This window comes from Toxorhynchites rutilus, chromosome 3 (genome assembly GCF_029784135.1).
Source record: "Toxorhynchites rutilus septentrionalis strain SRP chromosome 3, ASM2978413v1, whole genome shotgun sequence".
Classification (NCBI taxonomy): Eukaryota; Metazoa; Arthropoda; class Insecta; order Diptera; family Culicidae; genus Toxorhynchites; species Toxorhynchites rutilus.
Window position 1 is genome coordinate 5,976,386 of NC_073746.1, and position 127,120 is coordinate 6,103,505.

General features: G+C 38.4%; 3 protein-coding genes and 3 non-coding genes across 12 annotated transcripts; 4 read left to right on the top strand and 2 right to left on the bottom strand.

Moving 5' to 3' along the window:
• The first annotated feature begins 39,438 nt into the window (after positions 1-39,438).
• Positions 39,439-40,451, top strand: LOC129779987 (uncharacterized). The gene is made up of 2 exons (XM_055787809.1): positions 39,439-39,861; positions 40,019-40,451. Exons 1-2 carry the CDS (start codon positions 39,439-39,441, stop codon positions 40,442-40,444), a joined length of 849 nt encoding a protein of 282 aa, XP_055643784.1. The 3' UTR covers positions 40,445-40,451.
• A 26,759-nt stretch (positions 40,452-67,210) lies between these two features.
• On the top strand, positions 67,211-121,461 carry LOC129778677 (tubulin monoglutamylase TTLL4-like). Of its 7 annotated transcripts, XM_055785739.1 has the most exons (8): positions 102,342-102,652; positions 102,732-103,427; positions 103,487-104,375; positions 109,170-110,092; positions 110,155-110,316; positions 110,377-110,655; positions 111,266-111,320; positions 120,331-120,489. In XM_055785739.1, exons 1-8 carry the CDS (start codon positions 102,584-102,586, stop codon positions 120,342-120,344), a joined length of 3,087 nt encoding a protein of 1,028 aa, XP_055641714.1. In that variant the 5' UTR covers positions 102,342-102,583; the 3' UTR covers positions 120,345-120,489. The 7 variants fall into 7 exon arrangements, with proteins under 7 accessions (XP_055641710.1, XP_055641709.1, XP_055641711.1 ...); XM_055785735.1 differs by lacking the exons at positions 102,342-102,652; positions 111,266-111,320 and adding an exon at positions 67,211-67,884 and having other exon boundaries at positions 120,331-121,461; XM_055785734.1 differs by lacking the exons at positions 102,342-102,652; positions 111,266-111,320 and adding an exon at positions 76,441-76,902 and having other exon boundaries at positions 120,331-121,461.
• On the bottom strand, positions 68,994-69,087 carry Trnay-gua (transfer RNA tyrosine (anticodon GUA)). The gene is made up of 2 exons: positions 69,051-69,087; positions 68,994-69,029 (listed from the first exon to the last, which is right to left on the bottom strand). It is a non-coding gene; the product is annotated as a tRNA-Tyr (tRNA).
• Positions 72,439-75,716, top strand: LOC129779990 (uncharacterized). Its single transcript, XM_055787811.1, has 3 exons — positions 72,439-73,055; positions 73,089-73,875; positions 75,607-75,716. Exons 1-3 carry the CDS (start codon positions 72,762-72,764, stop codon positions 75,714-75,716), a joined length of 1,191 nt encoding a protein of 396 aa, XP_055643786.1. The 5' UTR covers positions 72,439-72,761.
• Trnay-gua (transfer RNA tyrosine (anticodon GUA)) lies at positions 75,615-75,727 on the bottom strand. Its single transcript has 2 exons — positions 75,691-75,727; positions 75,615-75,650 (listed from the first exon to the last, which is right to left on the bottom strand). It is a non-coding gene; the product is annotated as a tRNA-Tyr (tRNA).
• Positions 75,840-75,955, top strand: Trnay-gua (transfer RNA tyrosine (anticodon GUA)). The gene is made up of 2 exons: positions 75,840-75,876; positions 75,920-75,955. It is a non-coding gene; the product is annotated as a tRNA-Tyr (tRNA).
• Positions 121,462-127,120: the final 5,659 nt, after the last annotated feature.

Genomic DNA, 127,120 nt, shown 5'->3' on the forward strand with positions numbered 1-127,120 from the left:
TCATGTCTAAACTGCTTAACTACGCGCTTGTGATCTTTTTCACTGACGGAGCATCCATTTTTGCCGTTCTTCACCTTCCGGTCGATGGTTAGGTTCTCGAAGTATCGTTCTAGTACTCTGCTGACCGTGGATTGGACGATTCCCAGCATCTTACCGATGTCCCGATGTGACAACTCCAGATTCTCGAAATGAGTGTACAGGATTAATTCACGACGCTCTTCTTCGTTCGACGACATTTTTCCAAATTTACGAAAAATTGACAGTGAAGCATGGCCAACGTGATCTATACACTCTTATCTGATTATAAGCGAAAGCTGAAGATATAATTCCTAAAAATTAAATTTCTACAGCGTTTTTTCCGTGATGCAATTTGATGTGACACACCCTTTAATTAAGATAGCGCTATTCACAATTTAGGTTAGATGTGTGTTCTAGAAATAAGTTTCAATTAGTTATACAATTCTTTTTTAGGCTACTCTCATTTACTCACTATAAAATTAAAGATAGTTCAATGCTTATTTTTTAACAATTATTTTCCTTTTCAGATTATTTTAAACTTTGAATTAAACAAAAAATCTTCTGTTAATTCGGTTTTCAGTAAGAGGAGCAAATCTCTATTTTGTTTTTGTTTTTACGATTTTAGCAATGACGTTCCAACATTATCGTGTTCTTCATTATACGTTCAATTGATCCCGCAACTACTGCATATTGGACGACGAGGGATTCTCGAAGTCACAATCTTAGTTCTTTTCCAAATAATATGTATTGATATCTGTATTGAATTTATAAGTCCAATTTTTAGTCATAATTCCAGCTTTATTATTGTTGTTTTGCATAGCTATTATTCATTTGACGATGTTGATGGTATCCATATAGCGTCAGCAAACATACACACTATACAATGCTACATTGAGCTGTAATGGAAGTTGAAACAGTTACCGAGGTATCATTTTTACATTGAGCTACTGTAGCTGTTTCTAGAGCCTCAATTCCAACCTAGATATCATTTGGCTTCTTGAAAAAACTTAGTTAAAAAATAGGATTGGTCGAATAGGAGCCATCTTGTTGTGGACGAATTCAGAAGTGTCAATGGTTTAAGCTCTAACATTTCCTGAATTGAGTTGAACTCATTTTTGTTTGCTTTGGGTTGTGCGAGAGATAACTACCAAATATATGTTTTAATATCTTTCAACAAACTCCCAATGTAGGGACAAATTTCAGAGTTCTCTTCACTCATCATGACTAATGAACAGTAAGATTGAAATACATATGAATATCAAAAAGAAATTCATTTCCTAAAATATAGAAACAGGTGAGGTGGGGAGAAAATTATTGACATGAAGCCATTAGTAATATTGGAACTTTTTTTAAAAAAATCTGTATATTCTGTATGTTATTCAAAACATCTGTCATCTGTAACTACAGATTCTTGGTTTTAAAAAGTCTGTAAAATCTGTATAAATACAGATCAGTCTGTAGATATGGTGACACTGGTGGACATGACTTAATCTTTAACATCAGTCTATTCAGGTAGTCCCTCCTCACGAAATTCGTCTCGGAACATGCGAAAAACGGTGGCTTGATGTAATACCCCAAGAAAATCCAACAAAATCGTGGAGCAATAATAAGCCAAATTAAATCTCAGCATTAACATGTACTGTTGATCGTTCGCTGTCTAGAGCGACACTGAAACACTAAACTTATTGAAAATTCACATATGTTTCAGTATCTCTTAGAAGAATTACATTTCCACCGGTCACATTTTTCAACATCATTCATAATGAAATAATCAACATACTTATAGTAGGGAAAGAGGTGATAAAATGAACACCCTAAGGATTATGCCCTTTTCTGCGTCCACATATCGCTACAATTCTCGTTTTTCGAAGAATATTCTAGCCTAACTAAGTGTTGTTCAGGATATCGATTGATTTTGCATATAAAAAATAATAATAGTACATTTTTCATTTAAAAAAGTCGTACATATTTTTTAGTGTGCGGTTTAAATGATCACATGGTGGTGGTAAAATAAACAATTACACATGTCATACTAAATTGGATAGATTTTTGCGTTGTTTCTTATCTAAATTTGTTGGAATAATTATTTAAATGTTAGGTGCATGTAGGAAATAAGTTGGGTCTATTCACCTAGAGTCGTAATCGAAACACAAACGAGGTAAGAAACACAATAGGCTGGGTTTCGGTTGAGGTGGCATAGATCAACATGTAATAAGGTATATCAGCTTTAGGAAACATTACATTGTAGGTCATTTTCCAGTGGTGGCTCATTTTCCCCCCAACAATAAAGTAATTTCAAATGCTAATAATCACAGAAATCAAACAAAATATGAGAACAGTCGTTCAAACCGATGATTTGTCGAAGATATCAGGTCGGATAAAATAAATTTCAACACCCAACTCCTTAAATGCAACGCGCGCGAAATTACAATTTCAATTTCTGTTTTGTTTATTGTTTTAAACATTTAACAGATTCATGCATAACAGGGTGTCTCGAATAGATTGATATGTTGATATGTTTCTAAGAATAGGGCGGTCAAGAAGTATCAATTAGATTTCTGTTAAATTATTGACATTTGAGCACAGGTTCAGTTCACCACTCCTGTTCATCACAGCATTTCTCCTACCTTTTGCTTAACGGCAACAGAGAATCCGAACCGAATCTATTGAGTGGTGGCGTCGTGATTTTCACTTTCAGATTTCAACCACAGATCTAACCGCTGGAAAATACCATCTTCACATCCAGCTTGAAATGCACTGCCATTTAATGGCACTTTCAACCCAGACACAATGCACGACTTTGCGAAAATTGTGTAATCTACTAAATACGCAAAAGCTATCTCCCGAAAAAAAAAATAGAAATCAATTCGCTTGTTATTGATTCATATGAGCTTTTTGGAATATCTCGATAGCGAAAATTTCGTGGAAACAGCTGCAGATAGCCGATTCATAATTCATTTTTGTTCTCGCGAGAACAATATACAAGCTGATATGTCGCAATTTGTGACCTTATTGTTATCGCACGTAACGCGTCTCTTCTTCTGGACACACACTGTAGTCACAGACCATTTTATACGTTTACTGTTATCAACATTTACAGCGCATAAAATCGAAAATTCTTACGCGTGATTCAATCATACACAAACACCCTTTCTCTACATCTAACAGTTTGAAAACCAACCCAAAGTATCTTTTCATTGAGTTTTCTCCTCGAATTTCAGAACAAAAATTTAAAAAAAAGTCAGAATTGCATCGTTTGACGTCTGACATTTTTGATTCACAACTCTTCCCCTGAAGCGATTCTGTACTGAGAAAACTTCTGATCACTGGCTGTGGAATGGATGTTTTCCGCGTATAGAGTTGACAAAAATTCTCTTCTGCTTATCTTCTGTGCGTCAGGGCAAACTCTGCACTATTATGGATTTTTCGTGCATATTCTGAGAATGTATTCTGAAGACAAAAAATGGCACGTTCGTTCAACACAGTTGACGAGATTTAGCCCAATATTTATACTCCTTTCATATTCTTTTTCATATTCTTCTTGGATAAAATGAGATGAATTGCTACGATTGTTCTCGCAGTAGGGTACTCAAGTTGTATTTCACTGCTACTCTATTCGCTCCTTTAGGTTTGAGGAGCAAAAATTGGACCAACCAAAACGTGGGCTTGTATATAAACAAATTACTATTGCCTGACCTAAATTTTCGATTAATTAAAAAATCTAACTTTCTTATCTCTATAGATAGAGGTAAACATAGATCGACAATGTTGTAGTCCCGGTTATTTAAGACATCTTTGTAGAACAAAGTTTCTTTCTATCTCTACAAATAACCGATATAGCGTATTTTTTCTATGTTGCGTTAGGTTCACCATTAAAAAACTGTTTTTTTTGCTCTAACATATAAATGTAATATAAATTTCAAATTTTACATACAAACGGAAGACTTTTAGAACAATACAAACATTTTGCGATGCAGAAATTGTCAATATCTAAACTTCACTCAAAGTTATTGATATTACTCCCAAAAAATACGCTCTCTTCAATTGCTTGCCATTCTTTCTGGGGCAAACATAAAAAATGTTTGTTGACGGAATTTGAGAGAACAAATTTCACTCTATACAGAAAATAACATATCTTTGAAAATCACATATTAGATTTTCAAAGATATGTTATTTTCTGTATTTGAGTAAATTAGAATTGAAATCATGAGTTTTTGGGTGAAAACCCATCAATAACTCTGAGCAGGATTAAGATATTGACAAATTCTGCATCGCAAAATGTTGGTGTTGACAAGCTCAAGCTCCGAAGACAATTTTGATGTAGAATTTGAAAATAAAAGTTAGAGAAAAAAATCGGGTTTTCCATGGTAACCCTAATGCAACTTAGTTAAAAGACAACTTTATGGGAGATATTTATTCTTTAGACAAAAACTGTCTTCGACAAAGTTGTTACATATGATAGTGCGCTAATTTTTATGTTGTCAAAAATAGACCAAAATTGTCGATGAAATAAAAAAAGTCACAGGAGGGTTGTGTCCGAGACACGACCGCATAGTTGACGTAGGATTTCGTTAGGCAATCTGTTGATTTTGAATATGTTTGAATAATTACACCGTTAAACTCTTTGATAATGATTTGGTGGCTCTGAAAAGGGCCGTTTTGTTTGGGTATTGTTTGTTCACTCCACCAGTGTTTACCGAGTGATGATGACAGAAGGATGGTAAATAGTCGTTGGATGGTACGTATCAGATGAATGATACCGAATTGGAACGAGATATGATGAAAACCGCCCTCTGTAATCCTGGACGAAATGCCTCCTGTGTTATGTATGGATGAAATAAAGAAAAAAAAACTCATCAATATAACCAATACCGAACACACTTATCAATTTTTCTCATCAGTAAAAACATGTTACTTTAATATAGAGAAAACATTTGAAATGTAAAAGGTAATTTTCTTTTATAATTTCTACTTTCTGAGTGTTTATTCAACCCAATACGAATTTTATTTGGACTAACAACAATGCTATACTATATGTAGAGCATATGGGAAATCACTTTTTCTAATATTTCTTCACTTTTCCAATTTTTCTCGCCGTATACAATTCCATTGGGTGAAAATGAATACAACAAAACAGACAACTTAAACCAAACGACCCGTTCTCGAGCGAGAACACAAGTTGGTTTTTATTTATGAAAATTAAAATAAATCGTTTCATATATCAAGTCTTTTTTAACAGAACTGCTACCCTATGCAATTTTACACTTACACTTGTGCTAAATTTTTCACAATACACGATCGGTCATTGATATGAAATTTCACGAAGCAACCAACATTAAAGTTCATAATTTTTTTTGTTAGAATTAATCGTATCACTCACCTTACTTGCAATATCAAAATGCCCCCTACTTGCATATATTTGCAATGCCGATTTCCCCCGGGCACTTTGGTTCTGATATTTCTGTTAAGGAATACAATTTCGGTAGGAACAAAAGCTCCCGCTTGTTTCATGTATTTGAAATGCCGATTTCCCCCAGGCAGCTTGGTTTTGATGTCCCTGTTAGGAAACCGCCGCATGTGTCGTCAATTTCGACCAATCAGAAGTGGGTCTTTCCGTTAGGATAGGGGTTGAGATTTTTCAATTGTTCGATAGTTAGTTTCATGACATATATTATTTTCTTCAATATAAAAAAATGTTCTGCAGTACCGAAATCGATTGACGCAAAAATTTCATCAATCCATCATGAAATGACTGAGCAATAAGCGTTTGAAATTGGACAATTTTCACAACGTGGTCAATTTTAGATTTTCAATTTGTACCCCAATATGTTCCCGAAAGACGTAATCCTACGTCAAAAATCTAACTTTCTTATCTTTACAGATAGAGATGAACATAGTCCGACAATGTTGTAGCCCCTGCTATTTTAAACAACTTTGTAGAACAAAACCTTTTCCTATCTTTTAGTATAATCGATTCAGCGCTCTTTTCCTAAGTTACACTAGGATGATCAACTTTTATATTTAAAATTCTACATCAAAATCGTTTTCGTACGACTTTTAGAGCTTATCAAGACCAACGAAAAATAACATAGTTTTGAAAATCACACATTAGGCCGTATGAATAAAAACAAAATTTACCTTTACTTAACTTGATTCGAGCAGTCGAGCAGTGGGATTAAGTTTTTACTACGTTTGGTATGAATAAAAGAAACAACAAAGTATTTACTTTTCGGAAATGGATGTTTAGCTGATTTCGTATGAATAAAACAGCATTCATCAAGTATTTACTTCGTTATTATCAAGTATGCTCATGAGCATACTTTGGATCTGGAAACACTATCATTCGTTTTGATGTCATATCCGATTTATGTTTAATGCTGCTATCTTGCGCTTGAAGTTAAACAAGTTAACGATCCGCATTGATGGCATTGAGCTTCGTTTACTAGTTTAGGGGAGCGTAAAAAAATTGATTGATTTTCAGGCGGAATGAACACGTTTTTAAAATTTAAATTATGAATGAAAAATAACCTTTACGTACCAATTTGGCATTCTGTTTAAATGAAAAACACTTTTGTTTGCAAGTGGTGAAAAAATCTTGTACGAATATTGTTTTTGAAGACAACTTTATGTTATAATGAAAAGTTTCAGTAATGATGTTGGAAATGTATAGACAAAGGGTTAAATAAAAGTCGGAACAAAGTGTTTTAAGTGATTAAATAACATGATGTGAACATTTTCATTCAAATTTTAACATTTGAAAACTGGCTTCGTGAATCTAATATGAATGGTATTACACTAACGAGATAGGGACCCAAACTATGGTCCCTAATTGAAAGTCGCCACCAGATGTCGACACTATTCCTTTTTCATCGCGAATTCACGCTTTGTCCAAAAGAAACGTTTTGAAACGGAACCTAAACAATCAGTTGATAGATGTTTGACAAAGTAAAAACTATGTTCGAATTCGAAAATCAAATTAGTAAAGTAAACTTTTATTCATACGGATTCAAGTAAATACTAGGAAAGTTTACTTTACTTGGAAACGGGCAGAATAAGTAAATACTTTTTTTTTATTCATACGACCTATTGTGTAGAGTGAACTATGTTCTTTCAAATACCGCCAATAATTTTGTTTATCTTTGCCCCAGAAAGAAAGACAAACAATTGCAGAGAGCGTATTTTTTGGGAAGAAATATCAATAACTTTGAGTTGAGTTGAGATATTGACAAGTTCTGCATCGCAAAATGTTTGTTTTAGTAAGCTCTAAAAGCTATATCGGTTATTAAAAAAAAATTTGTTCCACAAAGATGTCTCAAATAACTAGCGCTACTACATTGTCGAGCCATGTTTACCTCTATCTATAGAGATAAGAAAGTTAGATTTTTTATTTTATCGACAGTTTTGGTCACCCTATTTTTGATAACATAAAAATGAGCGCTTTATCGTATGTAACAAGTGTGTTGAAGACTTTAAATGCTAATTTCCACTTAAATGCATCTCCTGGACCATTTTGCATTGACTCCACGTAGGAAATTTTTGGAAAAAAGGATTTCAAAGGTTTGAAATATGATTCCAGCTTCACATATGTCAGCGGCCGGTTCTGGCCTGGTCGTCCTTTTTTTCACTGTGATGGTGGTCCAAAGAATCTAATTGGTTTTCATATGATTTAAAGAAGATAATGAACGGTTTTTTAAATGCTGAAAAAACTTTCTCTATAGACAGGAATTGGCTCAGAGGTGGACGAATTCTTCCATTCTCTGTACAAGCATTTATTTTCGAGAAAAAGGTTGAGCCTTATTCTCACATCCAATATAGATCCTAACAATTTAGATGGAGAATGTTATTGAAAAGTCACCAAACTTGTGTGAGATGAGGATACGAACCTTCTCTTGTGTGTCAATTCTGACGTTTTGTTTCACGGCGGTTGTTCTAGTTCTGTTTCTGTATCTAACTGGAATTGAACCGATATCACCACCGACAAACAAAATTACCCCAATTTTTACTGAAATCAATGTTTGAATTGAAGAACAGATTAATCAAACAATTATAACGCAGATACAGTGTGTGTCCAAATATGCATATTGACATTCTGTTGGTAGCCTTCAAATTCTCCGGATCTCAATTCAAAGTAAATAACCACTGTGATCTATCCTTGAGATCAGAACCTATACTGCCGTAACCTTGCAACGTGACGCAAGCGCCAGAGGGAGAAATTTTCAGTACGAGACTTTTTGTAAAATTGCATGTATGCTTACGCGTACATTACGAAAATCTGATCTGTACAAATTGTGTACACATGATAGAAAAACATTGCCATCGGCTTTATTTTTGAGAAAATGCCATTTTATTTAAGCTATATTACCAACGCCGATTTTTTGTAGAAACAGCTAATTTTAATCGCTGTTTCCACAACCGATTGGCGTTCATCCTTCAAAGTATGTGAGAATCTGTTTCCAATTATTTTCTCCAAAATGCAGCCGTTGAGCGGAGCATGAGAAAGCATCAGGGAGAAAAGATCTACACATTTTTCGATTTTGTAACATGCGTTGAACAGGCTAATATAGTTGAAAACCCGATTGTAACAATTATGGACAGCACCAATTCTTTCCAATCCAAAATGCAATTGAAAACATAAGATATTTAATGCCGTCCAAAATCATCCGATGTAAAGCAGATAGAGTTTATGCGAGGATGTTTTGAGTTTTGTTACAGGATGCATTTCGATGGAGAATTTAGAAAAATGCAGCTTTTCACCAAATCTGACATTTACCCTTCAATCAACACTCAGCTTCGATCCATTCGAAAGAGAAATTGAGCAGGTTGGGGAAATAAACAGCGTCAAGAACCTGAGTCCCTTGATACCTGAGGATAGAAGACATCATTGCCGTCAAAAGCCATTAATTCTGGTAATCAACAATTGAATTGATGAGTTTAAACTAATTAGTTAAAATTTTTATGTGCAATATGTGATCGATGTAGGATATTTTTTCCTTTGAGATGAGTTTGATTTGATGAATTCAAATATTTGATGAAATTTATAAACAAAGCAAAGTACATGATTTGTAGTTCTGAAACAAAATTGCTATTATAAATGTAGCACTGCATGGGGATGGACTGTTTTGGATTAAAATATTTGGCATGACGAGCTTTTCGGAAACGTAATTTTCATTATACTAAATGCTCATTACGGAAGATGTTGTTATGTGAAATTTGCTGTCCCTGCTAATCCATCCTATGCTATCAGATTAGATAAAAAAATCACTTCGCATCACAATCAAATTACGTCACACCATAGGGAAAAAGGCGCTTGCGCCACATCACAGTGGAAATAGCGCTTGCACCACTTCGTTTTTAGGTTTTTACGGGGTCATTTTCTCACATTTCTGTAAAACTTCGCAGTTGTTTGAAAGCATTTGGTATTCTTTAGCGATCCGTAACAAAAAAAAAGTAAAATGTCAATTTTGGCGCTTGCGTCACTTTGCGAGATTACGGCAGTATAGCTGTTAATTTCGACAAAAAAAATACACATGCACTTTCCAGCAAAATATTTGTTTGGAAACAAAACACCAAGTCCTAGTTATTGGTTCCACGCGCAAATTATTCACAGAGAACAAATGATTCCGTGTCATGAATCATTTTAATCTGCCGTCATCAATCTCGAACGCCGACAGCGCCAGCTGGCGATTTGCTCCCCCTCGGGGTCCCTTGCGTGGACTGTGAACAAATAGACCAAAACATGGCTACCGTTCAGGTGCGAAAAAAAAGAACACCTCAACTACTAGCTACACACACCGTACAAATTATACAGTTTAACTCGGGCTTTCTCTTCCGCCGGATCGGGGCTCCGTCTTGCTCCATTCATTATTATTCAACCTTTTGCCTACCGGTTGTTGGGTTATTCTTGTTTTTTTATATTCATCGCTTAATTAAAAGAGCACCGCGCGACCGAAACCAGCGGCTCTAATTGCATACAAATGATATCGATATCAGGTCCAAATCGTTCTCGTCGTCGTCTCCACGAAGCAACCTTTCTTCCCTTTCGCTTTGCTTTTGCTTTTGCAGCGTAACAGTTTTTAATTTTCGATGCATACATTTATTAACCAGTAACAGGGGAAAAAAAGTAGCGAGCCAAAGGTGTGAATTTGTTTTCTTTTGATAGCGAAAAAAAAATTGTTTCCAATTCACACCGCACCGTATATTTCGTCGTCGGTTTTGGGCCGTTTCCTATGGAACGGATTCGTTCGTACGGGTAGAAGTTGATAGTCATGAGAAAAACGTGCGACTTGAGTGGAAACCAGCGGGTGAATTATTCGAGTATTCGTCGGGGGGAAGTTTTGTATTTTCTCAAGTACTGTGTGCACTCTAGATCTACATATAGCTACCTCAGGAGTGTGTACTCAGTCAGGAAGGTGAGCTACTTGGTGCTCTATTTTCCGTTTTGATTGATGATTTCTTATGTTTTGTTCTCGGGCGTTGACGAGTTCTTTCTCACACACAAATCTTTTTTTTTCCTTGTCAACATCACGTGGAAACAGTGATTGACTTTGTGCTGATTTTTATCGATTTGAATACAATGTGAAACGAAAGTTGGGAAGTCAATTGGTTTGGAAAGTGGTTTACCCGAGAGGATATCCTACCGTGAGCGAGCAGACGGTAGAGTGTATGATGGCTGGGAAAGTCCTGTACGACTTGCGGGTTGGAAAGTTTTTCTTCTGATTGAATATAAGGAACTAGCTGACCCGGCAAACTTCGTCCCGCCCAGAATAGAATTTTTGTTATGAATACTTTCGAACATTCACGTTTTCTTACTAAGCGAAACGTTGATGGGTCCAATCGTAGACCCTTTACAATTCCCTTTACAACTATAAATTTCTTACTACAGTCAACTCTCCCTTACTCGATGTTCTGTAACTCGATATTTCCTCTAACTCGATGAATTTCATGGCACCTTTGATTTTACAAGCGTTCTTCTTTCCATAACTCGATGGGTTTTGATTCATTTTTCCATGGATTTTCACCTCCCTAACTCGATTGATTTTCGCGTACATGTTTAATTGTCATTTCAATTGCTCTTGGAGGTGAAGACGAAGTGTTCGTGCCATCAAGCAATTTCTTTTCAAGTATGGAAAACCACGGAAATCCTTTCAAGCGAACTATTAAAACGCTAGCCATTGCGCAACGTTTGAGCATCATCAAGCAGGTCGAAAAGTATGAACGGGGTCTTAAACTGCAAAAGATTTCAGTATTCCACAAAGTACGGTTCCAACACTATTCAAGCTAAAGAAAAACTGGAATCGGAAGGAAATATTGAATCTAGACAAAAAGTATATAAGGTTGATCGGAATCAAAAAGCTGGAGCGGTTAATGGATTTTTTGTCGTACCAAGCCAGAGAGAATAATTTACCTCTCTCAGGTTCCATTCTTCGGGAGAAGAATTGACCGTTTCTGGTCAATGGAAAGAGTAAAAACGCACGATGTTTCAAAAATAAGATGTCATTACCAGTGATATACGAGAGCAACGCCAAGGCCTGGATGGCCTTGATGCTTTTTGAGAAATGGATCATGCAACATGACGAAAAATTTTCCAAAGAAAATAAAAAGTTGTACATTCTGGAATTATGTGTAATGGTAATGTATCATACTTATATCTATTTCTTCTCAAGGGTGATCATGTTCGTTGATAACTGTACAGCGCACCCAAAATCTCTCCGATCAAAGCTCAAATCGATAAGCTTACAATTTTTCCACAAATCTTTACCTTCGTATTAGTTCGATTAGTTAAACGAAGACTGCAAGAAATGGAGAATGTTTGTCCTTTTTAACCGTCATGTCATTCAGCATTCTTACTGTACTTAAATGCACTCTAGGAACCTTCAGATAAACCGGTATTGGATGCAATCCTCTGATCCCTCTAAGATCAATAAGGTTTAATCTGAGACTATTTAAAATTGCTTCAGGAAAGCCGAATTTTCCTTCAATGATGATGGCGATATTCCGCTGGCATAATTAATGCGTCGTGAGCTTGCTGATGTCGACAGTACAGTACCTTTCGATTGCTCAATGTCCTTTAATGATTAGTGCGGAAAGAACCAAAATGTGATTTGCTGTGATCTTATGCCAGATACCGATATACTGGAAAGTGTTGAAAAAACTGAGGAAAACGCTAAAGATAGTAGTCTTATTGAGTTGGTGAATATTCAGGAAGGTTCAGATGATTGTGTTGAAATTACACCTTCGAACGTTACATCCAACCTGAAGAATATGTCCGGAATATTAAAATCAACTGAAAATGTTCCTATGGAACTTTTCGAACATTTCTCTGTGATTCAACAGTTCCTGCATGATCGTTACAGTTTAGTTTGAATAACATACTTATTCAATATTTTCTTTGTCATTTTGTTTCTCATGTCTTGTGTTCCTTAGGCGATTATGTACAGACTCGATTATATATGATTCGATTATATACGATCTTGGACTCGATTATATACAGTTTGAAAAAAAAATTTTTTTTTATAATTAAAATATGACTTATTTCAATGAAAAATGTAACCTTTCAACGTTGAAGTGAAATTTAAGTATTTTATAATGTACAGTGGCTTAAAATCACGATATTTGAAGATTTTGATTTTTTAATTTTTGATTAAAAAATTTAAGTAATTGTTTATATCGATATTGCGGCGAAATTAAGAGAGATAGAAGTTGGGTGTCAAAGAACAAATTGTAGAGTGGTTAGAGAGCTTTAACTTGATTGATAGAAACAATCAGTTTTAGTATGATTTTTTGGTATAAAATTAATAATTACCCATTAAAAAAAATACAAACTTTTAAATTTTCCACTACCAAAATGTTATTTAAATCCACTAATTTGGATGTTCCACTATACCCTGTACTAAATTTTCTCATCTTTCAAATGAGAGCAACAGAATCGGCTTACGTAGCCTTCTTTTCAATGGAAAGCCATTTTGAGGCCACAAAGTCCGAAACAAAAAAAGTTCTGTAACTCTGTCATCGTTGAAATTCGAACATATGCGTAGAAGGATTTTTTTGTGAAATGTAACCGTCTATCACTTTCTGAGAAATTCTGGAAAAAAAAAATTTTCATATGAGAAAGATGTTTTATGACTTTAAGGGGATGAATCAAAAATTCAAATTCATACCATAATTGGGACATTTACCCTAACAATTTCTGACATAAAAAAAAATTATGAAAAAATGTTCTGTATCTCGATACTTCCCTAACTCGATGGTCCCCTTGGATATCGAGTTAGGGAAAGTTGACTGTACTTCTACGAAACTCGTCATTATAATATGAAATTATTTTCAGCCACAATTCTCGCTCAAAATTCTTCAATCAGTTGCAAATAACATGTTTCTACGTTTCACGAATACATGTTTGAGCTTGAGCTTGAGCTTGGGTGGACTGTACACTTCGTAGTTGCTCTCCGTGATTGACCTGAACCAGCGAAATTGCAAAACGAACACACTGAATGACGCTTGGGAGTAGCAATCATTCTCATTGGTCAAGCTTCGGTGATTCGAGCTTTAAATCAATTTAAATCAAGTCAATAACGACGCCAGCCACGTCCTTACAGTCACCAGGGAAGAAAAGTTAGTATGATAATCGCCGCCGTTATAACAACAAAATAGAGCTAACGGGCAAAATTCTGTTCAACTGGAATTACATAATAGGGCCCAATATTTATGTTTAGAATTTTTCTAATTTCTAATACATCACTGTTGTTCTATTCATAAATAGTTAAAAAGTTAAAAATTGCGTTAACGTTCTCTATGGAACTTTTGCCGTCTCAACGCATGCATGAACTAGCGTCATTTATTAATAATTAGTTGAGATTTCATAAGCCAAATAACACGCCTTGAATGTATTCCGAGGGGCAAGCTCAAAAATACGCGTGACCACACTGCAAGCCGAAGGAAATTTCTTTGACGAAAAATCCCCCGGACAGAACGGGAATCGAACCCGAACACCCGGCATGATAATGTGAGACGCTAACCACTCGGCCACGGGTGCTATTCATGAATATACTTCTTGAAAAAAATCAGTACAATCAATTCTCATTACTTATCATACTTTTGAGTTATGGTCGAACAACTGGAAGTGTTAATATAACATAACCAACCATCGGAAAGAAAATATAAAAACAGAACCTTCAATGAAGAAATATCTACTTTTACAACTACATAATATGTTTTATTGAGGTTAGCATGAACACCTTCTAAAATAATGGTAAAAGGTGGAGGGATATTCAATACATTGCGATTGGAGGTGACACGATCCTAGACCAGTTGGCGGGCGCCTAGGAATACCTACGCGGGCGACCGGTAGACCGCGGACTACCGTTTGACCATCTCTACTGTATATAATCGAATCCGCCCTGTACTGCCCAAATGCTGTTGATGCTGGCTGAATGATAAGCATAGCTAGAACAATTCGGGGCACCTTAATACGTTGAGGTGTGAGCCGACAATTCCATTTGGAAAAAAAAAACCTTTTAAACCCAACAAAGAGTAGAGTTAAAAGGGCTAGCATTTAGTGCAATTGGCCATGCCGTATTTTCCTTATCAACGCCCGATTGAAGCACAATATTAATAATAATAATATAATAATGAAGGTCCCGCCTCATTCCCCTACATAGATTTGAGTTGGTCGATTATCTAGTTGATAATTAATTAATACATAACCAGTTTTACAAATAAAAACGAACTGATTTAATTTGCAGATATGAAATCACCTCTTTGTGATATCGGTATTTCACTTAGCTTCGTCTATTCAAAAGTTTCTTCGGCCATGTTTGTAAGAAGTCACAGCAAATCTTTCAGTTCAGTCAAATCTCAAGAAGAAACGCTTGCTGTCCCGTCAAGCTATCCCATAGCATCTTCTGAGTTCACTGTAACCTGACTGCCAAAAATGTCAGACTATTAACTCTTCAGATTAATCGAACATTTGACCCGTTGGATGAATTTCAGGTTGTAGCCTATCCCTTCATTCTGACGGTTGTCTGCTTGATCCTTCAGAAATAGCTATTGAGCCTTCTTTACTTGACAACAGTCGTTCCCTCGATCTTAAACGAACCCCAATCATAGTTGTGCTTTATTTTTTTTTAACGAAACTAACATATCCCATTCCACAATAAGAACAAACTCTACCATGTTCCAATCGTTATCACAATTCAGATTTCTCATGGTTGCATTATCGCGCGCGTGCTCAAACTTATGTAGACTACTTTCTATCTTATTGACGTAGGACTACGTCTAACCGGAAGATATAGGGGGTGAAATGGAAATCTAGGCACTGAACAAGTAGGAAAAAATGCAAGATTTGGAACGCTTATAACTCGGGCATTTCTCAATAGATCGCAAAGGTGTTTGTATCAATTGATAGGAAATATATCTACGCATCTATCAAAACAAATAACATTTCATTTTTCTTGAGATAAACAATTGAATAATTGTGAAATATCAAGAATTGTCCAAATACTCTATGTGCCCATTTTTGATTGGTCCATTTTGTGCTCCTCAAATCGTACCGACCAAAACGGGCAACCAGAGCAGCAGCGAAATAGAATGAAGCACGATTGGAAAGGAAAAAGAAAAAAAATGAACGAAACATTGGTCGCAGTCTCACACATGCGTAATTCTCGAGTCAGCCAGTCAGCTTAAAAATCCCCGCTCCGATGCCGTAACGATCATTCTCATCCAAACCATACACCACATCGTTTCGCATCACATCACATCAACAAACCAACACAAGCAGCCATGTCTGGACATGGCAAAGGAGCAAAGAAGCAAAGGAGGATCGCGACGATAAGAAAACCCGCATTCAGAACAGACCACAATCGGTTCCGTGGACACCAAGACAACAACAGGCAGTTGCAGTGAGTGGCGAGTGGCAAACGCAATCGCAAAACGGCACCAGGTAGCAGAAGAGAAAAGTTTGTTCTTTATTCAAACTACTTTGGTGGCAAATCCAGAACAATGCGGCATCGAGGGCGTTCGAAATGGTTTTTTTCAAAACCACGAGTATTGAGTTTTCTAAATTGAAACCATTCCATAAAACACGGCGCTTATCAGGGCCATTAAACCTTTCAAAAAAAGAGTACACGAAATACAGTTGTATATAGAGGTGTGCAAATCAGCTCATCATGATGAACAGCTCTGATCATATCAGCTCATCTAAATGAGCTCTTCTTTATGAACAGCTCTTCAGCTCAGTTGTCAGTGCCGACTTTCAATTTGGGTCCCAAACTCGATAGCCACGAAGCCAGTTTGAAAATGTTAAAATTCAAATGAAATTTTTCACACCATATTATTAATTACTTGAAACACGTATTCCAGACTATTATTTACAACAGACTCGGCGAGTACAACATTTCCGACATTTTTACTGAGGCTTTACATTACAATAGAAAGTTTTCTTCAAAAAAAAAAATCTTATGAGATTTTTGCACCGCCTGCAAACAAAGTGTTTTTCATTGAAATAGAATACTCATTTGATACACAGAAGTTAATTTTCATTAATAATTTGAATTTTAAAAACGTGTTCATTCTGCCTGAGAGCCAATTATTATTTTTGGCGCCCCCTAAACTGGTAAACAAAGCTCAATGCCGTCAACGCGAATATAACAGTTGAAAAGACGAGGGACAAATGAAACTAAACTGATGTCTTAACACGAAGAGCGAGAGACGGTCAGTTCATTTGAATCTTACAGCTCACACACTCTCTTCAATTCTACAGCTCTTTTCTCTCCTTCATCATCATCAAAGTGAGCTGAAGAGCTGTTTGATTTTTTTTTGCGAGCTGTTCCGCGTCAACTCACTTCAAAGAGTCGATTCTTCGGAACAGCTCATGAGCGGATGGCACATCTCTAGTTGTATAACATGCATTCTAAAATAATATCCAAAATAATAATAAAACACAAATTGATTTTTTCATAATTTGTTTGCCAGGATATGATGAGTATGTGAATTTGTCAGTTGTTCTGAGTTTATTGATGGTTGTGGACTTTCGCAATTATTCAATTTTCCCCAATTCTTAAATTGCCTCCAGATTGAAAGTACAGTAATTTACATTTATTTCAACATTTAGCTAATTGGACGGACATGTAATGCAACATATTTGGTTGGACATTTTTGTAAACATAGAAATCGGGATCCAAATTATGATCCCACATTGAAAGTCGACACTGTACCACTGTCATCGCAGATGTTCAATTACAGGTTAAAATCGCTTCCAATGCGACACTGAGTGGTGCTTCGGCACGTCGCATTAAGTGTAATTTACTGTACAACATGTCACAATCTGGATGGGAAGTAATTTTCTAACTGTGAAAGCTGTGGTTTAGCCGGTTTAGCCGAACAAGATGAGGATATCGAATGATAACAAAACAATAAACTTTTTAGATTAAAGATGATTTTGTGGTCCTGAAAAGGACCCTTTTTAGGGTTTGCTTCCGGATCAGCAGTCGGAAAACGCTCTTTACTTGGAGCAGGTATACTTCGTCACCGCTTTGGTACCTTCGGAAACCGCATGCAAGTTCACCGGGCAGCAACAGACTGATTGCGATCTGAATTTCCCACGCAGTAATGGTTGACCGCTTATTGTAGTGGATCAGACGCGGAGCTTCTGCTACGATACGCTCAAAGATGCATTGACGCTCATCACCTTTGATGAGAAACCGGTGTCGGAATGATCCTGATTCAGCACCTTATGATGTAGATAGCATATGATTCCTTCTCCTTCTTCTTGTCGGTTTCCGAAATATTCTTCTGCGCCGTGCCGAACTTTTTGGCGGCTTTTCCACTATTCCACTAGTCTTCGGTGCCTTCGTGTTTGTTAGAAACAACTGCATGTGAATGCAACGAGCGAACAAATCGTAATGAATATATTTTTTTGCCATCGCTGCCTTTTAACGCTCATTCGTTCGTCTCGTTGGACTCGCCCCTTTGGCTGAGTCTGCCGATTTGTCTCTATCCTGTGAGTGTGTACCGCTAGAGTACAAAACGCGCGGACCCCAAAAAAAATCTCATTTTCTTTCAAGCCAGTGTGGTTGTATGGCATGGTTTAACATCGCATCGCATCACATCATAAAAACAAAACACAACACCAAAGGTTCTTTTCAGAACCACCAACATGTTCATAAAGAGTAAACAGTAAACTAATTCATTTTTCAGGTAGATAGGTAGGTATTCACGTAGGAGAACAAAATAAAACAATATATTTAAAATATATATTTAACAAAAGCTGTCCCCTTTGTATAGTCCTACGTCACTCCGGTTATGTCCCCGACATTACCCACCCGTCTTTTTTTTTCTCTTTTCATTTCTATAAACATACAAAAAATCCTTCATTATCATTGGGACGAAGATGGCAGTTCATTCTTTCATACACATACACAAACACAATTCGTTGAAAACAACTTCGTTCATTACAATTTAACCATTTATATTACATTTTTGATATGTGAAATACACTGTCGTTTAAAATCCACTAATGTGGTTGCTCTTTTAATGTGCCTAGGCATCGAATTGAAATAAGTTACACCTTTAAAAAATAGGGAGTTCTGTGACACTCTACTTAAGAAGTTAGGCGTTCGTGCTTCGTCTGCATTTCTGTTATTATATCTATGAATATCACTTCCTCTTTCAATTCGATCACACAAATATCGAGGCAGCAATCCATTTATAATTTTGAAAACGAACACCATAGTTAAATATACAATCCTTTGCTTCACAGATAGCCATTGAAGCGTGTTTAGCATGAAAGCTGAGGAAGTGAATCTATTACAACGCAAAATTAAGCGCATTACTTTATTTTGTAAACGTTGTAGCCTCAACATTTGTGTTTCGGTAGCAAGAAAAAGAATGGATGAACAGAATCTCTATGTGTGGCGATATTATTGATTTATATAATTGAATTTTACTCGAAATTGTCAACTCATTTCTTGAGCGGCACATGATACCGTATTTTTTTGCAATTTTTTTGATGACATTATCTATGTGAGACTTGACATTCAAATTTCTAATTCATAAACTCAATTGTGATGTTTTTGCTCTATCCGAAACCTGGCTCTCTTTTCAAAATGATCTTTCTTTCCACGATTTTAATATAATACGCTTGGACCGTGATGACAGATACGGAGGGGTACTATTGGGGATCAATAAGTGTCACTCATTTTTTAGAATTGACCTTCCACCTATTGGAGGGATCGAAGCTGTTGCTTGTCATGCAAACATCAGAGGCAAAGACCTCTGTATAGTCAGCTTGTATTGGCCTCCGAGAGCTGCGGTTAGCCGCAAGCAACTTGTTGACATGTGCTCACTCCTTCCTGAGCCACGATTAATCTTGGGAGACTTCAACTCTCACGGAACTGCCTGGGGGGAACAGTACGACGACAATCGTTCATCGTTGATATATGACCTTTGTAACAGCTTCAATATGACCGTTTTGAACACTGGGGAAACAACACGTGTACCTAAACCTCCTGCTAAACCAAGTGCTCTTGACCTCTCGCTTTGCTCGAATTCACTATCGTTAGATTGCAAGTGGAATGTAATCCAGGATCCCAACGGTAGTGACCACTTGCCAATCAAAATTTCTATCACCATTGGGTCGAATTCTTCTGAATCTATAAACATGGCATATGACCTCACAAGACACATTGACTGGAAAAAATATGCGGACGCGATTGCTCTAGCCATCAATTCCAGAGATGGTTTGCCTCCATTGGAGGAGTATAACTTCATTTCTCGTTTGATATATGACAGCGCGGTTCGCGCTCAAACGAAACCCATCCCAGGTTCCACTATTCGTCGAAGGCCTCCCAATCCATGGTGGGATGGCCAGTGTTCCAAGCTTTATGGAGATAAATCGAATGCATTTAAAGCTTTTCGGAAACGTGGAACCCCTGAAAATTTTCAGAAGTATTTGGACCTTGAAAATCAATTTAAAAACTTGATCAAAGGGAAAAACGTGCTTATTGGCGAAATTTCGTGGGAGGTTTATCACGAGAAACGTCAATGAAAAAATTATGGAAAGTGGCTCGAAACATGAGAAATCGCTCTTCATCCAATGAAAGCGAAGAATATTCACATCGATGGATTTTTAATTTTGCACGAAAGGTTTGTCCCGATTCCGCTCCAGTGCAAAGAATTATTCGAGATATACCACAAGATAAGTGCGATCTTGATTCCGAGTTTTCGATGGTAGAATTCTCTCTTGCTCTCCTTTCATGTAACAATTCTGCTCCGGGATCGGATAGAATTAAGTTCAACTTGCTGAAAAATCTCCCTGATGTGGCGAAACATCGCTTGTTGAACTTATTCAATCGGTTTCTGGAGCATAATATTGTTCCAGATGATTGGAGACAAGTACGAGTTATAGCTATTCAAAAACCCGGAAAACCCGCGTCCGACTTCAATTCGTACCGCCCAATAGCAATGCTGTCTTGTATACGGAAATTGTTGGAGAAAATTATCTTGTTTCGCCTTGATCGATGGGTTGAAACGAATGGCCTACTCTCAGATACACAATATGGGTTCCGCAGGGGCAAGGGGACGAATGATTGTCTTGCGTTGCTTTCTTCAGAAATTCAAATGGCTTACGCCGAAAAAAAACAAATGGCTTCAGTATTCTTGGACATAAAGGGGGCCTTTGATTCTGTTTCAATAGAGGTTTTGTCAGACAAATTACAATCTCGGGGTCTGCCGCCTCTATTGAATAATATGTTATATAACTTGCTTTGTGAGAAACATTTGAACTTTTCTCACGGAGATTCGGCAGTAAGTCGGGTCTCTTACATGGGACTCCCCCAGGGCTCATGTTTAAGCCCCCTTTTGTACAACTTCTACGTAAGCGACATTGACAATTGCCTTACACAAAATTGCAGCCTAAGACAACTTGCAGATGATGGAGTGGTGTCTGTCGTAGGATCAAACGAATCCGACCTGCAAGAATCCTTACAAGATACTTTGAACAATTTTTCAACCTGGGCCATTGGGCTAGGGATCGAATTCTCCACGGAGAAAACAGAGATGGTGGTTTTTTCTAGGAAGCATAAACCAGCAAAACCAAAGCTTCAACTTTTGGGTAAACCGATCACTCATGCTATGTCATTCAAGTATCTTGGGGTCTGGTTCGACTCTAAATGTACTTGGGGGGCCCATATTAGGTATCTGAGTAAAAAATGTCAACAAAGAATAAACTTTCTCCGTACAATTACCGGCACCTGGTGGGGAGCCCATCCCGAAGATCTTATAATGTTGTATCGAACAACTATTCTCTCAGTAATGGAGTATGGCAGTTTCTGTTTTCAATCAGCTGCCAAAACACACCTCATTAAACTCGAGCGAATTCAGTATCTTTGTCTCCGTATTGCGTTGGGATGTATGCCCTCAACGCATACCATGAGTCTCGAAGTTTTGGCAGGCGTACTCCCACTAAAAGATCGCTTCAATTTATTATCTCTTCGGTTCCTCATCCGGTGTAAGGTTATGAACCCATTGGTGATCGGAAATTTTGAGCAGCTGATCGAGCTAAATTTTCATTCTGGATTCATGAGCTCATATCATGAATTCGTCTCCATGCAGGTTGATCCTTCTTCGTATATTCCCAACCGTGTTTGTTTTCCTGACTACATCAATTCCTCTGTGCATTTTGATCTGTCCATGAAGCAGGATATCCATGGAACATCAGATTATCTTCGATCGAGGATCGTTCCAACGATCTTCGATGCAAAGTATGGGGATATCAATTGTGATAATATGTACTTTACTGATGGGTCCTCTATGAATGATTCCACAGGATTTGGAGTGTTCAACGAATTTTTTAGCACCTCACACAGTCTTCAGAATCCTTGCTCAGTGTATATTGCTGAATTGGCAGCGATACACTGGGCGCTGGACAGCGTCGCCTCACGACCTGTTGAACACTATTACATTGTAACGGATAGTCTTAGCTCTGTCGAAGCTATCCGTTCAGTGAGGCCGGAAAAGCACTCGCCGTACTTCCTTGAGAGAATACGAGAAATTTTGAGTGCTTTATCCAGACGCTGTTATGTCATTACCTTTGTCTGGGTCCCTTCACATTGCTCAATTCTGGGTAATGAGAGGGCTGACTCATTAGCAAAGGTAGGTGCAATTGAAGGCGATATTTATCAGCGTCAAATCGCCTTCAATGAATTTTATTCTTTAGTCCGCAAAAATACCATAGTTAACTGGCAACGCAAATGGAACGAAGATGAATTGGGCCGGTGGCTCCACTCGATTATCCCTAAGGTTAGCCTCAAACCGTGGTTCAAAAGTCTGGACTTGAGTCGGGACTTTATTCGCACCTTCTCCCGACTCATGTCCAATCACTGTTCGTTAGATGCGCTACTCTTTCGTATTAATCTTGCCGACAACAATCTTTGTGTTTGTGGCCAAGGTTACCACGACATCGAGCACGTTGTTTGGTCGTGCGAGCTGTATCTTGTCGCCAGATCGAATTTAGTAGTCACCCTTCGGGCCCGAGGAAGGCAGCCCAATGTGCCGGTGAGAGACGTGTTGGCTCGGTTAGACCTTGATTACATATCCCAAATATATGTATTCCTTAAAGTTATCGATCTTCGTGTGTGATTGTCCTTATACCATTAGTTTTTCCTTTTCCTTTTCCTTTGTGAGAGATCGGATCCCTTCTTAAGAATAAGATGAAATGTAAATACATATTAGATATAAGATAGGTTTAAGAATTGAGTGTGATGAGTGTGATTGAGAGTGTGAGTGTGATCATTGTCAACATATCCTCATATCCCCTCCTTTTCCTGAAGAAAATATGTCACCCTTCTAAACTCGAGTTGACCGCGAGTAATCGGTTTCCTATATTATTAACCTTAGAATTAAGGAAAAATGTATATATACTAGTAACAATACAGTAAGGAGTTCGGCTCCTTTAAACCTATGTAACTGAGCCTGTAAAAATAAACGATTTAAATTAAAAAAAAAAAATCTATGTGAGACTTAAAAAGCAGTTTGTCATCTATAGTAACACCAAGATACTTTATCTCTCTAACGCGATCAAATGTCTCACCATTTATCTCTACCAAACACTCGGTGTTATAATATCTCGAAGAAAATACCATGTACTTGGTTTTTCCAACATTTAATTTTAACTGCTTATAATTCAACCAACTACTAAGACATTCATTTTATAGCCATGACAAACACATTGTTTTAACATTAACATGTTCGATGCTCTACACTCAAAACTCTTCATGAGCGCACCGAAAACAAAAACTTTAACCACTCCTCCGGACATATTGGAATCACGCGCGATTCATCTCAGAACAGTTTTGTTTGCCTTTTTCAGACCAAATACCGCTGAACGAGACGATGTATTGAGCAAATCAAAGAGTTTTATAGTTCCATCGGATTATAAAGAAAAAAAACATGTTTGTCGATATTTCTTCTACCGTTACCTCTTCCCTGCTACTGTTGCTGCCGTTCGCTGAACCGCAGCGCCCCGATGAAACTGAGCTGCTTCGGGAGTCTCAAGTGCGTGCTGATTGGCCGTCTCGATTCCTGCCCGATTGTTGGCCTATCCTGCTCCGTTCCGTCTGCTGCCGTCGGCCATTGCTGGCACTGATGGATGGGGTAGAGTAGCCCCAACATATAATTACCGTGGAGCGGTGTGGGTCGCTGAAGTTCGACCGAGCTTTGGTTTGTTGGAAGCGCGAGAGAAACACGAGATTGGTGACATGAACCTAACTAATGAATGGGCTTTTGTTTATTAGAGCCTGCGGCCTCGGCTTGCTTTGATGCGCCTTCCATCGGGTAATGATTAATGCTCTGCTCGATAGCCGCCGCAAGAGAGCGCCCTATTATTTATGTTTCAATTTGGGAAACTTTCTCTCGCCGATTAAAGGCTTCACGCAGCGATGAGGTGCGATGTTGCGAAAATAGACATGACATAAATTATGATTTCGATGGACATGACGGCTTCGCGCTTTGATCCGTGGGACTACAAATAGAGGATACTGCAAGAAGCTTCGAGCCAATGCAGCGCGCAAATGGCACAGGTGTTCGCGCAGCATATGTATCTTCTGAAGTTTTGACAGCTGTGTGAAATATGAAATAGTAATATGATTTAATTCTCTGATCGCTGATCCCAATCAATCACGCCCGGATTCGTATTGTGGGTATATAAAACAAAAAAAAACATTCCGAACCCAAATGCTTCAACAAAAAACTCACTCAGCATATTCGCAACAAGCGCACCATCAACAAACACAACATGATCGGCACACACCGTTCATAAACATTCCTCGGTTGAGTGCTTAATGCCCCCTGTTTACGCTCCCTTCTTCAAACCACTGAATCATAATCCGCACCCATCACCATTATACTCCAAAACAACTTCCCTCATATCATTTTCACGCTTCTCTGCACGCACACTCACACAATGCCCGGAATGGCTTTATAATGCCGAGCGCGAGAATTTATCTCCGCTCTGCCGCAACGGCAAACCGAACGCGAGTCCAAAACCAGATCTCCGATGCTCCGAACAGCCGTCGGCAAGTCCGTGTGTATCTACCATTGGGCGCGATTCCCACATCCATACTCTTACACGAACTCTAAGTGCCCCTCAATCCAGCTGCCGCCGCTACATCGTAGACTCTAAACCGCTACCCCGTCCACACCGTGCACACTAACACTCACGCGCACCCATCAAACCCCGCCCTTTATTTTCACACCTTTTGCGATACAATTCTCGCTCTCGTTTCGTAGATAGAAGATACCACTTCTTCCCCTGTGTTCCGAACCACTCTGCAGCTGGTTCCTACCATTCCCGGCATCGAAGCGCAGCGGCATGGAAATTAAAACATAATAAAACATTTTACGCACGTTGTGCGCTGAAAGCGGGATCCATGTTTGCGCTTCTGTTTGGTGGAAAATTGTTAACCAGTTAATGTTTCCCAGAGTGAAAAAACGTGAGATTCGAACAATTCGATTACAATGTTGCGGCAGACGGGAGAGGTCGAACGCGTTTCGTGTTTTTCGTGCAATTCGAAAATAAGTGTAAAGATTATTGATCCTGACGAAGGAGAGTTTAATCTAGAGCGGTGAAATTTGAAATTGTAAGCTCTGTAAAATCATAGTAAATGAATTATTTGGGTGGCACGAACTCAAGGCATACTAATCGGTTTCGTTCAGCGAGGAGATCTCGCTTTTATTCAACAAATGTGCCAAAATTATGCAACTGAGAATTAAGCTCTTTGTCATGTGGCCAACTTTTTAGGAACACACATTCATCGTTCATTGTAATCCCTCTATCTAACAAATATATTAGTTTATTTCAAAAACCTGATGACATGACCCGATTCTGAAAAATGTGTTGGAACGAATTTCGTCAGTTTCGATCAGTTTAAAACTACTTTTTCGCATCTCGTGTGGCAACTAGCGTTGCCAGAAAGCATTTCATTTTCGACAGAAACCATACCTTTCCGTGTTTTGAGGCGTCAAATGAGCAAATAAAATCATCTGTCCCCCAACGCTTCAAAATGTTTGTATGGATGAAGGCAGACATCTTTTTCTTTTTCTTTTTTTTCATCTTTTTTGGGATTTTACCCAAAATAAAATCTAAACGACGTCTACGGGGATCGAACCAAGGCTGGAATGCAAGGCTGTTTTACATTACTCACTATCCAAATAGCTAATGATGCTGTTGGGTAAATGCGTGATAATATTACATCTCATTACAAAATGAAGTTGGAAACTGTTTACTAAGAGTAAAAAGGAGAGAGCATAAAGGAGATCAATATCTATCTCGGTCTGAGTCGTGTACATATGTGGCAAAGTAATGCGTGCTTATTTGCAACGTGTCTCTTGTTTCGCTCGCTCGTAATCATCAAATTATTCAAATGCTTACTAGTATTTGAGAGTCATGACGTTTTCTGTTATTTTTAGGCTCATTTAATGTAATAAATCGGGAAGACAAAACATGAGCTAAAAATCAATTTTGGGTGTATCTATTCAATCTTTCACTATTTCACAAATTTCAATACCTGTCGTTTCTACTTCAAGTTGTAAATTGTAAACAATAACAATATTTGCCAATCTGTCAATGACAACAATAGCGAACAAGGTTTTTCGCAGCCAGGTGATACAAACCAATGAAACAGTCTACCGGAGGTGGGTGCAGTACAGGGGAACTTCGATATAATGTACATTTTACTTTCAAAATTGCACGTTGTGTCGAATGGTACGTTATATCGAAGAAGCACAACAAATAACTCAGGAACATCTCTGTTACGCAATCTGCGTGCGCACTCTACTCCAAAACAACGACTCGAGATGCTGCAAGAATATTTATTATCAAGCTAGAGAGAAACAACAGAGATGAAGAAAGAAATAGGAGATAAAAGGTTCGATATCGATGAAAAAAAGATTGAACTGAAAGGAAAGGGTAAATTGAATCGCTATACGCTGTTATAAAATTAAGAGTTGAAAATTGAATCAAGTAAAATCAATTCAATTTAAATTTGTTTTATCATCGTGATAGTTGAAGGTGAGATTGATGTGTAGGATCTATAGCATGAAATTCAAATCAAATTTATTCTTCGGAACAATAGGTTTAAATATTAGAAAATGAAAAAAAGACCGTGGAGGAGACTCAAAGTAAGATTTATTATAAAAATGTAATACGCGATTATAATAAAATCTTTGAGGGATTGTTTAACCATCACACTAACGGAATAGAGTTGGTTTATTTAAATTGAACATCCTCCCGTGTCCAACATATATATATATATATATAAATCTCGTATCACGATGTTCGTAGTCGAACTCCTCCGAAACGGCTCGACCGATTTTCATGAAATTATACTCAAAAACTTAGTAGACATGAGAATAGGTCGTAAACTACACATGATACCGCTAGAACACCGATTACTGTATGGATTTAATACCGATTTGGGTGGTCCTTTTTGGATGAACACAATGAATTATTGAAATTATTTTAAACATACACATGCTCGGAATGCGAAGTAACAATCACGCTATTGTGGTCAATCCTGATAAAAAAAAACCGGCTGGAAAACACGTGTGTAAATCCAATGAGCCCAATTACCTCAATCATTAGGAACATCATTACTCATTTTGAATTAATGTGTTTGGAGGGTCGAAACAAACAAGAGAGTGCGCTCCATAGATTCTTATGTGTGTCATTTGATGAATTGACGCAGTAAGGATAATGCCATTCTACGATGTCTTCGGCCGTGCCAATAATCCTTGGTCAACATATATGCGAAGGTAGAGAGCGAACGACTGCAGTTCCTATCATACAATCAACAGAATCCATTCACTTGCAAGACGCTATCATGAGCAACACCGACACAGCCTTTGTTCAAACGATATCACGTGTGTTCAAAAAAATAATTATGTCTTCAATAGGCTCCATAGCAAAATTACACGTGTTCTGTCCAACATGTTGCTGAATGTATTCGGTTGAATGACAAAAGCAAGGGATACTTTATACGCACATTTTTAGTTTTTAGGATAGTTTAATTTCCTCGGAAATCCCAGATCCATCTACTGATCAACTGTTCTTTTGTGTTCTGAAATCCGATCGAATCGAAATTTGTTGTTATTATGGGTTGCCAAAGATATATTGAAGTAGTTAAGGAATGTGACATACGGCTGGTTGAACAAATATTTTATCGCATGTGATCGAGTATGTGTTTCAAGTGTGAAAAACAGGAGGTGGGTTATATCTATGGTATAACCGCAAGGGTGACGTAGGACTATCTTTGATTCAGAGTTCATTTGTTTGAAGTTGAATCTGAATTCATTCTGAATGAATGAATATTTGGAGAACTTCGAAAACGAGATTCCATTTCCACATTTTCCTCGATACTGGAAACCCATCAGTGGTTAATGCTAACTCGATAACCATCTGTTAACATATTTGGTCACAGTGTTACATGGATAGAAAACATCAAAATAAACTCTTTCACATGAATGTAAATTTAAATTCCCAGAGGAACTGGCAGATTATTTTCAGTAACGATTGGATATTTCCACATTTTCCTCGATACTGGAAGCCCACCAGTGGTTAATGCTAACTCGATAACCATCTGTTAATAGCACTTGATTGAAACATATTTGGTCACAGTGTTACATGGATAGAGAACATTCAAATAAACTCTTTCACATGAATGTATTTTTAAATTCTTAGAGGAACTAGCAGATTATTTTCCGGATCTTTCTCGATGATGAACGGCATCCAAACGGAAAGAATTCCGTGCGTGTATGTGTGTGTAGCGGCTGCTTCGATGGTCACCTTCTCTTCTCCTGAAGGATCGGCTTCTCAGTGCTCCTCACAGTTTCAAACAAGCCGTCCAGTACCCTCAGCAACGATGTTGTCTTGTCGATGTCCTCACGAAAAATGAATGCGTCTCACCACCAGAATATCGCTTAAGTATGCTTTTTGTGCGTGATTGAATCGAGAGAAGGTGTGGTTTACGATGGCAATTTGGAAGGCAAACTAGAGGGGAATGAACTCTCTGAGCTCGAAACTTTCGGCGACTGAGCAATAATCGATTGCGGGCGCATACAATATTGGATACGGAAATATCCTACTGACGGAGAAGAATAATCTTCAGAAGCTATCCTGTTAATTGCGATTGATTTTACAAAAAAATTTCTTGAAAAATTTCAAGTTCAATCGAGTTGTGCAAATGTGACAGCCTTGCCGTGCAATTCGACATTGAGCTATTTCTGTGAAGCGAAAATGGTAATGAATTCTCGGGTGAAATGAGCACGCTTTTAGAACAAAAATTATAAATGAAAACGACTGATCGCGACCGACAGCGTAAATGTTGAGCAAATTTGAAATGCAATAGATTCCCTATTCCATCCCGATCCATATCCCCATCCAAATCACTCCGTCCAATTCAGAATGCAATATGTGGTGTACAACACAACGACCGACATCGGCATGTTCCAAGTTACAGCATGAAACGCATACAATCGATCAATACCAATATCATATTCGCCATTCCATATCCAACCTCCAAGTGTGATAGATCGCGATTCCAAATCCAACGTGTGACTGTGAAGCATCACAATAAATCAAGTTTGTGTTTAGATAGTATACCAAGTGTTTAATTCTCCAACAAGCCACATCCGAACGGTTTGGGTTTCCATAAGAAAAAAGTGCAAGGAGTATCCTGAGCTATCAAAATCTAGCCCTCTTTCAGCCGAAGGATCCGCCATCTCCCTCAATGGTGTGATCCACCAAGGCTTTACGGAAATAATGAAGATAGTCCCTAATAAAGGGTGTGTCACATCAAATTGCATCACGGAAAAAACTCTATAGAAATTCGCCCAGTAGACCGATCCTTTTGAAAATTTTAGACAGTAAAATAAAAACTATTAAACAACTTTTGGCATTTTCTTTTTATTCATACTTCGAGCCCAAGCCCGTATGCTCGCACCTTCCTCTTTACCCCGTCCATAAGGTTCTGTACAACGTCAGGTTGTAGTTTTTTTTTTGAACAGAAATCCATTTTCTCTTGAAGTCCGCCTCCGATTTGACAACTTTTGGGTTCTTCCGGAGGGCCTGCTTCATAATCGCCCAATATTTCTCTATTGGGCGAAGCTCCGGCGCGTTGGGCGGGTTCATTTTCTTTGGCACGAAGGCGACCCCGTTGGCTTCGTACCACTCCAACACGTCCTTTGAATAGTGGCACGAAGCGAGATCCGGCCAGAAGATGGTCGAGCCCTCGTGCTGCTTCAATAGTGGTAGTAAGCGCTTCTGTAAGCACTCCTTAAGGTAAACCTGCCCGTTACCGTCATCACGAAGGGGGCGCTCCGCCTTCCGCAAGAGCAGATCGCTTGCCACACCATGTACTTTTTGGCAAACTTGGATAGTTTCTGCTTGCGAATCTCCTCCGGAACGCTGAATTTGTCCTCTGCGGAGAAGAACAACAGGCCCGGCAGCTGACGAAAGTCCGCTTTGACGTAGGTTTCGTCGTCCATTACCAGGCAATGCGGCTTCGTCAGCATTTCGGTGTACAGCTTCCGGGCTCGCGTCTTCCCCACCATGTTTTGCCTTTCGTCGCGGTTAGGAGCCTTCTGAACCTTGTATGTACGCAGACCCTCCCGCTGCTTGGTCCACTGGACGAATGAACTTGACAAATTCAGCTTATTGACGACATCCCGGACCGAACTTCTCGGATCACGTCTAAACTGCTTAACTACGCGCTTGTGATCTTTTTCACTGACGGAGCATCCATTTTTGCCGTTCTTCACCTTCCGGTCGATGGTTAGGTTCCCGAAGTAACGTTTTAGTACTCTGCTGACCGTGGATTGGACGATTCCCAGCATATTACCGATGTCCCGATGTGACAACTCCGGATTCTCGAAATGAGTGCACAGGATTAATTCACGACGTTCTTTTTCGTTCGACGACATTTTTCCAAATTTACGAAAAATTGACAGTGAAGCATGGCCAACGTGATCTATACACTCTTATCTGATTATAAGCGGAAGCTGAAGATATAATTCCTAAAAAATAAATTTCTACAGCGTTTTTTCCGTGATGCAATTTGATGTGACACACCCTTTATATGAAGCAGAAGATCAGGATCCCGGCTACCTAAGATATCCCGGACGGGGATATCCGATTGTCTGCCTTGTGCTCTCAGTGCTCTAGAGAGCTGAGAGCGAGCAGCATGGAACCGGATACACGACCAGACCACATGCTCGATGTCGTGGTAGCCATAAGAACAGATGAAATTGTTGAAATTATAATTAGAAATCATTAAACATGTTTCGTTTAAGATATTTTCATTGTTTGCAGAAAACCTTTCAAATTATTAACGGGGATTTGACAAAATAAATTGATTTTCGTTGATAATTTTCATTTCGAAAATGTGTTGATTTCTCTTACAACTATGAAGGCCAGAGTTGCTGCATTCCTGCAAGCGATAAGAGTGATCGAAGGATGAAGAATAAGGTGATTGCAGAATGGAGTGCCAATATTGTCATTACTGATAATGTCAATGCTACTGATCGTGTAAGGGCCGCTTCAGACTTTCTCAGTTCAATCGCCACTGGTCTCAAGAAAAAGACCTTGAGATAGACAGAAGAAAATCTCGAGAAAGACTATCTGGAAAGCCTCGCTGCCGCAGTCATTTGGACGCTAGCAGGATGACTGATAAAATGTGAATGACTCGTGCCGAGACGATTAATTAATTTTCGTGAATTCTTGAATTTTTTTCGGGTCAAAAGCGGCGTCAAAGTGCATTTCAAGCCGGATGTGAGCAGATATTTTTTAGCGGTGAGAGCTGCGTTCTTTGGTGCAAAACTGAAGTAGAAAATTTGTTCAGCAGCGGTTGCTGTTGATGCCGTCACCACACACCCGATTTGGTTCGGATTTTCTGATGAAGTTCTGAGTGTTTTTGGAACGTTGTATTGGCGAGTTTCATTATTGAATTTAAAATTTCGTAGTTCTACGTTAATATTAGGGAAATTGCTTTTTTTTCTTGTTTTCTTGTTTTCTGTTTTTTGTGACTAAAAATATTGAAGAAAAGTATATTGATGACAATACTGGGCATATAATTTTTTGCTCGTGTTACCAGTACGCGCCTCTATCTGACTGGCAGCACTTTCAATACATGCGAAACTTCAGGAGGAATCGTACCTCGACCGATATATTACATGCCTAGTCCAAATGGTCAGCAGTGGTCGATAAAAAAGAAGAAGAAATCGAAAAAAGGGACAATAGTTTCTGAGAAAAACAAAGGACAGAATTGGAATAAAAGTTGACTAGAAAGGACGTGGAATCTTTATAGTGCCTAAAGCTTATAGTATATATATATATATATATGATATATATATATATATATATATATATATATATATATATATATATATATATATATATATATATATATATATATATATATATATATATATATAGTGTCGGACAATAGAATAGGACCACAGCTCAATCCAAAACAGAAAGTGACAAAACTTTGAGAAAAAAAAAATGCCATTTAAGTGCATCAAACCATTTACAAATTGTAAATTCCATTCTTCGAAGAAATTAAAATCATTCGTAGTTAAACCAATTGTCCTTTATTTAAAAATGCGTTTTAATCATACTTACTGACTAAAATAACGCGACATAAAATAGGACCGCTTTAGAATTCATGGTAAAAAAAATTTAAAAAAAAGGAAATTCATACCGTGATCGATTTGCAGGGTTAGTACTTGGTGGTATAACCCTTATTACGCATCACTTCTCGCACCCGGTTCGGCATCGACTCCACCAGCTTTTGGCACGTTCTCAGCGGGATAGCGTACCACACCGCCTGGATTCTCTCCCACAGCTGCTGCTTGTTTTTTGATTTTTCGGTGTACACCTTACGTTTAACTATTTCCCATAGGTTCTCTATGGGATTGAGATCAGGGGACTGTGCTGGCCACTCCATAACGTCTACCTTATTATCCTGGAACCACTTTTTAACCGTTTTAGCGGTATGTTTGGGGTCGTTGTCCTGCTGGAACTGCCACTTTAGGGGCATCTCCCACTCGGCGTGTGGCAGCATTACTTCCCGAAGTATCTGGGCGTAGAGATGCTGGTCCATAATCCGGTCGATCCAGTACAAGGGACCCACCCCGTACCAAGAAAAGCACCCCCACACCATGATGTTACCTCCTCCATGTTTGAATGTTTTATTTGTATACTGGGGCATATACGCACAGCCGAGTGGGCGATGGACCCGGAAAAGGAGAAACTATGGAGAAATGTGCTGTGGTCGGATGAGACCAAAGTGAACCTCATCGGCTCGGACGGAAAGAGTTGGGTCCATTGCCCACTCGGCTATATATATACACTATATATACACTAGGGTGCCCATGAATGTATGGGAAAAAATCGACCCTATACAAAATGTTCACCACCTCGAAAAAACACCCTATGCCAAATTTCAGCTCAATCGGACTTAAGGGAGAGTGGCGCAAAGCGGTCAAAGTTTGAGTTTTTTGTAACTCGAAAAATCACCCCTCCCCCCTTGAGGGACCATACTTTTCGTATCGCATGCCGAAAAAAAAATTAAGTCTCAGAGTGCCGATTTTTGACAAAACAAAATTTGGATGACACTAGATCTCGACGTTTCATGTCATTTTAAGATATTTGGCATCAAAAAAAATTTTTCGAATACCCCGATTTCCTTTACTCCCCCCCTTAGGTGATTTTTTGAGTTTCAAAAAATTCAAACTTTGACCGTTTTGCGCCACTCTCCCTTAAGTCCGAATAAGCTGATATTTTGCATAGGGTGTTTTTTCGAGGTGGTGAATATTTTTTATGGGGTAACTTTTTGAATCTCGAGATGACCCTTTTCATTGGCACCCTAATATACACGTTACGATAAATGGAATATTTTGTTTTTAAATGGTAAAAAATATACTTGAAACTAGTGAATTATAACCTAATTAAAAATATTCTATCTAAGTTATATATACAGCGCGGCGTCTAAGTTTTAATCCAAATTCTACTTAAATCTAATGAAAGATTCAGAAGATTAGAATAGTCATAGAGGTAAAAATTTGCCTTAACCTAGTGAAAATTATGTCTAATTAAAAAAACTTATAAATGTAGATTAATCTAGGAGTGTCACATCAGAACTGCAACGTAGTTGGCACCCGAGAAAACGCTCGTCAGGTCAGGATACAGCAGATTCTGAAATATTCACACCATATTGTTTTTATTGTTAGGAATTTCACAATTTTTTCCAATCTGTGTGGAATAAAGAGGAAAATTATAAAAACGGAAACCATATCTATTTCGGTGCGCCAACAGCTCGAACAAACATTAATCATTCCAATCCCGAGCAACCCAAATACTATCCGAGCTGCATAAAGACCGATCAGATTAGTGGTCTGGAAGCTTCCATGGGCTCTCATTCGCGATTAGGCCGTTGGATTTGCATCCATAGAGCAAGTAATAGCAAAATTCGAGCATTAAAATTTTAATGTTTCTCTATTAGGGGTTAATATAAAAATTCTCACTGAATTGAGAGCTGAAGCGATTCAAACAAATTATAATGATACTAGAACATTTTAATGAAAATCTTTTGAACAACGAACTAATTTCATAACAATTTGCTTCGTGACTGTTCATCTAACCGTATGAAATACATTCACAAATGAATCACGAGTGACAAAACAAATCCCATGCTCAATGAAACATCTCATTTGGAGTCTATCTTTGAATTTCTAGAATTCAAAATTCAAAATGGTGACAAAATCGCGTAGGTAAACACACTTTGTTCGAACCGTACTGCGAACCGAGCCCCGTCTAAATCCCCGCCTCCACAACGCTGATATTTGTTTTCGCTCGCACAGTTGGAAATGCGCAAACTTCTCCAAAATGTTTCGACTTTTCACCGAATTATGATCGCCAGCTGAGTGGTTTTATGGTTGATTTTTCGGTCGTTAATTTACGCTGCCAGAGAGAGTCAACGCACTCAGTTTATCCGAATCATCACAAATTTTAACATATTTTTTTATTATTTCACTCTCGTAAAACAACCGCCAGTTTCTCATTTTGAATTCACATTTAATCCAATGAAATATAGAGTTCAAACATCGGTAAAAAAGTGAGATGTATTGCGGACACGTGTTGAGCGGCTCGCGCATATTTTTCGGTTCCTACTTCGTTTGTTGGTCCAGGGTTGGAAAGGTGTCAACATCGGCAGATGCACCCGCAAGCCGCAAACAAACAGAGAAATTAGCCACTGCACAACTAGCCTTGTTGGATTTCTCCCCCGAAAATCTTGCGTCAATGGGAGCTGTCATCAAACCACTCCTCCAGTTCTTCGGCATTACATAACTTCGATTCCACACCGGGTGATAAATTGAAAATATTTTTAGAACTTCTCAATCAATAGAGTGACTTTCTAGGGGCCGAAAGTCGGTAGCGGCAAAGATGCAACTGCAGCCGCTGAAGATGAAGACATTGTATCTCTCTTTCTCGTTGATGGGCGAGTGGCCAAGAAGGGAAGCCACCGACAAAGCATTGTAGTTATCGGTTAGCTCATTGGTGTGATGACAATAATAGCGTGTTTCGGATCTTCTTATGTGCATCGCAGTTAATAGATGAATCGTTTTGCCCTTTCGACCAGGTAACGTGTCCTTTGTTGGCTGACGAAAAACTGCACGCTCCATTATAGCGAATACCTCTTGCGCATTCACCGTCATTCAAAAACGGCCGCCGCCATCACCACAGGGAAGCCACAATTGTTTTTCTTATTGATGCGCCAAGCGTGTGATGATATTCAATTATTTTTGTGTGCCCATTGTGTTAATATTCGTACCGGATCTAAAAAAAAAAAATTTTAAGTCACCGAGACAGAAGTATACATTTTATGGCATCCAGGAGAGTCTCAAACAGAGTCTACCAACACGAAACTATAAAAATATTGAGAGTAAAGCTGACAGCTAATTGAATAATCATTCGCTGCTGCTATAACTGCGTGACACCCACCAACCCCCCCCCCCCCCTCTAAATTGTCCATCGACTCGTTGCTTGCATTAAGATTGTAGTAAGTATATTTTACTTTGAACCGAGCTGAGAAGCTACTCTCATAAACCGGTAACCGGTTTCAACTGTCGCGGCACTACAACTGCATTGTGTACAACAGTACAGCTCGGTCACGAGAGCTACCTCAGTGGCGCAAGAAATTATAAATTCGAACATAAAGAATCATTAAACAAAAGCCAATAAAAATAATTGCCAAGTGCGAATAGAATAGGCTTACAGTATAGAGCAGTGCGGTTGGAAGACATTTGCTACAAATTGGTGGCTGTAGAAAATATCGAGCCGTAGTAATATTTCACATCGTATTACAATATAATTGAATGTGTGCTACTTTGTAGAAACCGCAGTTGTTTGTGTCTTATCTGTCGTTGACAAAAAGGTAGAAGAGGTTGAAAAACTATTCATACAAAATTAGCGTCTTAAATTTTCTCGCGTTTTCTCTCTGCTTTTGTATTTTTATTCATTTCAATTTGTTGATTTGAGGTGATATTTCATCCTTTCATGTGTACTGCATTACTATAGCACCATATTCATTCACGCACGGTGCAATAATTTTTTTTTGTTTGAGATTTATCGTATTGTAAAATTCATCGCGTAAAGTTATTTTTCATGAAAAGCTTTTAAATAGTTACTACTCATTTGCCACATCAAAAGCGAGTGTATAAAGCTTAAATTACTTAGAAATGGGTCACTATCGTATGCCTGTATTTTTAGGCATTCTTCCAATCAAAACACTTCCTAAGCGCGAAACAAAGGAAATAAAATTATATTTCATGAAAAAAATGAAACAAATCATTCATAGCTATTACGAAGTAGTCCTGTTATTTTGCCGTTGATCAGCGGGTGCACACTCTCTTCTGTCACGGTCTTGGTCACCCGCTCTCAACTCTTGATTGGACCAATTTCTGGACTGGTGACCAAAGATCGCAATCAATTTTTTTTATTATTTATCTATACAGTCTTCGCAAAAAAAAAAATGCCGGACAGACTAAAATTAATTATTGATCCTTATACTAAACACATTTCTGGTCATATCAAATTCAAACAAATAAAACACTACATTAAAACGTTGGCAACAAACATCCAAGGGGTTATTTTGTCCATATAGGGTGCGATGCGTTGCTTGCCGAAAGAAAACAGATTGTCTGGTTGATCTACCTGGAGCGTTGATTCGAAGCTTGCCCAAAAGTTCTACACAGTCAAGATGATTGCTGAGAAGTTCGAAAATCAACAGTCTCTGGAGAAACTCACGTCGTTTTTGCAGTGTCGGTAAGTGAATCAGTGCGCAGCGTTCTTCGTATGAGGTCAGATGTGGGTCGTGGGGAGATGTTGAAGAGCATATCGAATGAAACTTTTCTGCACACGTTCCAGGCGAGTGATGTGAACAGTGTGGTATGGGGCCCAAACAGTAACACCGTATTCCAATATACTGCGTACGAGAGACACATACAACGCTTTGAGACAATAGACATCTCTAAATCCCTGAGTGTGGCGTCTAATGAATCCGAGAACGGCAAAAGCCTTAGCGGTAGCCGTTGCAATATGCTCCGTAAATTTAAGCTTGTTGTCGAGTACGAGACCTAGATCTTTGACGGCTGCAACTCTTTCCACTTCGTTCGATCCCATCGTATATTCAAAGGCGATTGGTGAGTAAAGCCGCGAAAATGTTATCGCGTGACATTTCCTGATGTTCACTTCCATGCCATTTATTGAGCACCAGTCCGGTAGAGCATCTACATCCATTTGAAGAGCGCAGCAGTCCATAAATGATGTTACTACTCGAAACAATTTCAGGTCATCTGCATACATTAACTTAGGTGATTTAAGAACAGCGCAAATATCGTGAATGAAGAGTACGAATAGAAGTGGACCTAAGTGACTGCCCTGCGGCTATTTTTGAAATAGCTGGAAAAATTCGAGAAAATCTAAAGAAAGCTGGAAGAATCGATTTTTTCTTTTCTCTCAATTTTATTTTTATTAACAATCAAAATTAAGATACGCAGTACCAGTGTCTGAGGCGCCATAATCGCCCTAATGGTGAACATTTTGTAAAGGTGCTTGGATAAAGTGACCAGATGGTCAGAGGTCTAACGCGGGACACAAAAAACAAAACGTTATGTATATACGTTATGTGAACATAAACCATAGTTTAGCGAGTCTAAACTGATCAGTATTATTTCATTCTGAGTATCGGCACTCAGTTGTGATTTTTCGGTGGTTTAGATTTTGTTTACGCTCGAAAATCACTCGCTCAATCAGAGAATTTACGCCTGGCAAGCACGACTTAAATTCTACAATTTTCTTCAAATTACCGAATGGAATACTCGAACATTCCAATTAATTTTTCATCGACACAAAAAAATGGACTAATTTCGGATGGCGATGAAAGATAATTTATAGGAACAAATTTTCTTTAAATCTTACGTTTATTAAGTCTACAACAAAAATGATTCAAGGCTGTTGATTCGCAGCAGCAGCACTGTCAAGCAACTTGATGATTTTTCCATACTGCAAGCTCCACCCCGCAGTGAAGGAGTTGGACATCCTGAGGCACTTTGTGTCCGCCAGATATAGCCGATCTGGTATTTACAATATCATCTCTTTGCCGCTCCTTAAGCCGGGAGATCGAAGCAGCCGTGGAGAAGAATCTGGCCGAAATGGACATTTTTATGCGGAAGCGTCCGACGAAGACCGGCCGTATCTGAGCAGCAGGCAATCACCCAGAAGGAGTAGCTTGAGGTGCTGGTGAAAAACTTCTTTTCGTACTCATAGTGAAAGACGAGACGTACTTGATGCTAGAATTCAACGAATGGCAGGGGACCGGGCACTTTACGTTCGCCAGGTAAGCGATGATGTCGAATATATCATTCGCATCAAGTTCTCGAAGAAGGTCCTTCTCTGACAGACGTGAAGGGAATGTCCAAGCCGCTATTCTTTCGAGTCATATGGTGAACGGGGAGATATATAGTACGAAGTGCTTGCCGGAGTTGGGAAGGTGATTTGGTGTTTATGCCGAACCTGGGATCAGCCCATTATGCCAAAAGATCACTGGAGGATGGATCGGCTGGAGATAAACCTTGTCGCGAAGACCACCAACCTTCTCAACATGCCCCAGCTGCGCCCGATAGAAACTTTTGGGCGAATGGTCAAAATAGAGAGACAGACGACCCCAAAACCACGAAAAGGTAAAATAACACCCCGATATAAATCTTTTCATCGGCCATGGTTCAGGTTCCGGCCAACTTCCGTAAGACCGCCCAGTGCTTCATTTATGATACTTCATCAAACAACTTTGCCTCTTCCTGTCGAGTATACACTACTACTTCCGGCTTCTTTAAAACGTTAAGCCCTGACCGAGCTAGAGGACCAAAGATGAACTTTTCGTCTGACTCACGTTGGTTCCAGCGGATCAATAGGGTACTTTTATAAAAATCATTTTCCAATTTTGTTGCTATCGCTTCCAGTTGACACTCTCTAAACAAAAAGCCTAATGTCGGTGCTAACCAGCTCAACGTATTAATTTTGGATGCATTAGACTAAGCCCACCAATGGTCGCTAAACCGCAATTCGAGCACATACAGCAACGAATACCGCAACTTGACAGCGCACCAACGGTTGCTTAGTGCGTCGGGGAAATAGCGTTCGAGCAGCAGAGCAGCAACGAGTTCATAAATATGGCGACTCGATAGCAACCCAAGCAATCGTTGCTATCGATGAAAACAAAAATAAAAACAAACGACGTAAGACGTCAGTCACAACAGTTACGCGAACGGACATCGTTGTTTTGTTGAGTTTTGTGGTATTTTTACACTTCGCCGATAATGAGTGCTATGAAATCGCGAGGAAAAAATTGGTGTCCAGATGAAGACGAAGCTCTATGCCGGGCTTGGCTTGATGTGTCGCAGGATGCAGCCGTTGGAATTAACCAGAGAGCGGACAATCTGTATGACCGTATTCATACCAAGTTTTTGGAAATTTGCGTGGATAACGGTGTCATATCCATCCCGGAACGTAATTCCAACAGTTTAAAAAACCGGTGGCATCATATTAATAAATGTGTCAGCAAATTTGCTGGTTGTCTGGCTCAAATTAATGGCCGACAGCAGAGTGGCGCTTCTCCGGAAGATGCTTTCAAAAAAGCGCTGACCCTATATGCAACATCAGAAAAAACTCCGTTCAATCTGGTCAATAGCTACCGGATTTTGGAAAGTGCCCCGAAGTGGCAACAATATCACAGTGGAAAGGTAATTTGTTTTTGTTTCCCAAGAAGGTAGTTTCAACATATTTTTCTTCGACTGTATTTCGCTTGTCCCGAGGGAAAAATCTTTTTATTAGAAACTTCCAAGAAATAGCTCGGTGAAATTTATTAAATCATCCATTAATTTCATTCCTTTCTTGCAGGCTCCAAATAGATCACAATGTATGAATGACCTCGAAACTGAAGAATTCCGTGATGAAGTAACTACTGGAGAAACATCATCCTCAAGTGCGCTCCGTTCAATAGGCAGGGATGCAGCCAAGAAGCAAAAGAAATCAGAACTCGATTTGGTCAAATCTGGTAGGCTTTTAGCAGCAACCGCTCAAGCAAAGCTGGCCGATAGCATTGAAAGAACCAAGATATTAAAAAGATTGGTTAACCATTCGATAATATCTGTGAATCTGAACGGATTGAGTGATGTAGCGAGGGAGTATTACGCTTTAGAGCAGCAACGTATTTTGTCAGAACTGCGAAGCGAAGAACCTGGTTCCTTTTCAGAAGCTGGTTCTCAGGAAGACGTACTTGAAAATATATCCGATGAAGATGTTGTCAATGAAAATATTGATTAATTTTCTGATGTTTGTAGCTAGCTAACTCTCAATGTGTTGAGAAATCTTTTTCGAATGTGTCATAATTTATTTGTTTGAATTTAAATGATAAATTTCAGAATTAAAATAATATATCAGACAGCCATGTGACAATAAAAACAAATAAAAGTAAAAATAAGTAATAAGTCCGTTTTATTAATTTCAATTATTGCTCTTCTCCCTTCTTGCTCCACAAATGCTCAATCAAATCATTTTGAAGCTGGTAGTGAATATTGAAATTGTGTACGTATTCAAAGCGTGTTAAAAATTCTGCATATACTGCTTCAGATCTCTCTGGAACAATGGAGTTTTCATTTTCATGCCTCTCAAATAGATGATCTCGTTCGTCTTCAATAACCATGTTATGAAGGATGATACAGGTGCGTATGATTGAAGCTAAATCTCCTTTATTCCAGAGCCTATAAATTATGCCAAACTGAGACATCAAGACTCCGAATGCGCGTTCCACATCCTTCCGTGTTGATTCCTGCATTGCTGCGGAGTGCTGGAAAATGCGGGAAAAATGAATGATTAAAATATATTGTAAATATATTGTGTTATTGTGATGAGGAATGTCGTAGATAGTCAAATCATACCTTTTTCTTCTGACCTACTGGCGATGCAATGGATTGTACAAGTGTGGCAAGAGCAGGATAAATGCCGTCGGCAAGATCGTATCCTGTGTGGTATGAACGCCCATTCACTACAAACTCTACAGGAGGAAGTCTATTGCTGTAAAGGCTGCCGAAAATCGGAGATCTTTCCATGACATTTATGTCGTTATTTGACCCCGGCATTCCGAAAAAAGCGTGCCATATCCAGAGATCATAAGAGGCAACTATTTCAAGAATTATAGTTGGCTTTTTTTCTTTCCCTTTATACTGCCCTGCCCAAGCAGTTGGACAGTTCTTCCACTCCCAATGGCAACAGTCCACCGAACCCAACATTCCAGGAAAGCCTCGTTCCTCTCCGATTCGCAACAGTCGAGCAATGTCAAAAGCTGTTGGGGAACGCAAATACTTTTCTCCAAAAATTTCATTCACGGTTCGGCAGAATTCTGTTAAGCATTTGCGGGCAGTAGATTCTCCCATCCGGACATATTCGTCAATAGCATCAGATGGTGAACCATAAGCCAGTTGACGAATAGCTGCTGTGCATTTTTGGAGATTTGTTAATCCCCACTTGCCTGTCGCATCAGGTTTTTGGACGAAATACTCATTCTTTTCTTCAACTGCCGTAGCTACAGTTACAAATAAACTCCTGTTCATGCGAAACCGGCGACGAAAATGCTTATCTGTGTACACAGGAGCTTCTGAAAAGTAATCAGCGAATAGTCTCTGGGCACCATCATGTGCTTGCCGATCAATATTTGGACGTTTTCCGACTTGCGATCCACCTCGTCTTTCAGATCCTACATCGACTGCATTCTGTGCATTCGTCATCCACTGTTGCACGACCTCCATTTCTTCATCACTTGAATCTAGAAAAGATTGTAACACAACTTCGTCCAGCATTTCACTTTTAATTTATACGAATCGACGCGATGAAGAGCAAAACACCTAACTGTCACAGTCGTCGTTCAATCGATAGCAACGAATGTAGCAACTGCCGGTGGGAGAATCAAAACATATTATGGCCACCTTGGATGGCAACAACGAGTGTGAGAACTGGTACATTGGTAAAATGGCTCCCTGTCAAAACCGCTTGAAAATCAATTCCAAAAGCAACCATTGGTGGGGTTAGTCTTAGAAGCGCTCTTGAACAGTCTGCCAAATAAAAGTTTTTTTTTAATTCATCCATTTAAGAAAATCAACATGATCAAATTGTGATATTGAAATATATTGATATCGCGGGACATTTTCGTTTCTTTTGCCAAATGCGGGACGTTTCGCGGGACGGAATCTTACGCGGGACATTTTGTTGAAATGCGGGACTGTCCCGCGTAACGCGGGAAGTCTGGTCAGTTTATGCTTGGAGGTTACTATCGCGAATTTCAGTACCGCGAATATAAAAAAAAACAATCTCGAGTTTCTATGCGGCTCGTGCCGGCCAGTTCAATATCCGCGTGACGTAAATTCCGCGTAATAAAATTATTGTTTACCATAATATTGGGTGGGAAAAAAAAGTCATATAGTGTAAATATATGGCAACACTTAAACATATCTTGTGTTGTACTTATCGCATCGGGTCATACTATACGGCTATTCAAAGACGACAATCTGTGCTACAAGTGTCGTTTTGACAGTGTTGTGATTGTCCTTTTCAGTCTCAAGTTAGAGCGCGTCAAAGATGTTGTTCACCAAGCAAGAAATTAGCCATATTTTACGTTTTTACTACCTGCGGGGTAAAACTGCAACGAAGGCGGCCGAAAAAATTCTTGTAGTTTATGGACCCGATACTGTAACGATTCGCACAGCACAGCGTTGGTTTGATCGATTTCGTTCTGGTGTAGTGGCTGTCGAAGATACACCCCGTACTGGTAGGCCAATCGTCGTGAAAACCGATAAAATCGTTGAAATCATCCAAGTAGACCGGCATGTGAGCACTCGCTCGATGGGCCAGGAACTAGGTATAGACCATAAAACCGTTTGGAACCATTTGCAGAAGATTGAATTCCAAAAAAGCTGGATGTATGGGAGCCACACGAGTTGACGCAAAAAAAATCTTTTAGACCGCTGCTGAAACGAAACGAACTCGACCCATTTTTGAAGAAGATGGTGACTGGTGACGAAAAGTGGATCACGTACGACAACCTAAAGCGAAAAAAGTCGTGGCCGAAGCGCGGTGAGCCGGCCCAAACCATCACCAAGCCCGGATTGACGGCCAGGAAGGGTTTGCTGTGTGTTTGGTGGGATTGGAAGGGAATCATCCACTATGAGCTGCTCAACTATGGCCAGACCCTCAACTCGGTTCTCTAGTGAGCAGCTTGACCGTTTGAAGCAGGCGATTGACCAGAAGCGGCCAGAAATGATCAATAGGAATGGTGTTGTTTTCCACCAGGACAACGCTTGGCCTCACACATCTTTGATGACCCGCCAGAAGCTACGGGAGCTCGGATGGGATGTCCTATTGCACCCACCGCATAGTCCGGACCTGGCTCCAAGTTGTTATCATCTCTTCCGGTCCATGCAAAACGCTCTTGGTGATACTAAGTTGGCCTCAAAGAAGGCTTGCGAAAACTGGCTGTCTGAGTTTTTTGCAAATAAGGAGGGGGGTTTTATAAGGGGGGATAGTGAAGTTACCTTCTAAATGGCAACAAGTTTGCGAACAAAACAGCGCATATTTGACTTAAATTGGATAATTTTAAGTATGTTAAATAAAGCGTCAAATTTCGATCAGAAATACGACATTTCTTTTTCCCCAACCAACCCCAACTGTTGTCTAAAAAGAAGGGTGATCAAAACGCATTCTGGTAAAGATGGCGAAGTAAGATCTACGATGATTTAAGCATCTAGCAGGGTGTGCTCCCTTGGCCGAGTGGTTAGCGTCATAACTAATAGCGAATTCGTTTTTGTTCAGTTTCAACCCTAGTGCCGCACTAACTGCTGTCAAAACGTTTTTTTATTCACTCAGTTTCGCACTCAGTGTCGCACTAGTTCGCCCCGAAAGCTGTTAGTTTCGCACTGAGATGTTTCACGGGTTGGCACTCGGGTTCACCAATACAACTATACTGAACTGTCAAGTTCCGGGTATTGTTTTGGAAAATCTGAAAATAAAGACTATGAAAATGCTGCTTCTTTTGCTTTTGTATTTTTGGAATCGTAATCCAATTCGGATTCTGATTTTGAAGAGTATATTCGAGTAGACAGCATTAAGCTACGTGTTCTTTCATTGGGAGGCGGAAATAATGAAGGATATTCAGGTGGAATAAACCTGCTTTCAAAATCATGATCTAATGATAATTTTATATTATAATAGTAATTATTTGTGGATCAAACAGGAAATGCATTGACAAATGGTTATAGTGAGTGTTAGAACTACATGTGTTAGGGAATCAAACAATATGAAGTAAACATTTTCATTCAAACTTTTATATTTTTACACTGCACTTGGTCCTTCTGATCTGATAGTGAATAATTTACCTCCCAAGCACGAATATCGTCACCAGATGTCGACACTGTACATTTGTCGTAGCAAATATAAACAAATCAAACTATATAACGCACACCAACAAACCACCGCATTCGTGAAACTGAAAACGTTTTTTTATTACAGATTCAGTTTGGCACTGACTCAGTTTTAAAAACGAATTCGCTATAACATGCCGGGTGTTCGGGTTCGATTCCCGTTTTGGTCAGGGGAATTTTTCGTCAAAGAAATTTCCTCCGACTTGCACTGTGATCACGCGTATTCTAGAGCTTGCCACTCAGAATGCATTCAAGGCGTGTTATTTGGCATAGAAATCTCAACTAAGTACTAATAAAAATGACGCAAGTAATACTACGTTGAGACGGCGAAGTTCCTCTAGGAACGTTAGTGCCATTGAAGAAGAAGAAGAAGGGTGTACATACGTCCTGTGGTTAAGCTTACTGTACTTAGAGTCCAGCGCGAAAGAAGGTAAATCGGTAAAGTGGGTGGAGTGTTAGCAGCTATGCCGCAAGCGCCAGGGTTGCCAACTGTTATTTTCAAAAATCAGGGTAAATGAAAAAAAAGGATAAATCAGGATAAGTCATTTTGGAATGTCTGGAAAGTTTGTGCCGATTTTTAGGAGAACAAAGACATCATTTTTTAGACGGACATACATTTATGTGCACAGTTATGTTCCACAATCTTTCGCCGGTTCCCGGAATAAATCGCCACAGAAAACGACTGCAACAGAAACCACCGCTTATAAAATGTGTAGTAGGCTATAAATATTGTGGCGCGGTATTGTATTTCAAAACAAGAATTAACCGGGCAAACGTATCGCCCCAGGCAAACGTAACGCCCCGGGCAGACGTATACCGTCCGACGCTCGCTAGAGCTCGGTCGGACATTGCTAAAGGATCGTATCCTATGTTTCAAACTAACCGGGCAATCAGTGGATCCCAGGTTTGCGTGCGAGACACCGCCGCTTCCGACGGCGGGTCGGCGGTGGACTCGGATTGCGTCATCTTGGCGGCATGGGCCGCCTCGATTCCTTATCCTCGCCAAATGGGGACTTCGTCCCCATTACATTGTCCTCAGAATAAATTTCGAAAAACGAGAACAAGAGAATAAATTTATAATAGAAATGTGAGGCACATGATGTTTTTCCCGCGCCAAATATTTCTAGCCTACTACACTTTTTCTAAGCGGTTGTTTCTGTTGCAGTTGTTTACTGTGGCGATTTATTCCGGTCACCTCTTTCGCCATATTCAATACAGCTTTAAAATTATATCTTAACTGATCATGTTCACTTTCTCGTCGAAATCTGTTCAACGTAGTTTTTATGCTGTCCAAAGAATCGCAGTTCTTACCCTTGAATAAATTTTGTAGAAACCTCAACCTGTGATAATCTGAGGGTGTAATAACCGGTTGGTTTGAGAGCTGATGATATAGCATTTCCTACCGTGACTCCAAAATAATTTATTGTGTAATTTATCGAGACATGCAGTTTGGCGTTGGCTTGATGAAAAGGCGACGTCTATCACGTAGACGATTTGTTTCAAAACGGCATTTTCGTTACATTTATAAGTACAATCCATTGAAGGCATTTCATTCAAATTTTGTGGAACCCACATATGGTCTCGAAATATGTAAACAAGCTTCAGCAGATGCTCATCAACGGTGGATTTAGATATCTGTATTGAATTTGCTTATTCATTTGGCGTATACTGAGGATTACTCTAGATTAACGTCTCGATTTATTCATCATCAACGGCGGCCGAGTTTGCTGCGAAAACATAAGGGAACCTTTATCTTCTTTATTCAGTTCTACATAATTCTTAGTGGCTAATATTCTTTCCATTATTTCCGTGCCTAGTCTATTAATAATCTTTGTTTTATTACCTTTATTACTTTGTTTTATACCTCAGCAAACTTTCACTTGTCCTTTTTTAGGCATTTCCTTGACATAAGAGAGAGAAAAAAGATCTCGCAAAAATATCCTCAAATTTCATTCATTCAATTGCGTAGACGGTTTCATTTTCTGTCATTGTGAAGCGAAAAACATAATGGATTTTGAGATGGATTAAACGCACTACGTTTCTTAAGCATTCAAATAAATATTATTACATAATAATAAATAATAAACGAAAGAAAGAGCAATCACTATACGAGGGAGAACCAGAGAGCTTTTTATGTAGACTATTTTGACAGCATTTCCAACCAGTAATTTTTTGACAGAAATCCCGGTATACATCATACGGATCCTTTTCATTGTGATAAAATAAAATAAAAACTAAAAAATCAGAAAAAATCAGGATCATTTAAAAAAAATCAGGCAAAATCGAGTGTTTGTCAGGATGTCAGGATACGAGCCAAAAAGTCTGGGAAATCCTGAAAAATCAGGAAGGTTGGCATCTCTGGCTAGCGCACATCCGTCATACAAATTCTATGGACAAAAAATCAAACACCATTGACATTTAGTAAAAGCAGTGAAAAAAATAATTAAAAGCAGACAGTAGTGCTACTATTTTGCCATTTTTCAAGTGACTCCGTTACACATAAATTCCAATCACACATAAAAACTAGACATATATTTTTAAGTTTAAGATTATGCATTTATTAAGATAACTAACCATACAACCCTTGCGACATCGAAATATCAATCTAATGTGGAATACTACAAAAAATACACGACCCTTCAGAATAATCGTTTACAGAAATATCACAACTAGAAATACTCAATACGATTGGAACCGATGAAAGTTTACTGGCTTCAGAATCACAGAAGTTACTTACGTATTGTTAAGTGCACGATCAACTTTATTATTACAAGAACGAATATTAATCATATATCAATTCAAACAAACGCACAACCAAACGAATTGCGTCAATACCTTCAAAAAAAACTTGTTTGAAAGTGAATGCAGATGCCTATGTCAATTGATTGACTAATATACAATTCCATAGCACGACACATATTCATATTCCCAACCATCGTCAGCTGTCTTATGCTCGGAGATAACAAAAAAAAAGCGTTCAAAGCAGCGGAACCGAAAATATTTGAAAACAATTCTCAAATATTGTGATGTGCCGTTAATAATAGAGCGCTGTTTTGCTGGTTCTCTGCCAAATCCACATCCACTGTGCCGTGGCTTCACCTTGAAACATCATCCGAATCAATTGAATCCCATTGGGATAATTGTAAACCTCCTTCCACCGTCGCAACCCCATCGGTAGCGAACAGTGTCACACTTCAAAGCCGCTGTGTCGGCATTCGGCGTTTCCTTGTGGGATCTTTTTTATTTATTGCTCGGTATCATCCCACAATCCGCCGAATGCGGCTCGAATAAAACAACCCCGAAATGGAGAGAATAAAAATTGAGAATTATCGGCCCATTCCGTGCAAGTGAATGAGGGAAATGGGTTAAAATTATTCTAATAATACAAATAATAGCACCACCAGAAGCACACAAAAAAGGCACCAGATATGCTTTATTAACCCCAAATTAGAGCGTATCAAAGGATGAAGTGTCGAATGTACCAAAGCAGATGCCGCCCTTCACTGCAGCGGCTTGGGAGAGGGAATATGTTCGCCAACAATGCCAATTACCATGCTGATTGCAACCCATTGCAGAGATTCTCAAGGAAGATGATCGAAATAACATAAATGTAAGAACTGTTTCTGGAAAATTATTACTAGATATTCTGATTCATTGTTATAAGAGCCAATCAAACAACATATTGACCATACCGACAGTATACATTTAACCCCAGCTCCCATCAAGTCCATCGATCAATGAAGTTATAATTTAATTTACTCACCTATCAAATTCAAAGGGTTCAACCCCTTCGGCAGTGGCCGCGCATGATAAAAAGACGCCGAAACATCCGAACGTGTAAAGAGAGTGGTGCTTCTGCTGCTTGCAATTGTTCGACACACAGTGAGCGGCCTATAATAAGCTGAATAAAAGATAAAATAAGAAAATTGCCCGCCCTCAACGTGTCTTGTAAATATAGCCCCTCGCCTCGCGCGCTATTTCTCTGCAAAGTCGTCTACCGACGCCGTAGGAGGTGGAACTTTGTATAGCTTGCCACTACTGCTTCTGGCGCTGCCACCTCTCGAATACCACGCTCGAACCCGTGTTATGATATCTAACGAAACGGAACGGTTCCATATTATTCAAATCCAAAATACACAACACAAACATCTCCAGAGTTCCTCGGAGCCGACAGACTGCGCGATTGAAAAGCAACAAAGGAGAAAGATGGAGAACAACACATTACAACGACGGAAAAGAGGCAGTGAACTTACCGCAAATCTGTCTATCATATCTCCGGAGATTATTAATTTTCAGTTGGTTGCAATGATGTTCGAACCAGGTAGTCTATCATCAATATTGTTTGCCGCGGCTGCGGTTCGTTTCTGTTGTGTTGAGGTTCCCGGTCACATCGCTGTAACTTACCCCGCAGCAACTTAAGGAATAGCGGAGCGCAATCCTTAGCCTTTACACGCATTCAAACGGATCTCCGCGCTGGGATGATTAGTTTATTTATTTGAAAGCGAACATCCTTTTTTTTTGTATACAAACGCTTTTCGGCAATCGATAAAAGGTATCAAATTACAAATTTATGAATAAGAAATAAAGTATGTTTTCAATCAAATATATTTGTGGCATTTTCGACCAAAAATTAAATAACTAGTAAATATTAAATCATACGAATACCTGAATTGTTTTTTTTTCACATTAAAATTCTATATTCAAATCATCGAGACAAATGTCTAATTATCCTAAACCTACTGGAATCACAATGACACAACATTGCATGGAATATCGATACCAATGCTCGACCCTAGATGGCGCGATGAACTAGGTGTCCTGAATTAAATCGAACATCTCTAGTCGATGATCTTAATTTAATCATTCAGGGCATGAATCACTGGGCGAATGAAGCACTGTTAGCCTACAGACAGGATGACTTAGCAGCCGAAAACATGGATGCCAATTTTCTAGTTTTTCACGATAACGTATTTGGTTTCAATTATTATGCTAATAACGAAAATTGAAGAGATTTCAAACAAGTATTACCGATTTGTCTCAAATTCCGAACAGTCTCAAATTTCGAATAATTCTATAAATAAATTTACTGAACTTTGTTGTTGAAATAATTGAATAATGAAAACCTTGACATTATCTGAGGTATAGGCTTCATTTTACCGTCATTTTCGGATATCGATACAGCTTATGATTTATAATTCTAAGCATTTGCGAAAAAGTGACTGTCAAAACCAGTGATAAAATGTATGCGTTTGCAAATTCCATAAAAAAAACAAGCATCGTTATTGTTTCTGTGTTTGTAATTGTTTTAAGTATTTTGTTTGCTTTTTTAATGTTAATTATTCAAGGCATGAATCACTGGGCGGATGAAGCACTGTTAGCCTACAAACAGGATGATTTAGCAGCCGATAACATCGCACGACACATGGATGCCAATTTTCTAGTTTTTCACGAAAACGTATTTGATTTCAATTAATGCTTAAAACCAAGATGTGTAGAATAAAGGTGTGACCGTGTCGTCAATAAGTGCGCGAGGGGAAACGGTATAAATATACAGAGGACTGTGGAAAGGGATTTGACTGCAAATAGAGATGTCTAAATTTTTCGTTTATTAAATTGTCGATTAATCGTGGGGTCATTTTTAAATATTCGATTCATTCGAATAATTGTTTTTCAGTATTCGATTAACCGAACGAATATTTATTTCTTGTAATCAAAATGTTACAGGAGGGTTGTGTCCAAGACACGACCGCATAGTTGACGTAGGATTCCGTTGGGCTATCTGCTGCATGCTGATTTTGGATATGTTTGAAGAATTTCATTGTTAAACTCTTCGATAATGATTCGGGTCCGTTTAGTCTGGTTGTTAGGTATTGTTTGTTCACTCCACCAGTGTCCATAACCGAGTGATAATGATAGAAGGATGGTGATTAGTCATTAGATGGTGCGTATCACGTACCAAAGCCGCCCTCTGTGGTCCTGGACGAGATGGCTCCTGTGTTATGTATGGATGAAATAAAGAAAAAAGGCTCATCAAAGCAATATAAGATAATTATCATTATCGAACCCAATTTTTCTCACCAGAAAAAAAGTGTTACTTTAGTAGAGAAAATATATAAATGGAAAAGTAATTTCATTCATAATTTTTTTATTTTCTGAGTGTTTATTCAACTCATTTCCTTTTCGCTTTAAACCCAACGGAACACGATGCTACATGCCTCAATGCGAATTTCAATTGGGCCAACAGCACCCAATACGATATGTAGAGCATATGTGAAATCACTTTTTCGAATATTTCTTCATTTTTCCAATTTTGCTCGTCGCATGAACTTTCCTTGGGAGAAAAAAAATCGTTGAAAATTTCAAGTCATTTTAACACAATAGCTACCATGCACAATTTTACACTTACAGTTGTGCTAAAAGTTTTACGAAGCAACCAACATAAAAGTTCCAAATTAAAATTTTATTCATATTCTATCAAGCATAAGTTCTATTCAGTTCATTGAAACATCATTCTTCAATCAAAAGATTCTTATTGGAACGAAAAAACACTTGTTCATCGCTCCCAACTTATTCGCCAGCACGTATGCAATCAGCAATGCCCACGCTAGTTACAATGAGCACTATCCATTTGTGCGCGTCGTTAGTTAAAATATCGAGAGTACTTACATGCTGATTTCTCCCAGACACCATAGATTTGAAATCTCTGTTCATGTCGGTGGGAAAAAAATCTCCCCCTACTTTCATGTATCTGCAATGCCAATTTCCCCTAGGCAGCTTGGTTTTTATGTCTCTGTTTGGGACCCGCCGCATATGTCGTCAATTTCGACCTATCAGAAGTGGGTATTTCCGTTAGGATATGGGTTGAGATTTTTCAATTGTTCGATAGTTAGTTTCATGACATATATTATTTTATTCAATGTAAAAAATTGTTATGGAGTGCCGAAATTGATTGACGCAAACATCTCATCAATCCATCATGAAATGACTGAGCAATAAGCATTTGAAATTGGACAATTTTTACGGTGCGCTCGATTTTCGATTTTCAATTTGTACCCCAATATGTTCCCGAAAGACGTAATCCTACGTCAAAAGAACAGACATATTTGTAATAAAAAAGTATGATGTCATAATTTTAAAAGTTACATTAAATATAATTTTGAAATAAAAATGGTGCAGAATAATTGTTTTTGAATGAAATGATATTTTAGTATATTGATAAATTTACCATTTCATAATTTTTTGAGGACGATTGAAAAAAAAAAGTGCACAATGAGAATGATGCACAATATTATTATTGTACCAACATAAAATTTTTTCTGTTCAAAATTACCTGTTCTTTGAATGTTGAATGAAATAGCTGATTTGTTTGAATATTTCTGTTTGGTCCTTATAGCTACTAGTTCAAAAGAGGTACATTTATAGAATCATTGACCACTAGTATGGTATATTTTCCTCGGCACTCTGAATTTGAATACTACTATTTTAGAACGGGAGCTGAGACCACCTTCTTTAAGTCCGCATTTTACTCCTGCAGACCTTGAATTCTTCTTCCCAGTCTCCTCCACCACCAGGGAATCATTTTTATGGTTCAACCGTAAATGATTTAGCATATCCGAAGAATTTCGACGAAACACCATGACGGTTAACACTCCTATACTCTGAGAGACCAAGAAATCAATAATTCGTTCATTTCTCAGAAAACATCAACATTACGACATTGCGATTCTCTCTAGCTTCGTCATTCGTTGTTCATCATCGTTTAGCGTATCGTATAAGTTGGTACGAAGGGGACGTATGCCACTTTTTCACCACCTTCGGTCTGAGACACCGACGCGCGTACAGGAGTAACTTTTTTGGACAAGTGACTTTTTTCCTATTTTAGAATATTGTTCAATGAAATGTATAAATAATGTCAGTGGCGTGGAATATTTATTAAATATAATGCATAATATCATTTTCGAACTATTCTTATTTGATTTTAGTCCTTTTGTCACCGGATTGAACGGATTCATATATTACTCGTCGATATACTCGTCGTTAGATTCATACGTGCAAAAGTAAAGTACAAATGTTTGACATTCGTATAGTTGTTCACTAAATATAATGGTCACGCATATACACACTTGTGAAATAATATGCACTTGCGGAAGAATTGTAAACTGTAAATTATAAATTAATCGGTGGCTTATGATTATTATTACAGTTACAGCTTCGGGTTTTTTTCTATAATATATGAGCTGAACAATATCGAGGATCAAACAAATCGCAGGAAGTTCCTAGAAATCCTTTTATATCATCTTTTTATGCCCCATCAAAAACAGGCATTAGGTTTTTGTTAACCAAGAACACAGAAACAAAGAATATTAGATATAGGAAAACTTGAAATTCCAGAAACCTTACAATCGAATAATTAACCGACGTCTCTAACTGCAAAACGCGGGAAAAATACCTCCATCACCGACCGACACCGAAAGTCGATTTATTCTCTTGAGCTGAAACATATAAGATAGAGTATATTACAAACCTAACTTTAACCGTAAAAGACTTACCTTTCAACTTTTCAATGCTCTTATGCCCACCAAAACAATACCACACACAAAGAGCAAAAAAAAGATATTGCAGATTGTTTACATACAAAATCCAAGATGGCTGAAAGGCCTTTCTCATAAGTCGCGCTACCGTATTGTATTTATCGTGGCTTAAAACGAAAATTGAAGAGATTTCAAACAAATAATACCGTTTTGTCTCAAATTCCGAATAATTCTATTTTGAATGGAAATTTACTAAACTCTGTTGTTATAAATAATTGAATAATTACAACCTTGACATTATCTGAGATATAGGCTTCTTTTTAACGTCATTTACAGATATCGATACAGCCTATATATGCGTTAGCAAATTCCGTAAAAAACAAGCATCGTAAATGTTTCTGTTTTTGTAATTGTTTTAACTATTTTGTTTGCTGCTTTAATGGTAAGTGCTAGAAAAGGTGAGAATCTACGTTAAAAGGATACACAAATCATAGCGTTCGAAATTTATGACAAAAGTGTTCGGAAATTGAGTCGTTGTAGTCAAGAGAAAAAAATTGTAAGGGGTTGTATCTAGGACACTGTGGGGGAATTAAAGAGGATTCCGTGGAGTATATTTATTTCGATCACTTTGGACACTTGTGATATTGTTCGAATGGAAACTCAGACACTTTCCATTCATTTATAAACACTATATTCTTAGTTCCATTTCCATTTATCGTTCCTCGCGTGCTTCTTAGTTCCACCCCATATTCGACGTAGAACTACGCAATTATATTATGCAATCCACTTGTTTAACACTTCGAATATTATTTTAGAATGCATCGAAATTTTTATAATAGATCATGTTCTTCGTTACAAATAAATTTGATGAACGTCCTTTTACGTTTGATATGATGCCTAGGACTACCAAAATATGTAAACGGAAGAATTGTCAAACGATCATTGTCTTTCACATTTCCCTCTAAATTTTGACGAAGGACTACGTCTAACCGGAAGATATAGGGGGTGAAATGGAAATCTAGGCACTGAACAAGTAGGAAAAAATGCAAGATTTGGAACGCTTATAACTCGAGCATTTCTCAAAAGATCGCAAAGGTTTTTGCATCAATTGATAGGAAATATATCTACGTATCTATCATTACGAATAACATTTCATTTTTCTTGAGATAAATAATTGAATAATTGTGAAATATCAAGCATCGTCAAAATGCACTATGTGCCCATTTTTGATTGGTCCATTTTGTGCTCCTCAAATCGTACCGACCAAAACGGGCAACCAGAGCAGCAGCGAAATAGAATGAAGCACGATTGGAAAGGAAAAAGAAAAAAATGAACGAAACATTGGTCGCAGTCTCACACATGCGTAATTCTCGAGCCAGCCAGTCAGCTTAAAAATCCCCGCTCCGCTGCCGTAACGATCATTCTCATTCAAACCGTACACCACATCGATTCGCATCACAACACATCAACAAACCAACCCAAGCAGCCATGTCTGGACATGGTAAAGGAGGAAAAGTGAAGGGAAAGGCAAAATCCCGCTCGAACCGTGTTGATCTGGAGTTCCTCGCAAGGGTAGCTAGGCCGAGCGCGTTAGTACCAGTGCACCAGTCCACCTAGCCGGCGTTATATAGTTTCGGCCGCCGAAGTGATCGAGTTAGCTGGCAAAGCTGCTCACGACGATAAGAAAACCTGCATTCAGAACAGAACACATTCAGTTCGGTGGACATCAAGACAACAGGCAGTTGCAGCGAATGGCGAGTGGCAAACGCAATCGCAAAACGGCATCAGGCAGCAGAAGGCAAATCCAGAACAAGGCGGCATCGAGGGCGTTCGAAATGGTTTTTTTTCAAAACCACGAGTAATAAGTTTTATAAATTGGAACCATTCCATAAAACAAGGCGCTTTTCAGGGCCATTAAACCTTCAAAAAAAGAGTTTAGGAAATACAGTTCAATGCTTTCTAAAACATTATCCAAAATAATAATAAAACACAAATTGATTTTTTCATAATTTGTTTGCCAGGAATTTGGTAGTTGTTCTGAGCTTATTGATAGTTGGGGACTTTCCTGATTTTTCAATTTTCACCAATTCTTAAATTGTTTCCAGATTGAAAGTACAGTAATTTACAATTAGTTCGACATTTAGCTAATTGGACGGACATGTAATGCGACTTATTTAGTTGGACATTTTTGTAAACATAGAGATCCAAATTATGACCCCACATTGAAAGTCGACACTGTACCACTGTCATCGCAAATGTCCAATTACAGGTTAAAATCGCCTCCAATGCTACACTGAGTGGTGCTTCGGCACGTCGTATTGAATGTAATTTACTGTAAAACATGTCACAAAGCTGGATGGGAAGAAATTTTCCAACTGTGAAAGCTGTGGCGAGTGGCAAATGCAATCGCTAAACAGAAAGGTTTAGCCGAACAAGATGGGGATATCGAGTGATAACAAAACAATAAACTCTTTAGATTGAAGATAATTTTGTGATCCTGGAAAGGACCCTTTTTAGCCTGCATGTGAATCCAACGAGCGAAGAAATCGTAATGAATGTATTTTTGACGTAGGACTACGTCTTTCATTTCTATACCGGGGTGTAAAATCAAAGTTTCGAAAACGAAAGCGTTACGCCGGAGACCGAGATTTTGAGCGACAATAGCTCTTAAACAACTGACCGAAATGGTATGATAAACACTTCATTCGAAAGATAAAATTTCTACGAGGTATATACTTGTTACTTTTTCATCCAAAAACTTGTTTCAATTGCCTTAAAATTGCTTTCAAAACAGGCTATTGAAATCACCAATCGGTATATAAGCGAGCGCCGCTCGGAAATCCACTCAGTTCTAATTGAACAGCGATTGGAGCATGTTGTCGCTGTTCTGGTGAAGCTGACTTCGTTCATCATGAAAGCGCTGGTGCGCTTATTACCTGACCTGACCTGACCTGACCTGACCTGACCTGACCTGACCTGACCTGACCTAACCTTATGTTTTCTAACCATATAACACTGCGACCAAATACATTTGCTTTTGTGATTTTTAAATCAAGTGCAATGAACAGGTGGTTATCGAGTTAGCATTAACCACTGGTGGGCTTTATCGACGTTATCGTTGTTGAAAAATAATCTGCCAGTTCCCCTGGGAATTGAAAAAAAAAACATTCAAGCGAAAGAGTTTATTTTGATGTTTTCTATCCATATGACACTGCGACCAAATACATTTGGTTTTGTGATTTTTCAATCAAGTGCGATCAACGTAAGACCACGTCTTTTGGGATGTTTACCCAACAATTTCTCAAAAGAGAAATGGGTGTTCTGAGAAAGGATGAGCGATCGCAAAAAATAATGTAGACTAATTTGATGCAACAGATATTTTGTCTATTGGAAATGTAATACAAATCATATCACAATACAAGCAATGTATTATGCATTATACAACTTTCGTGTGATTGCTTTTTTTGCTAAATATTGTGGCTTCAACGTAACGCTCTCGTTTTCGAAGTCCCCCAAATATTCATTTCTTAATTCATTCAGAATTGATTCAGATGCAACTAAAAACAAATGATCACTGAATCAACGATAGTCCTGCGTCACCCTTGCGGTTATACCACAGATATAACCTACTTCCTGTTTTTTGCCATCGCTGCCTTTTAACGCTCATTCATTCGTCTCGTTGGATTCGCCCCTCTGGCTGAGTCTGCCGATTTGTCTCTATCCTGTGAGTGTGTACCGCTAGAGTATAAAACACGCGGACCCCAAAAAAATATCTTATTTTCTTTCAAACCGTAAACCCGTGTGGTTGTACGGCATCGGCATCGTGGACGTAACAAAGGAGGACAAGTTAAGGGAAAGGCAAAGTCCCACTCGAACCGTGCAGGTGTGCAGTTCCCTGTTGGTCGCATTCACTGATTGCTCCGCAAGGGTAACTAGGCCGAACGGATTGGTGCCGGAGCACCAGTATACCTAACAGCGATTATAGAGTTTCGGCCGTCGGAGTGCTCGAGTTGGCTTGCAAAGCAGCTCACGACAATCAGAAAACCCGCATCAAGAACAGAGCAGCTTCGGTTCGGCGCTCATCAAGGCAACAATTAGTTTCAGTGAGTGGCAAAGTGTTTCTCCGGCACGTCGCATTAAATGTAATTTACTGAACAACATGTCACAAGCTGGATGGGAAGAAATTTTCCAACTGTGAAAGCTGTGGCGAGTGGCAAACGCAATAGCTAAACAGGAAGGTTTAACCGAACAAGATGGGAATATCGAGTGATAACAAAAACACAACACCAAAGGTTCTTTTCAGAACCATCAACATATTCATAAAGAGTAAACAGTAAACTAATCAATTTTTCAGGTAGATAGGTAGGTATTCACGTAGGAGAAGAAAATAAAACAATATATTTAAAATATATATTTAACAAAAGCTGTCCCCTTTGTATAGTCCTACGTCACTCCGGTTATGTCCCCGACATTACCCACCCGTCTTTTTTTCAAAACCACGAGTACTAAGTTTTCTAAATTGGAACCATTCCATAAAACAAGGCGCTTTTCAGGGCCATTAAACCTTCCAAAAAAGAGTTTAGGAAATACAGTTCAATGCTTTCTAAAACATTATCCAAAATAATAATAAAACACAAATTGATTTTTTCATAATTTGTTTGCCAGGATCTGATGAGTATGTGAATTTGGCAGTTGTTCTGAGCTTATTGATTGTTGGGGACTTTCCTGATTATTCAATTTCCACCAATTCTTAAATTGTTTCCAGATTGAAAATACAGTAATTTACTATTAGTTCGACATTTAGCTAATCGGACGGACATGTAATGCGACTTATTTAGTTGGACATTTTTGTAAACATAGAGATCCAAATTGTGACCCCACATTGAAAGTCGACACTGTACCACTGTCATCGCAAATGTTCAATTACAGGTTAAAATCGCCTCCAATGCGACACTGAGTGGCACTTCGGCACGTCGCATTGAATGTAATTTACTGTACAACATGTCACAAAGCTGGATGGGAAGAAATTTTCCATCTGTGAAAGCTGTGGCGAGTGGCAAACGGAATCGCTAAACAGAAAGGTTTAGCCGAACAAGATGGGGATATCAAGTGATAACAAAACAATGAACTCTTTGGATTGAAGATAATTTTGTGATCCTGAAAAGGACCCTTTTTTGCCTGCATGTGAATCAACGAGCGAACAAATCGTAATGAATGTATTTTTTTGCCATCGCTCCCTTTTAACGCTCATTCGTTCGTCTCGTTGGACTCGCCCCTCTGGCTGAGTTTGCCGATTTGTCTCTATCCTGTGAGTGTGTACCGCTAGAGAATAAAACGCGCGGACCCCAAAAAAATATCTTAATTTATTTCAAACCGTAAACCCGTGTGGTTGTACGGCATCGGCATCGTGGACGTAACAAAGGAGGACAAGTTAAGGGAAAGGCAAAGACCCACTCGAACCGTGCAGGTGTGCAGTTCTTCGTAGGTGTATCCGCCAATTGCTCCGCAAGGGTAGCTAGGCCGAGCGCGTAAGTACCAGTGCACCAGTCTACCTAGCCGGCGTTATATAGTTTCGGCCGCCGAAGTGTTCGAGTTGGCTGGTAAAGCTGCTCGCGACGATAAGAAAAACCGCATACAGAACCGACACTGAGTGGTGATAATGCGACGTGCCATTGAATGTAATTTACTGAACAACATGTCACAAGCTGGATGGGAAGAAATTTTCCAACTGTGAAAGCTGTGGCGAGTGGCAAACGCAATAGCTAAACAGGAAGGTTTAACCGAACAAGATAGGAATATCGAGTGATAACAAAAACACAACACCAAAGGTTCTTTTCAGAACCATCAACATATTCATAAAGAGTAAACAGTAAACTAATCCATTTTTCAGGTAGATAGGTAGGTATTCACGTAGGAGAAGAAAATAAAACAATATATTTAAAATATATATTTAACAAAAGCTGTCCCCTTTGTATAGTCCTACGTCACTCCGGTTATGTCCCCGACATTACCCACCCGTCTTTTTTTGCACATCTCATGTTTACGTAGTTCTCGAACCGCGAAAGTTCATTCACCTCTAGTATCTGAAATGACGATTTTCCCAGGTTTCGCAGTTTAAAAGTACGTTTTAGGGAAACATATTCTGGTCTGCACAACGACAAGCGAGTACAAAAGTACTCAACACCAAATAACACCCCGACTTGCATGTATTTGCTAAGCGGATTCCCCCAGGCACATTATTTCCGATGTCCGTGTTAGGGAAACACAGCTTAGTGGGAAAAAGATACCCCCGACTTGCATGTTTTGACAAAGCGGATTCCCCCAGGTACATCGATTTTGAAGTCTGTGTTGAGGAAACCGTAAATCGGGCCAATCAAAACTGGGCGGTTGAGGCGTTTAGATAACGCTTGACATTTTATAGTTATTCATTTGTTTATCTCATGAAAAATAACATTTCATTAATTGTGATAGACGCGTAAAAATATTTCCTATCAATTGATGCAAACATCTTTCCGATCTGTTAAGAAATGTTCAAGTTATAAGCATTCGAAATACGGGTAGGGTTAGCACACAAATCGACAGAACAAATGTATGGAAAAAAATGAATGTTCTTCCAGTTTTCATGAATTTATACCACTTAGAGATTAGCGAATTGTAACGTATAGCATATCAAACAAATTTAGAGAATTTCCGAATCGATTGATATGCAATTCATGAGCATTCGTACACAGTGAAAATAGTTATTAACGTTTATTTTATTTCATAAAAACTTTATTTCAACCTGTTTTCTGATTTGGCACCCTTCCTGAAAGACGTACTTCTATGTCATAATCTCTATTGTACCCAAAAATCAAATAAAATTCGCGAAATAGAACCATTTTGAGTAATGAGACACTGTTTAATGGCAAACAAAATGTTCAAAATCTGAGACAAAACGGTACCCTAATGTTTATTGAGAATAATGTGTAAAATCATCACATTCATCAATCGTCAAAATCATAATCTTAATCAAATAAAACATTTATACAAAAAAAAATCGGAGTGATGAAGGTAGCAAAATAAGTAAACAATTTAATTAATAAAACAGATTTGTTTTGTGAACAAGCTAGTTGAACGGATGGGAAGGAATCATCTGTGTTATACAAGCATCCTTTCAGTATAACTCAAGCTGAACCCATGCTTAATAAAGTATATTTTATTCAATTAGTATGCAACACCTAATCAAATATACAGGTTTTCCATTTCGGGATTCCGAAAGTATACAGCCCTGCGCTGACAACCGTTTGACATAGCTGTCAACCAAAGCGTCATATCGTTAGTTGAATGTCTGCTATTTTACAATATGGATCGTTTTCGCATCGCACAACGTGTTAATTTTGTTAAATTATACTATAATAAAGGGTGGGTTATATATATGATATAACCGCAAGGTTGACGTGGGACTATCTTAGCTTAGCAATCATTTGTTTGTATTGATTAAATTTTTGATTGAATGAAACAATTTCCCAATTCAATTAAATGTGAGTAAAACGATTGAACAAAGGCTATGTAAGGTCGATTCATGCATTGTGATAGATTATGTTCTTCGTTTCAAGTAAATTTCATGACAGTCCTTTTACATTTGGTATGATGCCTAGGACAAAATATGTGAACGAAAGAATTATCAAACGATTATTTATTTTAATTTTACCCCTGAAGTTTGCGTCTCTTAAGTGTATATACTTCTCGAACGGCGAATTCGCTTGATTTGATGAACTTCAGGCACTCAGTTTCGGACATGTACCTTAAACGCATATTGTTTAATCAATAGGTGTTATCGCAGCAAATGGTTATCAACATTTTGCCTAATCATCAAATGATGTGGGTAGAAATTCTGTGAGCAGAACATATGAAGGCATATCCTTCAATGCAATCTTGAATAACCGAGCAAAAACGTTGTGTTCGTAACCGCTATGCAAAACAAAAATGCGGGTGCAGAAGTACCCCCGGCTTGCATGAATCCACAACTTCAACTTCTATAGAAGAAAAATAATCCGACCTGCATGAATTTGCAATGCCAATTTCCCAAGGCACATAAGTTTTGAAATCTCTGTTAGGAAACATATTTCAGTTAGAACAAAAGTCCCCATACTTTCATGTATTTGCAATGCCGATTTCCACGAGGCTGCTCGGTTTTGATGGGAAACCGTAAATTGGGCCAATCGAAACGAGGCAGTTAGGGCGTTTAGATAACGCTCAACATTTCACAGTTATTCAATTGTTTATCTAATGAAAAATAACATTTTATTAATTGCGATAGATGCGTAGAAATATTCCCTATCAATTGATGCAAACATCTCTCCGATCCAGTAAGAAATGTTCGAGTTATAAGCATTCGAAATCTTGCATTTTTTCCTGCATGTTCTGTGTATAGGTTTTCATTTTACCCACCGTATATTCCGGTTAGACGTAGTCCCACGTCAAAAATGATGAAAAACCGGAAAATGTTTTTCCAGCATTACGGACGGATTTTGGTCGTCATGGACGGCCTACAAAGCACACAATCGCTAATGTAGTGCGTACATTAGAACAAACTGGATCCGTAGCGGATAATGTGAAACCTGTGCATCATCGTAATGTGCGTTCGACCGAAAATATTGCTGCTGTTGCTGCCAGTGTGGAGGATGACCCGAATGTTTCGATTCCACGGCGTGCTCAGCTATTGGGCTTGTCAAACACATCATTGTGGCGAATTTTGCATTTGGACTTGTACCTACATCCATATAAAGTCCAACTGGTACAAAAATAAGAGCGTGGAATGCGTCGGGCATACGTCGATTGGGTGAACGAACAACAGCAGCAAAATGCTGAATTTTCGCATCAAATTTTCTTCAGTGATGAGGCACATTTCGAGCTCGGTGGCTATGTGAACACCCAAAATTTCCGTAAATGGGGCTCAAAAAATCCACACGTGATTGTTGAGAGGCCATTGCATCCGCCAAAAGTCACTGTTTGGTGCGCATTATGGTCTGGTGGAGTCATCGGGCCGTATTTCTTTGAAAATGAGGACGGCGAGACGGTAACTGTGAATGGTGAGCGCTGTGGCCGCATGTTAACCGATTTTTTTTGCCACAAATTGAAGATATGGATACGGATGACATGTGGTTTCAGCAGGACGGCGCCACGTGCCATACAACACGACCGAACATGGCCATATTACGAACGAAATTTGAGGGACGCATAATTTCGCGTTTTGGTGATGCCAATTGGCCGTCCAGATCATGCGATTTGAACCCGCTAGACTTTTTTTTGTGGGGTTATGCGAAAGACCGTGTCTATGCCAACTCTCCGCAAACTCTTGAACATTTGAAAAACAACATTCGTGAAGTTATGACCGAGATACCGCCCCATATGTGCCGAAAAGTCAGAAAATTACCTGTTCCGGATCAAGGTGTGCGAGAACCCAGCAAACATTAAATCGTATAACTTTGCACATGATAAGTCACATATAATTTCGTATCAAATCACAATCGCATAAAATATCAATCAAAATATCGATCATATATATCTAAAATCGCATAAAATGGAAAAACACGATTTTCCTTGTCATCGATGGATTGAGTGGTAACGTTGTCGTATCAAATCGCATATCAGTCCAAAAAGCATCGCATATCGTTATATACGGCTTTATATGCGTACAAAATATGGCATATACGTATATCGCCTCCACTTTTGCGTGTATATGCTAGTTATCTGCATCATATATCATACAAATGTGTCTTGGTTGTATGTATATCGCCTCCAATTATAGCTATTCATACGACTTAATGTTTGCTGGGAAAGCCCTAGGTAGACATTTGAATGATGTTGTATTTCACACATAATGGCATAAACCAAACTTTAAGTTGAAATAAATGTTTCATCGAAATTCGAATTCTAAGTGTGTTTTATTTCAATTTACTTTCGGAATTTAAAGTTGGAAAACCCTGTATTACACTATCTGTTGACGTAGGATTTCGACACTCAATATTCGGAGTCATAATTTATGGATTCTACTGTACTTTTAGAATACAAAACTATCCCGCAATTTTTTGGCTTAAAATGCAAATAAGGGTAGTAGATAAACAATTTAACTATTTAATGAATTAAATGTGAATGTTTTACGAATGCCATCACAGTCGAATATATGTGAACATTTACCTCTTATCGTGCTTGTTAAATGGATAGTATGTATGTCCATTAATCCATTAATATATACTCGATAAACTGTCATTCACCATATGATTTGATTTTGAAATCCACGTTATCGAGCTATTCGAGCTATTACTTCTGTTATTAGTAGCGGACTTTTTCAAAATTGCGATAGCCGTACTTTTGTTAATAATCCGATCAGTAACATTCTCATCCAAAAGGTCTTTAAAAACAAGCTATTTTTGCCTGAAATTGGTCCTTAAACAAACATCGATGCATTGACTGATCGCAACGCTTGCTCAAAATTCAAACCCTGAATCCATATTCTGGAAACGCTGCTCTGCCAGTCTTTCTCTGCCATTATCAACGTTATTGAGCAACTCTAATCAAACCGGGAATTTCCCCCAAAGTATGGGAACGATCATTTGCCTTCCCTGTGTATAAAAAGGCTGCAAGAGAAATGTGAAAAACTATCGTGGAATTCATTCTGGACCTTTGATTTTTGTATAATATCAAAACGATGTCAATACAATTCTCAAATTTATGGAGCTCTCATATGCCGATAACTTCAAACTCTTCATGAAGATGCGACATTTCTACAGCGACAGATTACGTTTTTGCTAGTTGGTGTGAAGTAAATTGTATATCGCTGAATTCATCAAAATGCCCTGCTATCTCTTTGGGCTCTATATTAGCGGAAATTTATCGTAATAACCCTCAAAGCCTTTCTAGATATGAAGATCGTGTTGAAAATTTACTTTTCCGTATCATTTTTGAAACTACTTCCGGGTCTGCCAGTAATTTTCCTCCTGGTACAAATGTTGCCACCAAACCAACCTCGACACTGTACGACATTCATTACAACTAATAATTATCAAATACAATGTGTTATTTTTAATCCTTAAAAGCTGTGGACAAAAAAGCAAGAAAAAAATATCTGCTTCGTAAAAAAACATTGATCAAAGTATTCTAGTCTAGAAATCTGAAAAAAAAATTCCTTCATATTTCTGTAGATTAGGCATTCAAGAATATATCCTAGAAAGGACTTATCGAAAATCCCATTATTTACCGAGCTAGAGCCATTTTAGTGATAGTATCTAATCTAGTACGGCAAAAACAATGAACCTCAAACGCGTTTTTCTCGAAACTAGTTTTTGCAAACTGGCGTACATGATATCTCAAGTTCTACTGAACCGATTCATGTCGAAATTATATGAACACAATCTGTATGCATCTCTCTATCGCATTAACCTATGAAAAATAATATCTTTCAAATTTTAATATTTTTTAAAAATCGGGAAACGTAAGAAAAAACGTTTTGAACCGCATTTTGTTTTTCAAACGGCCGCCATTTTGTCAAAAAAAAAATGAGTGGGTTATATCTATGACATAACCGCAAGGTTCACGTGGAACTACCTTAGCTTAGCAATCATTCGTTTGTATTGATTAAATTCTTGATTGAATGAAACAGTTTCCAAATTCAATTGAGTTCAATATATTTGCTCTGTGAGTGAAAAAAATGAACAAATGCCGTGTAAAGTCAATTCATTTATTGTGATTGATTGTTCTTCGTTACAAGTAAATTTAATGACGGACCTTTTACGTTTGGTATGATGACTAGAACAAAATATATGTACGGAAGAATTATAAAACGTTTGATGAACCAGCCTAAGGCTGAAAATCTTTCCAATAAAGACAAAAAAAATTATCAAACGATTATTTTATTTTACATTTCCCTCTGAAGTTTACATCCCAAAAGTGTACATACTTCTCGAATCTCGAATTTGCTTGAAACTGGGAAGTTCATTCGCTTCTAGTGGCTGCACGATTTTCCCAGGTTCCTAAGTTTAGAAGATCATGTTAGGACAGACATATTCCACTCTGCACAAAGGCAAGCGAGGACAAAAGTACTCGCAGTTTGCATTTATTTGCAGAGCCGATTTCCCCAGAAACCTCGGTTTTGAAGTCTGTGTTAGGGAAACACATTTCAATCGGAACAAAAATACCCCCGATTTGTATGAATTCGCAATGCCGATTTCCCCACGCTTCATGGATTTGAAGTCTGTGTTAGGGAAACACATTCCAGTCGGAACAAAAATACCCCCGACTTGCATGAATTTGAAATACCGATTTCTCCAGGCACCTTGGTTTAGAAATCTCTATTAGGGAACACATTTCGGTGGGAACAAAAGCTCCCCCTACTTTCGTGTGTTCTTTTTCTTCTTTTTGGCTTCAAGAGGGTTTAAACTTTTCAGTTCACTCGCCTCTAGGCTCTTTCGTGTGTTTGCAATGCCGATTTCACTGCTTGGTTTTAAAGTCTGTGTTAGGGAACATTTTTCGATGAGAACAAAAGTCCCCCTACTTTCAAGTATTTGCAATGCCGATTTCCCCAAGGCTGCTTGGTTTTGATGGCTGTGTTAGGGAAACCGTAAATCGGGCCAATCAAAACGATGCAGTTAGGGCGTTTAGATAACGCCTAATATTTTACAGTTATTCAATTGTTTATCTAATGAAAAACAACATTTTGTTAGTTGCGATAGATGCGTAGAAATATTCCCTATCAAGTGATGCAAATATCTCTCCTATCCAGTACGAAATGTTCGAGCTATAAGCATTCGAAATCTTTCATTTTTTCCTGCATGTTCTGTGTTTAGGTTTTCATTTTACCCTCCATATATTCCGGTTAGACGTAGTCCCACGTCAACATATTTTTGACTTGTCCTAGGTTCATGCGATAGCGGCATCTTTGCTGATTCAGAATCTGGTCGATTTTTTCGATTCAGATAACCAGAAGGGCTGGAATCGTGTACGCCATGGCACAACATTGTTTAACTCCCTCACTTCATCAGATCTTAGCTATTCTAGTTATGTATATTTTTTCTCCGATCAATTTTTCTTTTATTAATTTTATTTTTTATTATTTTATTAAAAAATAGATGAACAAATAATGATGTAATGGATAGTATAAATACTCTTTGTTTTATTTTTATGGGGCTCGAAAAAACGTCCGATATTCATGCCTCTACACTAGAATACTCCCTTAATATTACTGTAGAACCCCGATTATCCGCGAAATAGTCTGGCACGGTCACTTTGGATAACAAAAATCGTGGATAACGCAATAAATGACTAAAAATGAAGTGCAAACGCGGAAAAAATATAGAAAATTGTGCGGCAATGTTCTAAGGAGGTAGCAAAGATACTCACGTATGGACGACTGAACTTACATGAAGATGGATTTTGAGCAGCACCTGGGCATAAGTTCTAAGGCAACGATATGTGATGTCTCCGGTAGGTTCATATTTGTTTTTGCTAATAAATTTAGCGAAAAGCTCTTGCAAGAGATATGCAGGAATTTTGTGAAAGTATTTCGATTGTTTTGGTTTAAAGTTGCTCTATTACAGAACTCACTGATTAACTTTCACTTTAATTTCATCATGATAGTGGAATTGATAATCCTCTATTGCTATAAAATAGCTTGATCGCTCATGGTTTATGTTAGTTATTTTCAGGACAAGATTTCAGTGGAGAAGATACTAAATATTGAGTACCCGAGGTGAGCGGAAAGTTCAAAAGGGCTTGAAAATGTAGAACAGATTTCATTTATTTTTAAATATACATATTTAAATATTCAAATGGCTCTTAGTAAAAGATTTTTTTTAACTGAAATATTATTTACTCACTACAATGGTTTCTTTTGTCAATGCAAGTAATTGCTCTTCCCACGTAGTGAACTAAAAAACTTAATCCAGAAATTGATGAAAAATAACATTGCAACAAAAATTTGCTGCGTGGCGTTTCCATATAAATGCTCCCAGCCTCAGGGCAACACCAAAACAACTCCCCTCAATACATCTCTGCCCATCCAAGCAAACGTCAAAGCTCGTGCACTGCGGTTATCTGTTCGAAAATTTCGTTTTCTCTGCCATCTTTGAAACCGCGACGACTGGGCGAAGTGGAAGAATCGTTTTCTAAATCGGAGTAAGCCGTTACTTTTAGTTTTTCATTTACTTATTTGCTTGGCAATCAGTTCCGGAAACGATGACCGTCACAGTGCGATTGGTTTCACGAGCCATATCGTGAATGCGATATAGTTCGGCGCAAACAAATTTGTGGGAAAAGCCGTGACTAGGAAATCGCCAGCCTCTTCTTCCTGGCTGTCAAATCGGTTACTTTTCGTCTGTTCACTGTGTTGCCTCCCATACATTCTCGTGATTGTGTGTATGTATACGGTCGTTAAACTTGTCGAGCCAGGTGTGCGTGTGCTTGGTACACTTTCGGAGATCGCGCGCGTGGGTACAAACGTAAACAAGAGTGCATTTGGAAACATTGTGTTTGTTTGTTTTCATACTGCTTGCGCGCTCAGTGTGGCTGTGTGCTCGTAAACAATTTCCGATTCGGAGTTCTGGGCGCACTTTTGCTCGGAGTCATCTCTCGGAATTAAGTGACGGGAAATTGCTGTGCCGACTGGGATAATCAATGGTGGAAACATAATCGCGTGGATGCTGACTGCATCATTTCAGAAGTTGGGATTGTTATCATTACTTCGCGGGTATTTATGAAGGACTAGTTACAATATTTTACGATTGGGCAGGTAAGTTTACAATGTTTTTCTATTTTGCTAACATTGAACTTTTATAGGACATAAGCATATTTTTTCCTCAAATTATTTGGCAGTGGAGCAGTTCAATAGTTCTTAGGAACATTATTTTCGACGAATCAGGGATATAGTTTCCATATGTTTTTTCCAGGATTTTCGAAGCTGTATTGGTTTTTCTATGTATGTAATTAATAGTTTTTGAATTGAAACATTTGAAACAAGGATTTTTTTATCCTGCCAAATAATTATTCTTTATTCTGTTATTAACAAGATTCCATGCATCTCTGTTTACGCTATTAATATAAGGGTGCTCATACACTGTTTGACCGAAGCCAAATATTTGACTCTTTTTGACAGATAAAATTTGGTCGACGTGTACTGATCAAATATATGCTACACAAAACACAACAAGCAAATATTCAATTTTTGGATGCCTCGAATACTTTTTTAGTCTGTTCTTCGAACCTGTCGGTACATGGTTAGGTTACCTTGAATATTTCAGTCGATTTTATTCATGTTCGGTGTTTGACATTGTTTAACACTGTTGAATATTTAAGAGTGGCAAACAAAGTAGTGTTTGTACAAATATCAAATCAAACTTTATCTGTCAAAATATTTCAAATATTTGACCTCCGGGCAAACAGTGTACGGCCACCTTAAGACAATCGATGTTTCATCTCGTCTTCTCTATCTGATATGTCTGAAGTATAATTATTAAATTGCATTTTTGTTTGTATCGAAAAAAAATTATACGAAATTACTAACACATGGTCACATGATATTGTAAAATAAACGTAATGAGTAAAAACCTCCACATCTCATGGCTACATTTTTTATATAACGTCGATGAAAATAAACGTAAGCAAACATCAATGTCGACGTTTTTATGAGAAAAGTAGTTTAATTTTGTTTGAAACAGAGTCTTGACTTAGTTCATATTGAAATCATCTAATTAATACAACTTTGCAAAGGTGGAGTTTAACTAACGTTCATGTCATTAACGAAGAGAATAATGTAATTCATCTCGGAAGATTATTTAATTTTTCCCTAGCCCATGAAATCACAAAACTAAAAATATGAAACAGTAACAAACATTCAAAATATCCTTCGAGCCGGATTTGAACCAGCGACCTATGGATTACTACGTTTTGTTACAAATTCTACAGTCCACCGCTCTACCAACTGAGCTATCGAAGGCTTCCTAGAAAAATTGCAATCATCAAACCAATACGTTGTTCACCCAATTCGATTCGAACGATGATTTGGTAATATTTGGATGAAAGCTGATAATTATGGGCCCGAATCATTCATTATCATACTTGAATTACAATACAAAAAAACTTCTCAACACCGAATGAGATTGCATAATGAATAGGCAAAAATAAAACGCATCGTAGAACCGGAACCAAGCCGATCCCCGCATACGCTGCCGCCTTGTGCCACATCGGTTTCGTACGTACGCGAAGCTGCACTCGATGATTCGCGGCCCACCGTGACACCGATATCAACCGACAATTTGGCACGCACTAGCTGTAAACAAAATGAACCTCACCGAGTCTGCAAACGAGCGGCCGATGTATTCCGCGGAGTATAACGAATGTCAATCATTCAATCTCGTTTGCCTCCTTTCGTTGCGTTCTCTTCAATAAAAATATACCATTTCGACAAGAGCACACCGCATTTCCACACTTCCCATTCGACTGAAAGTGTACCTTTACTACGTAATACTACGTTAGATGTCAAGGTTAGCTGAAGTCAGGTCAGGAATTTATTTTCGTCACTTCCGATGAAGTTTTTCTCGGCGCAACGGAGGCACCTCGATGCTCGTTATCATTCTCACTTTCGGGGATAATAAATATGTAAATTATTTCGTGGCAAAGTGTAATACGAAACAGTAAAGATAGAAAAAGATTGATCGTAGTGCGGCATGAATGGATAACAAAAGTGGCATTTTAGTTTTTATGTGAAATATCGTCGTCCTCGTATTATTCCTTGTTCGATGCAAGCGAAGAAGTTCATCGTAGGCACTAATAAGATTGCAGCAACTTTGTAGAAGGGTACAGCGATTCAAAAATAAACTTCAACGAAAGCAAACCATCGTTTAGCATTTTGTAGAGCATACGAGTGAAACCAACGGGCGAAGCAAAACGACTTTGTACATTGACTTTTGCGCTTGATGCAGTTTTGTTGAGCATATGATAAAACAGCCAATAAATGACTATTTCTCATGGATTTGGTATCGCACAAATCGAAATGATTCGAACTCGATTGACACGTTTCAACTGTCAACCTGACTTTAGAAGTTATTGGGACTGATTAAACCCAAACAGAATGTCTTATAGAATATAAGAAAATATCTCACGACGAAACTCGATATCGAGAAAAGGAAAAGAATGTCACTACTCAATTGATAAAACAGAACAACCTGAGGGTAAGCAAAACGGTTCATTTCAGTGAGCGTCTCAGAGCCGCTCGTTTATTGAGACAAGCCAGCTCGTTTGAGCTGAGACTCTTTTGAACCGCGGCTTTTCTGAACCGAGACTCTTTCGAAAAGCGGCTCTTTTTTGAGCCGAGACTCTCAAAAAGCGACTGTTTTTTGAGCCGCGGCTCTTTTTTGAAAAGTGGCTTTTTTTTAACCGCGCTTTATTTGTAATGAACCGTGGATCGCACGCTCGTTCTGACGAACCGGTTCAAATGAGCGGCTCGTGAGCGCTCTCCATCTCTAGAACAATACTTATGTTCCTGTAGTGCGGCCCCCATATTCGTTAGGCTTTTTTTGCTGGATTGTCAACAAACCAAAGATTCTAGAGCCCGGAACAATATATATCAAATCCTGAGAGACAGTCTCAGCCGAGGAGATTCTAATTTTATAGCGTTTCTGAAAAGAATCGACTTCTTTGATAAGCATCGATAGATTTAAAGTCCCCGTAAGTAAAAAAGAAGAAGAGGGTAAATATACACACGATTCATCGGTTATCCAGCTAGCGACCAGATAGCAACGGCAACGAGACTTTCCAAATGGCCTTTCTCAAGACCGAGTGTTCAGTTTAGTTTTCCGAATTGGCTTCATTTAAGGCTACAGGCGAATGAATTGCGATAGTCAGTCATCATCATTAAACCAAAAAATCCGAACACACTTCTAAATTCAAAGAAGCTCTCTTCTAGCAAGAAATATAAAAAATCAATTCGTTTTTGATTATTTAGGATATTATTCTTGATGCATCAACTTTTAAACGGTTTTATTTAGCTGTTACGAAACCACAGGGCAGTTTCGTCTGACAGTTGAGTGAATTCCGTACAACCCTGTTTTTCATCGCATATGTAATAGCGAATTCGTTTTTGTTCAGTTTCAACCCCAGTGCCGCGGACGGCGCCAGTGGTTGTATGGTTAGCGTAACAGCCTCACAATCCGATCGGCCTGGGTTCAATCCCAGCTGGCGTCGTTGGGATTTTCTGAGGCGAAAAATCTCTGGTTACGTCTTCCTTCGGAGCGGAAGTAAAAGAAGTTGGCCCGGCTCATGAGTTGTTGAGTCTGATAGGTAGGAACAGGTGGAGTCGCCTCCCTGATGTCGGTGATTGGCACTAAAGTGGCGGAAATAGGCCGACGAAAAATAAGCGAAGATAAAAAAAAAAAAAAAAAACCCCAGTGCCGCTGTCAAAACGTTTTTTTATTCACTCAGTTTCGCACTCAGTGTCGCACTAGTTCGCCCCGAAAGCTGTTAGTTTCGCACTGAGATGTTTCACGGGTTGGCACTCGGGTTCACCAATACAACTATACTGAACTGTCAAGTTCCGAGTATTGTTTTGGAAAATCTAAAAATAGAGACTATGAAAATGGAAAACCTGCTGCTCTTGCTTTTGTATTATTTGAATCGTAATCCAATTCGGATTCTGATTTTGAAGAGTATATTCGTGTAGACGGCATTAAGCTCCGTGTGCTTTTATTGGGAGGCGAAAATTATTATGGATATTCAGGAGGAATAAACATGCTCTCAAAATCAAAATTAGGAATGAAAATTTACTTTAACGTATCGAATATTTATTTTATGTGATGAAATAAGAGGGTTTTTTTCCGATATCGCAGAAACATTGAACGAAAACTGTGTCTAATGATGATTTTATATTATAATAGTAATTATTTGTGGAACAAACAGGAAATGCATCGACAAATGGTTAAGTGACTGTCAGGACTACATGTGTTAGGTAATCAAACAATATGAAGTAAAAATTTTCATTCAAACTTTTATATTTTTACACTGCACTTGGCCCTTCTGATCTTATAGAGAATACTTTACCTCCCAAGCACTAATATCTCCACCAGACGTCGACACTGTACATTTGTCGTCGCAAATATAAACAAATCAGACTATACAACGCACACCAACAAACCACCGCATTCGTGAAACTGAATTCGCTATAAAGTGGAGCATAGCGGATAACTTCACTCCAAAAGTGACAAGCAACATCATAGTCGAAAAACGTGCTAGTAGCTACAGCTAGGCTATTTTCAAATTCAAATTTAGTAAATTGCCATTTCTATTAATTCTTTAGTTAAATTAAAGTCTGCAAAAAGGTAAATATGGAACCTCCATCGATGAAATGTTGATCAAGTGAATTCAAGTTAGAATTTATTTCCGTTTAAGACCAGATTTATCGTAGCATACAGGTAGTCAGTAAGGTTTCAGGTAGAACATCAAAAAGTAACACGACAATGTAAGTGTACAGTAATCAGTATAAAAACGTCAAATCAGTACAAATATATTTTCAGCTTTGAAGCTGTGTAAAAGCTGCTGTCAAAACGTCTTTTCGTCTGCCTGAAAACCTATCCGAACAATCTTCAAAGATTGTCTGCGGTTCTAGTCGAACAAAAAATGAACGACAACACAGCGAAACACTGTACCAAGTGCGATCGACCGGATTCGGCGGACAATCTCGTCGGTTGTGATACCTACGAGACGTGGATGCATTTTGGGTGCGCGGGAGTGACGGATTCAATTGCAGATGCTAATCGCAGTTGGAAATGCGATCAATGCTGCATCGAGGATACCATGACCCAGTCTCGAGTGTCAACCGGTCGATCCGGATCTAGTAAATGCTCTTCACGGGTGGAGTTGAGCCTGCAAATGTTGGAGGAGCAGAAAGCCTTGCGGATGAAGAGGATAATGGTGGAAGCCGCTGTACAACGAAAGCTTGCCGAGGAGGAGGAAAAGTTTCTAAAGCAGAAATACGAGCTACTTATTGCCGAAGCAGATAACGCGGAAGAAGAAAGCAGTAGGAATACTAAATTGAGTAGTCGAGCGAGTAGAGTAAAGGTTCAATCGTGGCTGAGTAAACACAAAACCGGCACAGTTCAACAAGTCGCAGCTGAGCCGTCCAGTAGCGTGTTGCCATCGATGGTTGAAACAGCTCACCAGTTTAGTTTTTCCAAATCATCTCTTCCCATTGCTGAATTGACAATGAATACTACGATTCTGGCCTCGGTTAAGTTAGAGCCGATGACGTTACCCTCAATTCAAACCAGTGGTCCATTTGGTGGACATACAGGATTGGGCGGCGGTGTGCCTGATTCCATTACTGTTCCACCTCCGTTTGTTGTCAATCAAATCAACTCAGTGACTGGTGGTATTTCTGCGTTGCGTATGTCCACTGCAAAACCGATGCAGGAGTCGCAGTATCCGATCTATAGCCAAGGATTAAGCAGGGTGCAGCAAGTGATGACAAATCCTACTTCGTCAATTTCAGTTATGCCGGCAGAGAATCAAGTTCCATCTTGGACAAATCGGAACCCCATTTGTTCATCAATCCAAACTCAACCAATCAACAACTTTACCGGTCCAACGAACATCTATCCTTCGGTGTCATCTGGCGTTCAACAGTATAGTGGAAACATGAAGCTGCCGACAGGAATTCCTAGTTTTCCAACGATGCAACCAGTCAGTCAAGCGTTTCATCCGTCGGTGCCGTTGCGAGGTCTTGGTCCGTCAGGTGAGCAACTGGCTGCGAGGCAACATCTCGATTCCATGGTGGAAATTCAGAATCGTTGTGAAATATTGAATTATTTCACTTTTATCAATATAAATTGTGTTTAAACATGTTTTTCAACTAGAAAATGTTTCTTCCTATCGTTTCAAGATGTTTTCCTCGTGTTTTGTATATGGACTGATGAATTATTAAAAAAAAAAGTGTTTGTCCGCGTTCACGTTCACGGGAACTCTAAACCTACCTTCAGGTGGATGTGAACGTGAACGTGAACAGGAACATTCTATTCTCCACGATTTTCTGAGTTGTTTGTTCGCAATGCGTGAAATGATAGCACTATTCCACCATCTGTTTGCGTTCACGTTTACGGGAACTCTAAACCAGGCTTTACCCTGGCTAGCAGCTAAAGGGAATGATTTAAAAAAAATCTTACAAAGTTCGTATCAGTTTGAAATTAAATAAAGCAATTGAACTCTATCTTTGAATAGAAATATATAAAAAAGATGTTGCCGGTGTCGGAATAATGATCTCAGCTTCGAGAAAAAGCATAACAAATGATTCAAATTATGTGTTGATGAAATTGCACACATTTCTCGGAACATCTCGCTTCATCATTGAACACTCTGTGGATCGATATACGCGGTCATTCAATTTCTTCATCTTTCCATCTCTGCATCATTACGAATCACCGGAATAACACGTGGAGATGACATTATTCTATGAGGATCATTTCACAGGAAAGTTGTCTTTCGCTGCACAAATATTGATTTGTCGTTCTTGTATGGAAACGCGAGTTGAAAGAAAGAACAATTCACACACTTATTTTACAGCGGATACAGCACCCTTTGTCCCTAAACTATGTCTAATATGTTGTCATAAGGAACAAAACTACACATTATCACGAAAATCTAAGAACCACTGTATCGGTTTGGGATTAAATGGCTGTCGAAGAAAAAATATTCAAAGAAACCTACACTCGAGCAACGTTCACAAATGATTGATTTTTTTTTATCAAAATTAGTGGTCTGTGGAAAATTTGTTTCTCAACCTCAAATTTATGAAATCCAACGACTTACGTTCGGTTCTGTGAATTGGTGACCTAGATCGATGGTTGGCACATTTAGACTACTTTTACGGTGTTACTTAACACGTTGAGCCCCGCGTCGATCCCTAGGGGCCGACGTTGGACATTTTGGTAGGAAAGCGCTGACTAACTGGAATTGACAGTTACAAAATAAGGAAATAAAAATATATACGATTTGTTCTCGGATGTTTTATAAAATATGATTACTTTCTAGTCGAGTTTCTGACTATTTTCTATTTATATAATAACTATTTTTTGGAGTTGGGACCGACACTGATGTTGTGTAAATGCTCTTGATGCGAGCTGAATAGAAAGCGCAGCAAGAAAAATTCGGGGCTCAACGTGTTAAAGTCTCTTGTCTGTAAGGATGATTTAGGCCTTATAATACAATACTACTCTAACATTTGTTTAAAACTATCTTCGAAAAAGCAAACGACAAACACAAATTTTTCGTTTAATAATTGCATACGCTTTTTGCGACGTTGTTCCTTATTTTAAAATGGAAAACGAACTTCTTAAAAAATCGTCTTCTGCTTATGAATAGTTTTGTGGGACTTTATCTCATTATCTTATTTATAGAATAAAATGTGCGAGTGAATCATAGAATTTAAAATTCTAATATCTAACAAAAATAATAAATTCTTCGACAAAAGACTATTTTTCCTTCGAGCCGGATTTGAACCAGCGACCTATGGATTTCTACTTCATTGGCCACAGCGCGCAATTTGGAGCCCAATCTACAGTCCACCGCTCTACCAACTGAGCTATCGAAGGTTGTGTGAATGTTTGCATCAGCAAAACAAATGCATTTTGCTAGACTTCAGCGGCTTACCTTTGCGCACATCGCTCGCACAGACTTTCACTTCGAGCCACTGCACGCCAAGCGCCTTCGATAGCTCAGTTGGTAGAGCGGTGGACTGTAGATTGGGCTCCAAATTGCGCGCTGTGGCCAATAATAATATAGAAATCCATAGGTCGCTGGTTCAAATCCGGCTCGAAGGAATATTGATTTTTTGGTATTATTTTCAGTACGCATTGAGAAAAATCCCCATTCTCGTTATCAATACACCAAATTTGGTCACCATAACAGAATTAATGTATTTCAAATATGATATCAATTTATTTTTTGACAGCACGAAACGGTTATTTTGTTTTCTCATCCTCCAGAAGTTTCAGTTGCCTCACGACACATGTGACAAGGGTTCATGAACCAAACTCGCCAACACTAATCGATACAATTGTTAATGGTTATCGCCGTGGCCATATTACCATGCCGTTGTCTACCGCCAATGAATGCGTTAGCAACCCCTCACTTCATGTACCATTTATTCACTCTCACACCCTCGTATTGGCTGCTGTCGCCATTCCCACCCACTCTCTTTGTAGCTTCCCCCCAATCAACGGAAATCGCAAACGCGCGCACCCAGGAAAAGCCGAGCCGGAAAAGCTGAAAGGCAGAATTTGCGATTAAAACAAAAACTGAATGCTCGTACCGCTCAGTCAAGTGGCGACACGCGAGCGGTGAGAACGATCTGAAGCGGTACCACTAGTAGCATCCCACGAGTCTCTGCGGTTCGGAACCAGTGGCGAGCGTTAAAAGCTGACAATAAGTGCCTGCGAAAGTGCAATCCAAAGTTGGTGACTTAGAGAGGAATCTGCAAATAACGTTCAACGGAACAAAGCTTATGCGTCTGGTGTGGATGTAGATCCACCCTGGCATAACTGACATACCGCATATTCTTATACAGTTATTACCAGCAGATGTGATCAAAGTTTGTTTATAGTGTTAATCCACTAATGAACCCTAAAGTGCCTGTGTAAAGTGTTAAAAAAACTGCTATTGGAGTTGGCCCCTGCGCTCAACTTTTCTTCATTCACTGGAAAGAAGGACGCGAGAAAGGTGTTCAACGATGGCTTGTCACGCGAACTATTCCTGTGTCTGCAGCTATGTAAGCAAAATATTAAAAATATGATCCAAATTGATGTTCTTTCGCGTAGCTAACAAACCGATTTTTTTTTTATTGTGATTTTTTAGATTATGTTAGAGTGTTGTTTGAGCCAATCCAATTTATAGTTGGAAAAACTTTTACTTGAATTTCTAATGCCAAACCATTACGATGTTTTCATTGTTCTACCACTTGTAAGTTTCGTTTCTTTTAATATTTGAGTTATCCGCTGCCGAAGTGATCTGTAATTTGCTATTTTCATTACTAATATGTAACTAATTCGTAATTGTTTTCGATAAATTTGAAGGAATTTCAATGTTGACACAATATTTGTGAAAATACACAATTTGTCAATTAATGTGGTGTTAGTAGTAAAAATAAACTTTCAAACAAGTTATAATAATATTTGTTGACTATTATTCAAAGTAGTTTCTCAAGACTCAAACCTTTTCAAATCGATTTGATGCGATGTGAAAAGGTTTGAGTAGTCTAGTAATCGTTTGGACCAACTTCTTAACTGACACCCTTGGTTGCTGAGATATTGTTTGAGTTCCGGAACACATTTGACACACCATGTATACATGACATAAGCAAGACTTTTCCAATTACTAAAAGTTTTTCAAATTCATCACAAAGGATGCACCATATGAAGATCTATGCAATATTTTTAAACAGAACAATAGTATCAGTACTCCTCTATCTGTATGGCAATATCTATATTGTTCGAGTCCTGTTACTTCTGAATAATCAGCAATCGAATCAATTCGAAATATATATATATATATATATATATATATATATATATATATATATATATATATATATATATATATATATATATATATATATATATTTTCTATTTGTATTTTTGTCTATTTATGGAGAATTTTCTTAACGCTATTAGTTAAATAAAAAAAACAGTAGTTAAGAAAACATACATTGTTGAGGCAATGAGGGAGGACTCAGAAGTGACAGGACTCGAACAATATGGTGTCATATAGATATAGGAGTAATGATGTTGTTCTGTTTAACATATTGCATAGATCTTCATCTAGGTACACTTGTAATAAATTTAAGGAGTTATTAGTAAATGAACAAGTCTTGCTTATGTCAAATGAAGAATTTTACTTTAAAGCGTCGGTAAGGCGATCGATCTTTATTTAAAAGTTTGTCAATTCTCGACGACTACGTGATAATGAAGGGCGATTTAACAAACGATATTTCGTCAAAGCAATTTCTCCCGTCTTGCACTAAGGCCACGCGTATTCTAGAGCTTGCCACATGAATATTACATTCAAAGCGTGTTATTTGGCATATTAAATTTCAACTAAGCACTACTGATAAGAATGACGCAAGTAATACCTACGCCGAGACGGCAAATGTTCCACTGGGAACGTTAGTGCCATCCAAGAAGCTAGGAATCATGGATACTGTGGATCCGACGCAAGCACAGTGAAGCACTGAGCGGATGTTTCGCGGAGTGGATTGTTCACGAACGCAAATGCCACAAAAAAATCTAAACTACTATCCTCAAAGAAACCAATGCAAGCGCAACAAAGTCGAGAATCTATTGGCTTTTCTTGTTGTTGGGACTTGCATGAAAATGATTTCATTGAGAATAGTAGTTTTAAATTATGTGAACGATGAGATGTTATTGTGCATCGTTACTTTCCTTCCGGGAATTTGTCAGCAAGATTCCTTTTTGTTGTACATATTTCAAAAGTTCAATGATTTATTTTATCAATAAATATATTTTTCATTCTGAAATTTCTTTTTTCGTGTTTGCTTCTCATTTTTTTATACATTCACTAGCTAACCCGGCAAACTTCGTCCCGCCCATTTACTTGATTAATTCTCGAGTTATGCAGAAATTTGTGTTTTATTTGTATGGCAGCCACCCCTAAGAAAGGGGGGAGGGGTATCTAACCACCACAGAAACATTCATTGCACCCTAAAGTTTCCATATGCCTAATTTGGTTTAATTTGCTTGATTAATTCTCGGGTAATGCAAAAATTTGTGTTTCATTTGTACGGCAGCCCCCTCTAAGAGAGGGGGAAGGAGTATCTTAACACCATAGAAACATTTATTGCATCCTAAAACCTCCACATGCCAAATTTGGTTTCTTTTGCTTGATTAATTCTCGAGTAATGCAGAAATTTGTGTTTCATTTGTATGGCAGCCCCCCCTTTGAGTGGGGGAAGGACTGTCTAACCATCATAGAAACATTTATTGCACCCTAAAACTTTCACATGCCAACTTTGGTTTCGTTTGATTGATTAATTTCCGAGTAATACAAAAAATTGTGTTTCATTTATATGGCAGCCCCCTCTAAGAGAGGGGGAAGGAGTATCTTATCACCATAGAAACATTTATTGCATCCTAAAACCTCCACATGCCAAATTTGGTTTCATTTGCTTGATTAATTCTCGAGTAATGCAGAAATTTGTGTTTCATTTGTATGGCAGCCCCCCCTTTGAGTGGGGGAAGGACTGTCTAACCATCATAGAAACATTTATTGCACCCTAAAACTTTCACATGCCAACTTTGGTTTCGTTTGCTTGGTTAATTTCCGAGTAATGCAGAAATTTGTGTTTCATTTGTAAGGCAGCCCCCCCTTAGAGAGGGGGTGGGGTCTCAAAATATCACGAAAACCTTCCCCGGCCCCAAAAACCCCTACATACCAATTTTCATGTCGATCGGTTCAGTAGTTTCCGAGTCTATAAGAATCAGACAGACAGACAGACATCACTCCATTTTTATATATATAGAAAGATAGATTGTGTTAGCTGCGATTAACTTGCCACACAATTTTGCAGGCTTCACTGTTTCATTGAAAACTCTTGTAATCAAAACATTCACTTAACTTAGAAATAGTATCTCCCAACCAGAATTTCATGAATATTGTGAATATTTCTCGGAATTCATCTTAATTTCTAAATACATTCGTTTGACAACCTGAATTTGACTTAGCCTATCCTACATTCAATTGGTTTAAAGTTGGGAGATTGTGCTTTTTCATGAGTTTGGTACTTTGAAACTATTTATCAGCAGTTAATGGCGTTGAGTTATTCCAATTCAATTCCAAGTTTCCAAACTTAGGACATGTAAAATCTAATTGTCTACGTTTTTTAGTATTCTAGTTGTTTAGTTTCTTTAGTTTTTTTTAGTCTGCATTGACAAAAAATTTATCATACTCGATGACTATACACAGTTTTCGATTTCTTTCACTGTATATAATTGAGTCAAAAAAACGTTACATATATGTTTCATTCCTTGAATATAAAGAGTTTAATTTTTGATTAATCCTCTTAAAGTCTTAAAATACCTTTCTCACGTAAAAATCCCAATTCTTTCAGGAGGTGATAGAGGACCATATTTGATGAAAAAATAACCCTTCTACGCATATTTTCGAATTTCAACAATGACAGAGTTATTGATTTTTTCTCTGTAACGGGCTCTGTCTACCTTAAACTGGCTCTAATTAAAAAAATACGCTACAATTCAGTTGCTTCCATTTGAAAGATGAGAAAATTTAATGGAATGGAAAAAATAGTGGATTAAAGTTACATTTTAGAAGTAAAAAACTTAAAAGTTAATGATTTTTAATGTGTTATTTTTAATTTGATCCAAAAATACATCATAAATTTGGATGTTTCTATCAACCAAATTAATGCTCTCTAACCGCTCCCATCTTTGACACCCATATTCTATCTTTTTCAATTCCGCGATTTTTATTTCACTTGCTTCACATAATAGCCAATTAACTTTCACTTTAACGTTTGAAATATTTCATACAATCATATTTGAAATATAAAACAAAAATCGTGTTCAGTACACAATTTGAAAAAAAAAATTTTTGGTTGATAGATGAGGACCACATAAAAAAAGTTTCCACAAGAACATAACTCAAATCCACGCCGTTCACCGTTCGATTTCCTTTTGTTTCCCTGCTTTGCGATGGGACAATTTGCCTTTTCGGTTGCGCGTGGCTGTGTTGAGCTTTTAGTTGCATGTCGAAATTTGTTGCTATTAGAAATCATGACATGCGCAACTCAGAGTATTTGATGGATGGATGGGAATGATTTGAGAAGTTGATAATTTAGTCTCAAATATGCTTTTTTCGCACTGGAATGCATAAAAACATCGAAAAAACTAAATGGACGATAACTTCGTCAAATATGCTTTTTTTGTGTGCCGCACAAAAATGAATCGCACAAAAGAAACCGCACAAAAAATTCGCACAAAAAAAAGTTTTCCTGTATATAATCGTATCATATATAATCGTGACCGATCTGTACTATGGAACGTAATATAACTCAAGCAAATAGACTAAGAACAACTTTTGCGATTGCTGTAAAAAAATCAATGATTTACTGGGTGAAATATAAAATATACTGAATGGGATCCAACGCACAAATCGAAAACGACTGTGCTCATGAACTGTTGAGGTTACAAATCTATAATTACCACAGTCGAACGATTCACATCGATAACATTTCGCGTTGCAAAGAATTGTTTTACAATCATTTGCCAACTACTAACAGCTTGACGTTGGCAATTTCGGCAACAAACGCCTTCAAAGATGCAGGGCAAGCGTCAGTGATGCTGTCTTACGCGGTGCGTGTATCTTCGTGTTCCGGCAATGTTGCGATTCAAAATTTCGCAAAATATTCGAGTGGAGTGCTAGAACGTAAACCATGTCTGACGACCAGCTTTTTCATAATAATAATAACATACGTCGGGTAATTAAATTTGGAATATTTTTCCAGAAAAATATAAATATACCGTCACCTTCACCTTTTCATCATACAAATATTGAAATTTTAAATTATGAAAGGATAGAATAAAAAGATACTATTTTAATATTATTATTTTAATCTATGTAGACATTATCGAAACAGTGATCAATATTAATTTTGAGAATTCATATGAAGATATATAAAATTATTTGATTGTATCTGTTATACCACTTGTGGAACAAAAAAAAATAAACTAGTCACGCTGTTATGAAAAAGTTTATAATGGATTCGTATATGATTAATTATGATTTATTGAATTTAACAACAATATATACTGTTAGAAAACATAGAATCGAACCGCATAATTGTAAATTACGGTTATGAATTTTGCATTAAGGCAGTATTCTAGTCAACGAATTTGAAAAAAAATCAAAATCGATTTTTTTTTCATATTTCTAGCGTTCAAGAATATACTCGAGAAAGTCCTTTCCCATTATTTACCGAGTTATAGCCATTTTAGTGATGCAGTATCTAATATACAAGGTCTTTTAGATTAAACGCTGACGCAAAAAATCAAATAACTCTTTATATGTTTTTTTTTCGTTCCGCCGATGGTAACACTGCATTCTCCACATCGGGACGATAATATTCGGCTACTCGTTCACTCTGATCGGAGGGTTTTTAGTGTCCGTTGGTGAAGCGGTGAAGGACCGTTGCTATGTTAATAAGCCACAAAATTTGGACGAACTTAAAAAAGAAATAACTCGGATTTTCAACAGCATCGAAGTCGTAATGGTGGAGTTGTGAATGAAGAATTTTGTTCACCTTTTAAAACGCGTTATCGAAAAAAGGGGTGGCCACATCGAAATTGTCCTAAAATTAGCTTTATTTTCGTTTTTTTTTTAATGAAAATCGGTTCACTTTTGTAGAAGTTATTAAAATTTGTTGCGTTACCATGTACTACGGCTAAAACAATTAACTTCAAACGCGCTTTCTCGAAACTAGTTTTTTTTTCAAACTGGCGTACACGACATCTCAAGCTCTTCTTCTTCTTAAATGGCTCTAACGTTCCTAAGGAACTTCGCCGTCTCAACGTAGTAATTACTTGCGTCATTTTATTATTACTTAGTTGAGATTTCTATGCCAAATAACACACGCCTTGAATAAATTCATCTCAAGTTCTACTGAACCGATTTTTGTCAAATTTATATGAATACAATGTGTATGCATCTCTCTATCGCATGAAACAATTAAAATAATGATTTGTCTTGATTCTACTATCGCGAAACGCAAAAAACACGTTTAGAACAGCATTTTTCTCTTCAAACGGTCATAATTTTTTCAAAAAAGGTGCAAAAAAATTGTTCGAGGTTTTGCGATAGTGGCATCTTTACTGCTTCAGAATCAGTTCGATTCGTGTACGCCATTTTTTTAACCCTCTCACTTTATCAGCTTGTAACGACAGGTCGGACTCGATTATATACAGACTCGATTATATGTGATTCGATTATATACAATTTTGGACTCGATTATATACAGTTTGGAAAAAAATATTTTTTTTTATAATTCAAATATGACTTATTTCAAGAAGAAATGTAACCTTTAAACGTGAAGGTGTAATTTAAGTGGCTATTATATGTACAGTGAGGTAAAAATCGTGGTTTTTTTAGATTTTGCTTGACTTTTCACCAGGAATGGTTTATATCGATATTGCAGCCAAACTAAGAAAGATAGACGTTGGGTGTCAAAGAACAAATTGTAGAGCGGTTAGAAAGCTTCAATTTAATTGATAGAAACAATCTAGTTCAACATAAATTTTCAGAATGAAATTAATAATAACACATAAAAAATTATTAACTTTTAAGTTTTTCACTTCCAAAGTGCTAATTTGAATGTTCCACTACTATATCCTGTACTAAATTTTCTCTCTTCTTTAGCTTACTTTGTCATGTAGAGCCAGTTTGAGGCAACAGAGTCCGAAACAAAAAAAAAGTTCTATAACTCTGTCATTGTTGAAATTCGAACATATGCGTAGAAGGATTTTTTCATCAAATATGATCGTCTATCATCTCCTGAGAGAATCTGGATAAATTTATTTGTTTCATGTGAGAAAGGTGTTTTCTGACCTTAAGGGGATGAATCAAAAATTAAATTCCTCTTATATTCAAAAAACAAAAAACACAGGCAAAAAAACGATTTTTTTTTTTGACTCGACTATATACAGTCCGAGTCCGCACTGTATTCTAGTTATGAATATTTTTTTTCCGTCCATTTTTTATTTCATTGTTATAAGATAGATAAACGAATAATGATATAATGTATAGTAAAAATATTCTTTGTTTTATATTTGGGGGCTTGATAAAACGTCTAAAATTTGTTCCTCTACACTAGAATACCCCCATAACATAAATTCTCGATCGAATTTAATTCTGAAGCAAGACACAAGGACACATCATTATCAAACCGGTTTATCTGCGGAGAAATGTTTGTGTAGAGTTCAGAAGTTTGTTTTGTTTTCTTCCGATAGACATTTAGAGTTCAAACAATATAATATATGTTTTTCACAACGTTCGGCAAATAAAAATAAAATTTTCTCATTAACACATTCTATAATATATAGATCTATATAATTCAATGATATTAACCAATTAAGCATCCTTGCATACTCAATTTTCCCAAATTGATTCTAGATAGTAGTCTAAATAAAATAAAACTTTCCGTGTTTCTTAGCAATATTGATTTATACAAAAAAAACACGAAAATGGTTGGTCCTTTCCAGAATACAGTCAAGAATAATTCTAGAAAAACTGGAGATACAAAAATAATTAATTTACTAATAATGCAATAATGCTGGATCAGACCAAAATACGTCTAACCACCACGGCCTTCTTGAGAAACATTGGTTCATTCATTATACTATTGTTTATGATCATCCATAACATAGTTTTAGGAAATTTTTGAATAATAAAATAATAATAATCTTTTCTGCATCAAAGTTCTGCGTATCTTAACCCATTCCGCCTTATTATGCTTTACCAATGTTCTGCAATGACTGACCAGTACAAGCAAGTCCAAGGTTCGAAGCTTATGTACGTTTGGTGAGGTCAACTCGCCGATGTGTGTTACGAAATGTTGAAATCGGCTGAAACCATCTCATGAGCTTGCTACCGAACATAACAATTCATTCGCATTGTAAGAAAAGGCCGTTTTGCTGCACGACAACGCTCGACCACAGATCGTTTAAACTTACCTAGATGCACTTCAATGGGACATCTTATGGTAAATGTGGTACTTCCCACTGTATTCTCCAGATATCGCTCTCCGTGTACCATTTGTTCAGATCGATGACAGCATGACCTGGTTTCTATTCTTTCAAAGAACACAAAAATTGAGTTTAATGGGTTCATGGAGATTCATTCATCGTTTCGAAAAACCGTATGCTGTCAGAAAGATGGAAAAAACTTGGGCATGGCGACGGCAATGCTTTCAAGAATGAGAATAAATGACCGTTTATGCAATAACATTTTGACAAAAAAAAACGGCGAATTTACAGTAAACAACCTATATAAAAAAATCCTAAATTTCGTTTCGTTTCATATTTCGGGTAGTTGAATAGAGACACAAAAAAATCAGGTTTCGGTGATTATTTTAAATTTCATTGTTTGGACTGTGTCATCGAATGTAACATAGCTGCATGACTGCAACAGCTTTCCTGACTCAATTATTCAGAGGTCAATCTCTAAGCGTTTGAGGATTGTCCGCGTAAACACAATCATAGCCTTACAAAGAAAAGAAGTTAAATATTTAAATCGCATGCTCTCGGTGAGCAACTGACATCACCGAACATCAAATATCCCATATAATTTGTATTTTATTTGTTCTTTTTTATTTTTTTATTTATTTTGTTCAACTGTATTGCTGTAATGCAAAATATTGATAATGCATTTACGATTTGAGATAAAACAAGTGTGGTCTAAAAACTTCCGGATCAATTTAATTGATACGGCATAAGCTATACAATAAACAAACTCTTAGGAACACATACTAAAACGATAGTGTCACAGTTTACAATACAATAAAAAATCACGTGACAACAATTTTTATGCCGAGGCGCCTCGGCCCCACTTCACACTCTACTCGAACCGGTAGTTTGCAGTTCAACACATTTCAAGTTCCACGACACAATGTCAACTGTTTTTGTTTCACTTGCTTTGAATCCAAAAAACAATTGCCCCAAGAGTGGATAGCTTGTCGGATGTTATAGTATTCTTTTTTGGTGGAGTACATTGAAAAGAAGTACTCGGAGGCATAAAATATGCCACCCTTGATCCGAATTCACATCATGTATTTATGGTTGCTTTCTGACTAGGGCACTTCGAGTTCGGATGTGGTGGGTCAATGAATCTATATTTATGAACGGCAGAGGCATGTTTTGTCAATGTCGTGATATTGGCGACGCGGAAAATTTAGGCACACGTAACTGTCACGCTTGTAACGAATCCGTAAACCCCTCCCCACTGGGAGTCAATGAACGGAAGCCATATATCAGTGGGCTTCTCCTCAATATTGCACGATTTGCTTCGTTTGATTGGCGGACGGGCGTCATATTGTGCAGTAAACGGTTTAGCTTCTTTATTTTTTGCAAAATGCTACGGAACATGCGGAGCGAGCGAGACGAAACAAGTCCAGCGCATCATTATGATCCATGGTGTTATTTTTGTCGAGCACACAAAAATACACTGCCTAAAATAAGCCCCCTGCAAAAGGCAAAATGAAACGCACTCAAGGTTTCGATTGATGGTGGAGAGAATCTTGCTGCTGTTTGACCCCATTCCCTACGAACGTTCCACAGCACTGCACTGATGGAAATTAGGTTAACGACCCGGACGGTGTTGAACTCGGTGTGGTTGCGGATCAATTTCAGAACTTTAAATTGGTTTTCAAGTGTTGTTTTACCTGTCAGGTTATTTTTATATTTTTTTTTCGCCCGTCTAGACAGAAGTTTTCCAATCGATTCATAGTTCTTGTATTTTTGTTTGTAGATTTGAACAAATTCGTTGGCGTTTTTTTTTCGGCCGTTTGCTGCAATCTTCACGACAGTCTGTTCCGTACAAGACTTGATAACAATTAGAGTTAGTTCCGTGACAGCGAAACGGTCGGGAGAACAGAGTGGAAAATTATTTTTTTCTTTGCTAGATAATAACCTAATTAAAGTTCGTAGATTGGACGTAAAAATGAATGAAGCGTTTTCAATTAAATGTTTGCTTTTGTTTGTATGGAAAAATGAATCGCGAGATTAATGTACCATTTAATGTGATGTAGCGTACACTTTTTCCAGTGTCGCCCCTTTCTTCGGGAGGTCCAGATTACACTCCCCCTCAACGCACTTCACTTCACTTTTGCCGGATCAAACACGGCTTCGGGTTCAGTTTAATGTTCCATTAAATGCTAACATAAACGGGAACACTACTCGAGTCTTGGAACCGAATCCTTTCGATACTATTCGGGCGGTCGGAAAAATATATTTTAAAAAAACCGTTTAAATGCGACCGTCTTCGACGGTGTCTTTATTACTCCTCTCTTAACAATTTTCATCTTACCAACTAATAATTCATGCAAATTTCTATGGCAGGTGCTTGAAGTCGCTTTTAGAGAGAGGAAATACAATTAACCATTTGGCTATATATAAAATTAATTTGGTTACGCGGAATTTTCGTCGCGCGGATAATGAACTGTCGCCACGAGCCACATAGAAACCCGAGCATATTTTTTTATACTCTGGAGTTCGTGTCAGTAAAACAATTGAACCTGGTCAGCGACACTGGCTGACGAACAAAACTGTAATATGAGATAATTCGACGAGGTGGATGTACTCGTGGGCTCGAAATTAGCTCGCGCTTCAAAAAATATAAAAATGTAACTTCCAAGCACCTTTACAGACTGTTTGATGATTAGGGGCGCTTCAGTGATATCCCTAATTTAGGCCAGTTTCCTCGCACATAGCTCTTGTGTAACGAGGTGAAAACATTTTCTGTGAAACGGCCATCCGGAAGTAACCATTTTCAACTTATCCAGGGCAATGATTTCTTCTCTCAGCTCAAACAATTTAAACGGATTGAAACACTACACTTCCTCTATCAACTATCTATTCTTTCAACCCTTTTTTTCGCGTAAAATCCACGTTTATCCTTCATAGCACTAATCTGCTCACGTAGCGGCTTGACCTATGCCATTTATCGATGAGGCTCAGACTGCTCATATTTCAGGGCACACAAGTCACAAGCTGTTCTAATGCTCTCTTATATTATTACCCGAAAGCTGCATTAGGGTGACATGGGACACTGGCAGTATAACCTGTCACAACATCCACTGTGCACGAAGGGCAACGCCACACATATCAAATATTGTGAACGAAACAAAAGGGATTGACAAGACAAGACACGACACGGCTATGTATATATTTGAGAACATGTCATTGCTATGACGATTGAGATTTTCTTTAGGATAATGATTACGATAATATATTATAAGATAATATAAGTGTGCTCATCACATTGAGATAAAACCAAATCATTCGATTTATGCTTCACACACAAAAAACTTTTCTCGATGAGACTTCGGTTTCAGCCCAGTGTGGGTGGTTGTATATAATGTATCCTTTCTGTAATGCTTGCTTTTCGCGTCATCGATAAGTGATGGTCACGAGGGCGAAACCATTCACGAACATACAGCAAACCATTCAATAATAGTGTTATTGAACAGTTGTGTCTTCCACCGTACCGCGAATTAGGTCTATTGGATTTTCTCCCTACAATTGAGTCCAAGCGTGAGTCAACAGTGTAGCCTCGGTGCGAACAGTGTTCTAAATTCTAGTTGCTCAAAGGTGTCATTCGTTTTCGTGGAAAGTGAGTTTTGAGTGGTACGTATATGATGATTTTTCCGCCATAAACAAATACTATTTTTGAACACAATTCATCCATGAATTAATTACCCGTTAGTTCTTAGTGAAAAATTAGTCACCACTTTCCTTCCACCTTCGCCGTTTCTATACACTGTCGAAAAGTATACCGCACACCTGCATTTGGCTCTAGCGGGTGGCAGTGGGTGGCTTTGTAATTTTCGCGTTGTTCTGGGTCAAAGTATTCCGCACCTCCTCACCCAGTGCTGCTGCTGGCCAGGTGGTAGACGGGAATGATTCTCTCCCGTTTCTCGCAGGCATTTGCTGATGCTGCCTTTCAGCTTTGTGTTGGTGTTATATTTTCCTAGATATAAACAACTTTTCTCACTCGCCTTTTTAGAGGGTTTTCTTTATATCATTTGAAAAAGTGTTTGTGAGCGTCAGCATGCAAGCCACATGAACATCACTGACATTGCTACCGATAGAAAATGTGCGTCTAACAGAGCCACTCGAATTGTATTTGTTTATAATTTGGCGCGCTTTTCCCCTTAGAGGATGGAATGCCTCTTATGAATCGACAGATGAATATAAAGTGCCGAATCGGCATAAATGTGGGTGTTAATTTAAGGGGGTTTAACGCTTATCTTGGTAAAATTAGCACGGTGAATATAACCAAGCGAGAGGAGATCATAATTCGAAAATTATTCTTAGATAAAAAATTTCACTAAACTTTTTGTTGTAAAGGCCCATTCAAGGACTATGCAATGGTTTTATTTCAGGGACACAAAATATCTTTTATTTTGATTTTTTTAATACTTCGTTGTTGCAACTATAGTAAATTTTACTGACCAAAGGTAGAACATGCTCAGTTGAAATTCATATAAAAAGCATTTCAAAATACGTTTGGACGATGTGATGAAGTAATTCCACGCCGAATCATCCGTAATCGTAACTCGAAATCCAGATGTCTGATTGGATTATGGTTTTGATTAAATTATTTGAAAATCAATAAACTATTTAAAAAAAAAACATTTTAGATACACTGTTAAAAATCTCAGTCAAAATTTCTATTTTATATTGAAAACTTTTATATCTCAAAACACAACCCAAATCCCGCCCTCTCTGCTCACGTTTGTATAGAAGACGTAAACGACAAAATGAACAAAATCGTATTTTTCGTTGTACGTAAGCTCAACATGCAAACAAACATTTTTTGTTCGAAAACATTTCATACATCTTTCGAAAATCAACAATTATCAGTATTATGTGCTATAAGGCTAAGTCTACATTTGAATTACATTCTTTGTAGAGTCCAAACATGCCTTTCATGATAGTGTCTTATTACTTAATGTTTCCCAATAGATGAATATAAGAAACCATTAAAACGTTATAAATGTTATAATTACCTAAATTTTTGCAAGTAGATAATGAAATAATCAAGATCAGTGGTAAAATTAAAACAATAATGGTTCTTTCTCTTTGAATTCGCATGAAGAATTTTGTTCACCATTTAAAACGCGTTATCCAAAAAACATCGAAAATGGCCTAAAATAAGATTTATTTTTGTTTTTGAAAAATAAAATCGGTTCACTTCTGTAGAAGTTATTAAAATTTGTTGCGGGAGCGTTTAATCTGAAAAACCCTGTAATTCAAAAACATCAAACAACAAATATCGCAACGTAATCCTACGTCAACTCGGACACAACCATTCAATTTTTTTTCCTATTTAAATGATAATTCCCTACTTCAAAATATCCATTCATTCCACAATTGTGAATTGATTCAGATGCGATTTGAAATAAACGATTGCTAAGCAAATGGTAATCCTACGCCAACCTTTCGGTTATATCAAGCTATAACCCACCCCTTGTTGTTTTAACCGGAATTTGTTAACAATGCTTGAGAAATGGAATCTCCTACGAAGATTCGTGTAGTATTTATATGTAGTTCATAAAATGGAGCTATGGTTCTCGAAACAACTTTCAATTCTTGTGTTTTTGGCGTTTGACGTGTGTCAGCAAATCAATTGATTCAGCCCAAAATTTGATATCGACGTCGCAGAAGCAGTCAACCAATGAAGCCTAGCTTCACCATCCTTGGAATATTTTTGACCAGCCTTTTTTTTTAATTTTTTTGACATGAGTTCGTTATGAGAATCATCATGAATTGCTGTAAAAAATTGTAGAAGCATTTGCAGTTGAACATTTTAACAGAATTTTTTTAGCACCTCTATCATTCGATTTCAATCCAAAAATAAAATTTCTAAGAATTTTTAAGGTGATTGACCGACAGGGTGTCGACTACCTGGAAAAACCTGGAAAATCAGGGAATTCAAAAAACGTCAGGAAGAATCAGAGATTATCAGGGAATTTAGTCACCGATCAGGGAAAAAAACTATTTCAAAAATTAGTGCATATAATTCGACTAGAATTTCAATGTTAAGATGAATTTTACTCTCTGGTTTTCTGTCTATATTCACTTCAGTGCATGTTGTTGCTTTTCCTAGGAGTGGAGTTAGGCCTCATCATTGATTCCGATCAAAAATTGGTTGGAAAACGATTCGGAAACCATTTGAATATATGAACGGATTTTGGGCATAACCGTCAAATGGACTTCATTGCATATTGAAGTGACTCCCCCCAAAATGAACTCGTTTCTCTCTCATGTATCACGTAAGCATGTATCGATAGTTGAGTTCAACATGGTTTGACATATACTACAGGTGAGCTATATTTTTCGTATTGTATACGAAAATTATTCACACATATAAATGCAGTGTTGTGTTCAAAAACACTGACAAATTTGTGAATTTTGTTGATATAAAACCGTTTTTCTGTATGTTTTTTTTTACAAAATTGAACTCGGAGACAAAGTGAACTAAAACTTTGTTTAGAATTCCTCCCAAACTGCACGCTTTTTTGCACGCTATTTACTAATACTAACGCGAGAACCTTTATAGCATACCTGGTAACTGTCTAAGTTCGTTGGTTTGAGTTCACGGTGGGTAAACAATGAAGCCGCCCATTAATAGTGTAACTACTTTTTTGCCTCAGAAATCAAGTTTCACTTTATATGGACGTTAAAATAAGATTGTGTACGCGGTAATTATCATTAAAATAATGTCGATACGGATAGGACCATTGTTTTTCTTTTACAGTTTTTGCCTATTTATAATGTTCGATTAATAGAAATTGATGCCTGCAACAAAGTCAGTTCGCTTTGATTTGATTTATAATACTGATCAGGGCCCGAAATCTTCGATGGTGAAAAATGAGGACCGACTCTACTCTCAGCAGCTTCGCTTCGACTAGAACTACTTCAGCAGTCGCCGCCAACAAAAAGTGACTTGACTAGAAAATGAATTGACTAGCGTTGACTAGCGAGGATGACTGGTGAACTAGTCCAGTCAGCGGTTATTTTAACTGACTCGACTAATGAATACAAATCTGCCTCTTCATTCAACTGACTTCAATCCACACTTCGTTTTCCCCCTGACACTAATTCATACCCGCGTACGCAATATCATTTTTACGTTCATATAAAGCGGAACTAAAACATGATTTCTGATGCAAAAAAGAAGTTCCCCATCAATGGACGGTTTATTGTTCTCCCATCGTGAACTCAAACCAACGAACTTAGACATTTAACAAGTATGCTATAAAGGTCCTCGCGTTAGTATTAGTTAGTATTAGGCGTGCAAAATAGCGCACATACATTGCACGTTATTTTATACGTGTAAGGGGCTGTCCACATACCACGTGGACAGAAAAATCGTGTTTTTGAAAGCCCCCCCCTCCCCCTCCGTGGACAAACGTGGACATTTACTATACCCCTCCCCCTGTTGTCCACGTGGACATTACACCAATTATTTCTAAAAAAATCCAAATAAAATTGAACCTCTCTTAAATTTCATTTTGGGATTGATTCTATTTTGTGTTCTATAGTTTTATGGATAACAATGTTAGCTTAAATAATAATAGCGGTTTATTTTAAATTCGTTTATTCTCTATCCAGCATTCTCCGGGAAGTTATTTGTAGTTTCTTCTAAATTCCATTTATGCTGTCAGGTTGTTTTTACCGCTGAAATCCATATAAAAAAATCACTTGAGAATCTATTCTCGGGAATTCTTTTTTTCTTATTCTTATTATCATTCTTTATAATCATATACAATTATTTGCCAATTTTATTTATTTGGTTGAGCTGTAACAGTTCGGCTGAAAAATTCATAAGGTTGACGTCTAGATGGAACCTCTTGCAAAAATATACTTGACAATCACAAAGCATCATGGATACGTGTCAAAATTTGACAGCAATCGGTCGATTGGTTCGTGAGTTACAGCATTGAGAGTGAAGCAACTTTTATTATTGTGAAAAAATTGAAAAATCACAAACGAATGAAAACTATGGCAACATTGCATGAATTGGGCTTCGAATTGCTTCCGCATCCACCGTATTCTCCAGATCTGGCCCCCAGCGACTATTTTCTGTTCGCAGACCTGAAGAGAATCTACGCTGGCAAGAAATTTAAGACCGATGATGAAGTGATTACCGAAACCGAGGCCTATTTTGAGGAAAAACCGAAAGATTACTATAAAAATGGTATCGAAAAGTTGCAAATCGTTTTACTGTGTTATTTTTCAGCCGAACTGTTATATGTTTTCAAAAAAAAAATCAGACAATGAAATCTAGGGCTTCATTACGAAATCGTTATTGGAATCGCAAGACAAAGCAGCAGTGATAAAAAATCGATATCGGTATCATCATGATGTTCAAGTTATAAGAATGTCGTGTTAAATTATGTAGTGTTAGTTTGTTTAACACACAAATGGCGGCTCAAATGAACAATAAACCTGTATCGTGATCGCTGGCTTCATCTACCAATGATTTTTCTGTTCAACCTCGTAAGACTTGGAAAATATTAGGTTGTTCCCGAATTCGTGCCGACTTTAAGGGAAAAAAATCCAAAGTATCATTCTTACAAACACACAATTATTCGAATGTATTGGGTCATTTAAAAAGTATTCGCGTTTTTCTGTTTAATTTCTGAATGTTTTTTTTATGTAGGACTACGTCTAAAAATTTCGGACGCTTATATCTCGATCATTTCTTAATAGATCGCAATTATGTTTGCAAGGTCTGGGATAAACCATGGATGCATCAAAAATTCCCAACTAATCGCCCTAATTTTTTGGAGCGTCATCAAAAATTTATTTGACACTTTTCTGTTGATCGATTCTGGTGGTTTCTTCCATAATCGCCTCGTGAAATCTATCCAGTTGTGAACCGTACAACACGGAATTAAACTTTTGGCCATGTAACTCCTCATAATCGGAGATTCGCTTCCAGTTCCACCATACACGTCCCTTTTTGTGTAATCCTGGCTTTGATGTTATTTGCAGTGGTTTGTCTTGCTTATCCCATGATCTTTGCAAACAATATCGTATTTTACCCATTTCTATACACCGTAATCGATTTTCTGATGAAAATTCAGTCCAAAATTTACAAAATGTAGCAAAAATTTACTATAATTCATGTGGCTTCCAAACATCGAGTTTCTTTACGAAGTTTTTTTTTTAATATTGATTGGTTAATTCTTATGCCTAGTTTACACAGTGCAAGGTATTGCTGAATCGATCCTTCCGCAATTTCAAAACCCAACCTTCCAACACTTGTTTGGTTTCTCGTAAAAAAACTGGACAAGGTTCTTTTCCATGCTACCCAATGGGCCGAAATTATTGCGCTCAAGAAAAGTGGCCTGAAAAATTGATAACCGGAAAGTGCAATATCTGGTGATGATGGCGGGTGAAATAGCACTTCTCAGGCAAACCTAACATTTTCGGCCAGGTTGTCAAAGAGAAGGAAGATTGACATTGTCCTGATGGAATATGACGTCTATTTTATTGGCTAATTATGTTAGTTTATTCTGGACTTTAGTTTCGTTTAGTTATAAGCAGTTCTTGTTAGAATCTATCGAAGCTCTGTGGAAGCACATTAAACGGAATTCCTTTCCAATCTCACCAGACACAAGACGCAAAAGTATGGAACCGATATATTGTAGATTTATAGAAATCGCATCAACCGTTTACACTAGCGTGAACTTCTATAATGAATATATTCATATTTTCGGTGAATTTATTCACCTGAAGTAGAACTGCATCCAACTTTAGTGATTTCTCTCCAGTGAGAAATTCACAAGCGTTTACATATGGTGAATTTATTCAAGTTATATATACCTCGAATAAGTGTATCATATTTATTCTCATCTGTTTACACCTTTTTTCACGTGAATAAATTCATCTATAGCTATAGATCTCCCTAATGTAAATCCGTCATAACATACTTTGGTGGTATCTTCGTCCTGGCGGAATGTATGATCCTCTTCTGCCAATGTAAATAAATCCATCACTCTCAGTTCATGTGCGTTACTCTCAAAATACCCATTTCAGCGAAACAGTTCAACAATATGAAAAAATATGGTCTCTTATTGATAAATACGGAGTACTCGCAAGGGGCGGCAAGATTGAAATTTGATAAAAATGCAGAGCAGATTTTATTCTTTATTGATTATGGATATTAATGTATTTTCAAAAATATTCATTTTATGTATCCACGTGGACATTATCTGAACCCCCTCCTCCCTCTCCGTGGACAATCGTGGACATTTTCGTACCCCTTCCCCCCTAAAGTTGTCCACGTGGTATGTGGACAGCCCCTAAGTAATTTTCGTGTACGAATCTAACTCACCTGTAGCGTATGTCAAACCACGTTGAACTCAAACATTGATACATGCACATGTACATGGGAGAGAGACAGAGAGGAACGAATTCGTTTTGGGGGAAGTCACTTCAAAATGCAATGAGGACAATTTGACTGGGAAGAATGAAATGATATAGTCGAATTGGTAGAGGGAGATAGCGACTAAACGTCCGGCTGACTGTTCAGTCGTTTTGGCGGAGAAACTGCGTGAAGAAGCCAAAAGTCATTACTAACTGATTATGGATATAGTCAGTCAGATAGTCAGCTGACTATCCTCAGTTGACTATGCAGAGCCCTGATGCTGATATCTTAATTAGGTTAAACATAAATATTATTTATTAGATAGATCGGCCTGTTCAAACCTTTATAGGGGTATGAGGTGGGTCATCATAATCATCATAAAACGATGTTTTCTTGCCTAAACTTTCGGAAAAACTAATAAAAAAGTTATTGTTTGTTCCCAGCATTTAAAAAAACAACATCAAGCTCAATTGTCCCATGTTGATATTCTAGGCATAACTGTCCCACAATTAATTTTTAAACCCGTAATCAAGCTTGATTTATTTTAAGAGAGTCTCACATTTCAGTAAACAATAGTTTACAAATTTGCTAAACTGAAATGCTGAAGGTTTCTGGTGGACAAATATGGTAGAAATCATTGATTACATTTTTCTCAGTTGCTGATTTTGTAACATGGGACAACTTTGTGCAGAACGGCAGTAAAGCTCTTACAAGGCTCGACGTCTATCTCCGAGTATATTTGTAGATTCTTTCCAATTTGTTCGCGATATTCTTTAAACCTGAAGCAACGCGTTTTTCATATTTGTGTATCGTGCTGTGTAACTGCGTAATTTTGATTGTAAAAATGTATCACCAGATTGTTTTTGTTTCATTCTGGAGATCAACCGGGCTAGATAAATAAATTAATCAAGCTCATTTTGCGGAATTCGGCGAACAGTCTGCTATATTTATAAATTATTTCAATTACAACACGCGCCACTCAACGAGCGAGACCATAATATAATAAATATTTTCCACTCTTTCGTATAAATAACCCAGCCGTTGCTTTACCTGTGGGACATTCTAAAGAAAATAGTCCTCCAACGTATTTTGTAGCGAATCTGCGGAAAAACACTGTGAAAGCGTTCCAACAACACTTACTCACCTTCTCTGGCCGAGCTGCCAAAACAGTCACCCTCGACGTGCCGACGTTTGTTTCATCACAAACATCACGTTTCAAATTCGTCAACCAGACGACACGGAATGTCGATGGACGCCACAATGCGGAAAAATTGCCTCTAGGAATATTTTTAGACGTCTATAAATTTCCCAATTTTTTTCAAAAATTATTGTTACTATGCGTGGGAACATTAACTCACGAGCATAGAAGAGTACCCTGTAAGTTAGGAGATTCCTTCAGATATTCGAGCGATTTCCGTTTTTCGATTAAAAAAAGTAAAGCCCCGAACGCGCATCATGTGCATCATTATGCCACCCACGTACACCTCGTGAGTGGCTCTCGCGCCAAAAATTGACCTTGATTTTTCTCCGAATCCCGGCGCAAGTTCACCACGTGTTCAAATGTGCAAAACATCATGTTCCGTTTTGTGTCGCCGATTCTCATCGCGTGGTACCTCGGGAAGCGTTCATTCAAACACTGATAACCAACTGTCACTGCTGCCAACACACTCACGCCTACACTCTATAGTGCACTCGTAAATGTTGTAAGCGATAATGTGATGACAGTTTCGATGCCTATTCTCTCATAGCGAGCATGGTTTGATGGTTGCGCGAACAGTGCCCCATACAATGCCATATGGTGACGGCATAGTTCTTTTCTTGTGTGTGAATGAATGGATTTTCATTCTCTCTTATGTGGGGTGATTCATGCAATTTCATACAAGAGAACGGTTATTTTCTTTCCGAATGAAAAATAGCACGTCATTTTCAGTGGTGTCAGGTCCGTTTATTTTCTCACTTACACAATATTCACGGAAATAAGATGTTTTGGTACTTCTGCGAACACTTTCCTATGGAGAGAACACAGTGGGCTAAGCAGTTCAGTATTAATAATAATATATTATTTATAGTATTTATTACTAATTGTTAATAGTAGTGAGTGCGGATTCTCCTTTTTTCAATCATCCTAAAGTGGACCTGGCAGCCCGGAACTTCAAAAAGTGCACGTTGTTGTAAAATTCCGTACCACAATATTTTTAGCAGATGTTTAACAGAAATACCATTTGTTGAAAACTGATATAAAAGTAAAGGAACAATACAAATACAGTGGTGGAAATTCGTTTACATTTAGCTCGTAAATAGCAAAAATGTTTGGAGAAATATAATAACCTAATAACATTAAAAAAAACATAATTCGTTGTAAAGCCAGTATGTTTGAACTAGGATTGGGCGATCGGTAGAATTAAATGGGATTTTGATAATCCCATAAAACTCTACCGTGGCATGCGTCAGGCATATAGTCGAAATCTTGGTAGTAATCCCAGTTCTAGAAAAGAACGCTTCAGATGGACCTCATGTCATCATCAGTTTTCGTCACAATTTTCACTGTCAGCCTGGTTGAATTAGGCGATCTTTATAAAAAAGATCGATCTTGTCGAATCGATTTTCCAATTGGCGTAGAAATCGATCCACTGATTAAATCGGTATCAAAGAATCGATCTTTGATAAATAAAAAGCTCTTTTTAAATTTTTCTGTCTATTCTATATGAGTTTGGCCTTTTCTTTAAACAGGGAATACACATTTCATATTTCTATTCAAACATTAAAAGCATTTTGTTTTGTTCCTCAGCATAAAGGCCACATAAAATTTAAAAATACGCCTGTCATTCAGTCGAAGCCGATACTTTTTTTCCTTTTCTCTGTATTATAGCGACCCTTCTTGGCTGGTTCGTCACTGTTACCTTTATTTTTGGAAGAATATTGGGAGTGAGAATTGAACTCGTGGCCCTCAGCGTGACAGGTATGGATGTTACCACTACGCCAGATTGCCTCCAAAGTCAATTCTTGATTTTGGCGCCAGTTCTGAAAAATAACATTTCGCCGGGAGTTGATGAACATCTAGTTCAGTGATCATGTGAGCTACTGGTTATGTACATCCCCTCAATAACTACCGCTAGTTCTATCTCTGTCAGCATTTGTACGGAAGTAATTCGTAGAAGAAACGATTTAAATGTTGACATTATGTTTTAAAAAATGTTGGTGGTTTTTGGTGTGGTTAAAATCGATGTATACTGAAAAACAAATCTACAAAAAGTTTTTCCAAGATCGAAAATCAAAAGCAAAACAATCGGAAATCGGAATGGAAAAGATCGATCTTCTAAGAATCGAATCCTAAAGCCTAGTGAATGTGATAGTGTAAATATAATTTGTGATTACTTGTTTTGTAATCACCAAACTTACAAAACTGCTTCTCCTGAATTTACGACCACTTATTTGACAATCTTGGAATCCAATGAAAATTGTCAGGTGGTTTTTGGTAAGATTAAAATCAATGTTCACTGAATATTTTTTCGGCGATCAAAAAGATCGGAAAGATCGAAAAGAAAAGATCGATTTTCGCGAATTTTGTGTAATACAAAGAATCGATCAAAAAATCGGTAGTCGGAAAGTAAAAAATCGATCTTCTAAAATCGATCCAAGATCTCCAATTCTAATTTGAACCGCTTTCTGTGAATATTGATATACGAGAGCGGTCCGATAAGTAATAAGCCTCATCGCCCGATCGCAAGAGAGATTACTATCATGTAGTACATTCTCGTAAACGGCTACTGTCAAAATTTCAGCCGAATCGGACTTGATTCTTGTTTTTGGAAGAGAAATCGCGCAGCGAAATCAAATAGCGCTTGGATGCTGTTTACGGTGACTCTTCTCCTCCGATGGCGACCGCCAAAATTGGTTTAACGAGTATCAACGTGGTCGCACGTCGGTTTTTGATGAGCCACGCCCAGGTTCCCCGAAAACGGCTACCACGGAGGATAACGTGACAAAAATCCACGATCACGTATTGGCAGACCGCCGATTGAAGGTGCGCGAGATAGCTGAAACAGTAGGCATCTCAAAAGACCGCGTGGGAGATATCCTGCATGAAATTTTGGGCATGAGAAAGCTGCCGGTGCGATGGGTTCTGCGTTTGCTCACTCCGGACAACAAGCGCAACCGTGAGACCAGAGCAGTACTTGACGCTGTTTAAGCGCAATCAGAAGGAGTTTCTGCATCGTTTCGTGACCGTCGACGAAACATGGATCTACTGGTACACACCAGAGACCAAGGAACAGTCGTAACAGTGGACTTCACCCGGCGAATGTGCTCCGAAAAAGGCGAAGACTGTCCTATCGGCCGGAAAGGTGATGGCCACCGTTTTCAGGGATTCACAAGGTGTGATCTACATCGACTACCTGGAGAAGGGCCTAACGGTCACAGGGCTCTACTATGCCGAGTTATTGGTCTGATTCGACGCCGAATTGCGGAAAATACGGCTCCATGTGGCGAAGAAAACAGTGCTCTTCCACCATGACAACGCACCGGCTCACACTTCCGCCGTCGCCACGGCCAAATTGGTCGGATTGCACTACGAACTGTTGCCTAGAGTGCCAATGAATGCATGGGAAAAAATCGACCCTAAAATTTCAAGAATTTATCCTATACAAAATGTTCACCACCTCGAAAAAACACCCTTTGCTCAATATCAGCTCGATCGGACTTAAGGGAGAGTGGCGCAAAGCGGTCAAAGTTTGAGTTTTTTGAAAATCGAAAAATCGAAGGAAATCGGGGTTTTCAAAGATTTTTTTTATGCCAAATGTCTTTAAATTACATAAAACGTCGAGATCTAAATCGACTCTCTGGGACTTTTTTTTTCGCAGTACGAGACGAAACGTATGCTTAATCACCCAGGGAGCACATGAAATCGGGGTTTAAAAAAAAATTATACCAAATGTCTCAGAATTGCATGAAACGTCAAAACTTACTGTTAACACAATGATTTTGTCTAAATATAATGTTTTGCAATTTTTTTTTGCCAGTCGTTAATAGATAAATTGTTGTTCAATGAGCCATAGTTACGAAGCCAGAAATTCAGTTGAGGAGAAGATTCGTAATCAGACGTGATGATCGAGTTACATTGAGCGTTCGGTTTTCTAATGAACCATCTCAAAAAGGGAAGGTTTTGGTCGCCCAGCGCAGATTATATCGACACTCGAGGACCTATCCATGATCATCCTTACCGCATTGATGTGAGACGAGCAGTCATCGGGACTGAAATGAGGGCGAAGGAGAGTATTAAAAAGAAAGAATCGCAAGATTTTGGTATCTGACTGAAGTAACAGATTGTAAGACACCAGACACCATCAAGTCCGGGACGACTTGATTACTTAATTTACTTACTTAATTTGTCTTATATTGAATTCATTATATTACTTCGATTGCATAGAAGAGTTGCATTATGGATTTTCGTTCAACTCAGGTACTGATCATAAAGGGTATCCATGCTCGGAATATGGATGTGATCAATGAGGTTCTGGTCAGTGATTCTAATAAATGAAACTCTTTATAGTCTGAGTAAGTAGGGATGGGGTGGATCTGATACGTTTTATAGCACTTCAGGTGCATATATTTCATCTGCAGTGTAAATTAGATACTTTATCGTCAAAACTATTCGTAAACTTCATATGATCACCAATATCACGATTAATTCTCATTCAGAAAAATAGTTGAAGTGATAATTTTAAAGACATACCCTACTCGTATTTTTATGTCGATTAAACATATTAAGCTATGTTATAAATAGTGTTTAATGCGTATCGCAGAGGTGTGATTGAAGACATTCTTTGAAAGGGACATAAATAATATTCGTAAAGTGAGAATATTTTTAGTGAATAAATTTTGTATGTCTCCCAGTCGATTTTCTGTACACTCTCTATTTGAAACGCATTCTGTGAAATGAAATTCTGTGTAGCAGATTGTAAATAAAACGAAATTGCATTCAACCATTAATTTTAGTGTCAACAAACGAATTGTGCATCAGTTTAGGAGGATTGATTTGTGTGCTCAAAACAATGAAGTTATTCAATTATATTTAATGGAGAAATATCTAGCTTTATTTTTCTAACTGGATACATAAAGGCACTGTTAAATGGGAAACTATGCCAACCTTCGAATGGGAATATTAAAATAGTGCGTTCTTCTGAAGTTCAGAACAGGAATCTCGTCTTGAATATAGAAGGCTTCCTACTCTTATTTCTGTCAAGCGATCGGATCTAGAGTAAGGATGGAAAATCATCAAAAACAATCTCGTTTTTGTACACTGCCTTGGATAAACACAAAGATATTCCCGACGTATTGAACTAATTCACGTTATTGAAACAATAGTCTTCGTAAGGTTTATGTATAGAACCTACGCATGAGCTTGGTATGGATTTCATGATTTTCGGTGAACGAATGAATAATTTTCTGGATCGATTCTACTAACGCAGCCCATTGGGTTAAACTTGTTCGCCCATTGGGAAAGCAAACGCGTTCTCACTTCTCAATCGCCCCCTATGCTTGTATGCGTAGCGGGCAACATAAACGCGATTCTACCTCGGCTGCTACTGCCCTGGTGTGTAGCATACCGAACGCGAGAGTGATGAGAATGGAAATCGAGCACTGCGATGATGTGTGTGGGTAATAATAGCAATGTAGCATAGGGATAAGAACGTGATCAATTTCATTCGATTTATGGAATACGTTTGGAGTTTTTACTATCAGCGGAATCGTAAAAAGCTTTGAGGTTAGTACTCGGTTCTAGCTGCTGGTTGAGGCACGTTTTCAATTTTTGCTTGTACGATTATTGATTGAGATTTTCTTGCGATTCACGAGGTGCTTGCGGAAGTGTCTGCCGCGAATTTGCCTACCGAAAGAAACTAGACAGACGGCGGAGAGAAATATTTGTCGTCATCACCAAGCAGCGAGTGCAGCCATAATATACGTACAACTCGCTGTGGAAATAACTGTACAGGTAGTGCTCGATGGTGAGCGCTGGTGCGTAAAATATGGATAGCACCTCGTAACTGCGTTTTTGTTTTCACATTTTGCGAAAAAAGTCAACCTAAGCTTAGCGCACGTCACCGTCGAAATTCGCTCGTGGAGTATTTGAAATCTTTTGGAGAATCGTTCATCTTTATGTCTTCAGTTCAGTTGAGCGATGATTTCATTCTGGGCAGACTAAATCAGCCAATCGGACGGCAGCGAATAATGAAGAAAGTGTTTCACAGCGGCTACAGCTTAAAAGAACTATGATTCGGTCATTTGTTTTAAAAATAATCGTCGGATTGTTATATTTGTGGGATGAGTGTACCAAATATGTAAAAATCGGCTTTTTATACTTCTGAAAGCATGGATACACAAAATTAATACGTTTTTCTTTTCTTCTCCGATTACTAGATAACGACGAAATTCTCCACTATAATGGATTTCAAGCAACAGAACGGCCAACCACAATTTCCTCGGAGTAGCTCCCGTCTGAAACATCAATCGTCCACAGCATCCAACATTTCGTCATCATCATCTGCAGTCGCACCACAGAAGATCTCACTGCGAAGGCGTTGTCACAGTGAAAGTCTTCCCATGGCTCCAATGCATGAAACTAGAAGCGGAAAATCACGCCTGCATCACCACCATCAGCTCAAATCGAAAGGAGAAAACACTTCCCTCCTGATTGAGTCGTTTAGTTTGCAGGGCAATTGCCGGAAGCCACTTCCGTCAATTGGGAATAACGATTTGCTGCCCCATATTTCGGGTAAGAGTGCAAAAGAAAACGTAATGCACAATGGCCATGGTCGATTCGATGGGGGTGTCAATGCGAAAGATGTATACATGAACGATCTTGATGCATATCGGAGAGATCGCCGAAATGGTTATTACATTGCCAGTGATCGACAGCTCGAATCACGCTTCGCTCGCAATCTGGAAAGTTCATTCAACCCACGGAACACGATTTTTGATAGGAGCAACAGGAAGTTGAGGCCCCGCAGTGAATCGGAACCCCACGACATTTACACCAGTTCGGCGACGATCACATCGACTGTGAGCGGAGGACGAACGACCCCTACTTGGAGCAATCGGGAGTATATGCGTGATGTAAGTGGTGTTCTTTTAAACTAGGGGAAGATAACTAGTCTAGTCTTTGTTTTTTTCAGATTTCCCTCAAAAGAACTCGTGACACTATATCTCCTACGCTGGAAGCTGATGAAGCACTAGAGAGCATTCCTGTACCTATCGTTCTGAAAGATTCCCCTCCCTCAAAAATGCTGAACGCTACTGACGCCACCAGCCTTGACGAAGGAGTTAGTAAATCTGTCCTTCAGCACCGCATGAGACTCACCGCGACCACCAATGGCTTGCGTGCGGCGAAGACGGTTCGCAATCGTACGGGAACCGCGGTAAACAAATATAAATCCAGTCTGAAATCCGCTCCCACGACGGTATCCGCCATAGTTGCATCTGGAGGAGTTGTTTCCAATATGGTTGGCCGCAAATCTGTGTCACCGACGTTGCTCAAACCAATGGCAGGTTCTACCTCACCGACTCCGTCCGGCGTATCGACAGGAACTAGCGGTGGCGAGTCGGTACACACCCAAGACTTGGATACGGAAACAATCGGTCACTCGGATGTCGGGGACGAAGACGATCTGGACGATGAGTGTAATGGTGAAGATGATGACCTGGACGACGAGCTCGGTGATGATGAAGAGGTGTTGAATGGATCCATTACCGATTCGGAGGATAACTATCAAACTCACTTAGCGGCATATCAATCGAGAGCGAAATCCACTTCGCCCTCACCTCTACTGGCAAAAGGGCCGGTAACCTCGATAGGATGTGTGCTGGGAGGTTCTCCGCCAGAAGGACCGCTTGCGCCCAGTCTGTTCGCCAATGTGCCACCATATATTAACTTCTCAACGTATGAGAAGAAAGGACCTCCAATGCCACCTGCCGTACACAAAGCGCTCAAGTGGAAAATGACACTGATTACGCCGATTATTGTACGTAAAGTGTTGTTGAACAGTGGATTCAGATTATTGAAAAGTAAGTATTGATCGTTAAGATTGCAAGTATTTTGATTCAGTGAGCGCTTAATCCTTTCATTACGAGCGTCGTCTATAGACGACATCCGCGCGACGAGCTGTGTGTACAAGCGTCATCTTTAGACGACATGAAATTCATATTGCCTTTCGATCACACCAACGCGATGTGCATACTTTTCGGCGCAGTGCTCCGTACAGGGGTAGCACTTCGGCGTAGCACACTGCCGTAATGAAAGGGTTAACAGACCCGTTTTTCCTATTGTAGAAGTCGGACGCTAGCTAATAATACAAGTATCATTTTTTATTAACGATTCCTGCTCATCGTTGAGTCGTCTCGTGTCGCTGCGCATCCAAACGACCTCGCGATGGGCCAACGAGAAACATGTTTCAAAATGATTTTTCCAATGTGCCAAAGAAGCCCTTACAATGGAAAAATCCACAACTTTTGTGCGACCATTCTGGGTTTAAAGCAGAGTGATGTGCTACGTATGCAGAACAGCAGAACCCTCCGTGTTACGTCCATCAAAGTCACCGATCTTTCGTTAGCACAAATAATTTGCGAAGAGCATGATGACAAACGCGAGATCAAAGTCGACGGAACAAATGACTCATTGAGGATCACGCTAGAGGAGGGAGCCTTGGAAGTGAAGCTTTACGACTTGTCCGAAAGACGTGGCGGACAGAAAAATCGACGAATTTCAAACAAGGTACGGTGACGTTATCTCCATTAGAGAGCAACTAAACGGAGCCGATATTGCATTCGACGATAGTAAAAATGGTTACTAAACAAAACATCGAGTCGTGGATTGCCATCAATGGCGGGCTGATGCAGGTGTTGTACTTTTGACACCGGTACAGTTGTCTGCATCTTGACGAACGAACGCGAGGTGATCGAAAGAAGGCAGCACTACGATGAACACCAGAACAACGCGCAAACAGGGGTCCAAGACGGTGTTGATGAGAACTACACCGGTGCAGTGAACAACGAATACGTGCCACACCCAACGATGGAGTTAAGTAGGACATTAATCAGCAAAAGAACCACAAAGTAACAGGTGAGGATGGATGGAGCTCTTCAAGGGAGGTCCGGGAAAACTTGTAGACCGGTTGATAGTCAGCATCTGGGTCACAGAACAGCTACCGGTGTAGTGGAAAGAAAGAGTAATCTGCCCCATCTATAAAAAAAAGTGACAATCTAGGGTGACATTGCGCATTTCGAAACGAGTGATTTTTGTTCGTTTCGACCATTTTGACATGCCTTTGATCAGCTTTGTTTACGAACCCAAAGATTTTACATTTCTCTGCGAGACAAATTTTGCTCTAAATCTAGTACACCGAAAATATGAACTTAAAAAATATACATAATACTAGAACCATTTCGATTTGGGTTCGAATTTTCTCGAAACGAGTTACTCGTTTCGAAATGCGCAATGCATCCGTGCAATTACGATCCTGATACCTACAAAATTTCAACAAGGTCTAACAAATTCAAGCAACATCCAACTAACTCCGACCCCGTACGAAGTGTACTATGTACAAATCGCTAATTCGACCGGTTGTTATCTATGGGCAAGAGCAATGCTCGAAGAGGACTCGATGGGCAGGGCATGTTGCAAGATTAGCGGACAGCAGCCCTGCAAAAATGGTGTTCGCATCGAATCCGATAGGAACAAGCAGGAGAGGACCAGTGGACTTAGAACCGATACAACAGGTCAACTACGCCCTGATAACAGTGGAGGGACTCGCAAAACCATTAGCAGCAAGTCCGATGGGAATGACACGGATTCTTCAGTTAACTCATCTCGTTCTATGAGACATCCACGCGTTCGCCGACCAGGCAAGAAGCCTCGCGTGGAGAACGAAAACGAAAGGCGAGGAAGAGATAACACTATCACACTGTCCTAATGGCTGCATTATCCTACCTAATGAACGCAACGAAGATAGACGCACTTCGAATTTTTGTACGAACGCTGAAACTATAGAGAAAGAAATAGAAAATGAACAACTAACCCTCCCGATTTTCAACGTCGTCTGTAATGTAGATCATGCAAGACGTGGGACAGCAATAGCGCTGCGAGTACAGAACGCAACTCTCTACAATGTCTACGCACCGTCGGGAACAGCTTTACGTGGCGAGAGAGAATGTTTTTTTTGACGGTACACTGGGATTCTATCTTCGTCACAACACACAGAACACGTTATTCTCGCTGGAGATTTCCACTGCGTACTACCGACAAGCGAATCGGCGAGAGCCAATTCGAGGCCTACACTGCAAGCGATCATATATCAACTGGAGCTGTACGACTTGTGGGTGAAGCTGTTTCTTAAGGCTCAAGCACCCACATAATGAGCGAAGAGCTATGCGGGCATCTTCGGAGCGCCGCGACATACTTATGCGCTAACATAAAGCGTATTTGTCTTCCGAATCTCGGACGCGATTTTTGGTCTCTGCGCCCGCATCTACTCACTGCCGAGAACATACAAGAATTTCAAGTTCAATGGCAACTTTGGGCTCAATAACGGATTCGGAGTATCCCAGTTGGATAGCATGATGGATATTATTCACAAAACCAAAAATCCTTTTTTCAATGGAAGTCAAAGGAAATATTTAGATTTTTCAATGCCGAATATCAACGGCTCTAGGCGCAATTACGAACGTCGTATGAAGGATTCCATTAAAATCCCGCCATTATGGTGACAACCGACCGCGTTAAAGCACAAACGCTTCCGCTGCTGCTGAAATTTACGCAACATTTTATTCGAATCAATGAGATGCTCGTAGCGGGGGTGAGCCTCTCCACTTCCCAAATAGGTCAGAGTAGACGAAAAAGACCAGTGATAACAGAATTGCAGAACGAACAATGAGAACAAACTCAGGGCTCCAACGAAATCGAGCATCATATGTTTCACTATTTTGTGGATCTGTACGCGACGGAAGAGGTGATATAAACTCCATAAGAAATTTCGGATGCGAGAGAACAATAACCGAGAACGACGAGACTAACGCTGCAATGATGGACGAAATTACTATCAGTGAGATCGAACATGCCATCCGAACCTCGTAGAAGCGAAAATAGCCGGGTTCCGATGGGCTACCTTTTCAGGCGAAAAAAACTACCAAGTGCCAAAAAGTAAATTTTTGACCAACAAAAATTTTTGGGTGATTTTTCGGTTTTCAAAAAACCATAACTTCGACGGCTGTTCGACACTAGTAAGTGGAGAGTCTAACTACCATAGAAACATTTATTGCACCCCAAAACCTCCATATGCCTAATTTGGTTCAACTCTCGAGTAATGCAGAAATTTGTAATTTGAAAATTGTCTAACCACCATAGAAACATTTTTAACATTTGGCTGGTTCGTCACTTTAACTTCCATTTTTGGAAGAATGTCGGGAGTGAGAATTGAACTCGTGACCTTTAGCGTGAGAGGCGTGGATGTTACCACTACGCCAGATCGCCTCCACGACATTGAAACATTTATTGCACCCTGAAACCTTTACATACCAAATTTGGTTTTATTTACTTGATTAATTCTCGAGTAATGCAGAAATTTGTGTTACATTTATTCCTGGCCGTTATTGAGGGCTTGGCCAACGTCTGAGCCGCTTCAGCGGGCTTCGACCACGACCGTTTGCGCTTCACGTTGTCGTAAGTGACCCACTTTTCATCGCCAGTCACCATCCGCTTCAGAAACGGGTCGATTTTGTTGCGATTCAGCAGCGATTTACATGCGTCGATACGGTCAAAGATGTTTTTTGCGTCAACGTGTGTGGCACCCATACATCGAGCTTCTTTGTGAATCCAAGCTTTTTCAAATAGTTAATAATGGTTTGATGACTTATCCCCAGCTCATGGCCGATGCTACGGCTGCTACTATGCCGGTCTTTCTCGGCTAATTCAGCGATTTTGTCGCAATTTTCGACGACAGGCCTTCCGGAGCGTGGCGCATCTTCGACGACCTCAACACCAGAACGAGAACGTTGAAACCATTGTTGTGCGGTGGAAATGGAAACTATATCGGGTCCATAAACTGCACAAATTTTATTGGCAGCTTGAAGATGCATTTTTGCCTTTGTCATAGTAGTACTGTAAAATATGTCGGATTTTCTCTTTATTTTGCTCCATATATGCGACACTATCAGCCCAATTCTGTATTCCGACGGATTTCCATTTCGTTCGAAATCGTTGTTTCGTTCGAGCTATAATTTCGCTTCACCTATTTCGAACGTTTTGCCCCTTTAATGTTCTAAGAGAAACAGATCGAACGAAATGTAAATACAACTCGAACGAAATACAGAATGGAATTTAATCAAGTCGTTCGAAATATTTCGAATCGATCGAAATACAGAATAGGGGTGTATAACTCACGAACGACTTAACCAAACTAAACACTGTCAAGGACTATATTATAGCGCGCAAAAATACCTTTCCAACAAGCTACAGTATGACTCGATACAATGAATACAACTAGAACTGCGCGCTTACAACGACACCTCGCGGAAATACCGCAGGACTTTTTTGACAGCCTAGTATATATATATATTTTTTTTTCTTATTTTGGAACTGTCAATCCCAATCAGTCAGCGCTTTCCTGCCAAAAAGCTCAACGTCGGCCTCGACGCTCAACGCGTTACACAAATTACGTTAATCATAATAACGAAATTGATGTCAATGAATTACAATTCCACTTGAATTTAAATGAATAATCTGTGATGTAATTACTAGTTTTAATAAATAAGCTATATTTTAACTTTAAAGAAAATAAATAAATGATCAGTATTTCTCTTTGACAGAAACGAACGATTGGATTGGCACCTGGGGGAAGCACATGAAGAGCCCTTGCTTCAAGACACTTCGTCCTTATCAAAAATTCAATCATCTGCCTGGCAGTTTCCAGATCGGACGGAAGGATCGTGTTTGGCGTAATCTCCAAACGCAAATGAATCGCCACGGAAAAAAAGAGTTTGGTTTCATGCCCCGAACCTACATCATACCTCAGGATTTAAAACTGCTTCGCCAAATGTGGCCCCGACATAGTCAAAGAAATTGTAAATGGATCATTAAGCCACCCGCATCGGCGAGAGGCACCGGCATTAAAGTGGTGAATCGGTGGTCGCAAATCCCCAAGCGGAAACCATTAATTGTACAGCGCTATGTTGATAGGCCTCTGCTCATCAACGGAAGCAAGTTCGATTTGCGGCTATACGTACTAGTGACCTCTATTAATCCACTTAGGGTTTACATGCATACCGATGGATTGGCGCGGTTTGCTTCAGTCAAATACAGCGAGAAATCGGATACACTTAGCGATCGTTATATGCATTTAACCAACTATAGTATTAACAAACTATCCAACAACTATAGCGCCAACGAAGATGCAGATGCCTGCCAAGGTCACAAGTGGACGATAAAATCGCTGTGGTCGTACTTCGCGGATCAAGGGATTGACACCGATCGGTTATGGGGAGCTTTAAGGAACCTAGTCCTGCGTACGATTTTAGCCGGAGAAGGGCCCATTCATGCCATGTCGAAGTTAAACGTTGCTAGCAGGTACAATTGCTACGAACTGTTTGGCATCGATGTGTTGCTGGATTCGGAACTAGTCCCATGGTTGCTTGAAGTGAACATTTCACCATCACTGCACTCCGCATCGACACTAGACGCTCACGTGAAGGGACCTCTCGTGAAAGCATTGTTGAACACGGTTATGTATCAGGTAAGCTAGAAATGACAGAAATGCATGATAGATTTCTCAAACCAAATCTACTTCCGCTATAGGTTCCGCCAAGGATACCTCAGGCTGAGCAGAAGGAAATACTCGCGGAACATGGTCTCGAAGCTCCGCTTTGCTTTGACAAACGGATATACGTGAGTGCCCTATCAAAACCCGAAAGACTGAAACACAATCAGTTTATTCAGAAGGAAATGATGAGAGAAGATGTAAGTGTTCCATTTTGGAAAAAAAAAGTCCAACACTGTTTTATTCTTTTCAACTCTTAGTATCTGAACACAATACTGGAGGAGCTCACACCCGATGATATTCGTTGTTTATTGTTAACCGAGGATGAACTTGCCAGAAGTGCTCCTCTAGAGCGTATCCTGCCGGCTCCCAACAGCCATCGATATATTGGATTCACCGAACATCCCCGATACTACAACCGGTTATTGGATGCGTGGGAAAACCGTTACTGTCACAGTCGGGCCGAAGGAATCGCTCTGCTCCAATCGTTTTGCGAACAGAAGATCCATCTACAGGTACCGCCAAGTACGCTGAAAAAGGTAAGAAAACATCGAACAAACCCCGCAACCAATCGCTTATGTTCATTCGTCAGAGGAAAAACAAGACAAATACTAACCGGAAAATCCATCGGTTTTATAGCCGCAAGACACGCAACAACAGTGTATTCAAATTTCAAGCACACAGCAAATCGAAGAAACTCAAATATTCACACTCGAATCAAGCACTGAAAACACATTGCAATCAACTTGCACTAAGCATCATCCTCGAACAATCCTCCCAAACGCTACTAAACATCCATCCCTACGCCAAAGATCGACAAGGCCCAACCCGCTCAAAGCTGCCCTCTGAGTCGTTTGTCTTTGTTTGAATACTTTGATTCCCGTTTGGCTTTCTTTTTATATATACCACCACCCGCAGAGATTTTATGTAAATATGTCCCGTTTATTAAGCTTCTTATCCCAAATTGTACAGAATCGTTAATCAAAATTTTATTAAAACTATTTTTCTACAAACAAAAAAAATCATTTCTGAACTCACGATTGCGTCCGTGACCCACACACACTCACTGTACAAAACTAAACCATGAAAATCGCACCTCCCCAAAAACCATATATCGAACAAATTGCCCACGCACCGGTCGCGAATCAGGAATTTTGGGAAGTCTTTCGTGCAGCATACTGGCGTTGTCGAACGATACAGGGTCGTAAGTGCCGAAGTTTCCTTCACTTTCAACGTTTAATTTATCTAGGCGAATAGAAGAGAGTATTATCATTTTGGTAACAGTGCCACAAATTATACAGTAAACATATAAGCAGCATTATTTATTGCTAACACAGGATATATCATTTTATAAATGTACTGCGCGATAAAAGGGCGTGTCGGCTGTCTGCTGAAGCACACGGTCCGTGTTACCTATATAGCTAGCTAGTCATTCGAGTTCGAGTTACATAATTTTTTTATTAGGAAATTTTTTCTAGAAACGTTTGATTAGTTGAGATTAGAAGATAACCCATTTCCGTTTTACTCTCATTTTTTAAGGTCAAGTAGATTCGTTCCAACTAATTTAGTTGGAAATTAGATATTTTTTAGTAAGAATTCCGAACATTTTAGCTCCAATTCTAGTTAGAAATTTGATTGAAAGCTTGCTATACACTTCTGAAGAAGTCGTCATCCTTTTGATTCAATCAATTACCTAACTCCTGTTGATTTGTTGGTTCAATAGCTTTAATGAAAATCCAGAAAAGGTATTCATGGTGACCAAGAGACAGATGAGTATTCAAAAAATGATATGATACTCTGTAATGTAATGTATGTTCAAAAAAGGTGAACGGAATATGATTAGAGGAGCTTTCATTGCGAAAGTGTGATTAATGAAAATTTTATGCGCTCCTAAAGAAGCGAAACATAAAATCAGCATCCAATGTATGCCATGCAGCTGGAGTTATACAAACTATTGATCGCCAAACTATTGTAATGGTGGAGGTCCGTGTTACAAATACAATTGTCTGCTAACCAATCGCGGATCAAATATCGCATGCAGCGATTAACGAACACCTGCAATTTCTGTGTTGTCTCCGCAGAGACAGTCTTCAGAAAACATACACTGCGTTGCACTCGAGTTTAATTTTCATCAGCGCAACATCATAACAAACATGAGTTCTCTCTTGGAACGAAGTGTACAAAACTCAACAAGCACAAGACCGCAGAATGAACACGGCGCAGAATTCAGATACGAAATATCGCTCCTCATTTTACACAAACATCAAATTCTAGCGCCCGCTTTGTCTTCGGTCGCTCTAAGCAAAGCATAAAGACAACAGCGCGCCTCCATACTAACCGTATACACCAAGGTTTTTTTACGCAGGGGATACGTACCTCGTAAAAAACCGCGTAAAAAAACAATGTCACCTAATGATAGATATCGAATGGGACTATCCTTACGTAAAACGGAAGTAAAAAGTTGAGTGTTTCTCGCGTCCGGAAGCCCGTAGTTTTTTCCTGTTTTCGTTGGTTACTGGTGGCTATAGTTCGGGTTTCCTCACGAATGAGGTCATCTGCTGTTGCTAGAAGATTCCTTTGTGATTTGTACACTCTACTGCCGATGCACGTGCAGTACCACTGTTGGACCGTCCAGAGCTAAGTAGTCAGGGAAAGAAAGCCATGGCATGGTTTAATGAATAGGGGCTTCAGATTCTGAACTGGTTAGCTTGTTTACCAGATCAAAACCTATCAAGAACTTATGAGGAGTGGTCGTACGAATAGTAGATACAGCTTACAAGCAGTATGAATGATTTGAAGAGCTTAAATGGGAAATATCCTCTGCGTAGAACGAGATACACACTACAACATGGCGCTGCTTGGATATACATGCTAAAATACACAAAACATTTGTTTTCAATAAGCAAAACATTTAAAAACATTGGAAAAAATTGGTGGCAATATAGTTGCCACTGCTCGTCTTACACCCCTTTCAGTCTAAGCCCTTCATTTTGTTTATACCACGTACTGTTACATATTATTCATAGAAACTCCGTATACATTCGTGAAAAAGTTCACTAGACATTAAAATTCGTTTAGAAAAATGTAAACTAATATATCGTTGAACAAAGTTTTTGATATGATTCCTTCCTGCGGTGGCTGAGAGCAGACAAAGACCGAAAAACTTTAAAAATAGAGTAGAACCCCGATTATCCGCGAAATAGTTGGGCTAGCTCACCGCGAATAACGAAAATCGCGGATAACGGAAAATGAGTTCAGAACTTCAAAAAAAGGTTTTTCAGCATGAAAACTGTGTTTTATCAATACATAAATCATTAAACTATCCATCTAAAATGTCGTGTACACTGCGATGACATTGACATTCTGGTATTCGTTCTGACACTACTTAGTTGGCATACAACAAACGGATCTTCAATTCACGGTCTTGTAAGTGGGACAAGAGAGTCTGAACAAACTTCCTGGCTGAGGAGGGAGAAAGAGCTGTCGTCAATGGAAATAATTGGCTGCGAATTTTATTCCCTCCGCATCCAGGGAGTTAGTTCAGGCTCCCTTGACCCGCTCACAAGACCGTGAACTATACCGCCATGGCAGAATCCGCTCTGATGGTTGTGCTTGGCATTTGTCGACGATCCCGAAGCAATTGATGCAGCCTGGAACATTGTGTTGCCGAGAAAAATAATCAGTATCGATTTGTCGTTATAAATCCCGATTGTTAGCTAGTGCCATAAGCAGGGCTCGGCAAAGTAATATTCATCTCAGGTTAGGGAAGCCATCGGCCTTCGCATTCAATTGAAAATGAGTTTTTGCTTCTTCCAGCAGCCATTCAGGTGTTTTCGTTGCTATCTCCTCTTCGACGCTCTGTGCTTATTTCATTCTTCACCGTCAAATGGACTTCACGGCGTATTGAAGTGACTCCCCCCAGAATGAATTCGTTTCTCTCTCTCATGTATCGATGTTTGAGTGGGTAAACCGCTCTGTATACTTGTTGATATGGTAGCTTCCCGAATCCGGAGGCTACGAAGTCTAAGACGGAGAGATTATATAGGACATGGCTGGTGACGAATTCTATAAATACCGTGGATTCCGGTAGCTTAGTGGAATTCGCCACTTCAACAACGAGATGGAACTAAAAGACCAATTTATGAATCGTGCGAACTGTGTTCTGAAGACGCGGATTTATGGAGCCACTACTTTTTTGCATCAGAAATCAAGTTTTCGGTTCACTTTATATGGACGATAAAATAAGATTGTGTACGCGGGCAACGAAGTACACGTCAGGGTGGAATAATAGTGATGGACTGAAGTTTTGAAGATTGAAAATTGAAATCATGTTCCGTCTTCGAAAATTCTGTACCCTGGCTACAAGTACACGATCTTCATCGATTACAAGGTAAGACTATTTCAACTATCTTAGGTTTGTTTAATCAATCAAACCACAGAAAAAATGTTTCTCACTTTAATCTCAAAAAGACCAAGATCACTTTTTCGGCATCTACAGTTCAGATTATGTAATATAAGCTAAACTTTCCAATTATTCAAGAACAAAATCCTGAGTGATCTCGTTTTTTTGGTAATACACAACAGGGATATATGCATTGCGTTATGATCTCGAATCAAACAACAAATTTGGGAACAAATTTGTGTGATCCTGCATGAACAAGTACATCAAACAATTGTTTCCGACAATTGTGGACTGCCAACGGTCGCAAATCAATTACCATGTGTTACATTATATGTATTTGATTTCATCTTCGACGGCTCCATAAGCAATGCATTTAAGTCACCCGCGATGCCAAATTTTGTCCGCCGTCGAGTCAGCTTTGCCACGCAGTAGAGAGGCCGCACCCTCCCGGATCCTGCTGCCACTACCACGGTTCGATAGTTTTCAGAGCGAAACTCGGAAGAATGCGGGATTTGATATTTCTCCGCAATTCTCGGTGTCATATCAACCCTAGCAAGTCGAAACTCTGGGAGATAGACATTGATATTCAACTTTAGATGCGTCTTATAGCGAATTCGTTTTTAAAACTGAGTCAGTGCCAAACTGACTCTGTAATAAAAAAACGTTTTCAGTTTCACGAATGCGGTGTTTTGTTGGTGTGCGTTATATAGTCTGATTTGTTTATATTCGCGACGATAAATGTACAGTGTCGACGTCTAATGGCGATATTAATGCTTGGGAGGTAAATTATTCTCTATCAGATCAGCAGGGCCAAGTGCAGTGTAAAAATATAAAAGTTTGAATGAATGTTTTCACTTCATATTGTTTTATTACTTAAAACATGTAGTTCTGACACTTACTTAACCATTTGTCGATGCATTTCCTGGTTTTTCCACAAATAATTACTATTATAATATAAAATCATCATTAGCTACAGTTTTCGTTCAATATGTTTCTGTGATATCGAAAAAAAACCTCTTATTTCATCACATGAAATAAATATTCGATACGTTAAAGTAAATTTTCATTCATAATTTTGATTTTGAAAGCAGGTTTATTCCACCTGAATATCCATCATTATTTTCGCCTCCCAATGAAAGCACACGTAGCTTAATGCCGTCTGCTCGAATATACTTTCAAAATCAGAATCCGAATTGGATTACGATTCCAATAATACAAAAGCAAAAGCAGCAGGTTTTTCATCTTCATAGTTTTTATTTTTAGATTTTCCAAAATATACTCGGAACTTGACAGTTCGGTATAGTTGTATTGGTGAACCCGAGTGCCAACCCGTGAAACATCTCAGTGCGAAACTAACAGCTTTCGGGGCGAACCAGTGCGACACTGAGTGCGAAACTGACTGAATAAAAAAACGTTTTGACAGCACTTAGTGCGGCACTGAGGTTGAAACTGAACAAAAACGAATTCGCTATTAGGTACAACGGCATTGTCGATGTTACGCTCGTTAAGAAACTCAACTCAAGATCCTAAGTCCAGATTTCAACACAAGCCCATTGACTTGGTTGAATAACAAACATCATCAAATGTACCATGCAGTGTTGCAAAATCTCACACTCACACTTAATTACATGCAACCGACACTCCGTCACGTGGAACATTTGGTTTTTGCATTATTCCCCACACTCATTCGTTCCACTGTCTCACTGAGAATTTACGCCCGAAATTTTCATACGCATCTTCGATCAGCTGACAGTGGAAGGGAACAAAATTCCATATAAGGAAATATCCGAGATGAAGAATAGAAGGTGGGAAGATTCACGGGTTTTGGTTGTGTTAAATTTTGATTGTGTTAATAGCCAGGAAGATAGAAAGTTCACATACCAGGCATACCAGTCAGTTACTCAAATGGTACAAAATTGAATGTGTCATCGAATAACGTTGAAAGAGGATATACAAAAGCTAATTACAAATTTCCAATTCATATTTTTCGCATTATGGGAATGATCAGAACATTTCACGAACTAAAATGTTTAATTTTTTCTTTGATTTCAGAAATAGTATTCTAATGTCTACTATGTATGGATTCAAGAGCAACTTCATGGAAGTTTGACTTTTTTCAGCAATTGTAATTACTTTTTCACAATTAGGGTGCTGAAAACATCAGTCGTCTAAAACTAAGACGCAAGCGGAAAACTTTTTGTCTCAATCTAATTTATACGGAGTCAATTACATTTATTTTTCAAGTTTTTTTTTATTTATCCGATTATTTTTACAGGCTCAGTTACATAAGTTTAATGGAGCCAAACTCTTAACTATATTTCAACTAGCATATATCAACATGTTGTTTCCTTAATTCTATGGTTAATGAAATAGGAAACCGATTACTCGCGGTCGACTCGAGTTTAGAAGGGTGACACATTTTCATTAGGAAAAGGATGGGATGTAAGGAGATGTGTGTTTACGCTCGCACTCACATTCACATTCTCATTCACACTGACACTTCACACTCAATTCTTAAAACTATCCTTACATTTAATGTGTTAATGTGTTTACAATTTAACTTATTCTAATGTTAGTAGGAAGGGAACCGATAGCTCGCGAAGGACGAAAGAGAGGGGAAAAGGATGTATGAACAATCACACTCGAAGATTGATAGCTTTAAGGAAAACATATATTTGGGACATGTAATCAAGGTCTAACCGAGCCAACACATCTCTCACCGGCACATTGGACTGCTTTCCTCCAGCCCGAAGGTATTTTTCAAGTTAATTTTACATGAAATAACTTGCAACCTTTTTCCCATGCTCTGTCAAATGTTTATCCGTCAAAGGAACAAAAGATTGTGTGACTCTGACTTTGTTCGTTAACGTTTTTGGTCGACGTAACGAGAAGTAAAATTGAATTGAAATTAAGTTTAGAACACTTCAAAAATATTGAAATTTCAGTTTCTGTTAGAATGTCAGGACCTTATGATTTTGAACGCTAGCATTGATTTAGGGAAAAAATAGATCGTTCATTTTATTTGCTTATTTTTACTTCTAATAACAACACTTTTCCTATGTAGTGGGCTATTATAAGAAAAGTAACATACTTAAACAAAATCTGTGACGTCACAGATTTTAAAAATCTTCCCACCTTTCATTTTCCATCTCGGAAATATCATCTCACTGACACCGCGTCAGACGTTTAAACGCTTGTTCGTGTGTATGTTTCCCTGGTATGTTTCTAGCCCGGCTCCATTTTTGTGCCGCTTATTGCACACACATCGATGGGCAACGGCACATTTGAGTGCTGAGTTTATGGGTGTATGACCAACGAAAATTTCACCAGGACACAATGAAAGGTGATATTTTCGGCTTGAGCATTCACTGACATCGAGAATGAACTGATATTTCTGTTGATGGAACGAAAACTATATCAAAACAAACGAGATGGTGAGCCAGCGGTCATAGGCACAGCGGCACCGCGATAGAAAGAAGTGAAGAGTGTCGGTAGAGATATTTTGCACTGATAAAAATTGCTTTTCGATTTCAACATGTTCTTTCGAAATTTGGCATCCTTGGTACCATGTAACACATTTGTAGATCAATCCGAGGTCTCAGGAACTTTACCAATATTTCTCTAATATGCGAGCGCGAATTTTCATTCGAAGCCATCAGTTTTCATGCGCAGTGGGCTGAAGACCTGTACCATGTGTTTCCTCGTCGATGCAATTTGGCGTGCCCTATAACAACCATACGACGGGCGCTTTCAGAGGGTGAACCGTGAAGATAATACTTTGAGGTTTTGATCACATATAATTAAAGTCCGTCTATACGAGCGTGCAAGATATCGTTGATATTACACGAGAGACATCCAGATGAAGTCTCTCGTATAATAGTATACCATCCGACCGTAACGACCGAACGTTAACTGATCCTTGGACCAGTTAAAATGCAGATATCGTAAACAATCGACGCCATATTCAAATGGAAAATTTGCTGTGAGGGGCATTCGAATATAATTTGAAATGTTATGAAAAGTGACATTATTTTCGCATGAAAAAAACATTGATTAAATTACAGAAAAATTATTTCCTCAAATTATATTTCATACCTGTTGTCGCACCCAATGCGAAACTTCCATTGTACAGTAATCGTTCGCTAACTGGTCCTGGTTTAACTGGTCTGCTGTTTAACTGGGCGAACGTTAACTGGTCCTTGGACCAGTTAAAAAAGAGAATTTCGTAAACAATCGATGCCATATTCAAATGGAAGATTTGCTGTGAGGGGCATTCGAATGTAATTTTAAATGTTATGAAAGTTGACATTATTTTCGCACGACAAAAACATTGATTAAACTACAGAAAAATAATTTTCTCAAATCATATGTCATACCTGTTGTCGCACTCAATGCGAAACTTCCATTGGAATCCTTTTGTTTATCCAATTACAGGAACAATGCGAATCAAACAATTCATTGAAGTTTCCCTCGATTTTATTTGACGTTTAAAATGCCGGACCAGTTAAAACGCGAATGTCGATAAGTGGTCTTCCCTTTTCGCCCAGTTAGTGAATGTTTACTGTATTTTTTTTTTTGTTTATCCATTTTCATGATCAACGCGAATCAAACAATTCATTGAAGTTCCCCTTGATTTCATTTGACGTTTCACATGCCGGACCAGTTAAAACGCGAATGTCGATAACTGGTCTTCCCTTTTCGCTCAGTTAGCGAATGTTTACTGTAGTTCGAATCTTGATGTAACTGACTTGTGAGAAGTAATTTTTGATCTCCTTGTAGAAACATCAAATCATGCATTGAATTAAAAGCTGTAAAAATTCCCGAATTATCACATCTGTATATAAATCGGTGTTGACATAAAGATATCCTTGATATTCTATAGAATAAACACATACCTTTAAGTGTGTCATAAGTCATACCCTTTCGCCTTTGTACATAACTCCATAATAAAATTCAATAAACAATGTTTCACCATTTTGTTTTTCGCTCATTCAAAAATTGGAAATTCCATAATTCCATCGAATACATCGATAAATGTCACTATTCTAAGTTAATTTCAGTATAAATTAATAAATGTGGCATACACAATATTCAACTCTTCTTTCAATTATAATACTATCCAAAGAATACTCCGAGCAATTCGAACAATAGAATAAAAGATTCATCTCCATTGCGCTGATACCTAATCCGAGTTAATACCGAACAAATGATTCAAAACAAAACTTTTCTTTTAATTTCATTTCCGTTCCCCTCATTAGGCAATTGTTGATATAGTTGAAAAAATAAGTTTAGGAGAGTGTGATTTATTTAGAGTCATCAATTAGTTATCGTAGTACAACTGAGAAAGGAAACGGTGAGTTTGAGATTAGTTCCGATAAAGGTTCACTTAGTGTAAAATGTTTGTTTATAAATCTGACTCATCCATGCCAGATCGTGTTCAATTTTCCTATATACGTTACTCAAAAGTTAGTGAATAATAAATATCTTGCCAGCCTAACCAAAGAACTGTCCTGTATTCCCGTTCCAAAACCAACCTTTTCCCACCCTTTACCGTTATCATCATGCATTTTTAGACGAAGCGTAACAATAAACGTAGACATAATTCACCAAGTGCAAAGTGCATCTCATGGTAGCCATCATCACAACGCCAAATTAGCGAGCTTATTCGATCATCTCATTCTTGATGTTGTAATTGCCTGCGGTGATTGTAATTCGAGCCTCATTGTTCACAATGAGAGAAATCGTTGTGTTTGCTTTAACCGTGAAAACCTGCACCTCTAATAATACATCTTAACCAAAAAAACTCTTCCAGGACTTCAGCAGTAAACCATCTGTCAGTACAAATTGCGAGAGTGGCTCCCAGGACAGCGGGATCCAGTCGGATCCGTCCAACTCCGAACTCCAATCACAGGGGTCCTGCTCCGCCTTCCAATCGCAGGAATCGATCGATCAGATTCCGGAACTTATCCCAGAGAATACTGTTACTGCTACTACTACCACGACAACGTCCGAAATTACGTCCGCGACGATGGGCTCGATGGGGCTGGTGGCCAAACAACACCAATTGGAGACTGATGACGATGATGACAATATGCGGCTGGGTGACAGAATCAAGCTGATTCTGAACGATGCGTTTCTGCTGAAACAGCAACATTGCGGCAGTGATACGGAGAATGCCATCATAATACATCAGTAGTATGAGTAATCTTAGATACAATTTATTTAACCGTAGTTGCGTGAATCCGTTTGGGCAAAGGGAGGCATCATACGCTTTCCCGAACGAAACTTTTCTACTGTCGTCCAGTTTTTTTTTTTCGGTGAGACTTAGTGCTTAGCGGGTTTGTGTTGTAAAGACTGATGCGATGTGTTCTCTGGAGATAAAACGGAGTAGAACAGGTGTGTTAATAAACGTAAAACTAAAAGTATAAATTCACTAGGGCACTTACGTATGCGGATTGAGCACATGAATCAACAACAACGAGATGATTTGTAGTAATCGATCAATCGGTGTTAACAGGACCCTGAGTAAAATTTAGAAATTGTGTTCCCAATGCAGAAATGTGGACGACTTGAAATGCTGGAAAAAGCATCAACACAATGATTTGAAAAAACACATTTGAAAATACTCCGTATGTATGTTAAGAAGAAAGAATAGGAATCACAAATTGGAATACAGTCGGCCGCGTGAGATCTGTGGATCATGTAGTAGTAAAACGAACAATGTGTATATCACGACGAGCCAAGAAGGATAAAGATTCTTCATTTTCAGAGTCATCTCATTTCTATAATTTTTAAATTATTGCTGAAAACACTTTGAGATGTTTTGTTCGGCATCAACAACGTGTTAGGAGCAGTAGTGTAACGACGTGGAGCATACGTTTAATTGTATAGAAAATAGAAACGAAAAAAATATTAAATTCAATAAAAATTGTTTAATGAATTATTCCGCGAGGATATCTACGACTCTTCCGAAATTCATGCCGACGGTTCTTTTTTTCGCAGTTTTTTTTATACTTGTTCATTACATCTAATTTTGTTTTTTAATTATTGTTGTTAAAATATATACATAAATGATGTCCATATCCTCTGTGTAGCGAAGAGAAACTTAAATTCATTGATCTTCTCTGTCATCCTCAACGAGAGAGCTCCTCTTTGGTCTATAATCACCATAGTTCTAGATATGTGCGAGCGCAAGATTATGGAAGATAAGTTTTTTTCACTCAACACTCGGTCGCGCTAGAGTGTGGAAAGAGCGCGCACAAACTCTCTACAGTGCAGCGGATAAATTCACCAGATCACTAGTATACTCTCTTTGCTCGCTGTGGTTCGCTGAAAAAAGGAAACCGAGGTGAAACATGCGTGTGGATTATATGTCGAATAATATTGCACTATTCAGATTGCTCTTCAGTGTACTCCTCAATGTGACAGAGTGCGGATCGGCACGCTTCAGTGCAGGTTATCGCGCACTCGAGCTCCCAAGAGTAAAGAGAGTGTGACTCTCGCACCAAGATTTCTCACAATTAGCGCACACTGACTTGTTATATATTAGTCGGAGAAAGGGAGAAGCGCATGTTTTCTCTTTGGTGAGTGATGATTGTATCCTCAGTTTAAGCATGAAACTAGTGTGCGGGTACATCATTTCCATCATTTCAGTGAAAATGCCTTCACAAGTACTACTCTTAGGCCAGAGATGATATATTAGATAAATACGGAGATGTCATCGCCGAGAACCGTCCTCTCGATGCTCGAGCTCCAAATTCCGATCAATTTTCTTTCGAATCACAGCTATTCGTGTCTGACAAATTTTGATTCTAGTTAAACATTACATTGAACGCGTTTTGATAATACACAATTCTGACGATCACATTATGACAATTATGTAACGTTCGACTCGTTCTCGTCTTTCGTTTTCGCGTTGATTACCACCTGCTTGCATCATAAGGCAATCTATTCCAGATCAAATATCATGGACAAAACAGCTCGAACGAAAAATATTCGAATTTAAAAGTACATCTACATCTTGTGTTGATCCGCCTTTTGGAGTGCCCTTCTAAAATGATTAATTCACATCGCGCTATGTATGGTATTCATGCGTATAAGTTTTCGCTGTATTCTTTTAATGCCGAAGTCCTCACAGTTTCAATTTGGCGCCCAAATCAGACAAGCAATGCTACGTATAATTGTGCAGAGAGCCTCCGATGTGTAGAGATCGTCGAATCCTATTTTCGGATTTCGTCGGATGAATCTTAAGACTGCAAGAGCTTCGCAGAAAGCATAGAACAAAGCTTGTGATCTATTACTCCAAATCAATGATTGAGTCTCTACGAGTCTCTACGGGTTATCGACCGTTTGTTTATGTAGTAGGGGAACCGCGGGTAATACGGACAGGGGGGGTAATATGGACAGGTAGTTGATTTGTATAGTTACATTTTGAATTTCAGATTTCTGTTAATGAGAACACCTTCTACATGTTATTCTATAATATTTAAGCCACCCTATGGCAATGAATATTGTTCAAAAGTGGAAAAAGATAACAAAAACCCGTATGTGGATGTAATTTTAGCTGCTTCTTTATTAAGCACTAGCTGACCCGGCAAACTTCGTCCCGCCCAAAATTTATTTTTCGTTATCACATTAACGTTTTCTTACTAAGCGCATGTTCATGGGTCCAATCGCAGAACTGTTCATTGATTGATCTTCTCATCTACCCTTTGGAATTACCTTTTACTATAAAATTCCTAGTACTCCTATCAAAACTCGTTATTATAATATTATTATTAGGGGATCATTTTCAAACTGGAAGATTAAAGTTCAAGATTTTTCAACCACTTGTAAATAACATGCTTCTCGATTTCGTTAGCGCAAACATCAAATAGACTAACAACGCTTGTCACTATGAAATTGTAGAACATTTTATTTCTTTTGGCTTAACATCTTTACAACATGGCTGATTCAACATGGCCTGATTCAATGTTACCGGGAAACAGAACAACTACCGCAGAAGTGGAAAGATGGGGTTATTTGCCCTATCTTCAAGAAAGGAGACTTTCGTGCAATCACCGTCCTTAATGCCGTCTACAAAGTGCTTTCAGATTCGATTCGACAAACAGATTCGTGGGAGGTTATCAGGCCGGCTTCATCGAAGGTCGGTCTACTACTGACCAAATCTTCACCTTGCGGCAGATTCTCCAGAAATGCCGTGAGTACAGAGTTCCCACGCACCATCTATTCATCGACTTTAAAGACGCATACGATTCAATAACACGAAAAGAGCTATGGAGAATCATGGACGATATATCTAGATTTTGAGTGGTTTAATATCAAAATTTTATAGTTTTATTTCGGTTTGTGAGTTAGCAGAGAAGCGATATTAGGTATGAACGGAAAAGTAAATTTAAAAAAAAATTAAATTTAAATTATTGAAATAATTGTACTGGTGGGGTGAAACGTGGTAGGATAGACTGTGAGAAAAGTCTATTCGATCTATTCCTAAGGAATGCCCTGCGTCTATAAACGGAAATCAAATCGCCAAATGTGGACTGTTTAGAAGCTGACTGGAACCAAAAGCGAAATAGTTGATGGTCTGTTCGTTTATACTGCTGAAAAGAATGATATCACTTCTAGGTGGATTAATTCGATTTTTTCATTATTTAATGGATATTCGTAACGAGTTCAGACCTTGGTTGTGTTGTGTCCACTTTGGATACAGTGTGTACAAACGCTTAACGTAAAACGTCATTAATAGAGTGACATTAAGAAACGCTTGATAACGCATAGGAGGTGTTTTATAAATAAACATTGAACGAGTCTGACAGAACGTTCTCGACCATAGTGATTGTTATGTCCACTGAAACAAATACGGTAAAATAGTTAAGGATGGGCTAATCGGATTCAGATGTTTCACAGTAAAAAAAAGGTGTGTGTTGGACCAGGGTCGTAACTCGACTCCCGACTCATTTCAATATTTTATTGCATGAAACCTTTCTCCAAGGGAGACACTTATATTTATAGCAAGGTTTGCGTCTCTTTCTGATCTGATTCTATAATCAGAACTGTCATTTGACAGTACATCACAATTCTTCCCCTAATGGAAAGTTCTATTTAATATTTTATAATCGTAACTACTAATATTTCTATTTCTTATTTTTCAGATATTTTTCAATAGTGAAACCCTTCTGACAAATCATGAATTCAATAAATCATTCGAAATTTCAACTATAAAACTGTAACTTAATAATATAAACTGTTTAACCATAAACGAAATCGTTGTCGACCTTCGTCGTTCGTTTTCTTTTCGAGCGCCTTGTTCCAGAAGGAGAATTAGGCAAAATATCAGAATATTTCCTCTTACGGATCCTTGTGGGCGGCTCTACTACTGACTGATGTTCTGAGATGATCATGACTATTGCCAACCGGCAATCTGTCTGTACGGTTCGGAAGGGACAGCGTTACAGTAGATTTTGAGGATGTCTTATCAGTAGTGAACCTCAGCTGATTTCGATGAGCCATTAGGCGAACGTTTCCAGTTTCCGTTTCCACCTGAAAAATATTTTTAGAAAAACGTTTTATAAAAACTGCTTTCGTCCAACGAGCATTGTTATATGGGTTGTTATTTTTGTACCAGACTATATCACCTGTCATCAGATTGTCAAAAGTATCATGTGCTTGATTACTAGCACTCAAGGCGTCATTTAACGTTTTAGGGTCATCAGATGGCTGTGATGTTAGTTGTCTGCTGGCACGTTTTTTTGGGTTAAGTAAATCCAATAATGTTTTAGGGACGTAGGAGAAAACTTTCTCTGAAGGAAACGTACCATCACTAGTCAAGCAATTATTTCTATAATTTAGCAAAAATAAATTTATTTGATCCTCCAAGTCCAATGCCAACATCTCTGGTTCCAGTAAGAACTTCTTTAGAACTTCTTTAACAGTTCGGACTAATCTCTCTGCCTGACCGTTACTGGAAGGATTATACGGCGGGCTCTTAAGCACTTCAATACCTTGTCTTGTCAGAAAATCTACAAACGCAAAAGAATTGAATGGGGGACCACCGTCCGAGACTAAAACATCAGGCAATCCAAAACGAGCAAAAAATGCTACCATCTTTTTCAACACTTTACTACAATCAGTGCCTTTTTTCATCCAATCTATTTCCACCCACTTTGAGAAACTATCCACTGTTAAAAGAAAAGTGTGATGATTAAAATGAAAAAAATCTATGTGTATCCTACTAAAAGGCCTGATTGTAGGAGTCCAATGTGAAATAGTTTTCGGTTTACTGACAATTGCCATACTGGTGCAAATATCACACCCTGATACAAATCTTTCAATATGCTTGTTGATTCCAGTCCAATATACTGTACGCCTAGCTAATTGTTTCATTTTTACTATACCTGAATGGTTCGCATGTAAAAGTTTCAAAACGTTGTTTTGTAATTCGTGTGGTATTACAACTCTATCTTGGAAAAGTAAACAGTCATCTACGATTTCCAAGTCCTGATGATTTGAGAAAACATCGGAGAATCGTTTTTCAAGTCTTATCGGCCAACCATTATTCATGAAACATATGATTTTTTGTAGAAATTCATCACTTTTTGTCACCTTAGCAACCAACTTGAAATTAATAGGGAATTCTTTACTAAAGTTTATGCTTCTGATATGCTCTATATCATATTCACTGGGAACCAATTTTGGTAGAGGAAATCTCGAGCAAAAATCTGCGTTGCCCATTTTAGCAGACGGTCTGTATTGAATGTTGAAGTCATAAATGGACAGTTCTAAAATGTATCGCTGAAGCCTCGTCACAAAAATAGAATGTTTACCATCTTTACCAAAAATGCCCACTAAAGGTTTGTGGTCAGTGTAAACAGTAAATTCTTGGCCATACAAATATTTATGGAATTTTTTTATTGTACAAACTAAGGCAAGTGCTTCTAAATGAAGAATTGGATATTTTTTTTGAGCATCATTTAATGAAAAAGATGTGAAACAAATCGGTTTTTCTACGCCATCAACAACGTGTGCAATTACACCACCAAGCCCATATCCTGAAGCATCTGATACAATTACAATTGATTTTTTTGGATCGTAAAATTCTAAAAACTGGGTGGCCAATAAAGATGCCTTGCTGTCTTCAAAAGCTCTGGTACAATTGGCATCCCAAACAAACTTGACTCCATTTTTCAGTAAATTGTATAAATAATACAGTTTCGTTGACAAATGTGGGATGAATTTATTGTAATAATTTATAAGTCCGAGATATGATTTCAATTCTGTTACATTCTTGGGCACCTTTGCCTGCTGTATTGTCAGCACCTTGCTTGGACAAGGCAGAAGTCCATCTTTGCCTATAATGTGACCCAAATAATTCATACTGGATACAAAGAATTTGCATTTTTCACTGTTCACTTTAATATTTGCATCATTCAATCGTTCTAACACCAGGTACAACTTTTCTTTACATTGTTCCTTGTCCCTTCCTGCAATGAGAACATCATCTAAATAACAATGCACATTTTCAATACCTTCGAGCACTTTATCCATAACTTGCTGAAATATGGATGCGCTCGAAGAAGCTCCTTGCGGCAAGCGGTTGTATGTAT

What these genes read in the sequence shown, in the direction of transcription:
- LOC129778677 (XM_055785733.1), top strand. Translation starts at nt 102,584, where the DNA reads ATGATTCGGTCATTTGTTTTAAAAATAATCGTCGGATTGTTATATTTG. An exon ending in TGGATTCAGATTATTGAAAA is followed by an intron (nt 104,376 to 109,169) that starts GTAAGTATTGAT and finishes TCTCTTTGACAG; the next exon opens with AAACGAACGATTGGATTGGC. An exon ending in TGAACACGGTTATGTATCAG is followed by an intron (nt 110,093 to 110,154) that starts GTAAGCTAGAAA and finishes CTTCCGCTATAG; the next exon opens with GTTCCGCCAAGGATACCTCA.
- LOC129779987 (XM_055787809.1), top strand. Translation starts at nt 39,439, where the DNA reads ATGAGTGCTATGAAATCGCGAGGAAAAAATTGGTGTCCAGATGAAGAC. An exon ending in AACAATATCACAGTGGAAAG is followed by an intron (nt 39,862 to 40,018) that starts GTAATTTGTTTT and finishes CCTTTCTTGCAG; the next exon opens with GCTCCAAATAGATCACAATG.
- LOC129779990 (XM_055787811.1), top strand. Translation starts at nt 72,762, where the DNA reads ATGAACGACAACACAGCGAAACACTGTACCAAGTGCGATCGACCGGAT. An exon ending in TGCGGATGAAGAGGATAATG is followed by an intron (nt 73,056 to 73,088) that starts GTGGAAGCCGCT and finishes AAGCTTGCCGAG; the next exon opens with GAGGAGGAAAAGTTTCTAAA. An exon ending in GCGAGGTCTTGGTCCGTCAG is followed by an intron (nt 73,876 to 75,606) that starts GTGAGCAACTGG and finishes CTTCGACAAAAG; the next exon opens with ACTATTTTTCCTTCGAGCCG.